Here is a 144,179-nt window from a genome sequence, read left to right as displayed (position 1 = left end):
AAACTGATAGGTCCGCTTATATGGTAACTAAACAAAGAGCAGAAAGTTGAATGTTGAGTGAGAAACTTGTGGGGCCACAGTATGAGGAGGGTCCCATCTATCCTTGGGTTTTATCTTCATGGATCTTTACCAAGTTCCCAAAATGAAGATCCCTCTTAGGCCCTGGCCAGAGAAAAGAACAAGCTTTGTGAAATAAGCCCAAAGCCTTCTCCTTAACAAAGATATGTTCTCTAGGGCAAATGTCTTCATCGTAGCCTTGTCCCAGCTGGAGAGGGAACTGAGACTCACCTCAGCCCCACTGTAATTTTCTGTCTCACCACGTGGAGAAAGAAATTCTCTACTAAGGAAGAAACAAATACGTTTGCCATCACAGCCCAGAGACAAAACCCACTAAAAACAATGATATAATCATCAAAATATAGAATGCTTCTTCTCATCAATATATGAGCACCACACACAAATAAATAACACAGTGTTACCTGTTCTAATAACAGTGGATTACCAATAGTGTTGCAAGACAGCGACTCTCTCCCTGGAAGAGGATACAGCAAAACTCAAGGTCGAGAGCCAAAACAAAAACAAGGACACTAGAGAAATTAGAAGCCTCTGCGACCTACAGCTACAGCAAATATTTGCAGATAGTTCAATTCATAGTCAGATTAACATTAAATTCTCACATTAGAGGCCTATTTACCTCAGTTCCTATTATCTGATACAATATGTCCAGCTATCAGCAAAAAAATGAAGAGGCATACCAACTTGTAAGGAAAAAAAAAAAAAAAGCAACACTGAAGAAACAAAGGAAGACTTAGAACCAAATTCAGACATAGGACCCAGATGTTGGAATTATCCGAGGGAAGATTTAAAATGACTATGGTTAATAAGTTAAAGGTCCAATGGAAAGAGCAGACCACATTCAGCAACAGATGCGTAATGTAAGTGGAAATGTGAGAACTCAAACGGTTAGTGCAGTCTAGTATCTTGCCAGCATAACTTTTTCTCTCTACATTCGTTGTGAACAGTTGCCTAACAATGCCTTGAAAATGAAATAAGATACGCAGAAAATGATGTTGCCTTACATTTTAGTAGTATTTTGGAGCTTACAATAGGTGGTTGCTTATCTTATTTCATTAGGCCCCGACCCCAGACCTGGAAAGTAGAACATCAGGCATTACTGCCGTCCTTGCATGAAGCAGGGTTTAGAGGTTGTATCAGTCTGCGTAAAGTCAAGTCAAGCTGTGATAACAAACAGCATCCAAACCTTAGTGGCTTACAATAGCACAGGTTCATTTTTCTCTCAGGTTCCTGGATAATCAAGAGTGTGGCTTTGACTCTTTGATTTTAAGAAACTAGCTGCAAGAACATCTAGGAGATTGATTTGGTCTTGGTAGTGGGGGAAAAAAAGGAAGCGTTGAGAGAAGTACTTGATGCTTCTTAACATCCTTTTGGAGAAAAAACATATGCCACCTTCTCCTCGTTTTGTATTAGCAAAGTCAAATCACAAGAGCATCTGGTTGTCAATGGGAAGGACTTTCAACTCCCACAGAACCAAGAGTGAGGGGCAGAAATGATTCAGAGAATAAGATACTCTAAAACAGATATCCAGGGACGCCTGGGTGGCGCAGTTGGTTGGACGACTGCCTTCAGCTCAGGGCGTGATCCTGGAGTCCCAGGATCGAGTCCCACATCAGGCTCCCAGCTCCATGGGGAGTCTGCTTCGCTCTCTGACCTTCTCCTCGCTCGTGCTCTCTCTCACTGTCTCTCTCTCTCAAATAAATAAAATAAAATCTTAAAAAAAAAAAAAAAAAAAAAAAAAACAGATATCCAGGCTTGCCCAAGATTGTGTGTGGGCACTATTGGATTATAAACTCTCTGATTCCAAATTTAGTGTAGATATGATCCATCACTTAGACAATAAAACAAAAGAAACTTAGAAGACAAAATTGAATAACTAATATTAACAGTATTAATTCAGTATGCAAATGACTTCCTTAGTGTATCAATTAGGAGTGGTATCACCTACGTATTTTTTTGAATAACTGGGAGTTTTATTTTTCAACACAGCAAGAATTTCTAAACAGATAGTTCCCTGGGGTGCCTGGGTGTCTCAGAGGGTTAAAGCCTCTGCCTTCAGCGCGGATCATGGTCCCGGGGTCCTAGGATCGAGCCCCGCATCAGGCTCTCTGCTCAGTGGGGAGCCTGCTTCCCCGCTCTCTCTGCTTCTCTCTCTGCCTGCTTGTGATCTCTGTCAAGTGAATAAATAAAATCTTAAAAAAAAAATATTTAAACAGATAGTCCCAAGTCTGACACAGTAGTTGCGTGTTGCTATCAAAGACATGCTTTTAAAAAATTTTCCTGGGACGCCTGGGTGGCTCAGTTGGTTAAGCAGCTGCCTTCGGCTCAGGTCATGATCCCAGGGTCCTGGGATCCAGTCCCACATCAGGCTCCTTGCTCCAGAGGGAGCCTGCTTCTCCCTCTGACTGCCTGCCACTCTGTCTGCCTGCGCTCCCTCTCTCTCTCTTTCTCTCTCTGACAGATAAATAAAATCTTAAAAAAAAAAAATCTTTAAAAAATTTTCCTTAAAATGTGACTTTTATCTATATGCCTATCTCATTATGGCCTCTAATAACTCCCCCATGTCTATAATTCAATGTAGAAAGAAAGATACACTTAAGATGCAGAAGTTTTGCAGCAAATGAAAAGTTATTGTTCTTGACTAAATTTTAATAAACATTATATTTCTCAATAAATGCAAACTTCTTTTATCTACTACTTACAAATTAGATTTTGTAAAATCTGTTGATTTTTTTTTTAATTTTTTTTTTTTTTTTTATTTGACAGACAGAGATTACAACTAGGTAGAGAGGCAGGCAGAGAGAGAGAGAGGAGGAAGCAGGCTCCCTGTTGAGCAGAGAGCCCGATGCGGGGCTCGATCCCAGGACCCTGGGATCATGACCTGAGCCGAAGGCAGAGGCTTTAACCCACTGAGCCACCCAGGCGCCCCAAATCTGTTGATTTTAAACAGAAGAAAAATGGAATAAAAAAAAAAGTGAAGACCAGAAGGGAAATAAAAGAAATGTAACAAGTTAACAAAATGGTGCAAAACAAAATAAAAAATAATTTATCATCATAAATATGAAATTCAAATGCAGTAACTATGTGTGATATAAATAGATAAGCAATTTTGAAAAAGTGTCATCAAGATAGATTTAAAGAAAAGGAAAAGAGAGTAAATAAAACCTAATTCTACACTGCTTACAAATGACTCATTAAAAGCATAAAGACCTACAAAGGATAAAACTAAAAGAAAAACAAACAACTATATGAAGCAAATTCTAACTAAACACGGTAAATGTAACTATAATAATACCAGGCAAAATGGACTTTCCTATAATAGCTATTATAAGCATAATGAGGATTACTTCAACATTGCTAATTAAACCAGAAAATATTATAATTTTAGACTCATGTGCTTTTTTTTATAAATTAATTTATTTATTTTCAGAAAAGACTCACGTGCTTTTGATAAATAGCTCCAAAATATGTACAGTAAAAATTAATGGAATTATTGAGAGAAATAGAGACCCCCCCAAAAAAAGGTAGTAGGAGATTTTCATATAATTTTCTCAGTAATTGATAGAATATGCCTACAAAATAATCAATGAACAGAGACTTTGAACCAAATGGTTGACAAAAATCAATGGAAAACAAAAGCAAAAATTTCAGAATATATGCTTTATTTCACATGCATAGAAAGTCTGCATAAATGGAACCACAAAATTTAAAACCTGTGATAATAAATTTCAAAGGATGAAATATTATAGCTCATAATCTGACCTCAAGGCAAAAAAAAATCAAATAATGAAATATAAGGAGAAAACTGCCAGGCCTAACAAACAAACAAACAAAAAATAACTCATTTGTCAAATAAATGATTATAATGGAAACCAAAAAAGCAATTTTTGCAAACCAGAAAATAAAAAAATACTAAATATCAAAAGATCAGAAAGTGTCCAAACACAGAAATACATAAAAGTGGGAGAACTGCAGATCAACATGAAAATTTGAAATTTTCAATAAATACTGCTAGAAAATTGCTTATCCATGCAGGAAAACAAAACAAACAAAATAAAACAGCTGTCTCTATGGAAAATGAAATTCTTTCCTCACACTATCCAGTTTCAGATGGATTCAAGACTAACATATAAATGAAGAAATCTTAAAATCTTTGGGAAAAAAAAAAAGAAGACTATCTTTTCCATTAAGTGTTCTCCAGTAAAAAAAGAAATTCTTAAACCAAACTTTAAGAGAAACACAACTAAAAACAAAATGATTGATAAACTTAACCATATTAAGAAATCCTGTCCAGTAAATGCTACAAAAAACTTTGAATAAAGATAAACCAGAAGCAAGAGACAATATTTGCAGAACACAGAACTAAAAGTATCTAAAATATTCAAACTACTAAGAATCAGTTAGAAAAAACAAATAACTGGAGGGGCGCCTGGGTGGCTCGGTGTTAACCCTCTGCCTTCGGCTCAGGTCATGATCCCAGGGTCCTGGGATCGAGCCCCTCATCGGGCTCTCTGCTCAGCAGGGAGCCTGCTTCCTCCTCTCTCTCTGCCTGTCTCTCTGCCTACTTGTGATCTCTCTCTCTGTCAAACAAATAAATTTTTTTAAAAAATTTTAAAAAAAAGGCGAAGAAAAAACAAATAACTTGAAACAAAAAATAAAGAAAGTAAAATATTCACACAAGCTTCTCAGCAAAAAGGATACCTATATGGTTTGTGGAAAAGTTAAAAGATGTTCTGATATATCAGTAACCACATACATAAAAATTAAAATAAAAATGAGATACTATTGCACAATTTAGCCAAAATAAATTTTAAAAGCATAAGATGATAAGGGCTAGTAAGATCACAGAACAACAAAAACTTCCTTGACAATTGGTAAAGGGATAAATTTGTATACCACTGTGAAAACTACTAAGACAAACCCCAATAAAATTAAATATGCATGTATCCTATCACTCGGTAATTTCATTTATGGATGTCTTGCATCTCTGTCCCACAAGAACAGTACAAAGCATCCATAGTAATTCAAATATCAACAAGGATGAATCCTATAGGCATGATAATATTAAATAAAGTTATGATTTAATACATCCAAAGTTCAAAAAGAGGCAATAATAAATAATGCATTTTTACTATTTTCACAAAAGTCAGGATGGCAGTTGCCTGATTTTGGATGGGGAGCATGTGGTTTGGAAAAGGCAGATGTTGGGCTTCTAAAGTATTAGCAATAATCTATTAAAAACCAGAGTATCACCTGAGTATTTACTACATAATAACTCCTTCAACTGTACCTACAGGTTTCATATACTTTTGATATTTAGGGTTAATTTTTACAATGAAATTACAAATTGTAAAGAACTTAAAAATTATAAAGATTTCTATCCTCTGTGCATCATACAAGACATTAGGAAAAGAATGCAGATGCGGAGCTAGATCTAACATGCTCCAAATCATTTTCTATTACTGTCTAAGCTTGACTCTGGAGGGCATTAGAGTCCCCTATAAAAGAGGCATATGGGGCACCTGGGTGGCTCAGCTGGTGGAACATCAGACTCTTGGTTTTGGCTCAGGTCAGGATCTCATGGGTCCTGAGACTGGACTCCATGCTCAGAAGGGAGTCAGCTTCAAGATTCTGCACCTCTGGGGCGCCTGGGTGGCTCAGAGGTTTGAAGCCTCTGCCCTGGGCTCAGGTCATGATCCTGGGGTCCTGGGATTGAGCCCCGCATTGGGGTCTCTGCTTAGCAGGGATTCTGCTTCCTCTTCTCTCTCTCTCTCTCCGCCTGCCTCTCTGCCTACTTGTAATCTCTGTCTGTCAAATAAAATAAATAAAATCTTTAAAAAAAAAAGAAGATTCTCCACCTCTTTCCCCCTCTGACTGCCTCCCCCCAACTTATGCGCGCATGCTCTCTCTCTGTCAAATAAATAAATTCTTTTTTTTAACACTTTATTTATTTATTTGACAGATAGAGAGAGGAAGAGCACAAGCAGAGGGAGTAGCAGGCAGAGGGAGAAGCAGGCTCCCCATTGAGCAAGGAGCCTGATGCAGGACTTGATCCCAGAACCCTGAGATCATCACCTGAGCCGAAGGCAAACCCTAACCTGACTGAACCACCCAGGCCCCCCAATAAATAAAAGCTTTTGAAAAATAAATAAATAAAGAGGCAGAGGACCATGGTCAGGATTAAATGAGATCATCTAAAATGTTTGCTTTGTTATCTTCCCAAACATAACTGTTTTTACTCTTAATATTTGTTAATGTCACTCCTACTTATGTCTTAATTTCTCAGGCCATAAATTGGCTTGTCAAACTTTTCCTCATTTTTCCTCTTCAGTTTGACCCCCAAATCCACTGCATGGTATGTCCTACAGGTCCTACATATGACTTCTCTATTTCTAATAGACACTCTGTGTTTAGGTTTGTGTAATCTCTATCTGAAGCTATGTCTATGGATTTAAATTTGGTGTTCTTGGTTCCACTCTCATCTTTTCTTTTCTTTCTTTCTTTCTTTTTCTTTAAGTCTCTTATGGATAAACTGAGTAACCCTTCCCAAAATTGCATATCTATTCATATATCTGCCCTCCTTAAATAAGTCAGTTACTTATCATTAACTAATTGATAATATCCAATTTCCGCTCCACTTGTTTGTTTATAAATATTCATGTATCAGTCTAGTCATTGTTCCATTCATCCATCCCTGTATCCATCCATCTAAAATAGGATCATCTCTTTAAGCAAGAATATTCAATTTTTTTTCAATGCAACTAAGGCTGCCATAATCTAATGAAGGATACTTTCCATTACTGTAATAGTATTCCTGCCATCTTTTTTAAAAAAGATTTTATTTATTTATTTGATAGAGAGTACAAGTAGGCAGAGAGGTAGGCAGAGGTGGGGGGAAGCAGGCTCCCCCCCGAGCAGAGAGCCCAATGTGGGGCTCTATCCCAGGACCCTGAGATCATGATCTGAGCTGAAGGCAGAGGCTTTAACCCACTGAGCCACCCAGGCACCCCGGTATCCCTGCAATCTTATATTTACTTTCTCTCAGTAACACTTTTTTCCTCCAGAATATTGAAATATGAGTATCTGCTGAAACCCACTTTGCTGTCCCATTCCTTCGTGATGTAGCTTCTGTCTCCACAGTCCTCTCTTACTGGTAAACACCTTTTCACAATTAGTTCCGTATGATCTCATCTTATGTAGGATGCCTTCTTTGATTGCCTCACATAATGTCAATCATACTCACTTCCATATTCCTTCAGAGACGTCTATCAATAAATCCATTTTATTATGTTTATCTGTTATGTTTACCTATTGCAAGCTATTGAGAATAGAAATGGCAAACTTAACTTCATAACCTCGTGAACTACACAAAGACCTAAAACTTCCTTGGCATTAGGTAGAAGATAGGCATTTTGATGACATAGTTTTGATGATTATTAAATCTTAATTCCCTTTTTCTCGTGTATCAATCTATACTCCTGACTTGGAGTGCTTATTTTCAAGCTTTATCCATTTCTCTCTCTCTTTTTTCTGAGAACTGTGCAGCCTCCTCTGTTTCCTATACAGTCTGGTAAATCTGAGAAACTTAATAAATATTGGAATAATAACCACATACTGTGAGCCAAAGTCCCTGTTATTTTTATTTCTCTCCCTAAGACAACTTTATAGGCAGGAACTTCAAGGGAAATAATTTCATTATCAATGACAGCTGAGCTTACACTTTATAAAAGTTTTTCTATTTTCCCTGTCTGTGAAATTTATGAGATACCAAATGTGTTTAGGAAAGTAATTTGAAGTAACACTCTGGCCTTAATATGAGAAGTACTAAAACCTCTAATTGTATTTCAGGTAGTAGATCAACTTGACCTTCCATAATAGAACCTGAAAGATAGGAGGCATTTGTGTATGGTTAATGTTCAAATTTGTATTCATTCCCAATATTATCTTTGTTTAAAATACCAACATATTGCTATGTTGTGATAAGAGAGCCTTAATTCTGACTCTACCAAATTCATATTCTTCTACCCTAAGTACAGCACCAATAAAGTTACATTATCTGATCTGGAAACACTCTATGCTGTGGATTACCTTTATCAACAAGCAAAGAGTTGGGAATAGCGTCTATTTGTCACCCACTGATGAAATTTCAGGGTTGAACAGATTGGAGAAAATCATCATTTCTTTTCTGCCTCTTGCATTTTTTTTATGAGTACTTATAAAATTAACTGAGAGATGAGCACAATTTAATATATATATATATATATATTCTCTATTGGCATGGTTCTTTTTTGTACAGGCAAATCATATTATAATCCACTCTGCAGCAAGTGAATTTTCTTCCAATTCTTAGTAATCGTTTTTTTTTAAAAGTTCTATTTAGAAAATTGAAGTAGCTTTCTATTGATAACCACCCATAGTGTTGCAACCTAGCGCTGCTTTATTTCAATAGCGTATCTGAACCGAAAAGACAACCTGACTTTCTATCCTATGCCTTTGAAAATTAAAACACTGGATTTAGATAACTTGTATTGAAATGATGCAGATGGGAAGGGGAGGAAGTAATGTAACCTACTTTGCATTCACTATCCATCTGAAACATTTGCTTTCTCTATGAATGAAGCAAGGGCTCATTTCCTCATTTCACCTTGATGATTATGAACTTTTTACACAACCAAATTTTCTCCTGATTATAATTTGATGAAGAAAATGTCACAAAAATTAAATCAAATCAAATAGTATTCCTGAGGAAAAAAATATATGTATATATACATATACATAAAGCTCCATACCTTGCATCTGCTAGGATGCTAAGTCAAGGAATAGAATATAATGTTACTGAGATGATGGCTTATGGATGTAGAGAAGATCACCTACTCTTTGTGTCTTTTCAAAGCCTTTGCAAAGGCATTTGTCACTGTCAAAGCTATGAATATGCATGCTTTGGTTGTGGATGAGCTATAACACAGCTCTTCACCATAGTTATAAATCAGCTGCTCTTTGGAATATCATTTCTTGTTGCTACATAGAAGGTTAACAGAAAGGGAAAGTGTTCTCCTTATCATTTTTTACTTCTCATGGAAATCGGTTCCCTTAGGTGACATTTATGAAAGAAACTGCAGTCCTGTTAATACTTGTGAAAAGTAAGAACGGTCAGCATATCTGTACTCAGTTGTTCCATCTGTTTCTATTAATTCAATTTGTCTTTAATGTCCCAACCCTCTAATTATCACCTGTGTCATCTAAAATTTAATAACTGAAATCATGGCCTATGGTTTTGATCTTTCTTTGGAGTCTTTATTAAGAGTGGAGGTAAAAGTCTAAATGATTCATCAGGGATTTTTTCTTGATTTCTTCAGTGGATGAAATCCCAAAAAGCAACTTATGGACTCTCCTTTGTATATGGTATAATTTCTTGAATTCTGCTACATCTCTGGATCCCAAATATGTATGAGACAAGTAAAAGGTGCATGACAGTCAAAAGAAATATTTAGAGAGAAGCAGATTTTGACTAATCGCATCATTTGGAGAAAATTAATGTATTTACTAAAATCTGCCCTTTGTTGCATTGCAAGAATACAAATTAGGAGCTCGGCATTTAAATTCCATATGATAATAATAATTTATAGGATACAGTATGAGTGAACATAGCCCTTTATTCTGTTGAATATGGGTGTAGGAAATTAGATTATTGTACTTAGTAAGGCAAGAGTTAACATATAAAATACAAACTTCTCAATTCAAAGTGCATGGAAAGAAATGTATGTACATTATTGTATTTAAAATTCATTTAAGCCAGCATGTCTTCTGATTCCAATTTGTAAGGAATGCTGGTTAAACTTTATGAACACTATTATGTTCGTTGAATTCATCTGCTTCAAGTTTCTTTTCTATTTTTACTCAGACTTGCCCTTCCAACTTATCTGTAACTTCTTTCTTAACAACCCTGTCTCAAAAAAGAGTAAAACTTAAAGACAGAATTAGAAATTTATCTCTAAATGATCTTTTTAAAAATATTATATTTATTTATTTGATAGAGATCACAAGTAGGCAAAGAGGTATGCAGAGAAAGAGGGAAAAGCAGGCTCACCACTGAGCACAGAGCCGGATGCAGGGCTCCATCCCAGGACCCTGAGATCAGGACCTGAGCCGAAGGCAGAGGCTTAACTCACTGAATCACCCATGTGCCCCTAAATGATGCTTTACATACAAATACATGTGCTATTTCTGAAGACCAGTGATATTATGAAAGTAAGGAATTCATCTTTTGTAAGACTCTATCTGGTAAGTGTTTATCATTCTAGGGCTATTTTATACTGTACTGAAATTATTTTTATAAACAAGGGCCTATATATTTCTTTTTCTATGAGAGATTCACTTTTCCTACCACAGGTTTTAATTACATTACTCCAGGGCTCGGTCAGTTAAGTATCGGCCTTCTTCTCAGGTTAGGATCCCAGGACCCTGGGATTCAGCCTGGCTTTGGGCTCCCTGCTCAGCGGGGAGTAAGCTTCTCCCTCTTCCTCTGCCCCTTCCTTCTGCTCCTGCTCTCTCTCAAATAAGTAAATAAAATTAAAGAAAATATATTACTCCAAACTCTCACCTATGCAGCGACTGGAACTAACAATGCATCTTTGTCATCAGAAGCAGCCTTACAGAGTCTTACTATCAAACTGCTTTATGTCCATGAAGTTAGGAAGTAATTTATATTACCTCGTGAACCCTATGACACTGGTTATGTACACGGCTATGTGCGTACCTATTTGTATGTATGTGCAAGTGTGTGTACGTGCTTATATAATAGGAACTTCATTTAATTGGGTGAAATGTTTCAAATTATCGTTCACAAAATTTCAAGATGGCCTCCTGGATACATTAAGACATGGATTTCTTTGTTCTTCCACAGCAATCCTATCACATATACCGAATTTATTCCTGTATTTGTTTCACCATCATTCATCGGAGCTAAGCTTTGCGTTTTCCTTGCTACACAGAATAAATGTTGTTACCTCCAGGAGGATCTTCCTGTCTGACTTCAATTTAAAGAGAATTTTATTTTCTTATATACCTATAGGGGGTGCATTGCATTCCCAGCTAGAACATATACTATGTAAGGATTATTTTTATATTGCTTTTGTAATACAGTATGCAGCAGAGTGCTAATAAGTACTAGTGGATATGTTAGGAAAAAAAGAAAATGTAAACATATTCATTTTAAAATAATATCAATTATTTCTCAGTCACATCATAGAAAAGCAGGTGTTGAATTCACCAAGACGAACAGTTTTACTACCTCACACAGAAACTCCAAGTGAGTTTTTCTATTTACCGCAATAGGAACTGTGTGTTTGCTTAATACTGATGACCTTGAAATATAGCTTTCTAGTTTTAATAAGACAGGTAATTAAGTCAACTTCAAATGTGCCTCTGCACCATAAGACAGTGTCAGGTTCAAGGGGAAAATCCTTAGTTGCACATTAAGCATATTTCTTTTGAACTAATTAGCTGAAACATGTTTTCCTCTATTTGGTTAATATTCTTGATAAATTGCAAGTAATCAAGTTTCAGTTAGAGGAGAACATATGTGGAAGTGAGCTGTCTGCTTCTTCACTAACAAGATAACTTGCTCGGGATTGACCAAAGTGCAAAGAAAGCCACGGTCTTTCTAAAAGCAAAGCACAGATGAAGAATGGAAAGAATTCATTCCCTAATTAGCAAAAAATTCTACCTTGCTGATATCTTTAGTCCAATCTGAATCTTCTCCAACTTCACAGCTCGCCCCGAATCCGTATTCTTAATGTGATGAGCAAAGGCTTTCTTCTTCCGCTACCTCCTTCCGACACCTGTCATCCTTTAGAGCTCCCCGGAAAAAAGACCACCTAAAGACCCATGCATTTTTGCATTTTTTTAAAGGTAAAGAAAATTCTTTATTATTAGAAATAATTTTTTTCTTTTTCTTTTTCTTTTTTTTTTAAGTTTCAAAATATTGAAGATCCTAACTGAGCTAAAGGTTTATGCCCAGGTCTCTTACCACCATGTTCTCTCTCTCTCTCTCTCTCTCGTTCTCTCCTCCCCTCCTTCTCCTCCCTGCTTATCTTTCTTTTCCAAGTGATAAAGGGGAAAAAAAGGAAATAAACTTCCAATGAAAATGTTGTTCAAAAAGAAACCCAAATCATACTTAATTGTGGAGAAAACATGTCATATATAAAAGAGAAAAAGCAATTCATTTATAAGAGTTATGTTGAAAATTTGCTTCAATATGAGAGATTAAAGCAATTTACTTGTGTAAATAATGATCTTTGCCCCGAAATTCAAATAAGAGGTAAATGCACAATGGAATGGTTAACATTTTAATCTTAGTGAGTCAGAGAATAACAACTTTTACTTAAATATATTCCATTTAACTACTGAAATATGTTATTACTTTTACATATGTTAATTTTCATATAACTTTGTTTCTCAGTTGATTAAATACATTTCAACAATTAATATACCCCCTCCTTCCATAGCAGTTAATAATTTGCCACAAGGCATCATTCATTTATGAGTGACATATCTCTGTACATTGCAGAGTTAAACTTTATGAATAATTCACTTTGCCTTTCCTTAGTTATTTCTGATTCCATATTTTATTAACTTTCCTGGATATATTTTTGTACTCCATAGAGAATGTGACCTACACATGATCCACTAACAAAAGAAATCTGACTGTTAGAGGTTAAAGAAACAATAGAGACCCAGTTTCAATTTCAAACTTTGCAGAGGATGATGAAACTTAGAGAGTTAATGGTTTTCCCCAAGGTCACAACAAAAGAGTCAAGCCAGGATGAAATTTAGAGAAAAAAAAAAAATAGGAAGGGCTACTCCAAAACATTAAGTCATGTTTCAGAATCTTTTTAATACTATCTGAATACAAGGTAATCAAAAAGGGTTAGAGGAAATTTTGAAGAAATACTTAAGAGAGTGGATTGTGGTGATCATTTTACAATATATATGTATATTAAATCATCAAGACACACACCTTAAACATATATAGATTTTTGGTCAATTATAGCTTAATAAAGTTGGGGAGAAAACAGAGAATAAAGCAGATACAGTTTACATTAGATCATCTAAAAAGGCAGGAATTATAAAATATATAAATTAAGTGATAAGATACACCAGTTTAAAAGAATATCAAAGTATTCATTAGAAAAGCTTAATAATAGATTGGTAGACAGACAGACAGATAGGTAACACTAATTAAACAACACTGGAGGTCAGAAAGAGTACACACAGAAGAATGGAAGAAATAAGTTGTCTTTCAGAAAACTACTAAGAGGGGGTGCCTGGGTGGCTCAGTGGGTTAATCCTCTGCTTTCAGCTCAGGACATGATCTCAGGGTCCAGGGATCAAGCCCCGCATCAGGCTCTCTGCCTGGCAGGGGGCCTGCTTCCTCCTCTCTGCCTGTGTCTCTGCCTACTTGCGATCTCTGTCTGTCAAATAAATAAATAAAATCTTAAAAAAAAAAAAAAAGAAAGAAAACTACTAAGAACAGAGAGTTTGTTTGAAGACATTTTTCTCTGATTATTTCTTTGATAATTTCAAACCCCGATTTCTTTACTACCTCAATTAAATTTCGGGTCTCTTGGATTCATTTCCTAAGTCCTATGATTTTATTTATTATTTGCTTTTTGTTCTTTTCCTTCTGTTCCTTCATTATTCTTTCTGGGAAACTTCTTCAACTAAATCATTAAAAATAAATAGGGGCGCCTGGCTCAGTGTGTTAGGCCGCTGCCTTCGGCTCAGGTCATGATCTCAGGGTCCTGGGATCGAGTCCCGCATCGGGCTCTCTGCTAGTCAGGGAGCCTGCTTCCCTTCCTCTCTCTCTGCCTGCCTCTCTGCCTGCTTGTGATCTCTCTCTGTCAAATAAATAAATAAAATCTTTAAAAAAATAAACAAATACATGTAATGCATTTTGGATATTCTGTTTATACATAGTAATGTAGCAGAGAAAAAATAATATTCTCTGTACACTTCCAGGTTCTTCTTGGCTGAGACCCCCCAGTAATAAAAAACAAATTAGCAGGAGAAAAACAGATTAGCAGGACAAAAATATACCTCATGTTTATATAGGAGAGACCCAGAAAAACTTAAGTAACTCTCCTATGGGTCCCAAGCCACCATGTTAAATATCACCTCCATCTAGAGACAAAAGAAGATGGGGGGGGGCAGTTATTGAAGGCTATTAGGAAAAGCACTGTAAACAGAGCTAAGGTTGTTACGTAGATTTAGATCACTGCCTTCTCCACTGATAGGAGTTCCCACTGATTGTCAGCCTAAAGGGACACTGGGTTTACAGAGCTTTTCCTGTGTCTGGTGTGTTTTAAAAATAATCAGCCTAAAATAATCCTTATGCCAAAGAGACATATTTTAGGGTGGCAAATTCTGCTCCCCTTTATTAATTTTAGTAGCATCTTCTTGTTCATGTATATATAGCAACTCTTTGGCTCTATAAGGGCATTTTGATAGCCTTTTCCTTGGTCTGTTTTGGCATTTTCGAGCCCCTCCTCCCCCTTATCCTTCTGGATTACTTTTCTTTCTGCCATGTTCCATCATGTACCAGTTACTAGCCTCCACCTGCCCCCAGCTCCAGAACCGCCCATGGACACTCTTTTTTCTGATTATTCTGGTTTGTTCTTTGGCCCACCACAATGAGGCACTAGAGGAAACTGGCCCAGAGCACAAAAGAAGAAACTAAAACTGTCCCTGGGTCTTGGATGTTCATTACAGCATCACCTTGGCAAAGTCTCCTCACTCTAGAAACTGCAGTTGGCCCATGTTTTCTTTATTGTTTTGTTTTGTTTTCACCCATTAGACCTATCCCCAGTCTGTTCTTTCCCAGCAGCTAGACAGTGCTTACTTAGAGACCTGAGTCCCCGTTCTAAGCAGCTCTGAGCTCTTGAGTTTCCACTCACTACCAACAGACTCTCTTCAGTCTTCAGAGTGCCTCCTCCAAATTTCTAGGTACTCAGCCTCAATATCTTTCTTTTTACTCCACCCCTTGAAACGGTAGCTGTTTCTATCACTGTTGCCTGGATGACATCAGCGCTTCCTTTTGGCCATTCCACTACTTTGTAGAACCTGCACAACCCATGTTTTCAGTTTCTCTTTTCCTGTTGGGAACCTGACTGATTCTGGATTTTTCTCTGTGGATTGTTTTCTTTATTTCGATTATCTACTAACATTTTAAACGTAAGGATGAAGACTAAGTTACTTACTTGGAGCTATGTCAATTGATGGGTGCATCATTATTTAAGAGCTTGTTCAGGGAGGCTATCATGTCACTGGGGGTAGTCAATATCATCACAAAGAGGTACTTCTCAGTCAAGTCAGATTCTCCAGAGATGACTCTCCTCATCCTTTACCTAATGGATAACTACCCCGCGATTAGGTATGCAAAGCTGAAGAAAAAAAAATGGAGCCACTTTTTTCTGCATGTAAACTCCCAGTTAATACCACATGTCCTGGTCTTTACCTCAACCTTATCCTGTCTGTACCTGATACTTCCATGTTCTATAACTACTGACAGTCACAGGATAATTTGACCCTTTTCTTAGTTTACCCTCCCTAAAAAGCTCTTGACAGTAGTTTCCTCCACTGAGGCAATGGCTATTTCATATATAAACTGTTCTGTGGTAAGACTGTTATATCATACTTGCTGTACCATGCTTGCTTCCTGATACTCTATTTTTATTAATTTGTTATTATTTAAAATTGTTCTTTCCATCTATAGGATCTAAAGAAACCCCTCATTCTTTTTTTTTTGGTAGCATCAGATGAATTCTCCAAAAACTTATACAAGAGGTAAAATCACCATATGTGGTCTAATTGATTAAAATAAAATAATCAATTATGTATATGCATCAAAAGTAGATGGAACCATAGTAAAATATTTTAAAAAGTGATAGGAATGAATGCTGTGTTAATTTTATTTGAAAATATTTATCTTCTATACTGGAAATGTAACATATATTTTCATGAGTTTTATTATAAAAATATATTTTAAAATTCTAAATTATGTGAATTATGTGAATTAGTTATGTGAAACATGCCTCTCACTGTATAAATTCAAGTACCATTGTTCACTTTAGAAAATAAAAGGTTAAATAATGATTTTGTCCAGTGGTTTCCAACCTAATTTTTGGCTTCATCTTATCTATGTTAGATGTTAATTTAAAAATAATAATAATAAAAATAATAAATATTCATGCAAAAATAGTGGTCATGAAGAGGTAAGCGTTTGCAAACAATTAACTATTTAGGCAAACTGCATCCATTTCCTTGTTTAATTTCTTTTTAAATATTTTATTCACTTATTTATTTTAGAGAAAGAGAGATAGAGCATACAAGTGGGGGTAGGAGCAGAGGGAGAGAGAGAGAAAGAATCGTAAGCAGAGTCCTGCTGAGTACAAAGCCCAGCATGGGGCTTGATTCCATGACCCTGAGTTCATGACCTGAGCCAAAATCAAGACTTGGACACTCAACAGACTGAGACACCCAGGTGCTCCTCCTCGTTTAATTCTTACAACACTTACACAAGAGAAGTACTGTCTGTGTCCCCACTTGATTGTTCAGATAATTGCACAAGAAGATAAGTGATTTCCTTGCTCAGAACCTCTATAAGTGACAGAACTAGGGTTAGGGTTGAAGTAGCTTCACCTGAGGACCTATGATCTCAGCACAGCAGCAGGTGATGAGATGGGTTCTGATCTATCAGCAGTCTGGAGAGAGTGAACCCTCTCCCCATCACACTGCATATGGTGTACAATGTACACGGATTGAGAACTGTTGATTTATACCAATCCTAAATGATAGAAGAATTAGTTATTTCAGTGATGACACTGGAGGCAAGAAATAAAAAATAAACAGGTTCTGCAGGCATTTGTTTTTAATGATAACATTTGATTTGGGGAATGTTTGTTACTCAGTGTTAAGTGACATTGTTTTTTTTTCATTTTTAAAAAAGATTTATTTATTCTAGAGTGAGAGGGAAGGACCGAGGGAGAAGGAGGGGAGAGAGAATCTCCAGCAGCAACCCCTCCACCCCCAAGCACAGAGCTCAACCCAGGGCCCATCTCAGGACCCTGAGATCATGACCTGAGCTGAAATTGATAGTCGGAGGCTTACCTGACTGAGCCACCCAGTTGCCCCAAAACAATATTTTTAAAAGCTGTAATAAAGAGGATTAAATATGAAGGGAAGGATTTACTATTAATGAGACCTGCTTACAAGGACCAATTATAAAGTCACTCTAAGCTTAATATAGACATTTAAAATAACCTGTAAAGGTTACAAGACTATCATCAAGAATACTATTTCTAAGACTGGACTGTAACATTAAATACGTTTAGACCTACGGTTTCAAATATAAATATCCCTGAGAATGGTAGTGCATTCATTTTGAGGCACACAGTGCCTGATACCAGACATCTGGTAGAAAGTAAGAAAAGGTGAGGTACTTTTTCTTTTCCCTCATAAACAATGTCTATGCATTTTATATATGTAATCTTTTGAATTCAAATAGAATGCAGAACTAGCCATACTCCATGAAGTTAACTATCTAGAAAAGACAGACTTGCAATGAAGTCATATTGCACTGTATTGTGAAAGCATTATTGTTAATTAGACGAACATAGAAACTGCAGAAGAAAAGCCACAGGTATAAGACGAAAACTCGAGTACAAAATCACCAAGGAGTCAATATTTATGTTGAGATATGAAAAAAATAAAATGAGTGAACACAAGCCTGAAACACAAGATTTCAAAAAGGGTATTCCTGACAGAGGAAAGAGATCCAAACATTCTAGGGATGTTCTTTTTATCTCGGATACAAGGATGAATGGTCAAACTGGAAAGTTCTGCTGGGTTCATCATAGCTCATGACATATATAACAAAAATGTGGATCACTGAGCACGTAAAAGTAGACAACTTGTTTTAAAACAAGGAAAAGTGCCCAGGAGCAGAAGAAATTACATAACCATGAAGACGCCGTTACAAATTTTTTATAAAGATTTTATTTATTTATTTGACAGAGACAGATCACAAGTAGGCAGAGAGGCGGGCAGAGAGAGAAAGGGAAGCAGGCTCCCTGCTGAGCAGAGAGATCATGACCTGAGATCATGATCAGAGCCTAGGGCAGAGGTTTAACCCACTGAGCCATCCAGGCACCCCCTCTGTTACAAATCTTAAGGATGATCATGATACTTGAAAGTTTGCATGGTGACTTTAGCACATATGTTATGTACTTTTAATTGTTACAGCAAAGAATGTTTGAGAGGCGCAGGATGGCACCCTAATTCACAGGAGGAGCAAGTAATCACAGCAAGGAAGACTGTAGTTTTAAGAATAAAAGGAAACACAATTCTCTCCAATGCTGTTCACCACACACCTTTTACAAGAAACACAGCATTCTAGAAGACCAATCTGTCAAGTTGTAATGTAGCAAATAAGTACAGATCAAGCCTTAGTTCACATATAAGAAGTGCAGGATGTTGGTCATGTATTCCAAACAGGGGAAAAAAGGGGGGGGGGATTTAAATAGCAATGTTTTTGCTTTAAAAAAAATGAATAACAGCTTAAAATTTTAGTAATTAGTCTTACTGAATGACATCAATATCAAAATAAGGCCTCTCAAGGGCATTGGCGGGGGTGGGGGAGAAACAGTGAAGTAATTAATTTGACTTTCTTCTCATTAAGTTCTCATAAGTACATCTGCAGGATTAAATGCATTTATGTGAGGGTCCTACCATTTTATTTGGATAGTATAAGTGACTTTGTTCCATCTTGAAAAAAAGAAAAATTGGACTATTCATATAGAACATTAAACTCAAAAGTTTCCATGAAAATGACTAAGGAAAACATGGTCCACAAATCTACATATTTTAAGGACTCACAAGCATTTTATATTTTATACTGCGTGACACTTCATGTACATTTATAAAACAAATAGGAAATAAATCTGGTGACTTTTTTTTCTGTTTGTTAGTCTGGGATTGGTGAGAATGACTGATGTAAGTAAAGCTTTTCAGTTAGGTGATTAATTTAAAATAACTGTGTGGTGTGTGTGTGTGTGTGTGTGTGTGTGTGTGTGTGTGTGTGTGTGAATGAAAGTCAAGTCAACTATTTGAATATTTAACATCCAACAAGATCCTATATTAGATTTTATTGGAAAATGTGACCCCGGGGAGTCTGAAAGTATACCATCTGAGCTTTAAAACAAGTAATACATGAGCCTGATTGAAAACCTAGAGAAATCATATGACAGGGAAATGCCACTTTCATTTCTCCTGAATCTGGTATTTGGGAACATGGATCAAAGCTGAGGGAAATGTGCTGTCTAGCACAGACATCAGAATATAACCGCCTTGTTTACATAGCTGACCTTCTCCATTCACAACATCGGAGGCAACAGATGGGCCAGAAGTCATGTATGGTGGAGCTTCCCACACATGGGAGGAAAAGACAGGGCTTTGGAAAAAGACCTCACACCCTTGCAAACATGATACCTTTAAAATGAATATGTTTAAAAATGAGGATGTCCAAAACATGTCTACAATTGGGAGAAAACAGTGTTTACCTCAGGTAGTAGATGATAATTTGCGAAAATCTGAACTTGGCGCAAGAAGATTTTTGGAACCGCTCTATAATGAGGAACACTCAAACAGTATTGTTAATGGTTTTCCTGCTTCCAGTTTTATAAGCTCTACAATCCACCACCGATAACAGAGTTAGAATTCTAAAATATTCTGTCGCCATTTCAGTTACATGGCTCACCATCCTCCTCAAGACAGAATCCAAATTCTCCTTCATAAAACAGAAAAGTCTCTATAATTTGGAGACTTAAAGACAAATCCTTAAAGTATGTAGATTTGTGGACTTTTCCATGCACTCCTTCTCACACTTAACTCTATGCAATTGAAACTCTAGCCATACAGAAGTTCTTTCATTTTAAAAAATGCCTCACAGCTTTGTAGTAAAGCTTGAAATCAGGTAGCCTGATGTCCCCAGTTTTATTTTTGTTTTTCAACATTTCCTTAGCGATTCGGGGTCTCTTCTGGTTCCATACAAATTTTTGGGTTATTTGCTCCAGCTCTCTGAAGAATACCGGTGGAATTTTGATCGGAATGGCATTAAAAGTATAGATTGCTCTAGGCAGTATAGACATTTTAACAATGTTTATTCTTCTGATCCAAGAGCATGGAATGATCTTCCATCTTTTTGTGTCTTCTTCAATTTCTTTCATGAGTGTTCTATAGTTCCTTGAACACAGATCCTTTACCTCTTCGGTTAAAGGCAAAGATAAACTTTTGGGACTTCATCAAAATCAAAAGCTTCTGCACAGCAAAGGAAACAGTCAAGAGAACAAAGAGGCAACCCACGGAATGGGGGAAGATATTTGCAAATGACAGTACAGAAAAAAGGTTAATATCCAGGATCTATAAAGAACTCCTCAAACTCAACACACACAAAACAGACAATCATATAAAAAAATGGGCAGAAGATATGAACAGACACCTCTCCAATGAAGACATACAAATGGCTATCAGACACATGAAAAAATGTTCATCATCACTAGCCATCAGGGAGATTCAAATTAAAACCACATTGAGATATCACCTTACACCAGTTAGAATGGCCCAAATTAGCAAGGCAGGAAACAACATGTGTTGGAGGGGATGTGGAGAAAGGGGAACCCTCTTACACTGTTGGTGGGAATGCAAGTTGGTGCAGCCTCTTTGGAGAACAGTGTGGAGATTCCTCAAGAAATTAAAAATAGAACTTCCCTATGACCCTGCCATTGCACTACTGGGCATTTACCCCAAAGATACAGATGTAGTGAAAAGAAGGGCCATCTGTACCCCAATGTTTATAGCAGCAATGGCCATGGTCGCCAAACTATGGAAAGAACCAAGATACCCTTCAACGGACTAATGGATAAGGAAGATGTGGTCCATATACACTATGGAGTATTATGCCTTCATCAGAAAGGACGAATACCCAACTTTTGTAGCAACATGGAGGGGACTGGAAGAGATTATGCTGAGTGAAATAAGTCAAGCAGAGTCAATTATCATATGGTTTCACTTATTTGTGGAGCATAACAAGTAGCATGGAGGACATGGGGAGTTAGAGAGGAGAAGGGAGTTGGGGGAAATTGGAAGGGGAGGTGAACCATGAGAGACTATGGACTCTGAAAAACAATCTGAGTGTTTTGAAGGGGCGGGGGGTGGGAGGTCAGGGTACCAGGTGGTGGGTATTATAGAGGGCACGGATTGCATGGAGCACTGGGTGTGGTGCAAAAATAATGAATACTGTTATGCTGAAAATTAAAAAAAAAAGCATCATACCTTTTGTAACTTTCAAGCCCTTGGGTACGCTATTCTTTGGGCAATAGGATGTTGCTTTGCGGTTTCTTTATTTGGCTATACTCTATCCTTCTCGCCAAGTTTAGACATCAATTTTGTTTTGAAATAAGATATCAATAAGGGAAAGACAGGAAAAGAAGTGCTCTCCCTTCCCCCAGTTTTGTTTATTCTGCCTTCATCTACGTTTCTGACACTTTATATTCCAGCTACTAACTCCCACGTTATCCCCCACTGTAATGCTTATTTAGTTGTATCTTCCTTGAAGGTTTTATGAAAGTGAGATGCATGTCTTTTTGGTTCCACACTTAACTCTACAGGATTCAAAAGTGCCTGAAACATAGAAAGATTGAATAAATAAGTTTGGAGTAAGTCAACTGAGGAAATGTTTCCATAAATACAGGAGGGAGGAGACATTTAACAGTTATTGCAGCAAAAAGTTGATTTTGTAACTAGAACAGCATTTTCCAAGAACACTCATTGTTTACACATTATGCTTTCAGACCTAGGGATCCATGAATGAATGAAGTCTGTGGCGATCTGATGGTTTAGTGAAAGCTGGCACCTGGCATCAAACATGTCCAGAGAAACGTGGCAGCATTGTGGGAAGCATATTTACTTTGGGGTTTTCCAAAGAACATCTATGTATCTGGTAAAAATCACTAGACCATGAATTCTTGGTTTGGTTGCATCAGTTGCTTATAATAAAGCTAGCTGTGGCCCCTGCAAACAGTTTTCACCTGCGACTGTATATAAGACTGAGAAAACATTAGCTAATTTCTGAGTACTATTTACTGGAATTTTTAATAGGCATTTAGGGAAATTCTGATGACAGGTTCTAGGAATCTAGTCACTGGGGGGACACAACTGCTGATTCCTCAGCTATTGATGGTAAAGTTGGAAGCAGATGATAAAGACAGAGTCATTCGCAGAAGATAAAGGAGAAATTGGAATGAGTAGCACCAGGATACGCAGTGGGGCCTGGGATTTATAGTAGGCAGAAGTTCTTTGCCTAAATGAGTATGGGCACAGGATATGTGGAATAAAATGGACAAGAGAAGGAAAAGGAAAGAAAGAAAAGAGAAAAGAGGAAGGAAGGAAGGAAGGGGAAAAGAAAGGAAAGAGAGAAAGAAAAGAAAAGAGAAAAGAGGAAGGAAGGAGGTAAGGGAGAAAGAAAGGAAAGAAAGAGAAAGAAAAAGAAAAAGAAAGAAAGAAAAAGAGATAGAAGAGGAAAGAAAGAAAAGAAAAGAAAAGAAAAGGAAAAGAAAAGAAAAGGAGGGAAGGGAGAAAGAAAGGAGGAAAGAAAGAGAGCAAGAAAGAAAGAAAGAAAGAACAGGAAGAAAAGAGAGAGAGAGGCTGGCCTTCAGAAGGGATCTTGAATGTATATGCAAACACATACCTCTAAATCTCATGTACAGAATAACTATAACTAGTTAAATGCAACAGCAACCCCCAGTGCATTTTCACATTTTTATACTCAGCTAAAAGGATACGACATCTCTGCTTTTTGTCAGTGTTCCTCTACCCCTCTCCCATTTAATGTCACCTACTTTCACAATCATTTAAGCCAGCTTTAATCCAATGGACCACAAACTCTCAACTAGGCTGATGTATTGCTCTGCTAAAGGACAATTGGCAGCAACTCAGATGTTTTCATCACACTGGGCTGCTGTTGCTTGCACCATGCAGTGGGGAAGTGTCAGGCGAGCTTCTAAACATTCTACAATGCACAGGACACTGTCACTGTGACAAAAATTTCCCAGCTCCAAATCTCAGTATTTCTGAGGATGATGAATAGCAAGTGGCCTAGTAATGAATTTTCTTTGGTTTCAACCATATCCCTATGGAATAGATGGCCTTATGTTGAAAATAATTTGAAAAGAAAGAGTAGTTGGTACTTGAGAACAGTGTTTAATAGTAGTAATGCTTATAAAGCTCCAAATCTATCAAACTATTGAGTTTATCATGAAAATCTCAATATTCAATGCCATTGGACAAGAGTTTAAGTCGGAAATTTCACATCTTTATCCACAGCTTTATCCGTCCATCAAAATAGTGACTTTCTGTCAGTGGTAAGAGCGAATAATTTCACTAGATAAAAGGTTTTGCTGTGTCATGGCATTATTAAAAACAAACAAACAAACAAAAAAAAAAAACAAAGAACAAAGAATAGTGGTGATAAAGCAATAAAATAGAGGAAAAGCATAAATAAGTATAATAAAAAGAGAATTCCTTTCATCTATGTGGATCAAAAATCATCTGCCTGGTGCTGATGTTGGTGTTACACCAGCTGGAATTTCCAGACAAATTGCTGCATCGTTCACACATTAAACTAATGCTCCTGATTGAATGAATGTGGTTTATAGGTCATAGGACCTATGTGGTCCTGTGACCACATAGGATGTGGTCATACTTAGACTATGGAAATGAGACAGATGGCTTGGCAAATTAATCCGTAAGCAGCACGCCATAATGTTGGTCAGTGACAATGATGGAAGAGTATGGTGCTTGAGAGGGATAATCACAGGAAATGCAAAGGTGAAAAATATCATGAAGAAGGAATGGGAAGGCTGCTATTTACTTTCCTTATAAAGCCACTAGATGGGTCAATCAATGTACTTTATTTTTTTTTAAGAACTAAAAGAGAAGAGTTTTCTATTCATAAACAAACAAGTGAACCCTGAGATATTTGAAACTTTGGGACAATAGAGTCTTGTCCTTGCTCCAAGCACCTCACCAGAATTTCAAACAAAGCATCACGTTAGGGATCAATAGAAATTATTACTCTCACTGTAGGTATTAGATTTACTTTATGTGGGACTGTGTGTAATTTTAAATTGTCCCTTGGAATCCATAACCACCTTATTTGTTTTCCAAACTTCTGAGTTCCATTGTTGGTGTGATGAAAAAAATCTTATTTAAAAACTAAAACATTAAAAAATACTCAAGTACTAATACATGAAGTCAATCATGACTCACTTTTCCTAAAGATCCCATCAATGTGATCATACAATGCGTATGTCTAACCAGAGGTGATCACCTAATCATATGTGGAAGGAATGAAAAGTACAAAGGTGTTTTTAGTAAACAAAAAGAAGTTTAATGAACACTAAAACAAGTTTCTGTGAGGTAGTTTCTATTTTATTAGTGAAGCATGAAGTGAGTTCATTTTTTGAGTGTAAGAAAAAAAGTATCAGCTTTGGAGAATAACAAGAATCTTACCTACAGAGCAAAATGGCTTTTTTTTTTCTTTCAAGGAAGGACATCTTAAACAAGGTAAAACCTAACATATATGAACTATTTTTCTAATGCTGTGTACACATTGCATAGTCTGAAATATAATAACCATTTGCCTAGTAAGAACACTGTATCAGCTTTTGACAGCAAACCAGCCCACCCAGAACTTAGTGACTTGTCAAACACTTAATTGTTCCAGGATATGGAGCCAGGATATGACTACCTCCGCCTGGTCAAGTCGCCTCATGGAAGGTCTGGTAATGGCTCAATGCCAGCTAAAGTGAAGAAGCACCTTGACTACGTAGGAACCATTATAATTCTGCCTAGTTTGGTCCATTCAGGTGAAATTCTCTAAAACAAGCACGAGAGAGCAAACCCCAAGGTACAAACATTCTCTGCCACTGCTTGCATCATGCTTACTAAAAGCCTATGGCCAACTCCAATTCAAGATTCAAGGAAGTTCCCTCTAAAACAATTATCAGGTAAAAGCAGATATATTATCTAAATTAGGTCTAAGCTACTTTAACTGTGCAGAGCCTACTTTACTACACACTGATATCGCCTTACATTAGCTCATACATTTCTAAGTTTTTTTTTTAATGAGTCAAAATACAATATCTAGAGCTAAAATATTGGCTCAGTATAGAGAAGCACTTCTTGAAATTTATCTTTAATTGATGTTATTTTCCATGTAATCCCTTACCAATTATTTATAGGAAAACTGATGAGAGACTGCCATATTCCACTTCCAAGTAATAAATGAGTAAAGGATGTTTCAGAAAGATCCTAACAGGTGGATGCTTCTTCTTGATTAATTTTATTTCATGAGAATAGCATGTGTTACACTGATGTAGGAAAATGTGACATCATTTGACCATATACTTCTTTGCAGTAACACATACATACACTCAGTTATGTAAACTAAAAAGAAAAAAAAAAGATAAAACATTTGTCTCAATTTACATTGCTTTTGTGCAACACCCATGTAATGTTCATGAAATATTGATCACATCTACACATAAAGATTCTCTACTTCACAAATCATTACATAGTAGGTGAAAATATATAATGCAGCTCACTGTAACAAAATATTATTGATGAATTAAGGGACTTCAAGCTATAATTGGAAATTATAATTTCCAAACTTCAAGCTATAATTGGAAAAAAAGGCAGATTTAAAAAAGCATGAAAATTTAATTGTCTGAGTGAAAAGGTACCACTGATAAATTCAAAATCCAAAGACAGAGCAGGAGGAAATCTAAAATAAAAATAAATAAGCAATATGGAAAATTGTTAACATATGTAATTTAAAGAAAACTTTAGCATACTGATATTAAGAAGCAAAAATTAAACCGAAAACAACAAAAAAAAACAGACCAACAATCAAAATGAAGAATTTTGGACAAAGAGCATAAGCTTTCAAGGAAGTGGAAACACAAAAGGGAAAGAAAGAGAGAGAGAAAGAAAGAGAAAGGAAGGAAGGAAGGGGGAAGGGAAGGGAGGGAGAACTAGAAGGACAGAAAGAGGGGAGAAAAAAATGAAAAGAAAATAATATTAAAAGATGTTCAATTTCACCTGAATACATAAAAGGCAAGTGAAAATAATTATAAGACAATTCTTTATTATTTTGTTTGGCAAATAGTAAACAATCTTTTAGTAATATCTAGAGCTAACTATGTTGAGGGAAAATAAGTCCTTTCATGTAATCCTGGTGGGATATGAATATAGACTCTACTTGGGGAAAATATGCTGAAAGTATTGACCAAAAATCAAAGATGAATATAAAGCTTGGCTTTTTCCTAAAGTAGCTTGCAGTGAACAAAATGACTGATTTCAGCTGAGGTTGGTGAGCCTCTTTCCCCAGCCACCCATGTCTTTAACCAATCGACTTACTGTACAAGTATGGAAATTATCATGGGCTAAGCTATACGGCATATGACTCACTACCAACTATCTAGTCCATCAGAACACAGTCTTCAGTGACAATATGTCATCAGCAGAAAATAACACTGAGACTCTGATATAGCATGATTCTCCAGAAGATGGTGCAGCCACCTGACTAAAGGGGAACTGCTTGTACTTTCTGGAATAGGAATATATCTGGGTATAAACTGATGCTTAGTATTCCTAATACTTCTGCCCAAACTATCACCTAGAGAGCTAACAGAATGCTTTTTTTTTTTTTTTTTTTTTTTTTTCTGTCACGATACTTTGTCATGATATTCCAGACCCCACAGCATATCTCCAGGGAGTTAATTTTACAGAAATTCAAAAACAAGATTCTCATGCTCAACATGTTCACAGATCTTGGTATTTTTGCCCAAGAAGCAGCTGTCTTGCTAAAAAGATGCCATAGCCTTTTGGAAGACTGTCATGGCACCAACTCAATGAAAACACTTTGAGGTATTACAGAAGCGTGCTGCCCGATACAATATATGTTCTGTTATATAGTAGTATCCTTTATACCATAGCCATGATACAGAATTACAGGACACAAAACAAGAAAATCACATTTGCTTTGCTTATACCTATTATAATCTAAGGAAGAAATACTTCAAACGAGTAAAACCAATGGTCCACCTGACTGGAACCAGAAGCAGCACAAAGCAAAGGATGGCTGGGCTGACTGTGACGATTAATCCTATCTGTGGTGGGGAAATTAGGTTGTTGCCCCACAAGGAGGAAGAATAAGCCTAGAATATGACTGCAGCCATGAGATTTTTCTGGGAGTTCTCTAAGTATCCCATGTCTTATGCTTACCATGAGTTGAAAACGACAGTAACCAAATACAAGAGAGACAACTAACACTGTAGACACTTTGACAAAGAAGTTTTAGTTGCCCTAATAGGTGAGACACCACAACCAGATTACAGATATAGAATAGATAACAAGAAAATTGCAAGAAACTTGGAATTACTATCTGCTACCACTTTATTAAGTGCTATATTATTTATGCATTTTCTTCTTTGCTTTGATGTATCTGTATATATTAATCATTATTTTTCTCTTAACTCTAATAAGTGTTATTAGAGGTTAAATCTTAAACTAATGTTTACATTAAAGGACATGAAAGGGAAAGTGTAACTTAAATAGATAAAAGGCAAATATCATCTGGAGATTCTATGGGTCTTTGCACTTCCCTTTTTGAGGAGAATGTTGACATGTCTTTAGTTTTATGTGACAGAGTTCTTTATGCTCAGTTAAACTGAAAATTTGTTTAATCAGTGTCTTTACTCAGAAATTACATATATTTACAAGGGACATGTGTGAATGCTACATTGGCAAAGAGATACATTATAATAAATTCTTTGCTTCAACCTTGTGTCATCCCTTTGGCCAATATTTTCCAGAATTCCCTTCCCAATGTGGATCTTGGTTAGCTTGCTCATAAGAGGTGCCTGCCTAAAGTTTGAAGGCAGTCATGAAATTGAAGCCATCATTATTCTAAATTGTTTATTTATTATTATTTTTATTATTCATTTATATTATTTTATTATTTATTTTTAATTAGTTTTATTTTTATTATTTTATTATTATATTTATATATACAGATATATAATATATTTATTGTTATTATTCTAAATTGTTTATTTGCTGATGTTGCTGTGGTCGGAAGTGGTGAATGACTTGTCAACTTGCAAAGATACAGAAACTTCTGTAGTCTTTAGGCAAATATTGTTATTTCAGTTAAGGGTATCATTTGAGAGTCACCTTCAAATGATTCCCTTAACTGAATTAACAATATTTACCAAAAGACCACAGAAGATAAAAATCTCAAAGAAGACACATTAGACACAGCATTTTTGCCTTTTTAAAAATTAGGAGCAAGACAAGAATAACTGCTGTCATCACTTCTATTTGCCATTGTATTGCATAGCTTGTCAGTGCATTACAAGAAAAAAAATGTAATGTAGAAAAATTACATGGGTATAAATTCTGGTGAGTTGTTTAGGTAATGGGAACAAGGGAAGATAGTAGTAGAACTGTTTATTAAGGGAATAAGAAACACAAAGAAAAACAGATTTAGAATGGATTAAGGGGGAGATAGAAGGTTTGGGAAAGTTCTTGGGGGGTAATAGAAAAAGTAAGTAAGCCAGCCAAAGGTAGTTGGGTCTCAGATGTACTGTGATCTTAAGAAAAAATGTCTAATCAGTAGGTTTCCCATATTTGTTCTTCCCTCCAGCTTTATTCAACTGCTTGGATGTACATGTGGAGACATGCATGAATTTCACAGGTATTTGGTCAGGTAGTGCAATAAGAGGGTAGGGCAAGGTTGGAGAAGAAGGGGGTTAAGTGGTAAACACTGGATTCTAAATTAGGTAAGAAGAGAAGTGGGGATAAGAAGGAGGACACAGGGACGCCTGGGTGGCGCAGTTGGTTGGACGACTGCCTTCGGCTCAGGGCGTGATCCTGGAGTCCCGGGATTGAGTCCCACATCGGGCTCCCAGCTCCATGGGGAGTCTGCTTTGCTCTCTGACCTTCTCCTCGCTCATGCTCTCTCTCACTGTCTCTCTCTCTCAAATAAATAAATAAAATCTTTAAAAAAAAAAAAAAAGAAGGAGGACACATTACAGTGGGACAAAAGAGTAGCGAAGTCACTTTTCACTGATGTATTTGAGGAAGTAAGCCCCAAAGATATGGCATAGGCAAAAAATAAGATAACGAAAAATTCAGAGAGTGGAATGGCATGGTTGTTGGTAATGACAATATTTGGAGAATACTCTTGTGGGAGTAGTCATTAGGGTAAAAATGATAATCATATTGGAAATAAAATCATTAATAAAAACTCAGAGAAAGTGGATGGATTATATGGATAGTGAACTCCACAAGAATAAGGACAAAAGTAGTGATTGAGGTAGACAGTGAAACATGTATTAAAATTTTCAGTGATGAAAGTATGACTGGGAGGTAAGTTGAATGGATAATTTTGTGCCATGGGATTCAAATAAATCATTCATTTATTTGAGAAGCAGGGGTGCAGAGGTAGTGGTGGCAATAATTTGGAAATGAAAGTGAGAATCAAGTAGGGTATGTATCTTATTCTATATCCTACAGCATATTGGGTGTGGAAAGAAATAAAGCTTACCAGAAACAAAATATTTTAAAATGTAACACATAAATTGTAACTCTAATCATGTCCGTAATAAGTAGACTGTTCTATATCCTATATGAGAAACTTTTCAGTTTCACATTTATTTGGAAAGTGAAAAGTATATACTTATAATTCCTTATCAAAAGCAGTTAACAAATTTTTACATTGTGCCTTTTTAGTATGTCAATGGCCAGTAATGTCCAAAATTTTACTGCTCAAATTTTAATATTTCTGTCTTCTGAAAGATTTAATTCAGATTTATTTTTAAAGATTTGTGTTAGAGTGAGAGAGAGAGAGAGAGAGAGAGAGGTGGGGGAAGGGGCAGAGAGAGAGAGAGAATCCTCAAGCAGAATCCCCACTGAGTGCAGAGCTCAACTCAGGGCTTGATCTCAGGACCCTAAGATCATGACCTGAGCCAAAATCCAGCATCCAATGCTTAACTGACTGAGCCACACAGGTGCCCCAATTTACATTTTAAAAGTAAATTTCTTTACTTTGCATATGTTATAAATGAAAATTAATTTACGTTATCATTATGGAACTGTGATTATATGTAATTCTTTTATATTAGAGAATTAGTTTCAAGTTTTTTTTTCTTGAAAAGTTGTTTTATACGATTCTTCATTTTACCTTGCATCTTACCTCCATAAATATAAAATGAAATAAATACAACGTGTTTAAAGAAAGGTGTTCTAGAAGAAAATTATAGGCCTCGAATACTTTCCAAATTGTGTCTTAAGAACAAATAAAAATTGAAGCTGACAGTTTTCATAATTCAGAAAAACAAATCTCACAAATACTCAATGTTTTTATTTTCAGCCCATTTCCTTTAACATGATAGAAGTATAAACAGCTTGCATATTATTATTTTTTTAATGGATAGATGGCATGGGACTTACAGAATTTCCACATAACTCTTTTCTTGCAGAATTATTCTGACGTTGATTTAGGAGCATTTTGTGGGGAGGGTGAGGATAGAGCCAAGGAACATAAACAATAATAGGCGTGTTCCTTATTGGAGTGGAAACTTTATAGTAAATATTGGGTTAGCAAATTGGTTTTGTGGTTTTACCAGGGTAAGTACTAATTGTCAGCAGAAAATATATGAAAGCTTTTCCTAACTTTGTGACAGCAGAAACGCCCCCAAACAATTCTTCTAGATACACTGTCTCTGCTAGAGTTCTCTAAATGCTGTTCCAAAGCTGTACCAAACAAAACTATGAAAAACAAACAACAACAGCAAAACCAATGAGGGCAATGCTGATAAATCAGACCCTTGGGTAGAAAGAAATTAGACACTGTTTACACCATTGTTGAAAAAAGAGAGACAGTCATAAACTTACTCTTTTTAAATGTTAGTTTGACAGCACTGTATCCTTCATAAAACAAATGCTCACTGTCTTGTGATAAGTAACTCACTCATAAACACATACATTTTGCTTGCCTAATTGTCACAGAGCTATCTGTCCCACTTGTAAAATAATAGGAATGAAAAAAGACTTAATGAAAGCTATAGTCCCTTATGTTAGCTAAATTAGCTTTAACCTTGACTTTCCAAAGTCTGTACAACTTAATAAGAAGGATATCCATGCAGATAAAAAGATGCTGTTCCCTATGTCTTTCATCATACTTCAAACTACTTAGCACCTTCAGGATGGCCTCAAGGTCCTATATAAATGGAAGAAGAAATAAACAGGTACACCAATAATTTGGTGTATCCATCTCAAAAACTGACTTCCAAAATCTAATATGATAAAACCCTAAAGGTTTTGGAAAATGTGCTGAGTCATGTTCCAAGATTCAAAATATTTTTTGATTGTTGTTTTTCTAATCTTTTTTATGTCAAAATGTGTATGCAACCCGAGGAAATAAATCATATAGTATAAAAATAATAATATAAGCAGAATATAAAAAGAAAGACGACTGGGCATTCAAAATCATGTCAGAATAACATCATCAAATGCTACAAGCAGAAATACATAGAAAAAGAAAAAGACACATTGATGAATATTTTAGGAACAAATTATCTTTCAATGTTAAAATTAGAAATACCAAAGTATTAGATGCTTTAAAAATAACTGTGTCCTGTATTCATTCCTAAGAATTTATATCTAGTTGGTTAGCTTTTTGGGGGGTTGGAGATGAGGAGAATGTCAATTCAAAATCTTGTCACCCCCAATTTTTAATCATATGAATGCTACCCCTTGATTTTGTAGTATGTGCTTTGTGTTCAAAGATGCAATGTTTGAGGTGACTCAGTGAATAAGTAGGAGTGGGTGGTGACGAGTATGGATAATGGAACCCAACAAAGGAGATGGAGTAGTGTGGGGGGAGGTGATCATTGCTGTTCTGCTACTTGGCTATCTAACTGGTGGCATAATTAACTTGAAGCAAACCTCCAACAGAATAGAACAATGCCACAGACAACTTCCACTCCAGAATTCTTTGTAACCATCTTCCCCCTCCCCCCTCCTCTTTTTTTAACCTTATCTCATTTTTTTCCTGGCTATTCTGACATAAATGTCTTATTTTTTCTGCCTAGTGTCAGGGGAAGACTACTTGCTACTTGAAAGAATTCATTTAGTCAAATACCAAAAAGCCAAATATAAGACTCAGTAGAATGTTCAATAAAACTAAACTTCTCAAGTCATTGAAAATTATTGTGGGTTGTCCATTTCTTAGAAGGAGATGTTAAAATCTCCATGTTTTGCTGTAAACAAAGTATCTTATTGAAATTAAGAATATTATGCTAGGCTACAGTAATTCCTCAAAGGAGCAATTCGTTTTGCTCAGTACTATCTTTCATGAGAAGTTAATTTTTTTTTTTTTTAAGAATCATTTTGTAACCATCAGATCAATCACAAGCTGCAGAAATTAGCTTAACCAGTATCTCCTGGTCTTCAGTGATTTTGCCACCAAAAGAATAATTCAGGAGTAAGCAGTTAAAATGATTCTTTAACTAATTATGTGTTACCTGTGACACAGTCATAAACACAAAATTATTAATGGGTTATGCTTCTCAGTTTTTCACTGTTTATGCTACAACTTGGAAGACTAGTAGGAACTACTAGTTATCCTTTGACTAGTTCTTCTAGGACTTGAAACATGGAGTAAGTAAATGCTCCGAGAGTTCTAAAAAGGGACGGTCCCCCAAGCTACGTCTATTCCCCCAATGCCCTTTTCCATCCTGACGCAAGCTTAGAGTAAGGTAATGGTTGGAACTAGTGTTTTTAAAATCCAAGAACAGGGGATTTTTACTGCGTCTGTCAGGTAAGTCCCAGGAAGGAAGCAAGAACCCAATAGTTAGAATGGCTGATTGGTCCTGGTTTGATCCCTATGACACTAGCCAGACATGGAGAGAGAAGAATAATTTCTATGTTCCAAAAGACAACATGAAGATCATAAAGAGTTATCACAATACAGGAATACCAGGTGCCAAGGCACAGTAGAATACATTCCAGCCACAGAGGGCACAAGACGTCCTAAAGACTAAAACTGTGACTTAGAGTCAGTCACAAGTAAGCCTTGACTTATTCAAATAAAACATCTCAGCAGATAACAGCAGACAGTGAATGGTCATGTAATTATCATGAAAACACCAGCTCAATTTATAGAATACAGAGCTATAATTCAAATGTAGAACTTTCTAATTTCATATGCTGATATCTTAATTCTTTTTTTTTAAGATTTTATTTATGTAATTGACAAAGAGTGAGAGAGAGAGAGAAAACAAGTGGAGCATCAGGCAGGAGAGCAAGAAGCAGGCTCCCCGCTAGGTAGAGAGCCTGAGGCTCCATCCTAGGACCCTGGGACCATGCCTGAGTGGAAAGCAGACACTTAACCAATGAAGCCACCCAGGCACCCCAAGGATATCCTAATTTTATTTGAACTCTCAGTTCTATATTTTTGGTTAAATTTTTTAAAAAAAGAATAAAATTGAATGAATTTTTTCTATAGAGCAAATTAAAGATTCTAAATAATTTCAACTTAGTTTGCAATTGATTTGATAGAAATTTGATTTTGGATGTAGTATAATTGTCTATAATTGTCTGATTTGAATTCCTATCAGGTAGGTGCTTTTTGGCTATGTTAGGAGAAATGCATTTTCTCTGACCCAGTGTAAGGATATGTGTAAAGGAAATTATGGCCACATTGTTGCACCTATGACTCTATCAGAATCCCCAATTTGTGTTATAGTTGCTAATGTATATTTCCAATTAGGTTCCATTATCCATCTAGAACTGTCCTGAAAATCTTTCCATAAATACTCAAGTTCAGCTTTAGATTTGCAAGTCAATTTAATTAGGGTTATATGTTTACAGTTATATTAAAGAAAGAAGTTACTTATGTTTTATAATTATAAGAGACAAGTAACATAGGATTATTTACAACAAAGCCAGAAGCAATTGTCTTCAGGGAATGGAGAGAGCACATATTTTTATCTGAGGGAGGCAAGCTGTTTTTCCTCCGATGTAGCATCTATAATCATGCAATAAATGCAGTGCCACTTGACTAATGATTTAAGTGCATTTGAAAATAAGTCACTCTTAGTTGTTGTTTTATAGTCTTAATATTTAAAAGGTATCCTTTTGAAAACTTATCATTTAAATAAAAATCTTTATCTTTGTAAAATTTCATTATGGTCTCTTTCTCATATACTCTTGCATTTTCCTAATACAAGGCAGCCACTATTTTCTAAATCAACATTTATCATCAAAACATTATTTCTGTTATAGAGAAGGTAAAACAGAGGCTCTAGAACTTCCCTTTCCAAAAATAAACCCTAGTCAATGACAGTATGTTCTCTCATAAATTTAAAAAGTATGCTCGTGTTATTTCAAAATGAGCACACTTTTGAAATTTATATCAATTATAGTTTTAAAACAAAGTCATATGCTAATTAAGTTAATTTCACACGTGCAAAGAACAGACCACTCAAATCAAATGGAAATCTTAAGTGTACAACAAACTGTCATCCTCTTAGAAAGTATATTGTCTTTCAAGTACTTCTCTTACATTCTATGCAATATGGAACCCATCTGGGACAACCAGAAATTTTAGTTTCACCTTCATCCACTATGTATTTAGGCATGTCTGTTTATGGCCAAGAAGATGCAGGAACAAGTCAGTTTCTGTTAAAGAGAAAAGCAGAAGAGCCATGCAAAAGGCATGACAGGAAAAGCTGGAACATGAGCTGACAACGTGTGAAATGTAACAGTGACAAAGACGAAGAGTTTTGACATAAATGACAACCCACTTCTCACTTACCTCTGATGCCTCAGCCTTCAAACCAGAGGAAAGGTTTTGTAGCAAGGAGACTCAGCAGGGGCTACAATCCAGGGGGGCTGTCATCCAATTGAAGTGATGGGATAAAAAAAATAAATAAATCAAAGATTAAAGGACTAGTATTTAATACCAGCTGATTAGAGACCGAATGACGCACAAAGCTTCTTTTTGTATTAAATAACACATAAGTGATTTGTTATTTAATAGTTATATATTTTTCCTCATTAAACTTTTGTTTTAATGGGTCTCAAAATTCTGTGACAGATTTTTGGTCAAATCGCTTCCATTAAAAAGCACTAATTTTGAAAAGTAATAACTTAAACCAGCCACATATACACAAAAAATCCAAATGGCCCACAGAACATTCTCTTTTCCTTCTGAAGGTTCTATGATGCACTGTTAACATTAACCAGTCTTGTACTATTAAAGTTAAACAGTCAATTGATACAAACAATTCTGAGACTGTTCTTGCACCACTGATTAAGACGGGGATGGCAGCTATTGGGTGTAATATTCATTTAGCCTTCTGAGCCTTCTGGGCAGGCTTGGTGACCTTGCCGGCTCCAGCTGCCTTCTCATCTACTGCTTTGACGATACCCACAGCCACCATCTGGCTTATGTCAGAAACAGCAAAATGACCTGGAGCAGGATAGTCAGAGAAGCTCTCAACATGCATGGGCTTGCCAGTACTCCTATCAATGAGGACAGCATCACGAGATTTCAAGAACTTGGGGCCATCTTCCCACTTATTTCCAGAGCAATGATCAATCTTATCCTTCAGCTCAGCACACTTGCAAGCAATGTGAGCTGTGTGAAAATCCAGTGCTGATTTTCCCTGGATGATTCATGACAATCACCTGAGCCATGAAGTCACCTGCATCCACTGGTAGGTCATTTTTGCTATCACCAGCCACACTGTCGCAATGGACGTCTTTGACAGATACATTCTTGACACTGAAGCCCACACTGTCCCCAGGAAGGGGCTCACTTAAGGTGTCATGGGGTGTTTCAATAGACTTTACTTCAGTTGTAACTTGACTGGAGAAAAGGTTGACCACCATGCTGGGTTTAAGAACACCAGTCTCTTCTCGGCTCACAGGGACAGTGTCAATACCACCAATTCTGTAGAGGTCTTAGAGGGGCAGATGCAAGGGCTTGTCAGTTGGACCACTAGGCAATGGAATGCAATCCAGAACTTCAAGTAGTGTGGTTGCACTGGCTTTGTCGTGTTTATGGGTGAGTTTCCATCCCTCAAACCAATGTTATGTTAGGACTTGGCTCTAGCATGTGTCACCATTCCAACCAGAAAGTGGCACAAATGCTATTGTGTTGGGGTTGTACACAATTTTCTTTTCTTTTTTTATTTTTTAAGATTTTTATTTATTTATTTTGAGAGAGAGAGAGACAAAGTGAGAGAGAGCATGAGAGGGGAGGTCAGAGGGTGAAGCAGACTCCCCATGGAGCCGGGAGCCCAATGTGGGACTTGATCCCAGGACTCTGGGACCATGACCTGAGCCGAAGGCAGTTGCTTAACCAACTGAGCCACGCAGGCGCCCCCACAATTTTCTTAATGTAGCTGTTGACTTACTTAATGAGTTTCCCATATCTCTTCTGGTTGTAGGATGTTTCAGTGGAATCCATTTGGTTAACACTAACAATTAGTTATTTCATTCCCCGTGTATAAGCCAGAAGGGCATGCTCACAGGTCTGTCCATTTTGGGATTCCCTTGTAATCAATTTCTACCAAACTATGAAGATACATATGACAAACCCTTAACATTCTTCTCAGCTTGACTAAACTTTATTTTAAAAATTTTTTTTAAAGATTTATTTATTTATTCAATGGAGAGAGACACAGCAAGAGAGGGAACAGAAGCAGGGGGTAGGGAGAAGCGGCCTCCAGCTGAGCAGGGATCCCAAAACAGGGCTCCACCCCAGGACTCTGGGATCACATTCTGAGCTCAAGGCAGAAGCTTAACGACTGAGCCACCCAAGTGCCCCTTGACTAAACTTTAGACACTCTTCTTCCCAACCAAAGAAACTTCCCTTTTTGTAGAGCATTTACTTTAGAAAATGGGTAAATTTTTCTTTGCCCCTTTCAGGTATATGCAGACTTTTTAAAAAATTATCTTGCCAGTACTATGACCCAGGGCTGTCTTTTTCAAGAATTTGGGAGTAATTCCTTTGAAATGTAATCATCAAGGAAGATTAGAATCTGTATCACACATCTCTGTTAAGAAAGTAGGAGCCCGTGGCACCTGGGTGGCTCAGTAGGTTAAGCCTCTGCCTTCAGCTCAGGTCATGGTCTCGTGGGTCCTGCGATGGAGCCCCGCATGGGGCTCTCTGCTCATCAGGGAGCTTGTTTCCTCCTCTCTCTCCGCCTGCCTCTATGCCTACTTATGATCTCTCTCTCTCTGTCAAATAAATAAATAAAATCTTAAAAAAAAAAAAAGAAAGAAAGAAAAGAAAAGAAAGTAGGAGCCTAAGTTCTGTGAGTGCCACTGAGTAAGGCTACTCATACAGAAAATCATTTGCAAACTCAGGAAAAATTCAACGTGGTAGATACATTCCACTAGTTAACCTCCTCTATCCTTTATACTAGCTCATCCTAGTGCTAAGGAAAGAGAGAGAAGAAACAGAAAAGTCAAAGAGAGACAATGAGAAAGAGACAGAGAGAAAGAGAGAGGGGAAAGAAAACAAACCTCTCACCTTTGGTTTCAATGGAACTGAGCCAGACTGAGTTCTGGCCCTGTTTTGTTATTGCAATATTCTTGAATAAAGTTTCCTTGCCTATTTAACTTTATCCAGTGTAGTTTTTTGCTTTGACACATGCATCCATGTTTTGCATCTTCATAAGAAAATAGAGCCATTATTCATTCATTATCCCTTGATTCGGTACACTAATTTATTCATTAATCCCATAAATGTGTGTTTGATATCTGGTACATGCAAGAGTCTTTGGAGTCCTGAGATTAAAAGATGCAATATTCTTACTCCCTATATTTCAACGGCCAGAAATCTTTAAATTGCATTTATAAAGTATATGTGGGAAGTAAAGATTCCTTGGAGAGAAAAAGACTTCACCCAACCTGGAGCCTCATGATTTACTCAGGAGTTTTTCACTGTTTTTTTCTTTTCTTTCTTTTCTTTTAAATTTATTTATCTTGTTTGCTTGTTTTTGCTTATTCATTCTTCTCTAAGCTGGAAGCCTGAGAAGGACCTAAAACCTCTTTGCAAAGCTGCAAACAGAAATTTCAGAATACTGGTGGTTTTTTGTTTTGTTTTGTTTATACCATGATTTTGGTGTCAGGAAAAGAGAGGGATTTTATTCAATTTTTTTTGGAGTCATTTAATTATTTGCATCATTGATATTCCTTTCAGATATGAGTATGCAAACACCATGCTGAATAGGTGGTGTGTCTTTCTGCTTATGACTTCGTGGAGAGGGAAATCTGATTTAAGCCTTACATGTAAGTTGCTGATGGAACCGCAGTATGTGACCCCCAAATGATGTCAGCCACATGACCCTATCGCCATTCTTTCTGATTTGGGAAGAGGCAAAGTCACCATTATTTTGAATTTGGTACAACTATAAGGTTAGATCCTATCAGAGCCTAAACTTGACCTCTAGAAGATAGGACCTAAGCTACCATGATGTAATACCCATTAGCAAAATGATAAGTCAACTTTCTTAGAGAAGTCATAGAAGTTACTTTAGAGTAACTGATGTGGTCAGCATCAAGAGGTATACAAAATGAGAATACTCTTCAGGTTTTTTTTGTTTGTTTTTTGTTTTTTTTTTTTTACTAAAGATGGTATTATCTAGAATGTATAATTAGGTAAGGCTTATTCACTACGACATTAATTCTAGAATAAGAAACAACCTATCCATTCTAAAGCCATGAGTAGACAAACTCCTATCAATGATAGCTATCTAAAAATGTCAAGAACTCAACGAACTGAAGAGTAGATTTTGACAGGATCCTATAATAAATCTACTACCCCATATCCATGTGCCTTTATTTTGAAAGGATGAAGTAAAATCTTCAACAGAGGCCAGAGCAGCACAGAGAAATTGGATGAGCCTTGATGTGTGACTCACTAAGTGAAGGGTGAGAAGTTTGACTTCAGTGGAGTCTATGAAACAGATCAACACTTCTGGAACAAACCATCAGAAGGAAGTAAACCACAAAAGCCATTTACCCAGATAAAGAGCCTAACAAAGTTAAGGATTACAGAAACCACTTCCTGTGCAAAGTCTGATTATGTGAAACTTTTGGCTCAGCTCTGAGAGAACCAAAGCACACATGAGAAAATATTAAATGAAAAACTGCTGGGACCTAGCAATTTTATCCTGTAAATTTTTTTTTACATGTAAATAAGAGAAGTACACTGTGAGTATGAAAAGATGCTTACCGAAGAATTATTATTGTTAATAAGTAAAAGCTCCAAATTACCTAAATATTCAATAATATGAGAATGATTATGTAAATCATGGTTTAGTTATAATAAAAGAGAATACAAGGCAGATATTTAAAATCATACTTAAAAAATGAATGAAATACTCAATCTAATTTTAGGGGACTAAAGGAGAGGGTAAAATGCAACTTATGCTATTTGCAAATATACCTAATATGTTGTATGTACATATAGAGCGATACTAAGAATTTTGGTAAGATTAAAATATTACCCTTCTATAGGGATGGAGATTATGGATTTTTTTTTCCTTCTTAAGTATCTCCTCTACTTTTCAAATTCCTGACACAAAAAAATACTGTTTTTACCATTAGAAAAACATCTTTAAAAATTAATAACTATAAATTGTTGAGACTAAAATTTTGCTCTACTGTAAGCTAAGCAATTAGCTTGTCATAGCGTCACAGATGTTGTCAGAAGACGTATGATCGTGGGTCAGAGGCAAAGATCTTTATTACTCGTGATACAGCAGGCAGCATAAGCGTCATATTCACATTAGTTCCCTTGCCCCTCAATGTCCCACAGGCATGAGGCAGAGAATGTGGTTTTGGCCCAGAGACCCGGAGTTCACAAAACTGAGATATTTGGAGGCTTCTAGGAAACCTGCCCAAAATTTGTCTCCAAAGGATGACATTATCTTTACCATATCCTTCAGGGAAAAAACCTGCCCTCTGCCACAGAGGGAGATACTATCTCTATATCTGAAAGCTGTTTGCTATAAAAAATGTACTTGAAAAGATAGTTTGGAGAAAAACATCAATGCCTCTTTGCAAAATCACATGCAAAAATACGAGACCCATTGCAAGTACATGTCCCACCATAAAACACATTTCCAAACCCAGTATCTGTTTTTTTTTTTTATTCTAAACTTCTTTGCAAAGGAAACCATGTCTCCAAGACATTATTTTTACAATTACTGATACTGCCATCCTGCCCCCTCCTGAGTCTGCTATTGAATTTTTCATAGGACAGCATTAGAACGTCCTTTAAAACCCCACTAAGAATCTAGTCTTTTTTTTTTAAAAAACATTTATTTATTTATTTATTTATTTGACAGAGAGAGAGATCACAAGTAGGCAGAGAGGCAGGCAGAGAGAGAGGGGGAAGCAGGCTCTTTGCTGAGCAGAGAGCCCAATGCAGGGCTTGATCCCAGGACCCTGAGACCATGACCAAAGGCAGAGGCATAACCTTCTGAGCCACCCAGGGTCCCCAAGAATCTACAGTCTTGATTCCCTCTTGTGACCCTGCATTTCACAGCTAAGCAAACCCTGGCTTGTCCATTTGTTCTCATGGGTAGTTTTGAGCACCTCTTACTCAAAGGAATCTGTGGCAGAGGATAGATTTGATGAACCACAGGGCACACTATGAGGGGAAATCTTTCTACCCACCCTGGTGTGTGATGAGGTTGCTTTGGGTAACCAGCTCATTTCAGACAGTCAGAATCCTAAGGTACAAAATACATTTCCCACATCACTAAGATATATTTTGAGAGAACTGCTCTTGCCCATAAAATAAATTAAAACAGGCTATTAGACAAAATGAAATTCTCTGATGCTGGTTCACATAGATACCACATGACTTTCTATAAATGAGAATCTCCTATTGGTCAAATGGAATCCGCGGATACCTGAGTTACTAAATTTCAGTTCTCTCTGACATTCAGGAAGTTGAATTCCCCCTGCCTTCTTGGATCTGTGTGGCATTATTTCTCCTTTTTCTAGATAAAGATCAAAGTTAAGGTACCAGGAATGACATGGCTGTAACTTTGAAAAATCACTCAGAGTAATTTTTCTCATTCTTCCTACTACTGGCATTCTATTTGGGAAAAAAAAAAAATCACATTTACAAAGTAGCTAGCAAAGTCTAAATAGAGCTTAAATGATCTTCGGGAGGTTTTTGATCATTGCTTCAAACTCATTACTAGGTATTGGTCTATTCAGGTTGTCAATTTCTTTCTGATTCAGTTTTGTAAGTTTACAGGTTTCCAGGAATGCATCCATTTCTTCTAGGTTGCTTAACTTATTGCATAAAACTGTTAAATTAATTTTTGGTGATTGTTTCTATCTCCTTGGTGTTAGTCATGATTTCTCCCTTTTCATTCATAATTTTATTGATTTGGGTCCTCTCTTCTTTTGGATTAGGTTGGCCAATGACTTATTGAGTTTATTGATTCTTTCAAAAAAACCAGCTTCTAGTTTCGTTGATGTGTTCTACTGTATCTCTAGTTTCTATCTCATTGATCTCTAGTCTAATCTTAATTATTTCCCTTCTTGTATGTGGGGTTGGCTTAATTTGTTGTTGATTCTCCACTTTATTAAGGTATAAATAGAGCTGGTGTATTCAGGATTTTTCAATTTTTTTGAGGGAGGCTTGGATGACTATGTATTTCCCCTTTAAAACCACCTTTGCCATATCCCATAGCTTTTGGACCAAAGTATCTTCATTCTTATTGGTTTCCATAAATTGTTTAAGTTCTTCTTTGATTTCCTGATTAATCCAAACATTTTCAAGTAGGGTGGTATTTAGCTTCCAAGTGTATGAATTCCTTACAAACTTTTTCTTGTGGTTGAATTCCAGTTTCAAAGCATTATGGTCTGAGAATATGCAGGGAATAATCTCAATCTTCAGGTATCGGTTGAGTCCTGATTTGTGACCCAGTATGTGATCTATTCTGGAGAAAGTTCCATGTGCGCCCGAGAAGAATGCGCCTGGGTGGCTCAGTGGGTTAAGCCGCTGCCTTCGGCTCGGTTCATGATCTCAGGGTCCTGGGATCGAGTCCCGTATCGGGCTCTCTGCTCAGCGGGGAGCCTGCTTCCCTCTCTCTCTCTCTGCCTGCCTCTCCGTCTACTTGTGATTTCTCTCTGTCAAATAAATAAATAAAATCTTAAAAAAAAAAAATTAAAAAAAAAATTTAAAAAAAAAAAAAGAATGATTGAAGCAGTGATCAAAAACCTCTCAAAAAAAAAAAACAAGAGCCCAGGACCTGACGGATTCCCTGGGGAATTCTACCAAACATTCAAAGAAAAAATAATACCTATTCTCCTGAAGCTGTTTCAAAAAATAGAAACAGAAGGAAAACTTCCAGACTCTTTTTGTGAAGTCAGTATTACCCTGATCCACAAGCTAGGCAAAGACCCAATCAAGAAGGAGAATTTCAGACCAATATCCCTGATAACTATGGATAGTAAGATTCTCAACAAGATCCTAGCTAATAGGATCCAACAGTGCATTAAAAAGATTATCCACCATGACCAGGGGGGATTTATCCCTGAGATGCACGGGTAGTTCAACATTTGCAAATCAATCAATGTGACAGAATTAAATCAATAAGAGAAGAGAGAAGAAATACTTGGTCCTCTCATTGATGCAGAAAAAAACATTTGACAAGATACAGCATCCATTCCTGATTAAAACACTTCAAAGTATAGAGATAGAGGAAACATTCCTCAACTTCACAAAACCTATCTATGAAAAACCCACAGCAAATATCATTCTCAATGGGGAAAAGCAGACGGCCTTCCCTCTGAGATCAGGAACACAACAAGGATGTCCACTCTGACCACTGTTGTTCAACATAGGACTAGAGGTCCTAGCAACAGAAATCAAACAACAAAAAGAAATAAAAGGTATTCAAATTGGCAAAGAAGAAGTCAAACTCTCTCTCTTTGCAGATGACATGATAATTTATATGGAAAACCCAAAATACTCCACCCCCAAACTACTAGAGCTCATATAGCAATACAGTAATGTGGCAGGATACAAAATCAATGCACAGAAATCAGTTGCTTTCTTATATACTAACAATGAAAATATAGAAAGGGAAATTAGAGAATCAATTCTATTTACTACAGCACTGAGACCCATAAGATACCTGTGAATAAACCTAACCAAAGAGGTAAAGGATCTGTACTCAACGAACTACAGAGCACTCATGAAAGAAATTGAAGAAGACACAAAAAGATGGAAGACCATTCCATGCTCATGGATCAGAAGAATAAATACTGTTAAAATGTCTATACTGCCTAGAGCCATCTATACTTCCAATGCCATCCCAATCAAAATTCCACCGACATTTTTCATAGTGCTTGAACAAACAATCCTAAAGCTTGTATGGAACCAGAAGAGACCCCAAATTGCTAAGGAAATGTTGAAAAAGAAAAACCAAACTGGGGGCATCATGTTGCCTGATTTCAAGCCTTATTACAAAGCTATGATCACCAAGAAAGCATGGTACTGGCACAAAAACAGACACATAGATCAGTGGAACAGAGTAGAGAGCTCAGATATGGACCCTCAACTCGATGGTCAAATAATCTTCGACAAAGCAGGAAAAAATATACAGTGGAGAAAAGACAGTCTCTTCAATAAATGGTGCTGGGAAAATTGGACAGCTATGTATGGAAGAATGAAACTCAACCATTCTCTTACACCACACACAAAGATAAACTTGAAATGGATAAAAGACCTAAATGTGAGGTAGGAATCTATCAAAATCCTAGAAGAGAACATAGGCAGTAACCTCTTCGACAGTAGCCACAGCAACTTCTTTCAAGATATGTCTCCAAAGACAAGGGAAACAGAAGCGAAAGTGAACTTTTGGAACTTCTTCAAGGTCAAAAGCTTCTGCACAGCAAAGGAAACAGTCAACAAAGCAAAGAAGCAACCCACGGAATGGAAGAAGATATTTGTAAATGACACAACAGACAAAGAGCTGATATCCAAGATCTATAAAGAACTCCTCAAACTCAACACACACAAAACAGATAATCACATCAAAAAAATGGGCAGAAGACATGAACAGACATGTCTCCAAAGAAGACATACAAATGGCTAACTGACACATGAAAAAGTGTTTGTCATCATTAACCAACAGAGAGATTCAAATCAAAACTACATTGAGATACCACCTTATACCAGTTAGAATGGCCAAAAATTAACAAGACGGTAAAAAGCAAGTGTTAGAGAGGATGTGGAATAAGGGGAACTGTTACACTGTTAGTGGGAATATAAGTTGGTACAGCCACTTTGGAAAACACTGTAGAGATTCTTTAAGAAATTCAAAATAGAGTTACCCTATGACCCTGAAATTGGATGATTGGGGGTATTTACCCCAAAGATAAAGATGTTGTGAAAAGAAGGGCCACCTGTACCCCAATGTTCATAGCAGCAATGGCCATAGTTGCCAAACTGTGGAAAGAGCCAAGATGCCCTTCAACAGACAAATGGATAAAAAAGATATGGTCCATATATACAATGGAGTACTATACTTCCATCAGAAAGGATAAACATCATCAGAAAGGATAAACATCATTTTGCAACAACATGGATGGGACTGGAGGAGATAATGCTGAAAAATAAGTCCAGCAGAGAGAGCCAATTATCACATGGTTTCACTTACTTGTGGAGCACAAGAAATAACACTGAAGACATTGGGAAATGAAGAGGAGAAGTGAGTTGGGGGATATCCGAGGGGGAGACAAACCATGAGAGACTGTGGACTCTGAGAAACAAACTGAAGGTTTAGGTTGCGGGAGGTGGGAGGTGGGTGAGCCTGGTGGTAGGTATTAAGGAGGATACGTATTGCATGGAGCACTGGGTGTGTTGCATATACAATGAATCTTGGAACACCGAAAAAAATAAGTTAAATTTTTTTAAAAATTGCAACATAGGTCCCTCAGAAGGAAAAGAGAAAGAGAAAAGAGCAGAAATCTTGTTTGAAGAAATAATGGCTGAAAACTCCCTGAGGCAGAAAACAGATCTTCAGACCCAGAAAGTTTAGAGAGTTTCAAATAAGATGTTTCAAAAGACCCACATCAAAAGGCATTATAATGAAAATGTCAAAAGTTAATGACAAGGAGAGAATATTAAAAGCAGCAAGAGAAAAACAAGCTTTTGTTACGTATAATGAAACCCCCATAAGAATACTGGATGATTTTTCAGGAGAAGTTTTGCAGGCCAGAGGGAATGGCATAATGTATTTGAAGTCCTTAAAGGAAAAAAAAAAAAAAATCCAAACAAGAATATTCTACCCAGTAAAATTATCATTCAGAACTGAAGAAATAATAAAAAGTTTTCCATGGGGCACCTGGGTGGCTCAGGCGGTTAAGCTGCTGCCTTTGGCTCAGGTCATGATCTCAGGGTCCTGGGATCGAGTCCCGCATTGGGCTCTCTGCTCAGCAGGGAGCCTGCTTCCCTCTCTCTCTCTCTGCCTGCCTCTCCGTCTACTTGTGATCTCTCTCTGCCAAATAAATAAATAAAATCTTTAAAAAAAAAAAAAAGAATAAAAAGTTTTCCAGACAAGCAAAAGCTAAAGGAGTTCATCACTACTAAGCAGGCCTAAAAAGAAATATTAAAGAGACTTCTTTAAGCTGAAATAAAACAGTACTTATTGGTAACAAGACATATGAAAGAATAATCTCACTAGAAGGATAAATATATAGTAAAGGTAGTGGATTAATCACTTATAATGCTAGTATAAAAATTAAAAGATAAAAGTAGTATATATGTGTTAAATTTCTTTGAATTTTCTGCCCCCAAACTACATGATACACATATAAGATGTAAGTACATACTATCTCTATACCATCCCTCTTTCACTTAATAATAAAGAAATGTGTCATATATTAAAAATATAAAATATATATAAATATAAATATGCATATATAAAATATAAAATAAGTCAGAATTGATGTTAGGCATTTTAAGGATCTAAAATTAAGTCTATTTCAAAAGTACAATCAAGTAAATATAGATAAATACACCATTGTTTGTGTGAGTACATATGTGTGTATGCATGTATTTATATATATATTTGCATCTCCTAATATAATATTCATAGATGGTCTTTGACTTATGAAATTTTTTTTTACTTTTATAATGGTGTAAAAGCAATACACATTCAGTAGAAACCATACTTCAAAATTTGAATTTTGATCTTTTTCTAAGCTAGCAATATGCGATATGATACTCTCTCATGATGCTGGATAGCATCATCATAAGTGTAAACAAGGATATACTTAAAGCTATCCTGTACCCATACGACCTTCTGTTGCACTTTCAGTATAGTAGTCAATAAATTAAATGATATAATCAACATGAATTTATAAAATAAGCTTTGTATTAAATAATTTTGCTCAATTGTAGGCTAATATAAGTGTTGTAAGCATGTTTAATGGAGACTAGGATAGAAGATTATGCTCAGTAGGTTAGGAATTTTCAGTTTAGGTTATTTTCATTTTATGATGCATTTATCAGAAGTAACCCCATCGTAAGTTGAGGAAGACCTGTATATGGATTTGTCTATTAACCTTTGCCAGGAGCCTACAAATTGCCAAAGGAACAATTCTCAAAACTTAAAATCAGTCTTGTGAAACAACGGTATCATCTAATTTTGTTAAATTTTCAGAGTGATTTCTCTCTAATTTCATGTCACTCTCAGATATTTGTACTTAATTGACATTTGGTTTTGTTTTTAATGTTATTATCCATTGTTAATATACAATATTTATAAATTTCCTAAAAAACATTTACCAATAACATTTTTTAAGTTTTCTTTTTTCTTTTTTTTAAGTTTCCAAATGCTTCTTTGCAGACCCACAGTGGTCTTCGGAAGGATTTAGAAGCAATCATATGTATGACTTAGAAGTCATCGAAAGGAGGCAGGTAGATAACCACAGGAACCAAGTTCACCTTGGAAATGGACTCTGAAGAGTTATAACTCTCTATCACAAAGAAAATAACCCCAGGGCATCACTGCTAGCTGCCCCCAAACTACGTGATACACATATAAGATTCACAGCCACATGGTGAGAATGAGCACTTTCAGAAGTGGGAGAATTGCTGATAAAAGAAAGTTGACGGCACTGGAGAAAGGATATACTTTCAAAAAAGGTAAAGGCAACCAGTGCAAATTGTACCTTAGAGGACCTAGAGTTCAAAACAGTCCTCACCTAAACTGTGAGTGAAGAGACAAAGAGCACTTCTAGGGGCTATTTTTTTCGCTTATTCATTTAATATATTTGAATTAATAACATCAGAAACTAACCATTTGGAAAGAAAAATAGCATTTCTGTGATTTCTGATGTCCAGAAAGTGAAAATCCAATATTCTCTCATTTAGAAGACAACTTTTCAGACTTCAAATATGACTAAAAATGCATTAGAATACAATTATGGGATTCTTCTTCTAGATCATCCTTTGCATTCAGTGCTGAAAAAGTAAGAAATCTGTCAAGGGATCTATGATACTCTTACAGTGAATTCAACAGGCCATAACTTTAGCATGACATGTAGCTATTTTGCCAACTAATACCAAGCCCCTCATTAATATTTGCACAGTAATCCAGGATAGCGTTCAGCAAACTTTTGCTTTAAAAGAACAGCTTATTATTTCATTTTCTATTTTTAAAATATTTTATTTATTTGTTTGTCAGAGAGATAGAGAGAGAAAGCGCAAGCAGGGGGAGAGGCAGAGGGAGAGGGAGAGGCAGACTCCCTGCTGAGCAGGGATCACCAATGTGAGACTAGATCCCAGAACCCTGGGACCCTGAACTGAGCTAAAGGCAGATGCTTAACTGACTGAACAACCCAGGTGTCCCTGTAAAAGGCCAGCTTATAAATATTTTAAGCCTTGCAGGCCACTTTATCTCAGTCACAACCCCTCAACTTTGGCATTAGAGTGTCAAACCAGCCATGAACAATAAGTAAATTAATCAGGAGTGTTGTGTTGCGATAATACTTTATTTACAAAAGCAGGCAAGAGGGGCAGATTTGGTTGGGCCACACTTGATCAACCCTTAGTGTAAAACATTTATTTGCACTTGAGCCATACATTGAAGAGCATTCTTAGGTTGAAAGACTGCCTGTTTAAATGCATTATTTTTTTTTTTCTCCTTCTTGCATTCCTTGTGATCACTATATGCACTAGTCACAGAATGCTCTTGGAGTCATCCTTGAACTGCCTGCGTTTTCTGGCATTCGGAACGTCGATCCTCCCAGGAATTCCTGTCTTAACATATCTCTACCCGGAAATCTCATTCCTCGAATAAAGGCTCTCTCTAAACTTGCCCCCATCTCAGATGCATCATCCTTCCTCGGACCTCTTAAAACTGGGTATCTGCAGATTCCTCAGGACACTCTTAGTTTCTTCTCTGCATTATAATGGTTTAGAAACATGCATTCAAATAAGTGGATTTCAGAGTTTTTGCTCCTTAAATTGACCAGCACAGTGCTTTGCATGAAATGTTCAATAAGCAGTTATTCAGTAGATAAATGCCTGAATGAGCACTTCTATTTGGCAAGGAAAGGAAAAAGATTTAAGGTCAATGTCATGGGATCAATTTGGCTAGAACATTTCACGTAAACCACAAGTCATTTAATTTTTATTTCCATATTAATTTAACTGCATAGCTCACCCATATTGAAAATTTCCAAAATTGGCTGAGAATCTTGGGCAACTGATACCATATGTTTGAATAAGAAATTGTTGTCATTTATTCAAATGGACCCACTAGTTTTATTATATCATTTAGTTTCTGAAATGAATTCAAAGTATTGTGTAAACATACAAAGAGCATTTTAAATAAACATGAATGATTGTTTTCTAATGACATCTAAGTTACTAAATAGGTATTTTATTTGCATTTCAGTATTATCATAGATAGTTCTATTATTTGGTAGGAATATGAAACTAGACCATAGAAAAATGTAAATCATCAAATAAATACTAGATTATTCTTTCCAATGTTATATGTTTACCCACCAACAAATTAATCATTCTTTCTCAATTTTTAACTCAATAAGAGACTCGATTAAAAAAAGGGGGGGTAAGTTAAAAGAACATCATGAAGGTCATGGACTTAACAATCCTTTGATGGGAAAGGCTAATTCCCCAAGCTTGCTTTCTATCAGGAATTCTGTCATTTATCTTTTCTTTTCTCCATTTATTTTTTCTTTTCCTAAAAATGACCCTAGTTCTTAGAGCACTCTACTATTATGAAAATGAAAATGCATTTACATAAAGTTTTGTTTATGTTAGTCATGTGAAAATGAGATTTGTTTTCATGTCTAGTGTGTTTTAGGCACACAGGCTTGGGGGGAAGGAGCCATAAAGGGCAGCAAAGGACAAGGTAAAGTCAACTGGAGAGTTCAACTGAAGAGAATCAGAAACAGAAATAGCTCTTCAACCTGGGCCAAAAATTATGTCTTAAAATACCCATAAGAGTACATAGTAATATTCAGAAGATAGAACTTTAAACACAAGCCAAGTGTCTTGGGTTATTTCTAAGGGTTCTGAATCTACAAATTCAGCCCTGATATAGGAGGAACTAGTTGTCCCCGTTCAATGGGATTCTCTGGATGCAAGTCTCCTAACCAACTTGAAAATGTGGAAACAGAAAAGAGGAGTTTATTTTAAGGATTTGAAGGCTGATTCCTGATGTCTAACAACAGGATGGAAGTAGAACTTCAGCAAGGGAATAAAAATGAAAAATGAGAAGTTGGCTGAATTCTTCAACCCTTGATTCACCTCTTTCTCTCTGCAGTGCTCCTGACATCTCTTCCAGAACATGACCCTGCCTCGCTCTTTTTATACACAGCAGGTAAAAGAAGACTACCCATCTCTCCTCAAGAGACTATCCCAAACTAAATGAGAATTTCCTCATTCCTAATTGCAAATACCCAAGATGAGTAATTTCATTTGCCTAGTTTGTGTCCAATGTCAATACTGGGCTTAGTTATTTGGACCATCATCCTTGACAGGAGACCAGTCATGGTAAGAAAACAAGGAAGGAGGGCATTGTAAGCCAGAATGAAACCTCCAAAATGTGTTTACTCTGAAGTCCCAGAGTTCAGAGAAGTGCATAATTCAATGTGGAGGACATTATCAACAATGTGGATTGGAATGAAATCTGGTTGAAAATCTGGCAATGGTGAACATAAGTGTAAATAAATAAACTTTTGCTCAATAAACTGCATTTTTAAAAATTCTGAAACAAAGGTATAAGCTTTGCATAAAATGCAGGTATACGGATGTTAATCACACCTTATTTAGAGGAAAAAAAAAACAACAACAATGGGCTTCTAAAAATGATAGTCGATCCAGAGAGCATTGTTCCTTAAATGATACTAAGAATTCAATAGCAGGTGGGAATCTTTTTCAGCAAAAAAAGTAAAGTAAATTTGGAGAATATATAGTCTCAGACTAAAGGTCTCATTTAAGTCTTGAAAGTGTCTATGTCAATATAAACAATTGTTAATTATAAATTTTATTTATTATCCTAGGAATGCCTAAATACATATCAGAGCACCTCAAAACCAAGAATTGTATTGCTCATTTGGTTAATATAATTGTTTTGGGAAAAGTATGCATTTTCTTAAGTTATATGTGAATCCCTTAGCCCTTGGTGAACTTATCCATTGCCCTATATAATAGTTAGTCTAAAAGGTCCAAACTTTTCTCAGGTTTATGTATCTCTCATATCAATATGGCTCAAATAACAGTTTTGAATATAAAATTTTGAAATTCAAATTCATTTTGAAGCTTAGGCTCTTTAGCAATCCTACAATCTAGACAGTATCTCTCTGAGGAGATGAAAGCCAAAGTCATAGAATTCAGCAACATATGTTTATTGGGGAGGGTGGGCAAGATATTTAGGCAAAAGCAAGAGGCTATATAAAGTTCCAGAGACAGGAATAAAAAACATATATCTATGATTGGTATTTAAATCCAAAGTAAAAAAAAATCCATTAGTCCATAGTGATAGATATAAAGGATACATAAATAAGTAATGATGAATCTATAATGCAGAAGAACTCCAAATAATTTATGTCAATACTTTGCTTTTAAGGAGGTGAAGCGTAACTCTCCATAACTTAAGTGAAGGCTGTGTGTAGTGACCTCCTTCTAAAGACTAGAGTATGGAAAGAAAAGGGGGGAAAAATAGGGACAACCTACAGTGGGAAAACAAGACTAATACTTCCTCAAGCCAGGTGATTAGGTTTAAATCTGCACCCATATATTATACTGATACTGATATACAAGTATGTACTCTTGATGTGATATGAAGAATACAGCACTTACCTCTGTGGTCTTCTTCCCCCAAAACCCATAGTCCTAGACTAACCATGACAGAAATTTCCAATAAACCAAATTTAAGGCTATTCTATAAAATATCTAAGCAGCATTCCTCAAATCTCTCACGGAAAGTATAACAAACTATATCAGGCAAGAGGAGTCTTGGTAGATATGACTATTAATGCAGTGTGTTACCCTGGATGGGATCCTGAAATAGAAAAAGGACATGAAGGGGAAACAGAGGACATTTGAATAGAATAGGAACTTTCGTTGATAACAGTGTATCAATATTGCTCCATTGATTGTGACCGTTGTACCATATTAGTGCCAGATAACAATAGCAGAAACTGGGTGTGGGAGAGCCACCAACTTTCTGTACTATCCATATAATTCTGTAAAACTATAAAACCGTCCTATATGTTATATTAAAAATGGCATTTAAGAGAAACTAAAAGAAGGAAACTGTGGGAATGAAGCATCTTAAGGGAGATATACTGCAGCATAAACCGAGAGACGTGAATTCAAAGATGATTTACTGACTGCCTTCCTATGTGACTGTGCCCGTGCAGGAAGCATGGGGATCCTCATCCTCCTAGAGCTTTGACATTTTTAGTGGGATGGTGGGACAGTAAGCCATTAGACGAATAAATGAAAAAAATCATCACATACACTGATCGTTCCTGTGAAGGAAATAGGCAAAACAACTACATGTAAGTACAGTGACTCAAATGTTATTTCCTTTTTTTGTATTTCCCCCACCCACAGCCACCCCTCAGTCCTAATGACAGAGCTTGCTTGTCAACTCTGACAGTCTGGGAGATCTGTAATGGGCCAGTGCATTTGCAGATGCAGATACAGTAAATAAATTTCTAATTGTCCCTGGGTGTGTTCATGTGTATGTGTTTTTTCTTTATTATGTTCAGTTAGCCAAGATACAGTACATCATTGGTTTTTGATGTAGTGTTCAATGGTTTATTAGTTGCATATAACACCAGTGCTCCTCATAACACGCGCCCTCCTCTATACCCATCACCCCTTACCCCCACCCCCCTACCCTCTAAAACCCTCAGTTTGTTTCCCAGAGTCCAGAGGCGCTCATGGTTTGTGTCTCTCTCTGATTTCTCCCCTTTCATTTTCCCCTCCCTTCTGCTATGGTCCTCCATGCTATTCCTTATGTTCCACATATGAATGAAACCATATGATAATTGACTTTAAAAATAGAGCTACTCTATGGCCTAGCAATTGCACTATTGGATATTTACCCCAAAGATACAGATGTAGTGAAAAGAGGGTGCACCGGCATCCCATCATCCATGTCCACAATAGCCAAACTGTGGAAGGAGCAGAGATGCCCTTCAATAGACGAATGGATAAAGAAGAGGTGGTTCATATATACAATGGAATATTACTCAGCCATCAGAAAGGATGAATACCCGGGGTTCCTGGGTGGCTCAGTGGGTTAAAGCCTCTGCCTTCAGCTCTGGTCATGATCTCAGGGTCCTGGGACCAAGCCCTGCATCAGGCTCTCTGCTCGGCAGGGAGCTTGCTTCCTCCTCTCTCTCTCTGTCTGCCTCTCTGCCTACTCGTGATCTCTGTCTGTCAAATAAATAAATAAAATCTTAAAAAAAAAAAGGGTGAATACCCATGATTTGCAATGACATGGATGGAACTGGAGGGGATTATGGTAAGTGAAGTAAGTCAAGCAGAGACAGATAATTATCATATGTGTTTGTTTTAAACAGGGTGGGAAGAGCTGGTACATGGGTCCTCATTTCAGTTTGGGAAAATAAGCACAGAAATGAAATTGTGACAAGCCTGCAGAAAAAGCAAATGTGAATGGTAATTTTTCCCTCTACAGAAACAAAAGAGATATGTGAAATGTGTTGTTGTTTTTTCAATCTTACTAGTTCTCTAGAATGTATTTTACTCTTCACTCTTTCTAGCATATTTTAATATATATTTTAGAAGCATAGCTACATAGATTCTGAAAAATGTTCACTTTTTTTTTCTTTCCTTTTTAGAAGGCTTTTTCTTACCCTGTAAGAGCACTGAATTCTGAAGGACCATAGATCAAGACTGGGGGAAGAAAAGGAAGCTACTACCTAAACTGGGCAGACTGGGAAAATCAACCATGGTCTTCAGTTCACTGAACATCACAGTCTCCCATCTATGTCCAGCTGCTTTTAAGATATTTCAGTTTGCTGATTGAGATAAAAGCAGAATTTCATTTTCATTTGTTTTAAATGTAGTTCCATATAATCAACTTACGCTTTCCTGAAAATTGTGCTTTAAAACTCAGTTTTGCATAATCAATATAAAGCAAATTTGCTTAGAAGAACACATAATTTTTGAAAATTAGTGGACTTTTATAATTTTTTTCATGATCACTCTCTCATTTGGTAAGTGTGCTACAGTTTTGTTTAGAATTCTCATGTTGAATAACAATAAACGAAGTGAGCACTCAGTTTCAGAGATGCACCCATTCAACAAATTACGCTGTAAAACTGAGTTTGGATTTGAATTGATCTTATGTTTGAAGTTTTGTCATTTCATTCATTTTGCTTCATTTCTTACGCTGATGAGGTCACAGGCCATACCAAAGACATTGAAGCTTCTGGGTGTCCTAACTTTTTGGAATTGAGACCACAGAGCTTCTAGAGCTATTTAGTTTGAAGAGAATTAGATAGAAAACACTGTTTCATTTTGAAAGTGTCAACTGCATAATTCCAGAGTCATAAGGGAAGTAAGACAAATTTTCTAAGGGTGACCGAGCACAAGTAAACATCCTGGTGAGGAAATTCTTAAGATTGCTAACCCCCAGGTTAGAGGGCAACATTGGTTCAGTGATTGCAGAGTGATGAAAAAGGGAAAAAATAAGACCGTTATTCAAAATATTTTGGAAAATACACTTTTCATAGGTATTCAGCTTGAAAAAAGGAATGAGTTAGAATGAGAATAAAAGAGGCTTGTGGATAGAGCTATTTTGAAATGGTTTTATACAAAGAATAATACTCTGATTCACTCCATTTTATTTCTCTTGAAGAAAATGAAAAGCCACAGAACAGACATGTGAGGATTATCTTACCAACACGTACCTATACTCTTCTGAGAAAATCTTTATTTTTTTTTAAGTTTGTTTGTTTGTTTATCAGAGAGAGATCAAGAGAAAGCCAGCACACAAATGGGGAGGGGCAGGCAGAGGGAGAAGCAGGCTCCCCACTGAGCAAGGAGCCCAACTTGGTGCTGGATTCGAGGATCCTGGGATCATGACCCCAGTGAAGGGAGAGGCTTAACCAACTGAGCCACACAAGTGTTCCTTCTCCTTTATTTTATCTGATTAGATTAGATAAAAAACTGGGACATGGTCATCAAGAAATGATTATTAAAACCACAGCAATCAGTCTTTAAATTTTTCAAATTGGAAAATGGGGGGAAAATTATCTGTGTATGTGATTCTTGGATAGGGAAAAAAAAATCACTGAATATATAAGCTGAGAGTTAACAAAAGTAATTTAATGCTAAATAAGGGAGCTGAAAATAGAATAATGGAGTAAGAATATGTCAATAGTGAAGAATATGTTGTTACCAGTCGAATCCCTGTTCCCAGGTATTTTCAGGGTCTTACTCTAGGCCCTTCCAGTGGTTTTGTGGTTCAGCATTTCCTTCCTTACTGACCCAATAAATGACCTTTTTTTTATATTTGTGAGTGTTCTTCCTACTTAACCATCTGTCTCCTCCACCTTTTCTTCCTACTCATTACCGGCATTTAAGGTCGTTGAAGTATGTGTTGTAGAGATCCGTTTTAGTTTATTAATCTTCACTACTTTTCAAGGGTGGGAGTTTCTTTATTTCATTGATAATATAAATAATATAGATAAAACCAATGCTTTTTCTTCTCATTTCTTTTGTTTTACTTTGTTCTATTGCCTTTTCCCCAGCTCCTTTATTTCAGTGCTTAAGTTATTTAAAAAATAAATCTTAAAAAACCCTATTATTTCTGATCATAAACCATTTATTTATGTCTAGCTTACTTAGCTGTGTCCTACAATATATTGACATGTTTATTATCAGTTAATATATGTATCATTCTATGTATTTCTTAATTTATTTCATAATTTCCTGTGTAATTAAGTTATAGTAGTTGGTTTATAACACAGGTTTTTAGGTCTTTTTTGATTTACTATTTACATATATACATTTTTTCTATTTATACTTTTTTATCAGAGAGTAACAGAAGATCTTTTAACACATCTCATGAATATTCAAAAGGATGCATATTTGTATGTCTTGATTGGAGAAGTGTCTGTTCATATCTTCTGCCCATTTTTTGATGTGTTTGCCTGTTTCGTGTGGGTTGAGTTTGAGGAGTTCATTATAGATCCTGGATATCAACCTTTTGTCTGTACTGTCATTTGCAAATATCTTCTCCCATTCCGTGGGTTGCCTCTTTGTTTTTTTGACTGTTTCCTTTGCTGTGAAGAAGCTTTTGATTTTGATGAAGTCCCAGAAGTTTATTTTCGCTTTTGTTTCCTTTGCTTTTGGAGACGTATCTTGAAAGAAGTTGCTGTGGCTGATATCAAAGAGATTTCTGCCTATGTTCTCCTCTAGGATTCTGATGGATTCCTGTCTCACGTTGAGGTCTTTTATCCATTTTGAGTTGATCTTTGTGTACGGTGTAAGAGAATGGTCGAGTTTCATTCTTCTACATATAGCTGTCCAGTTTTCCCAGCACCATTTATTGAAGAGACTGTCTTTTTTCCACTGTATATTTTTTCCTGTTTTGTCGAAGATTAATTGACCATAGAGTTGAGGGTCCATATCTGGGCTCTCTACTCTGTTCCCCTGGTCTATGTGTCTGTTTTTATGCCAGTACCATGCTGTCTTGGTGATCACAGCTTTGTAATAAAGCTTGAAATCAGGTAAGGTGATGCCGCCAGCTTTATTTTTGTTTTTCAACATTTCCTTAGCGATTCGGGGTCTCTTCTGATTCCATAAAAATTTTAGGATTATTTGCTCCAGCTCTTTGAAGAATGCCGGTGGAATTTTGATCGGAATGGCATTAAAAGTATAGATTGCTCTAGGCAGTATAGACATTTTAACAATATTTATCCTTCCGATCCAAGAGCATGGAATGGTCTTCCATCTGTTTGTGTCTTCTTCAATTTCTTTCATGAGTGTTCTGTAGTTCCTCAAGTACAGATCCTTTACCTCTTTAGTTACAGACACTTCTCCAATCAAGACATACAAATGGCTATCAGACACATGAAAAAATGCTCATCATCATTAGCCCTCAGGGAGATTCAAATTAAAACCACATTAAGATATCACCTTACACCAGTTAGAATGGCCAAAATTAACAAAACAGGAAACAACATGTGTTGGAGAGGATGTGGAGAAAGGGGAACCCTCTTACACTGTTGGTGGGAATGCAAGTTGGTGCAGCCTCTTTGGAGAACAGTGTGGAGATTCCTCAAGAAATTAAAAATAGAGCTTCCCTATGACCCTGCAATTGCACTCTTGGGTATTTACCCCAAAGACACAGATGTCGTGAAAAGAAGGGCCATCTATACCCCAATGTTTATAGCAGCAATGGCCACGGTCGCCAAACTATGGAAAGAACCAAGATGCCCTTCAACGGATGAATGGATAAGGAAGATGTGGTCCATATACACTATGGAGTATTATGCCTCCATCAGAAAGGATGAATACCCAACTTTTGTAGCAACATGGACGGGACTGGAAGAGATTATGCTGAGTGAAATAAGTCAAGCAGAGAGAGTCAATTATCATATGGTTTCACTTATTTGTGGAGCATAACAAATAGCATGGAGGACAAGGGGCGTTAGAGAAGAGTAGGGAATTTGGGTAAATTGGAAGGGGAGGTGAACCATGAGAGACTATGGACTCTGAAAAACAGTCTGAGGGGTTTGAAGTGGCGGGGGGGTGGGAGGTTGGGGTACCAGGTGGTGGGTATTATGGAGGGCACGGCTTGCATGGAGCACTGGGTGTGGTGAAAAAATAATGAATAATGTTTTTCTGAAAATAAATAAATTGAAAAAAAAAGGATGCATATTATCAAGTGCAGAATTCTAAATAAAAATAAAATCTTTTCTTTTTTAAGATTTTTATTTATTTATTTGTCAGAGACAGAGGGAGAGAAAGCGAGCGAGCACAGGCAGACAAAGAGGCAGGCAGAGGCAGAGGGAGAAGCAGGCTCCCTGCCGAGCAAGGAGCCCGATGTGGGACTCGATCCCAGGACCCTGGGATCATGACCTGAGCCGAAGGCAGCTGCTTAACCAACTGAGTCACCCAGGCGTCCCTAAAAATAAAATCTTAATGCTATATTGCTACTCAGATTTTTACCCTTCTGCACTGACTTTTCTTTTTCTTCTCCATCCACTAGGTTCTGAGAATGTTGTGTTAAAAATTTCAAACTATTTCAAAGTTCTTAGACACTTGGGTGGCTCAGTCAGTTAAGTGTCTAAACTTTCAGCTTAGGTCATGATCTCAGGGTCCTGGGATTCAACCCCACATAGTGGGGGTGGGGGGAAATAGTCTGCTTCTCCCTCTCCCTCTGCCCTTCACCCCCCACTCGTGTTCTCTCTCTCTCACTCTATTCTCTCTCTCTCAAATAAATAAAATCTTTAAAAAAAAATAAACTATTTCAAAGTTCTTTATCTACATTTCCTGGGAGGTCTGTCGATGTTTTGTTATTTATATTTCTTTTTATGACGGCTTTGTTTTGTTCAGTTGTTCCTTTATTGGTTTCTATTTTCTTCTTTCCTGATTTTTTTTTTCCTTTTTTCTGAATGAAACAATATCTCGTGATACAATTAGAAACCCAATTTTGTTTTGTTTCATATTTTTCATCTTTATCCTATTTTCTAAAATTTGTTTCTTTTCAAATTTAATTTTGTTTTTTTCATCTTTTGACAACATATTGTTGAAATTTTTAAAATTAATTTGAAAAAGTGTTGTTTTGCATCACAATTTTTTCCTATATTTTCCCAAGTACTAGTGTATCAAAACTCACTTTGAGCAGTGATTTCTATTTCTTTGTTCTTTGTTTTGTTTTGTTTTGTTTTGATTTTGTCTATTAAGTTTTCTTCTGTCTTAAGATCTATATTATTTTTCTCTCAGTTACTCTCTTAATGCTTACAGTCTTTTTATCCACTGATTTGTCTCCTCAATATTTATATTGTGCAATAATATAGTTATTAGAATATTCTCCCATTACACGTATAAGTAGCATTCTGAAAGATTGTTAAAATTTTATTTTCTGTGTTTTTACAGACATACTTTCTTGTTTTGGAATAAGATACTTTCAGATAGTAACGCATTTTCATAAATTATTTGATTGACCTTTAATCTTACATCATTTTTCACACCTGAATTTAATTATCTATTTTTAAAACTTCATTCAAGGTTTGCCTAGGTGGCTCAGTCAATTATGTGTCTGGCTTCAGCTCAGGTCATAATCCTGGGGTCCTGGGATCAAGTCCAGCATCAGACTCCTTGCTCAGCAGGGTGCCTGCTTCTCCCTGTACCTGTTCCTCCATGTTCTTGTGCTTTCCCTTTCTCTCTTTCTCTCTGACAAATAAATAAATAAAATCTTTGAAAAATAAATCTTTAAAATCTAAAAAAAAAAAAATCTTTAAAAAATAAAACTTCATCCAAGAGTATTTTCAAAACAGCTTTCTGTTTGTCAAGCATTCAAACATCTAGTATGCCTTAGGGCATTTTTATTACCTTTCATATTTAAATGAAAATTTAGATGGTTATAAAATTGTAGAATGTACAAATTCTTTTTCATCCCCATATTAACCAGAATAAGTTATAGTACATTGTTATAATAAGCTAACCTGAAGTATCACAAGAAAGTGTATTCCTTGGTCATGTCTAAGGCAGATCAGACTGCCATCCCATGGAGCCTTCTCCATAGAGTGACTCAGAGATCCACACGATACAGGTTGCAGAAATCTGTGTTTCATTAGTATTCCATCAGCCTAGAAGAATGCAATGTACTTAGTGAGGGCTCAAGAAATATTTGGTTCATTAATTAAATAGTGTATCAAAAGTAAAGGAAAACATAGAAAAAGTTTGTAGAACTGTACTGTTGAGGAAGTTGATATTTATAAAATAATATGGTTTGTTTAATGTATCAACATACACTAAGATGAAGTGTGTAGGACTTTCTTCTCATTTAGAATACAATTCATTTGCATCTTTGAGTGTGAAAGGGTGCCTAGACACATAAATATGGTGGTGTTTTTCTTAAGAGTATGAGAAAACTTCCTGAAATATCAGTTAATTGAGTGTTAGATAAGAAAAAATTGCAGAATACAGAGCATATGATGAATCTTATGATTTCTCAATTTCTCCATTGTTCCCCTGTTCCTTTCATCACTTTCTCCTTTAACTCTGCCCCATGATATACTATCCAATACATTTTCAATAGAATTATGGGTAATATTTATTTTGGGTTTGTTACAATCCAAATGATCTGTAGTTAGTTGGTCATTTGTAATTGTTGAATTGAGTCTATTCCCTTTTATTTCTAACTGTTGTAAATTTAATTATAATTCTTAAAGATATGTGCCAGTTTATAAAACACATATTCTGATAAATAAATTTGCCGGGGTATAGAAACGTACTAACTAATAAGAAATCACGATCTTAACCATCAGACTTTTTGTTTTCTATTCATGGCTATACATGAGAAAGCTCAAAATGGAGTTAAAGGACCAAAAAAATGTAGTTGTATTTTCAAAGACCACTCTAAGAATTATTTTCACTCCATGTCCTATTAATAATACCCTATTAATAAGTCATTGCCACCCAAGGAAGCACTGGAATGCCCTGTAGAGAAAAGTTTCCACTCTTCTACTTTTAAAGCTAACCCCCAACTTGCTGCTACTTTAGCAAAGTGACTTTCCTGACATTTCATATATCATTAATTATTTTTCCATTTTGCTTAATCTTACCACCCTCAGTAATTTGTCATATCCTTTGAATTCAGACACATGTGGTTGCATGCTAAAGGGACTGAAACACATCAGGAATCTAATTTTTCTTGACAACTACATTATGTCACCTCTAGCACTGGCATATTTTAAATTTCTGTTTTCTCCTGATTTGATTGACACATAGCATACTAAATTGCCTTAGTTCTTGAATATACTTGATTAGAGCCCCGAGAACTCCACCCCCTGATAAGTGAGTATGCTCTGATTTTTAGAAGCAAATATTCTTGTAATTAAAGGAAACCTCTCTGTTATCCTCACACAGCTGTGTCAAGGAATAGCTTTTAATTTAGGACTGGAGCTTCAAAACTTATTGGCTTATACATACTATAATTCCATTTGATGTGTGGAGTAACAAAATATTACCATTCTATAGTACTTAGCTTTTAGTTTATCTAAAATTTCACAGTAGTGTCTATTCTGTAAGAATTAATGACTGTAAGTTTCTTTACTTTTTTCCTTTTAAAGATTTTATTTATTTATTTAAGAGAGAGACAGCAAGAGAAATCAAGAGTGCCGAGGAGAGAGAGGCAGAAGCAGGCTCCTCATGAACAGGGAGCCCAACATGGGGCTCAGTCCCAGAACCCTGGGATCAGGACCCGAGCCAAAGGCAGATGCTTAACCAACTGAGCCACCCAGGTATCCCTAGCTTCTTTACTTTTAAATGTACCTCTGAAAGAAACCTAATGAATATATTGAATTAACCTAGCAATATGCCGTGTTTACACTGTACATCACTTACCTGAAGAAAAGCAAATGGAAACTGGCATGTGCTCACTCTACCAGTAACTGCCCCTCATCAAACAGGTCTTTATTCTTATGTTGCCAGCCACTAATCTAAATGCGTGTGGGACTCTACCCTCTGCATTTTTCAAACCCTTCTGCTATGTCCTCTAGAATGTATGTGAGCCATCACCAGTGAACTGTGCGTTATCTCCAAACTCTGCATGCTCCCTTTCCCATTTTGTTCCATCTGAAACCTAGCTGCCAATACCTCCGGTGTGGATTATTCCAACATTCCTCTTACCAAGGAGCCTGGGGTGAAGTTGGTGTCTTCCTCATTCTTCAAAAATGCCATTTCCTTCCTAAAAGGCATAAACTTGCACTACCCCACTGGGACGCTGTACGGTTTTGTGGTTATGTAGCAATCTCCAAATCATCCTCCATCCTGTCTTGAAAATTATATTATCCAGTTCACTTTTTTTGGTAAAGATTTTATTTATTTATTTGAGAGAGAGAGAGCAAGAGAGAGAACAGGAGAGCATGGAGGGAGAGGGAGAAGCTGGCACCCCACTGAGCAGCGAGCCCAATGTGGGGCTCGATCCCAGGATTCTGGGATCATGACCTGACCAGTAGGCAGATGCTTAACCGGCTGAGCCACCCAGGTGCCCCCAGTTCACTATTTCTCTCTCCAGCACTACTTTGGTTGTGATTTTAACGGCCAATAATTCCAACTGGTTCACCCATCTCACACCTTGGTTATTCCGTTCCATCAGTTGGCCACTTTTAACAATATTCACCTACACCTTTCATCAGCCACCAGCTCCCACGTGAGTGAGACAGCACTGTTCCCCATACAATCTCAGTTTTAAACACCCACCCAAGTCACCCCTCCCATCTCTCAGTTTATCATTCTGTGATCTCCCCATTCCTTCTGTACCATCAATATGTCCACGGTGACTATTCTTGTCATCATACAAACAGGCCGCAACATTTCTCATCTAAGGTAGAAAAACACTCTTAATTCTCACCCTCTCCGCACCCCCCCACCACTCCCCCCCTGCCCCCGCCATCAGCTCCTTTCTTTATCTGGTTCACTTTGTAGCAAAACTCCCTGAAAGTGTTGTCTATCGACCTGCCCGATTGCTCTCAATAGTCACCTTATACTTTCATCCCAATAATGCTACTGAGAAGCAGGGGAGCACTCTTGTGATTGCAGCCAAGAATTTTTATCTTGCCAACACGTTTGGACCTCTCAGCAGTGATGACACAATTGATTTCCTCCCCCTTCTCAGAATACCCACTTCACTCAGCAGCCTGGACACTTCAAGCTCCTGTCTGTCCCCCTTCTATGCTGTCAGCTCCTTCGCAGGATCTTTTGCCCTTTTCTCTTCGCTGTCTGTATTCACTCCCTGAGTCATCTCTTTCACTCCCATGGTGTATGCTTCATGTATATCCAATCGATTACCACATTTCCCCCACTCTAACCTGGATGTCATTGCCCAGGGCTCCAGACTCACGTATCTATTTACTTACCTATCATCTATCCTTGGAAGTCTAACATATATCCCAAGTTGAACAGAGCCAGCAGCCCTTGAAGCCACCCTCCAACTTTTTTTTCCCTCCTCATCGGTCTTCTATTAATCAATAAAGACCACCATCATTCACCTAGTAAATCAGTCTAAACATTAAGGAAACACTGTCACATTTTGTTCCTCTCATACCACATCCAATTTCTTAACACCGTTGGCTCTTCTTTCAAAATGTATCATAAATCAGGACACCTCTTTCCATTTGTTACCATCTTAGTCTAAGACACAAACAGGATTCTTGCAAAATACAAACATAGTCTCCCTCGGGGGCTTTTTTCTTCCATCATTCTTATCTGAAATCTGTTTTCAGCACAGCAACCTCAGTAATCTTTTTCAAAGGCAACTAAAATCTAATTCTTCACTATCTCCATCCTATCACAGGTAGAAAAGCCAATTCTTTATGTGGTCATCCCATGGCTGACTTGGCCTCTATGCTGCTCACCTCTCTCAAGTCACTTCCTACTTCTCTTTCTTATGGCTTACATCTTTCTTTTTTTTAATTTATTTTTTATTTTTTTAAAGATTTTATTTATTTATTTGACAGAGAGATATCACAAGCAGACGGAGAGGCAGGCAGAGAGGGAGATAGAGGGAAGCAGGCTCCCTGCTGAGCAGAGAGCCCGATGCGGGACTCGATCCCAGGACCCCAAGATCATGACCTGAGCCAAAGGCAGCAGCTTAACCGACTGAGCCACCCAGGCGCCCGGCTTACATCTTTCTTGATGCCTCCTCAAACATACCTAATTTTTCCTATTTTAGAATCTTTCCACTTTCTCCCTTCTTCCTTAAATGTTCTTTCCCTCGATATTCACATAGTCCACACCCATTTCTTACAAATCTTTGCGCAGCTATATCCTCAAACCACAGCTACCTCTCTCCATTACCCTTAAAAAAAAGAAAAAAGGTAAAATCAAATCAAAACTTTCCTATGTCTGTAGTGTCATTTGTGAATATCTTCTCCCATTCCATGGGTTGCCTCTTTGTTTTGTGGACTGTTTCCTCTGCTGTGCAGAAGCTTTTGATCCTGATGAAGTTCCAGAAGTTCATTTTCACTTTTGTGTCCTTTGTCTGTGGAAACATGTCTTAAAAGAAGTTGTTGTGGCTGATGTCAAAGAGGTTACTGCCTGTGTTCTCCTCTAGGATTTTGATAGATTCCTGCCTCACATTTAGGTCTTATATCCATTTCAAGTTTATCTTTGTGTGTGGTGTAAGAGAATGAATGGTTGAGTTTTATTCTTCCACACATAGCTGTCCAATTTTCCCAGCACCATTTATAGAAGAGACTGTCTTTTATTCACTGTACATTTTTTCCTGCTTTGTTGAAGATTATTTGACCATAGAGTTGAGGTTCCATAGATAGGCTCTCTGCTCTGTTCCACTGGTCTATATGTCTGTTTTTGTGCCAGTACCATGCTGTCTTGGTACAGCTTTGCAGTAAGGGTTAAAATCAGGCAACATGATGCCCCCAGTTTGGTTTTTCTTTTTCAACATTTCCTTAGCAATTCAGGGTCTTTTCTGTTTCCATACAAATTTTAGGATTGTTTGTTCTAGCACTTTGAAAAATGCTGGTGGAATTTTGATTGGGATGGCATTGGAAGTATAGATGGCTCTAGGCAGTATAGACATTTTAATGATATTTATTCTTCTGATCCATGAGCATGGAATGGTCTTCCATCTTTTTGTGCCTTCTTCAGTTTCTTTCATGATGCTCTATAGTTCTTTGAGTACAGATCCTTTACCTCTTTGGTTAGGTTTATTCCCAGGTTTCTTAAGGTTCTTGGTGCTATAGTAAATGGAATTGATTCTCTAATTTCCCTTTCTATATTTTCATTGTTAGTATATAAGAAAATAACTGATTTCTGTGCATTGATTTTGTATTGTACCACATTACTAAATTGCTGTATGAGTTCTAGTAGTTTGGGGGTGGAGTCTTTTGGGTTTTCCATATAAAAGTATCATGTTATCTGTGAATAGAGAGAGTTTGACTTCTTCTTTGCCAATTTGAATACCTTTTATTTCCTTTTGTTGTCTGATTTCTGTTGCTAGTACTTCTGGTACTATGTTTAACAACCCACGGAATGAGAGAAGATATTCGCAAATGACACTACAAAGTGCTGATATCTGAGATCTATAAAGAACTCCTCAAACTCACACAAAACAAATAATCACATCAAAAAATGGGCAGAAGATATGAGCAGAGACTTCTTCAAAGAAGACATGCAAATGGCTAACAGGCACATAAAAAAACATTCATCGTCATTAGTCATCAAGGAGATTTAAATCAAAACCACATTGAGATACTACCTTACACCTGTTAGAATGGCCAAAATTAACAAGACAGGAAACAACAAGAGTTGGAGAGGATGTGGAGAAAGGGGAACACTCTTACACTGTTGGTGGGAATGCAAGTTGGCGCAGCCACTTTGGAACACTATGGAGATTCCTTAAGAAACTCAAAATAGAGCTACCCTATGACCCTGCAATTGCATTACTGGCTGTTTACCCCAAAGATACAGATGTTGTGGAAAAAAAAGGGCCACCTGTACCCCAATGTTCATAGCAGCAATGGTCACAGTAGCCAAACTGTGGAAAGAGCCAAGATGCCCTTCAACAGATGAATGGATAAAGAAGATAAGGTCCATATATACAACGGAGTATTATGCTTCCATCAGAAGGGATGAATACCCAACTTTTGTATCAACATGGATGGGACTGGAGGAGATTATGCTGAGGGAAATAAGTCAAGCAGACAGAGTCAAGTATCATATGGTTTCACTAACTTGTGGAGCATAAGAATAATACAGAGGACATTGGGAGATAGAGAGAAGTGAGTTGGGGGAAATTGGAGGGGGATACAAGCCATGAGAGACTGTGGACTCTGAGGAACTAATTGAGGGTTTTGGAGGGGACGAGGGTGGAGGGTTGGGTGAACTTGGTGGTGGGTATTATGGAGGGCACGTATTGCATGTAGCACTGGGTATGGTGCATAAAAAATGAATTTTGGAACACTGAAAAAAATTAAATTTTAAAAAAATTTTTAAAAGTATAAAATCTGGTTTGAAATGGCGGGGGGGTGGGAGGTTGGGGTACCAGGTGGTGGGTATTATAGAGGGCACGGCTTGCATGGAGCACTGGGTGTGGTGAAAAAATAATGAATAATGTTTTTCTGAAAATAAATAAATTGAGAAAAAAAAGTATAAAATCTAATAACATATCAAAAATTAAATTTAATTCACTGATTAGTGGAGGAACCAGCAAAATGTTATAAGTACTTCAAAGGAAAATTTAAATAATCATACATATATATGCAATAAGGATTTCTGAAATAAATTTATAAATAGATGCCAAACCAGTCTATCCATAGAACAGTGATCAACAGCATTCTGCCACATACAATTTATTTGCATTTTTATGAATGCAATTTGTATTATTACCAGTTTTCTACATTTTAGAGTTGTAAATTAGCTAAAAGGCAGTGAAAGGAAGAGATTATCTGGAGGAATACACTATATAGGACTCTTCATATTCTTTTTCTTTCCCCCCAATCAAAGACTTTCATAATGATTACTGACATTTGCTATCTTCCTATCCTCCTTTACTTTCTCTCACTGAACTTACTAGTAAATGAAAATATATTATATATGCACATTTTTATTGTCCATCTCTCTCATTAGAAAATAAGTACCATGAAAGCATAAAATTTTAAAAGTTTGTGGCATATAGTAGCTGTTCATAATTTTTTGAAGGTTGAAGAAATGTATACATTTCATAACATCTTAAATATCATCTGTTTGTGATCTTATGTATTTTTTTAAAGGGTAAATAATGACTTTCATCAAAACATAAATTCAATATATATCAAAGATTTTATTTAACTCTTCAGTTAGCCAGTAAGAAACCCGTTCAAGTTAAAAGTAAACTGTTAAAACTGGTTTGAAAGATAATTTAGAGTAAGCATCACACATAGGAAATCAGGAATGGTTTCACAAGAAATGAATTGGTTATGAATTCAAAACTGGTGTGAGGGGCCCCAGTCATACTGTAATTGGACACATCTATTTGCATTTCTATGAAAACCAATCATTGGCATTACTATCCATTTTCTACAACTTACAGAATTTTATTATAGCTCAAATATAATGAAAGGTGGAGATAATCTGTAATATTAAGATACCTGGTAATCTTTTATCTCATTTCAAAATATTTCACAGTTTTTTATTTAACCTCATGTGGACTATAAAAATGTAAGAACATTATTATGGGAGAAAAAAAGAACAAAAACATTAGTGTGAGAATTGTCCATATATAGGGAATTCTGAATGCTAGCCCTCTATTTGTCTGCATTCCCATTTTGCATATCAATTACCAGCCAAAATATAAGCAAGTCATAAGCCAAGAAAATATGATTTTTTCACCATTAATCTTGCATTTTTAATGTACATTTTTCTAATTATCTTAGATGTCTTAGTTTACACAGCAGTTAAATGAAGTGTGTTTGAGTATCTGTAGAGACTAGTTAGCTTTTCACTCTTCCTTAGTCATATTAAACCCTTAAGTCAGTTTTGGTTTTTTTCCTATACAATAGATTCTTGGCCACAAGGGATTGTGGCAAAAGATTCCAATATTAACTTGAATCCGTGTTCATTGCTTTAATTGCAACTAATGCTATAATGTGCTATACTGAGACAGAATTCTGAAGTAGTTCCCCTTATCTGTTTATATGACCAGCAGAATCCTAGTTCTAATAAGAAAATGGGGACCATCCATTCCAAAGATTTTTATATGACACAGTAATTATAAAGTTTGGTTAAGCATCCATGAATTTGATTTAAAAAGTGATTTATTATATATTGATTGTCCATAGCTATTGATAATGGCCTATAGAGAATTTCCTATTAATGTCATTTCTCCCTAGTGCATATATCCAGTACCTGGTGATAACTCTGATCATTATAGATAGCGATTTGTTTCTCATGCTGTTTTACAACACCTCCCCCCCACCATGTGGTCTGACTGAAATATCAGCGTATTATTCAGGTCCTTCTTGCTGTGTCTTAGATTTAATCTTTACATTGACTTAAACTAGAGCCTCTAATCACTGACTATAATCTTCATAATGGCTGTTTTATTACAAAAAATCTGCCTCTATATGTGAAGTCTTCAATGAACTCCATTCTTCAACTAGGCCATCCTCTGTTCTCTTAGTGAGCATTACAATGCTAAGGGGCTGAAACAATTTCTGAGAAGAATGTTTTCCTGATCGGAGACCAAGCTTGAAAAAGAAATACATGTGAAGTGCATTAAATCATTTCCTTTAAAACACCATTAAGCATGTACCAACCAACACCCGTACATCAGAACATTACAGTTAAAATATCTATATTCAAATGCCTGGGTGGCTCAGCTAGCTGTCTGCCTTCAGCTCAGGTCATGATCCTAGGACTCTGGGATGGAATCCCATGTCTTCCCATGTCCTACATTGGACTCCCTACTCAGCAGGATGTCTGCTTCTCCCTCTACCCTGCCTTCCTGCTTGTACACTCTTCTATCTCTCAAATAAATAAAACCTTTACAAAAAATATTGTACACTCAGCATAGTATAGGTTACACTAGAATATGTTATAAAGTGCTGATCATTTACACAATTTATGAATAGAGCACAAGGTGTCTTGTAGAATAGTCAATATATCCTGAAAATTTCACTTTTTCCAGGACCATATGAGTTTGTATACTTCAGTAATCTTTCTATATATCATTTTAGCTTGCTATTCACTTCTCCTAAATATTGCAAAGTACATCAGTAAGAGATTTTTCCTTGGCCTTGGATCTGTTTAACATTGATTTTAATCAACAATATGATGCAAAATTAAACTGCACAGATAACCCATGATATGATTAAATTATTATCAGACAGTAACTGATCTAGGCCAAGGAAGTTCAGAGCATTTCAGCATTGGTGTACCAGTGCCAAAATAGCTACATAAATAAATATTACCAGTGCTAAAATATCCATCTTTTCTATATTTTAATCAATAACACTCTGCATAAATATGCATGTGTGTGTAAGGGCAGAAACATGTGCATATAGATATATTAGATCGCTATAACTGTACCTATAGCTACTGATACAATAGTTTCATCAGTGTCCTAAGTAAGAGTAGTTTTCCAAATTGTCAATGATTTATCTAAAACTCTTAGAATTTACCTGGAAGACATTTAAATAACAAAGTCAAATACTAAATGCATGAGAGAGCATCTGATTTTAATGGAATAGTTTTTCAGCTTTTCCTCATTCTCCCATTAACTTTTGTCTTTCACAATATGAATAGTAACACTACTAGAAAGAACATTATGCTCTGTAAGGAAAAACACCATGGTGATGAAATAATTGATCTAGGAGGTCTAGACGGACATCCTCAACTAGGTGGTATCATATACTTTTTGTATAATTGCTTGCCTGGGAGCCTGTGACTCTCAGGAGAGCAGTCTTGTGGGTGTGTAGGGACTCGATGTCTGTATCTATTTCCTTAATCCCTAGCATGCTGCTTATACCAGATGAGGTGCTCAACCTACATTCTCTGAACAAGCAGAAAAAAGATCATAGGAGTGAATAGTTGAAAACAATTTTCCTGAAGAATTAGTCTTACAATCAAGACATGATGAGAGCAACCATGAGAACTGATAAATATACATCCCCATTAAAATATTCTGCTTCACCATCATTTGAACAAGGGTAGGGAAAAAAACCACCAATTATTAAACATAATCTATTTTAAATTATATTATTTAAATTATTTATATTATATTTAAATTTTATTATTATATTGTACTAAATATAAATGACCTAGGTGCTACATGGGAACAAGGATCAATGGTCTTTCTCCTAGTTCAGAATGAAATATGACATATTGCATATGAACTTTGTAGTATGGATTCTACGTAAGGTGTACACCTTATGGGATCGATGAAGAGCCCTGATTAACATCAGAGGAAACAGTATAAAGGCATCTTGAGAGAGCAGAGCATGCAACCAAATATAAACTTAATAGTGGGATATAGAGTAGGTGGAATTTAAGGGGAAAAAATGTGGATCAGTGGTAACTGAGTAGGCTCCTTCTTTTTCATACTATTACTGATTTGACTACTATGGAGATTGTTAGTTTAGACACATGTGTTTCTATCTCAGATAAATTAATGAAGAGATAGTGGTAACAAATTGTAATACCAGCACTTGAAAAAAATATATGTTTGCGTGGGAAAACCAAGTATTTAGTTCCTTGATTTGATGTAGAGAAATTTAATTTTCTAAGAAACAGAATATGAACCTGAAGCTGCAATGTTTCTGAACTACAGCATCTCTTCTGAGTTGTGATTTTACAAAGCTATAGTTAAACAACAACAATGTATCTAAAATTATTCATATGTATTCTTTTTGTCCTTTCATATCTCTAAATATCTTTTGTATTTTTATATTTCTATCTTAGCATCTTCTTTCTATTGATTTATATATATATATATACACACACACTTGCATATAAAAGATGACATAATACAATTGTATTCTATGTCTATATGTAAACATCCAATAAAGTATTTATTAAATGTGTAATATGTGCTAGAAAGATGAACACATAAAGGGAAATAAGATATACTCTGGCCTTGTGGAGCCTGGTGTCAGTGTGGGGAGACAAATGCATTAAACAGTATGCAATAAACAATCTTTGATAGAAATTTATCTAACACTCTATGGCAGTTCAGGAAATGGATATGCAGGATATTTATTGCATAAGGGAGGCAAAGAAGGCTTTCACAGATGTTAAAATACTTGAGTGCAGTTTCTAAGAAAGAGAAAGAACACAGAGGGCATAGAAAGAAGAGGCAATGTCAGAAGGAAAATAACATTTGTAAAGGCACAGAGGGGCATGAAGTGAAACACGTAGAAAATCGCATGCAGATCAACCTGACGACCTATTGACCTGTTACAAATATATGCAGATATGTAAGATTTAAATAAATGCACACATATTTTTTATTCTTCTATGTTTAGATACACAACCTTCTTTAATATTTTTTCTTTCCCCAACTGTAAGAAAAAAAAAATGCTTGCTTTTCAAGGACATACAGAAGAAATCTGGCTAATACTTCCTCAAAGCAATAAAGCAACAGAGTAATGTAATTCAATCCAACAGCTACAGGATACTCTACTCCCCTTCATTACTCCATAAAACATTTTGCCTATTTGTGAGGAAAACATTTCACTTTTAAATTGAGACTCCAAACTACGCTCATAAAATGGAGGTGCCTCATGCTTGAATATTTCTTTCTTTCTGTCTGTCACAGTTGTCATTTCTTGCTTGTCCTGGGAATGGGCTATTTCCTCTCACCTACCCCAAGATTTTTTTTTTTTTAAATCACAACAGGGGAATGAAATAAAATAAAATCATGATTTACTGGTTTCAGCTTTAGTCAGAGAAGCATTTTGTCATTTCTTTCTAAACACTTTAAAAAGAATTTACATCTTCAATGATACCCAAGGTCATGTGAATCTCCAAGGCTATTTTTGATGGAATATTTTTACCAGGCCTGACAGCAGCGAACATAGCACTGAAGCTCACACCTTACAAATGTAATTTGGAGTGTTAATTGGAAAGGACCTAGCTGACCCAGTGATTTCTACTCTCTAAGAATTGGTGACAAGATATCCCATCCTTCCTTCAGAAGTCTAGTGGACAGGAAAGGTGAAGTTCATGAGGGATTTTGTTGGGGGAGGAAAAGGTACAGAATATGGGAAATAGGAGAAGGGAAATGTAAAAAAGAAAAAAAAAAGTTTTGATTACTTGGTTAAAATAGAGGAAAACAAATTATAGCACTTCTGAAAGTTTAAGCAAATGATCTAAGAATGATTGAGACTAGTCCAGCTTCTATGCAGAATGTCTTTAAAGTAGAGTCAAGAAGGAAACCCAGGGGCGCCTGGGTGGCTCAGTGGGTTAAGCCACTGCCTTCGGCTCAGGTCATGATCTCAGGGTCCTGGGATCAAGTCCTGCATCGGGCTCTCTGCTCAGCAGGGAGCCTGCTTCTCCTCTCTCTCTCTCTGCCTACTTGTGATCTCTCTCTGTCAAATAAATAAATAAAATCTTAAAAAAAAAAAAAAAAGAAGGAAACCCAGATGTTTTGTGATGGGAAAGTCCAGCAAAAAGTTTTTCAGTAGAAAGTGTAAGCCTATGTAGTTCACTATCCGAGAGTCTTTCTCTCATAGTCCGTGAAGTTAGACATGTGTACCTTCCAGACTAGGCGAGACTGGGGAGCTTACTTTCAAAATCCTAAAAAGTATGTTCTGGGTTAGAAATTTCTGGGGACCTGATAAGGGTCTTCTATGTGAATCAAAAGTATATGAGAGCATTGGGGTGCCAGGGATGGGGCTAGGGGTAGAGTAGAAGTTGTGGATTAGGAAAAGTAATCCAAGTACAGAGATAGTACGTGTGCCATTTACTCTCCAACTGAACACTTTTCTCACTCATAAAAGTAGTCTATTTAAGGGAAGAAAATTTACTCTGTATTAAACTCATGTCATTTGCAAGAAGAAATGTACTAGTTTAGATCATACACTATGCAAAAGGAAGAAATTGACAAAATTTTTCTTGTAAGACTTCTGTCAGTACTGACTACTAAATAGATTGAGAAAATCATTCCTGTTCCTGGTCTTAAACTTTTATAGATGTTCCTAAAATGTTCATTTAGCTCACCTCTGGTAACAGATTGAGCAGGATGATTTATGAACAGGACTGATTTCCATACCATTGATGGATGCTTTATTCACTTAATGATCACTGGCAAGTAGCAGCTACTATAAAACCTCAAGTGTCACTAATAGGACTTTTTAGCTCTTATACTGTAAAACACAATATGTGACCTTTTTTTTTAAAGACATAAAGCCTCAAAACAAACAAACAAACAACAAAAAAACAACTTTACTTTTCCATGTACTAAGCATTTAAACCTCAGATCATGTATCCAACTATTTGACTGCTATGTTTTCAGCAACATATATAAAAACCAGGTTGGATAATATATTAAAGATACATAATACACTAAGCTCCCTGTAATTAAGAAAGGGAATCTCTGACAAAATAAACAGAAACACCTCCTTTTGAAAAATTATCTATATAAATAAATGTTATATCCAAGTATTATGTTTCATAATACTATCAAATGCAGGTGGCTTTAACTATATACCATGTACTGTATGTTATTTTCAGGTGTTGAATGTTTGTGTGTGATTTTAGGGATTTGGGATAAGAAATTTTTTTAAATGCTTACTTTATATATTTTGCTGTTTCATTACAGAAGATACAAACCTGTATGACTTTAAAAATCCAAGGGAACTACTAGATATCATTGTCGAATTCAGTAATTCAGAGGGTTTTGTCAAATGTACTCCCATATCAGTGATTTATAGTAGGTATGGTGAGGAAGGCTGGTGCTTGACATTGTTTTCCATTTGATAGAGGGCATCATGACACCAAAATTGGTTATGTGGGTCTTGATGTCTCAATATTCTCATCTGGGTACTGAGGAGGGGAGACTAGCTGATCTCAGAGGGCTCTGACATCTCATACATTATTCAGTTCTATAAACCCAGAACATAAAATGAGACACTCCACAAATTTAAAACAGTAAAGCATACGATGATTGACATTCCCTCAAAAAAACTTATTACATCCATTTTGAAACCACAGTCTTTAGGGAGTATAAAGGAATTTGGTATAAAATTTGTATTGGGCCCCAAAATACAAGGCAAAGGCCACCTCCTGTTTTCAGTGTTCATTGCCTTAACTATACCCGAGTGTGGTTATGTATCAAAGCATGATGGACAGTTAAAAATTTACCAATACAAAAAAGATCAACTTCTTGATAAAGTGCCTCTTTCCAAGGTGAGGGGGATAGAGGACCGGAGATGTTGACTTTCCACAGCACAGATTAACCTCTCCCTAATAAAATGAGAAGGTGAAGGTTCCCATTCATGCTGCCCTTCATGTTATAATCATTCCAAACTTCCAGATAGCACACGATGCCTTTGTAGGGAGAAATAACTTTGAGTTGAATAATTTTTTGTTAAAAGTTCATCTAGGAACTGACTCTCTCTCTCTCGTTTGTTTTTTTTTTTAACCTGAATGAAACTGTTCTTTGACATACAAAAGTAAAATATGATGATGAAAAAAATAAAACTTAGCATCAATCAGAAACCAGAAAAATTAGAAATCATTTTCATTTCTTCTTTTTTTTTTTTTTTTTCTATTTCACCAAACTGCAGGAGTTACAGGTCTGTAACTGGACTGGAGACTGGACTCTGTTTATGTAGAGAGAATAGCTAAGACAGAAGTTCACCTCAGGAACGTGAAGTGAAGCACATAGACAAAGCAATTTGTCACCTAAGGTTCAAGAGTAGCTAGCGCCTCCTTGAAACCAAAGTAAAATGTCACCTCACTGGGCTTGATGAGAGAGGAAGGCCCAAAAGTAAGGAACTGAAAGGGGTCCGTATCATAAAAGGATTGCATTGTAGATATTGTCAGTTAAATCCTACTTCATGGGCTCTTAACTCCTGCCTTGCCTTGTAATAGTTCCTGTACAGGAACAACTGTGTTAAGCGAGATACAGTAAGCTACCTGGGCCCATTGGCAGTGATTTGCCCTCCAGAGACATGGCCATGGGCTGAGCTTCACCTCTCTGTGCCCCCCCAACTCCAGTGAGGCACACCATCTCCAGGGTCCGAAAGAGTCATGTTGACCAAAGGACCATTTGGCAGCAAGTAGGAAACAGGTGTCATCTTGAAGGTTTTCTAGTATGAACAGTTGTTAAAAACAGAAGAAAGAGCCAACTATTTTGGCTGAACTTGGAAATATGGGGCCCAAAATTTTCTTCTCGCCTTAGTAAAAAGAATGGAGATAGGACTTTTCTTTCTTCTTCTTCTCCTTCTCCTTATCTTCCTTCTCCTTCTTCTTTTAATAAAGGGCATCTTACTCTTTGGAAGAAACATCCTTTGCATTGTTTGCAAAGTGAAAACAGCCTGTTATCATAGACTAGGAAAATAGAGAGTACCAGAAGCTCAGAACTATAAAAACTAACCAGCAAGAGAGTTGTTGTATTTAGCAGCAAGCGATGGAAAATCTTACAAAATGAGCTTCAGTAAGAGTATATTTCTCTTGCAAGACAAGAAGTCCAGATGAAGCTGATTACTGACTTCATCAGAGATGCAGTCTCCCTAAGCCCTTACTTAGCACATTGCCTTGGGTCACAAGATGATGGCTCTACTTTCAGGAATCATCTCAGATTCCAAGCAGGAAGAAGTAGGGATGGTGAAATCAAAGGGTCATGAAGCCCAAGTCTATCTCTTTTTATCGCAGAGGCAAGAGCCTTGCCAAATGTCACCCCCAGGAAATTCCAGTTATATGTCATTGACACGACCTAGGATTCATGGCTAACAACTGCAGCTAGTGCCAGCCATGGGGGTTGAGATTACCTTGATGGACTTTGTCCAGTGATGATTCACCCGTTCATTTTATTTCTTTATGTCAGAGATAGAATAATAGAGGGGAAGAGAGCATGAAAGAGGGGAGAGGCAGAGGCAGAAGCAGACTCCCCACTGAGCTGGGAGCCTGATGAGGGACTCAATCCTGAGACTCTAGGATCATGACCTGAGTCAAAGGCAGTCGCTAAACCAACTGAGCCACCCAGGCTCCCCAATAGCTGAATTTCTTATATGCACTAATACAGGAAAGAAGGTAGCCCCATTGCTCGAGAAGAAAGTCAGTGCAAATTAATGGGCAGGCAATGAACTTGAGTTTTTAAACTCCAGCTAGCTGAGTGAAATAAGTCAAGCAGAGAGAGTCAATTATCATATGGTTTCACTTATTTGTGGAGCATAACAAATAGCATGGAGGACAAGGGGCGTTAGAGAGGAGTAGGGAATTTGGGTAAATTGGAAGGGGATGTGAACCATGAGAGACTATGGACTCTGAAAAACAATCTGAGAGGTTTGAAGTGGCGGGGGGCGGTAGGAGGTTGGGGTACCAGGTGGTGGGCATTATAGAGGGCACGGCTTGCATGGAGCACTGGGTGTGGTGAAAAAATAATGAATAATGTTTTTCTGAAAATAAATAAATTGAAAAAAAAATAATTATAAAAAATAATAATAAAAAATAAAAATAAAAATTAGATATATGAAAAAAAATTTTAAAAATAAGCTCCAGCTAGTTAATATTTCTGCTTCTACATATGTATTTTTAAGAGTCAAGAAATTGTTTTTATCTTACTTATGTTTGTTAGTTATATACTTTTCTTATAAAAATATCAAAAAAACAGTTATTCTGTACTGTTCTAGCCTTCAGTTAAAAGTGAATATAACCTTGGCTTTGGAGCTCAAAGCCAAGTTGAATAATGACATTGGATGCAAGACAATGAAAGCCACAGCATTCTATAGAGATACATGAGAAGGAAACAGACCTTACCCTAGGAGACCAGAAAAATAATTTGTTTTGTTTAAGACACTAAAGACTCCACAAAATACAGAAATATTTACTAGTGACACTATAAATTACTATAAATAAAAACCTGACAAGGAGAGAAATATACTTTAAAAGCTAAATGAGAAAAGCAATGATTAATAGAAAAACATCTATGTAGAGGACTAGCAAAAACGGTCTGAATTAGATTACATATGACTTTGTATTAGCGAATAAGAGGTATGAAACATCCTGGTCTCACTAAATATATTTCTGCACAAGACATGTGAATTCTAAACTTCAAATCTCTTTATAGTAAATGTGCTTTAAATTATTCCCAACTTGCTTTACAGAGTAAATGTAACCCTATGTTTTTATATCTCGACTTTGGTCATTACACATAAACAGAAAAAGGACTTGTAAAAAGTACTAGGGAAGTACAGAAGAAACTGTAGTAAACAAGTAGATATTGGGAGGGGCATTTAGAATGATTTCACGAGTATATGATGCTTCATTAGAATATTCGATCATTCAGAAATTATTTAGGCATTCAAGACAGAGAGAATGGTGTGCTGTGCAACTAAAAAGTAAAAAATTGTATTAAAGTGTGTTTTGTGTGGATTTCCTAGTAACTATATTTAGAAAGGCAACGTGTGTAAAGTGGGGGGAGACAGATCTAGGAAAAAACCAAAATCCACATCAACTTCTTTCAAAATCCAGCTCAAAGGATGATTTCACCTCTCTATCTTAGTAATTTAACCCCCGCCCCGTAATTTCTCTCCTTACTGTTCAAATGTGCCACCTCCCTTCTGTATCTTCCACCAAGAATGAATTTTTTTAATAAAACATTTTCAGTTACAAAAAAATCAATTTTAAAATTAATTTTATTTTTTTCCCTTAAAATTTCAATTTTCTTATAATTTTGATCAAGTTCTGCCTTTCCTATTAGTTTGCTGTTCACTTACTTGGTTTCTCTGTTAGAAATTGTGTTTTCCCAGGATAGGTATAACCTATCATTTACCTTTGCAAGTCCCTTGATTACTTAGACATAAGAACACCCAATAAATACTGATGAGGAACTACTGCCTTAAATAACTGGTGACCTTGTACACTGGTTTGCCAGGGACAGTCTTAGTTTATGCTATTACAACAGTGTAATTATTAATAGAGCCAGGTTTCATTCTTAACAATGCTCCCATCTGGATGAATAGTTGTATAAACTTCTTTCTTGGGACCCACACTAGAACAAAACCTGTAATGCAAATGGTGGCAATTCAAGTTATAGTAATTGCAAGGAAGTACTGTGAACTTTTCCAGTATTTGGCAGCCCTTGTTTGGAGTCCAAATCAACTTCCTTTATTCCATTCTTATGCAAACTCCACCATGGGTCTTTTCCTGAGGCTTAGCAACTTGCAGCTATAATCTCAATTCCTACTCAACTTCCTATTTTCCTCCTTGTGTAGAGTTTAGTTGAATTCTGAATTAATTTTTCTGTATTTTTTTAAGTTTTTATTTAAATTCCAGTTAGTGACCATACAATGTAATATTAGTTTTAGGTGTACAATATAGTGACATTTCTCTGTATTTCTAATGTGCTAAAAGACAGAACTGGTATCCTTGCCAAGGATTCACTATCCAGTACGTAATACGAGTTAGATTTCTCTAGTTGCAAATTACGCAAGCCAATTTTAGATAATTTAGAATAAAAATAATTTATTAGACTGACCCAAGGCATATTATTAATGGTCATAAGGACTGTGGAACTAGGCATAAGCAGAAACAAGTGGTCACAGATAGTGGCCAATGAAGATAATGTCACCAGTCCCTTCCTTCCCTACACTATGTGACTGCAGTTCGCACCCAAGAAACTCTCAACTATGCCTCTTTTCTCAGCTGTGTGCTATACACAGTCTGTAACTGACCCTTGGCTTTTCCCTCACTACCTTATGATTCAAATTCCAGGGGAGGGATGTATTATTTGATTTGCTTGAGTGATGTGTTTACCCTGTTAGCAGCACAAAGACAGCATCTGTCTTCCAATTCCTCCACCACCTCATGACTGGCTGCAGTGGTTGGAGGGATTCCTCTGCTTTCCACTGAAACAGGAAAGATCTGATGGCCTGAAAAACTTACCGTGACTTTCCCGGCCAATATGTCCCTCTTTTCATATTTATATAAAAATAAATATCCCTTCTAAATAAATTTGACTATTTTTTGTACAACCAAACCCTCATTCAAATCACTCCCCCAGAGATACAATCTAATGTCCATAAATTACTAAATTCAGTTTCAAGCTCAGATTTCTGAATAACAGTCATACTTTGTTTCTGTTCTAATTCTTCTTCAATATTATTTATTGTATATTATAGACTATAATTATAATAAATACACATTTAATAGAATATGAAGGAAAGATTAAAAGGAAAGTTAAACAATGGGTACATACCCATATATGTGGTATTTAATAAAAGGAAAAAGAAGTGAATGGTATATTCTTCATTTCTGCAAATGGTCATAAGGTTTTCATGGTATTTTTTATTTGGGACTTTTCTCCACCATTATCTAATCAATAATCAACATCCTTTTTTGTTTGTTTATTTGTTTTTAAATAAATGTTATTAAGCCTATAACCCAATTGCAATTTCTGAGGGAAACGATCTCTTGGTAAGCCAGTCTGGGACGGGTGACTATTTTTCATTAACTTTTTCCTCAGATGATTTTTTTGCTTTCTTTCATATTCCTCCACACATCCATGGTATAGCAAAAATCTATTCCTCTATATTTATCAGGATCATTACCCAAACCAATACTGCAATCCTATTTTTGACCTCTTTAGTGGAATAAGGAAACAGAAAAGTCTATTAGCCGGTTCAGTTTCTGGTTCAAAGTAGTTTGACTGTCATATTTTTTGGAAGTATTTTTCCAAGTCTTTTAACCATGGGGCTCAGAGTTGCAGGGACACAGATATATTTCAAGTGGGCCAGTAGTTCAAATATCGGGAGATGCCACCCAATTTCCTCTAAAATGCCTCCAGTTTGGTTTGCCCTAAACTAATGCTAGAACTATGTGAATGTTACCTCACAAGGCAAAGGGATTTTGCAGATATGACTGAGATTAAAGATGTTGCGATGGGAAGAGTATACACCACAAGGGTCCACGTCTAATCACATGAGTGCTTAAACCACAGAGAATCTTTCCAGGCCTAAAGAACATGATAGATGGCAATCTGAGAAGGACTTATCTTGTCTCTCCTCCCCATTATTGGCTAAGAAGATAGAGAAAGGGGCCACATTCCAGTGAATGTGGGTGGCCTCTTAATGGGAAAATAAGAAAACATTCTCTCTTGAGCCTCCTGAAAGAAATGCAGACCAACTAACATCTCAATTTTAGACCAGTGAATTGTGCATTGGACATCTGGTAAACAGAAGTATAAGATACTAAGTTTATGGTATTTCAATTCACTAATTTTGCAATAATGTATTACAGAAGCAATAAAAATATTTACATTGGCTATAGGAAAAAGGCACATTTACAATCGCTAGTTAACAGCATGAAAGGAATGATTCTCAGACTTGACTGCACGTTAGAATTACCTGGAGAGCTTTTAATATTTGCAATGCCCAGGAACCAATGTCCAGCCCAATTAAATCAGAATCACTGGGGCTGGAATCTGGGCAACAGTATTTTCAGAGCTCCCTAGATGATTCATACCTGGCATTCTTCAGAAGAGCATTTTCACCTTTGGTACTGTGACTGAAATATTAATAGATTGTTCCACCAACCTGTAAGTATTGGCTACTTTTAGATGAGAAAGTATATCATAAACCTCTTGAACCTCCTCTCAGCAACTCATTGCCTAAAGATGCAGGGACCTTTCTCAGAAGAATGATCATTAGCAGAGCACTAGATAATATGTGTTTTTTTTCCCCAAAATTTTTATTCTAAGCTAGAGTTCTTGAGGAAGCTCTGCCTGTTTCACATTTTTGATGAGATTAAAACAATTTGTTGGAGGAATTATTTTAATAAAAGAGGGAAAGGACAAACATTTGAAAAGTGAATGGCCTCAGAATGGTAATGTATTGTTATATATTTTTAAAAATATTTAAATGTTTTTAAAGGTATATTTACTTATCTGAGAGAAAGAGAGAGAGGGAGGAGTGGAGAGGCAAAGGGAGAGGGAGAGAGGAACTCAAGCCAACTCCACACTGAATATGGAGCCCACTATGGGGCTTGATCTCATGATCTCATGAGATCATGACGTGAGCTGAAACCAAGACTTGAACCCTTAACCAACTGTACCATCCAGGTTCCCCTATATTGGTGTGTTTTAAAGGTAAGAATCCAGCCATTAAAATGAGGGAAACATACTAGGTTTATTCTTGATGAAAATTAGTAAATTTGCATAGTTGAAAATAAAAATATAATTTTAGATGGGTGCACTTTTTTTTCAAAAAGTAAAATAAAGCTCTACCTTGTGCCTTCAATTAATAAAGCAAATAATTTAAACAGTGAAACTATGCCTTTTCTACTTATATAGTTTTTTTACATAGATTGAAAATATGATTCTTATAAACATGATTATATTATATTATCCCAAGATACAACAAATACTAGTAATAAAAGAAAACAATAAATAAGAACAGTTTAATAAGCTGGTGGCATGGCAGGAAGTACTATAAAGAACACTGGGCTGGAAGTTAAATGACCTGAATATTTGTCCAGGTTCGACAGCTGACCTATTCACTTGTGACTCTGGGAAAAAAGTAACTCAGAAAGAACATCAGCCAAGCAAATGTGAGTATATTAGAATATACTCACAGGCTAAGTTTAAAATTCTATTATTTGAGGTCTGGACATAATGCTAAAAATAAATAAAATACAGTGTTGAAAGAAAAACCCACTAACATAGAATTCCACCTTCATTATCCTCAAGAGTGAAAAGAGAAAAGGAGACCTTCTCACACAAAGCACTGAGGCAATGTATTGCTACCCGACCTACTTTAAAACAAGCACTAAAAGGATTTCTTCAGGGGGTAGGAAAATTATATAGGTCAGAAATTCAGATCTACATAAAAAAGAAAGAACATCAGAGAAGAAATAAATGAAGATAAATAAAATATTTTTCTTTTTACAATGATGCAATTAATAATTATTTGCTCAAAGTAATAGCAGGTAACAATATATTGGATGAATATACTATATGGGTAAGTAAAATGAATGACAGCAATGCTATAAGGGATGGGAGGGAAGAATTAGGGCTACTTTGTTATAAGGTATCTGCACAAACTGTGAAATGTAACAGAGTTATTTGATAACAGATTTAGATTAGTTGTGAATGCATATTGCAAAGCCTGCAGCAACCTCTTATTAAAAAAAAGAAGAAGGGTAATTGAGATGCTGAAAAAGAAAATAGAATCATATAAAATGATCAATTCAAGGCAGGAAAGGCAGAAAATGAGAGAAAAAAACAAGGACAAGGAAAAGAAAATAGGCGCTAACATAGCGGTTGTTAAATCAAACCTATCAATAATGTCTTTAAATGTGAATTGTCTAATTATGCCAATTTAAAGACAGAAATTGTCAGAGTGAATAAGAGAAATTTAAAAATCCCACAAGGCACAGCTATATGTTGTCTATAAAGAACTCACTTTAAACATAAAGAAATGGTCAGGTTAAAGTAAAGAAGCAGAGAAGATATACTCTGATAACAATAATAAAAAGACAGTTGGATTAACTATATTAAGATGAAGCAAATTTCACAGCAAAGAAAATTACCAGGGATAAGGAGAGACATTTCATAATAACGAAGAGGTCAGTTATCCCAGAGACATAAAAGTCCTTATCATTTATACATCTAGAGACAAGGTATCAAAATCTCTGAGACAAAAACTTATAGAACAAGAAGAAAAGACAAATCCACTGATAGAGTTAGAGACATTGACAACCTTATAAAGTAATTGATAAATTAAGGAGGCAGAAAACCTGTAAAAATACAGTTGATGATAGGCTTGATCTAATTGACCTGCACAGAATCTTTTAACCAATAACTGCATGATACACCTTCTTCTCAAACCAATACAGAACACTAACCAAGAGAAACAACATTCTGTGCCCAAAAAATACACCTGAACAATTGTATTTTAATTTTTTTTAATTTTTAACAAAGATTTTATTTATTTATTTAATAGACAGACAGCGAGACAGAGAGATCACAAGCAAGGGGAGCAGCACACAAAAGGAGAGAAACAGGCGCCCTGCTTAGCCAGAAGCCTAATGTGGGGCTCAATCCCAGAACCCTGGGATCATGACCTGAACCGAAAGCAGACACTTACCCTACTGAACCACCCAGGCGCCCCAAGATGAACAATTTTAAAAGGATATAAATCATACCAAGTATTTCCTCAGACCATAGTAAAATTAAGCCAGAAATCAGTAACAGTAAGATAGTCGGAAAATCCCCAAATATTTGGAAATCAAGAACAGCAGACTTCTAATAAAACATCAATCAGAGAGGACTCAGGATAGCTTTTGAGCTGGGCAACTGGGTGGCTCAAATGGTTAAATATCTGCTTTGGCTCAGGTCATGATCTCAGAGTCCTGAGACTGAGTCCTGCATTGGGCTTTCTGCTCATTGGGGATCCTGCTTCCCCCTCCTCCTCTACCTCTCTCTCTTTCTCATGAATAAATAATTTTTTTAAGATTTTTTTTTTTATTTGACAGAGAGAAATCACAAGTAGACAGAGAGGCAGGCAGAGAGAGAGAGAGAGGGAAGCAGGCTCCCTGCTGAGCAGAGAGCCTGATGCGGGACTCGATCCCAGGACCCTGAGATCATGACCTGAGCCGAAGGCAGTGGCTTAACCCACTGAGCCACCCAGGCGCCCCTGAATAATTTTTTAAAAAAATTACGAGTCCATTTGGGATTTTCTCCCTCTGCCCCTCCCCTACCTAATACACAAGCATGCTCTCTCTCCGAAATAAATAAATAAATCTTTAAAAGTATTTTGAACTTAATGTAGATGAAACATTCAAACTTGTAAAATGCAGTGAAAGTAGTGCTTAGAGGAAAATTTATAGCACTAAATACATTTATTAGAAAAATAGAAAAATCTAAAAATAAAATCTGAACTTCTCTTAGGAAAATAAAGAACAGTAATTTAAGCCAAAAACAAGTTGAAGGAAAAAAAATAAAGTAGGAATCAAAGAAATTGAGATCAGAAAAATGATAAAAGAAAGCAATGATATCAAAAAAATTTTTTAAAGATAAATAAAATAACCTTTATTCAGACTAAAAGAGACAAAAATTGCTAACAATGAAAACTACTGAAATTAAAAATAAAAAGGGAATATCACTTCTGATTCTATATAATAATATTATAGGAATATATAAGAATAAAATAATAAAAAGAATAAAATAATATTAAGAAAAAATTCTATAACAACCATTTTAAAACAAATAAAATGCAACAATTCTTTGAAAGACACAAACTACCAATACTCACACAAGGAGTTAAATATATAATCTGAATTGGCTTATTCCTATTAAAGAAACTGAATCATTAACTTATATAAGTTTATAAGAAAGAAAAATCAGGCCCAGATGATTTCAGTGGTGAATTCTACCAAAAATTTAAGAATACCACTGCTGTACAATCTCTTCCAGAAAATAGCAGCAGAGAAAATACTTCCTAACTCATTCTGTGAAGCCAGCATTACCCTAAAATCAGAATCAATGAAAAAATATAGCCCAATCTCTCTCACAGGTACAAAAATACATAGATACATAATCCCTGGGCAAAGTGTTAGCAAATTAAATAACGTATAAAAAAGAATTAAACATCATGATCAGGTGAAACATATTTAGGAATGTAATCTTCCCCACAAATAAGCTAAAAAAGAAAAATTATGATCACATCAATTGATGCAGAAAAACATTTTATTCTTGAGGAAAACTTTAAGCAAAGTGGAATTAGAGGGAAAAATTATCAACTTCATAAAAAAAGAAAAAACTACTAAAAAACCTTTAGCTAAAATCTTACTTAATGGTGAAAAACTGACTTTTTCCCTAAGATCAAGAACAAGACAAAGATGTCTCCTCGTGTCACTTTTACATTAAAAATACTAGCTAGTTCAAGAAGATAATAAAATAATAAGATAAGAAATAACTAATAAAAGGTTAAAACAAATCATTAACAAATGATTTAATAAGGTCAGAGTTTGTTAATGTAAAAGTTAATTTCTTTCCTATATATCAACAATTGAAACTGCAATTTGAAATTAAAAACAATACTATTTTATAATAGTACCAAAAATGAAATATTCAGGTATAAATTTAACAAGTTATGAACAAGATCTACACGTGGAAAAATACAGAACTCTGATGAGAGAAATAAAAAAAATCTAAATAAATAGGGAAATATTCTGTGTTCATGGATTAGGAAACTCAATATTGCTAAGATATTAATTATTTACAATATGATTTATATATTCAATTCAAACTTAATCTAATTCCCAGTAAGCTATATTTTGTATATCGATAAACTCAAGATATCAAAGGAGAAAAGATCCAAAATAGCCAAAAAAAAAAAAAAAAAAAGCTGAAGAAGAAAGTTGGACTACTGACACTATCTGACATTAAGACTTACTGTTACTCTACAATAATGAAGAGATCATGTTAGTGAAAGAATAGACACATGAATCAACGGAACAGAATAGATAGCCCAGAAATATACACAAAAATATACTGAGCTGATCTTTGACAAAGGAGCAAAGAGAATTCAATAGCGACAGGAGTCTTCTCAACAAATTATAGTGAACAACGATATCTATCTTAAAAAAAAAAAAAAAGAAAGAAAGAAAAGAAAAACTTGGACTTTAAATGTTTCATAAAATTTAAGTGAAAAATGGACCATAGATCTATACATGAAATGCAAAACTATTAAATTTGTAGAAAACATGGGAGAAAGTTTGGGAACCTTGGGTGTGACAATGAGTTTTTAAATAAAACACCAAAAGCATGATCTGTGAAAGACAAAAAAAAATTAGCTTTAAGTAAAATTAATAATGTCTGCTCTGTGAAAGACAATACTAATAGAATGAGAAGACAATACAAAAACTGTGAGAAAATACTTGTAAAAGTATTTTACATATCTGATAAAGTATTTATATCCAAATATAGAAAGAGATCTTAAAACTCAGTAATAAGAAAGAAATATTCCAATTTAAAGTGGGCCAAAGGTCTGAGCAGAAACTTTACCCAAAGAGATACCCTCAAGACAGATGGCAAACAAGCATATGAAAAGGTACTCATCATCATTTGTTATCAGGGAATTGAGATTAAAACAACAACCTAATTCTACTACCTACCTACTAAAGAGAATGAAATCCCTGATCATTAGTAATGTTGAGCATTTTTTCATGGCCATGTTGGCCATATATGTCTTCTCTGGAAAAATGTCAATTAAGGTCCTCTGCCAATTTTTTTTTTTTTAAGATTTTATTTATTTGAGAGAGAGCAAGAGCGAGAGAGACAGAGGGCACATGTGTGTGCACAGTCATGTGGGGGAGGGGCAGAGGACAACCTGGAAGCAGACTCCCCACTGAGCAGGAGGCTGCACACAGGAGCTTTCCACCTAGGGGGTCTACACAAGGGGGCCTGACTCAGGGACTTCAACAGGGGGCTTTCAAGGACTTGGGGGCTTGATAGGAGCCTGGATCCCAGGGCCCCAGGATGAAGACCTGAGCTGAAGGCCAATGCTTAACCAACCAAGCCACCCCCTCTTCCGTTTTATGTTTTAGTTGGGTTGTATTGTTTTGATTTTTAGTGTTGAGTTGCATGAATTCTTGATATGTTTTAGATACTAACCCCTTATCAGATATATAATTTGCAAATATCTTCTATTCAGTAGGTTGCCTTTTTGTTTTATTAATGATTTCCTTCTTTGTGCAACAGCTTTTTGTTTTGATGGAGTGCCAATAGTTTACTTTTGCTTTTGCTTCCCTTGCCTTAGGAGACATCTAGATAACCACTGTTGCTGCCCGATGTCAGAACAAGTTCTGCTTGTGTTCTCTTCCAGACTTAGAGGACATTATGCTATGTGAAATAAGACTGAAAAAGACAAATACTCTATGATTTCACTCATATGTGGAATCTAAAATAATAATAATAATAATAAAAATAGTAATAGTAAATAAATAAAAAACAGAATTAGAGTGTAGAACAGTATTGCTGGTTGCCAGAGGGAAGAGAATGGGGGATGGGCAAAATAGGTTAAGTGGGCAGAAGATACAGGTTTCCAGTTATGGAATCAGTAAGTCACAGCAATAAAAGAAACAGCATAGAGAATAGTCAATGATACTCTAATAGCACTGCATGGTGGCAGATGTAGTTACACTTGTGCTGATCACAGCATAATGTATAGATGGTAAATCACCATGTCATACACCTGAAACTAACATAACATTGTGTCAACTACACTTAAATTTTAAAAAGTTACTTTTGAAAAAAAAAGTTACTTTTGAGGGGAGGAGTCAAGTTGGCAGAGAAGTAGCAGGCTGAGACTACTTCAGCTAGCAGATCACCTAGAGAGCTTCTCCAAAGATTGCAAACACCTGCAAATCCATCGGCAGATCGAAGAGAAGAACAGCAATTCTAGAAACAGAAAAACAACCACTTTCTGAAAGGTAGGACTAACGGAGAAGTGAATCCAAAGCGACGGGAAGATAGACCCCGGGGGGAGGGGCCGGCTCCCGGCAAGCAGCGGAGCAACGGAGCACAAAATCAGGACTTTTAAAAGTCTGTTCCGCTGAGGGACATCGCTCCAGAGGCTAAACCGGGGCAAAGTTCATGCGGGATCAGCGTGGCCTCAGGTCCCGCAGGGTCACAGAAGGATCAGGGGTGTCTGAGTGTCACAGAGCTTGCGGGTATTGGAATGGGGAAGCCGGCTACAGAGACAGAGCTGACAGTAAGCTCGCAGCTCGGGATTACCTTGAACTGGCCACAGGCTCGGTAAGCTCAGAGAGCGGCCGGAGGTCAGGCAGATGGGAGTAACTGGGCGCTGTTCTCTGAGGGCGCACTGAGGAGTGGGGCCCCGGGCTCTCGGCTCCTCCGGGCCGGAGACCAGGAGGCCGCCATTTGTATTCCCGTCCTCCGGAACTCTACGGAAAGCGCTCAGGGAACAAAAGCTCCTGAAAGCAAACCCGAGCGGATTACTCAGCCCGGCCCCTGGTAAGGGCGGTGCAATTCCGCCTGGGGCAAAGACACTTGAGAATCACTACAACAGGCCCCTCCCCCAGAAGATCAACAAGAAATCCAGCCAGGACCAAGTTTACCTACCAAGGAGTGCAGTTTCAATACCAAGGAGAGCAGCAGAATTCCAGAGGAGGAGAAACAAAGCACGGAACTCATGACTTTCTCCCTGTGATTTTTTTTTTAGTCTTGCAGTTAATTTAATTTTTTTCTTTTACATTTTTTTCTCTTCTTCTGCTGAAATTTTTTTTAACTTTTACCCTTTTCTTTTTTAACGTTTTTTAACTAGTTTATCTAATATATATATTTTTTCTTTTTTATATTTTTCTTTATTCGTTTTCTTTTTTTAAATTCTTTTCTTTTTTTTCTTTCTTTCTCCCCCCTCACGATTTGGGATCTCTTCTGGTTTGGTTGAAGCATATTTTCCTGGGGTTGTTGCCACCCTTTTAGTATTTTACTTGCTCCTTCATATACTCTTATCTGGACAAAATGACAAGGCGGAAAAATTCACCACAAAAAAAAGAACAAGAGGCAGTACTAAAGGCTAGGGACTTAATCAATACGGACATTGGTAATATGTCAGATCTAGAGTTCAGAATGACAATTCTCAAGGTTCTAGCCGGGCTCGAAAAAGGCATGGAAGATATTAGAGAAACCCTCTTGGGAGATATAAAAGCCCTATCTGGAGAAATAAAAGAACTAAAATCTAACCAAGTTGAAATCAAAAAAGCTATTAATGAGGTGCAATAAAAAATGGAGGCTCTCACTGCTAGGATAAATGAGGCAGAAGAAAGAATTAGCGATATAGAAGACCAAATGACAGAGAATAAAGAAGCTGAGCAAAAGAGGGACAAACAGCTACTGGACCACGAGGGGAGAATTCAAGAGATAAGTGACACCATAAGACGAAACAACATTAGAATAATTGGGATTCCAGAAGAAGAAGAAAGAGAGAGGGGAGCAGAAGGTATACTGGAGAGAAATATTGGGGAGAATTTCCCCAATATGGCAAAGGGAACAAGCATCAAAATTCAGGAGGTTCAGAGAACGCCCCTCAAAATCAATAAGAATAGGCCCACACCCCATCACCTAATAGTAAAATTTACAAGTCTTAGTGACAAAGAGACAATCCTGAAAGCAGCCCGGGAAAAGAAGTCTGTAACATACAATGGTAAAAATATTAGATTGGCAGCTGACTTATCCACAGAGACCTGGCAGGCCAGAAAGAGCTGGCATGATATTTTCAGAGCACTAAATGAGAAAAACATGCAGCCAAGAATACTATATCCAGCTAGGTTATCATTGAAAATAGAAGGAGAGATTAAAAGCTTCCAGGACAAACAAAAACTGAAAGAATTTGCAAACACCAAAGCAGCTCTACAGGAAATATTGAAAGGGGTCCTCTAAGCAAAGAGAGAGCCTACAAGTGGTAGATCAGTAAGGAACAGAGACAATATACAGTAACAGTCACCTTACAGGCAATACAATGGCACTAAATTCATATCTCTCAATAGTTACCCTGAATGTTAATGGGCTAAATGCCCCAATCAAAAGACACAGGGTATCAGAATGGATAAAAAAACAAAACCCATCTATATGTTGCCTCCAAGAAACTCATTATAAGCCCGAAGACACCTCCAGATTTAAAGTGAGGGGGTGGGAAAGAATTTACCATGCTAATGGACATCAGAAGAAAGCAGGAGTGGCAATCCTTATATCAGATCAATTAGATTTTAAGCCAAACACTATAATAGGAGATGAGGAAGGACACTATATCATACTCAAAGGGTCTGTCCAACAAGAAGATCTAACAATTTTAAATATCTATGCCCCTAACATAGGAGCAGCCAACTATATAAACCAATTAATAACAAAATCAAAGAAACACATCAACAATAATACAATAATAGTAGGGGACTTTAACACTCCCCTCACTGAAATGGACAGATCATCCAAGCAAAAGATCAACAAGGAAATAAAGGCCTTAGATGACATACTGGACCAGATGGACATCACAAGTATATTCAGAACATTTCATCCCAAAGCAACAGAATATACATTCTTCTCTAGTGCACATGGAACATTCTCCAGAATAGATCACATCCTCGGTCCTAAATCAGGACTCAACCGGTATCAAAAGATTGGGATCATTCCCTGCATATTTTCAGACCACAATGCTCTGAAGCTAGAACTCAACCACAAGAGGAAGTTTGGAAAGAACCCAAATACATGGAGACTAAACAGCATCCTTCTAAAGAATGAATGGGTCAACTGGGAAATTAAAGAAGAATTAAAAAAAATCATGGAAACAAATGATAATGAAAATACAATGGTTCAAAATCTGTGGGACACAACAAAGGCAGTCCTGAGAGGAAAATATATAGCGGTACAAGCCTTTCTCAAGAAACAAGAAAGGTCTCAGGTACACAACCTAACCCTACACCTAAAGGAGCTGGAGAAAGAACAAGAAAGAAGCCCTAAGCCCAGCAGGAGAAGAGAAATCATAAAGATCAGAGCAGAAATCAATGAAATAGAAACCAAAAAAACAATAGAGCAAATCAATGAAACTAGGAGCTGGTTTTTTGAAAGAATTAATAAAATTGATAAACCCCTGGCCAGACTTACCAAAAAGAAAAGAGAAAGGACCTAAATAAATAAAATCATGAATGAAAGAGGAGAGATCACAACTAACACCAAAGAAATACAAACTATTATAAGAACATACTATGAGCAACTCTACACCAACAAATATGACAATCTGGAAGAAATGGATGCATTCCTAGAAACATATAAACTACCACAACTCAACCAGGAAGAAATAGAAAGCCTGAACAGACCCATAAGCAGTAAGGAGATTGAAACAGTCATTAAAAATCTCCAAACACACAAAAGCCCAGGGCCAGACGGCTTCCCGGAGGAATTCTACCAAACATTTAAAGAAGAACTAATTCCTATTCTCCTGAAACTGTTCCAAAAAATAGAAATGGAAGGAAAACTTCCAAACTCATTTTATGAAGTTTCACTCCAAGGTGAAACTTTAGCATCACCTTGATCCCAAAACCAGGCAAGGATCCCATCAAAAAAGAGATCTGTAGACTAATATCTTTGATGAACACAGATGCGAAAATTCTCACCAAAATACTAGCCAATAGGATTCAACAGTACATTAAAAGGATTATTCACCATGACCAAGTGGGATTTATTCCAGGGCTGCAAGGTTGGTTCAACATCCGCAAATCAGTCAATGTGATACAACACATCAATAAAAGAAAGAACAAGAACCATATGATACTCTCAATAGATGCTGAAAAAGCATTTGACAAAGTACAGCATCCCTTCCTGATCAAAACTCTTCAAAGTGTAGGGATAGAAGGCGCATACCTCAATATCATCAAAGCCATCTATGAAAAACCCACCGCAAATATCATTCTCAATGGAGAAAAACTGAAAGCTTTTCCGTTAAGGTCAGGAACACGGCAGGGATGTCCATTATCACCACTGCTATTCAACATAGTACTAGAAGTCCTAGCCTCAGCAATCAGACAACAAAAGGAAATTAAACGCATCCAAATCGGCAAAGAAGAAGTCAAATTATCACTCTTTGCAGATGATATGATACTATATGTGGAAAACCCAAAAGACTCCACTCCAAAACTGCTAGAACTTGTACAGGAATTCAGTTAAGTGTCAGGATACAAAATCAGTGCACAGAAATCAGTTGCATTTCTCTACACCAACAACAAGAAGAAGAAAGAGAAATTAAGGAGTCAATCCCATTTACAATTGCACCCCAAACCATAAGATACCTAGGAATAAACCTAACCAAAGAGGCTAAGAATCTATACTCAGAAAACTATAAAATACTCATGAAAGAAATGGAGGAAGACACAAAGAAATGGAAAAATGTTCCATGCTCCTGGATTGGAAGAACAAATATTGTGAAAATGTCTATGCTACCTAAAGCAATCTACACATTTAATGCAATTCCTATCAAAGTACCATCCATCTTTTTCAAAGAAATGGAACAAATAATTCTAAAATTTATATGGAACCAGAAAAGACCTCGAATAGCCAAACAAATATTGAAAAAGAAAGCCAAAGTTGGTGGCATCACAATTCCGGACTTCAAGCTCTATTACAAAGCTGTCATCATCAAGACAGCATGGTACTGGCACAAAAACAGACACATAGATTAATGGAACAGAATAGAGAGCCCAGAAATAGACCCTCAACTCTATGGTCAACTAATCTTCGACAAAGTAGGAAAGAATGTCCAATGGAAAAAAGACAGCCTCTTCAATAAATGGTGTTGGGAAAATTGGACAGCCACAGGCAGAAAAATGAAATTGGACCATTTCCTTACACCACACACAAAAATAGACTCAAAATGGATGAAGGACCTCAATGTGAGAAAGGAATCCATCAAAATCCTGGAGGAGAACACAGGCAGCAACCTCTTTGACCTCAGCCGCAGCAACATCTTCCTAGGAACATCGCCAAAGGCAAGGGAAGCAAGGGCAAAAATGAACTATTGGGATTTCATCAAGATCAAAAGCTTTTGCACAGCAAAGGAAACAATTAACAAAATCAAAAGACAACTGACAGAATGGGAGAAGATCTTTGCAAACGACATATCAGATAAAGGACTAGTGTCCAAAATCTATAAAGAACTTAGCAAACTCAACACCCAAAGAACAAATAATCCAATCAAGAAATGGGCAGAGGACATGAACAGACATTTCTGCAAAGAAGACATCCAGATGGTCAACAGACACATGAAAAAGTGCTCCATATCACTCTGCATCAGGGAAATACAAATCAAATCCACAATGAGATATCACTTCACACCAGTCAGAATGGCTAAAATCAACAAGTCAGGAAATGACAGATGCTGGCAAGGATGCGGAGAAAGGGGAACCCTCCTACACTGTTGGTGGGAATGCAAGCTGGTGCAACCACTCTGGAAAACAGCATGGAGGTTCCTCAAAATGTTGAAAATAGAACTGCCCTATGACCCAGCAATTGCACTACTGGGTATTTACCCTAAAGATACAAAAGTAGTGATCCAAACGGGCACGTGCACCCGAATGTTTATAGCAGCAATGTCCACAATAGCCAAACTATGGAAAGAACCTAGATGTCCATCAACAGATGAATGGATAAAGAAGAAGTGGTATATATACACAGTGGAATACTATGCAGCCATCAAAAGAAATGAAATCTTGCCATTTGCGACAACATGGATGGAACTAGAGCGTATCATGCTTAGAGAAATAAGTCAAGCAGAGAAAGACAACTACCATATGATCTCCCTGATATGAGGAAGTGGTGATGCAACATGGGGGCTTAAGTGGGTAGGAGAAGAATAAATGAAACAAGATGGGATCGGGAGGGAGACAAACCATAAGTGACTCTTTTTTTTTTTTTTTTTAAAGATTTTATTTATTTATTTGACAGAGAGAGATTACAAGTAGGCAGAGAGGCAGGCAGAGAGAGAGAGGAGGAAGCAGGCTCCCTGCCGAGCAGAGAGCCCGATGCGGGACTCGATCCCAGGACCCTGAGATCATGACCTGAGCCGAAGGCAGCGGCTTAACCCACTGAGCCACCCAGGCGCCCCCATAAGTGACTCTTAATCTCACAAAACAAACTGAGGGTTGCTGGGGGGAGGGGGGTTGGGAGAAGGGGGTGGGGTTATGGACATTAGGGAGGGTATGTGCTTTGGTGAGTGCTGTGAAGTGTGTAAACCTGGCGATTCACAGACCTGCTGTACCCCTGGGGATAAAAATATATGTTTATAAAAAATAAAAAATTAAAAAAAAAGTTACTTTTGAAAAACAGAAAAAAATAGCAACCAAAAAAAGCCCCCTAGGCTCCCCCCCAAAACAAGACCAAATGCTGCCAACTATATGGAGTAATAGGAATGCTCATTTGTTTTGGAGGAGAATACAAAATGGTAGAGCCACTATTTTAATATTATTTTATTATGTTCAGTTAGCCACCATGTAGTACATCATTAGTTTCTGTTGTAGTGTTCAGAGGTACCGCCACTTTCAAGGACAGTTGGGCAGTACCTTCCAGTGTTAAGCACATTCTTTTCATATGATCCAGCAATCAAGCTCCTACTTATTTATCCAGTTTATTTGAAAACTTACATTCACACAAAAATCTGACAACAAATATTTATAATGGCTTTAATTGTAATCACCAAAAAAAAAAAAAAAAGGAAGCAAAAAAGATGTCCCCCCAAATATGTATTGGTAAACAACTATGGTACATCCATGCAATGAAATACTATTCAACAATTTAAAAATGAGCCATCAAAATGCAGGAAAATCTAGAGAAACAGTAAATGAATAACACTAAGTAAAAAAAAAAAAGACAGTATGAAAAGACTGCATTTTCTAAGACTCCCATTGTATGGCATTCTGGAAAAAACAAACCTAGAGAGACAGTAAAAGAATGGGTGCTTGCCACGGTGTTTGAGGGGAGAGTGGAGGGCTGAAAAAGTAAAGCCCAGGAGAGTTTTAGAGCAGTAAAATTGTTCTGCTCAATACTCTAAGGGTGAATTTAAAAACCTTATGCTTTTGTCTATATCTTTTGAACTTCACAGCACAAAAAGTGAATCTTAATGTATGCAAAGTAAAAATAAAATCATTTAGGAAGCTGTAGTATCCCTAGAAGGAAGGCAGGCAGTGACAGGACAATCTAACGGTATAGCAAATTGATGGAACTTTACTGATGGGAACAGGAAAGGTGCTGACCTAAGTAACTGCAGAAAAGAGCAGATTCTGTTTTAAAAAAAAAAAGCAAAAGGAGTTGCACTTAGCTGTTTTGTTGTTGTTGTTGATAAGGTTGTATCCAATAGGAGTACACATTAACAACTGTGATACTTCCATTCATATACACCAGATTGAAAATTTAAGAGAATTTTCATATTATAAGACAGGTTCCTCACTGTTGAGAGGGAAGTTTACAGATAAGAGGAGAGGAGGCTAAACTGATGTCTGTGGTTAGTAATACATTAGAGTTAGAAACATGAATATCAACTCTTTTTTACTTAATGTATAGATAATTAAATATGAAAATATTTATAGATATCTGTATATACAAAAAGTTAGTGCAAACCCAAAAAGTTACTGCTTTGTCAGCTAAGGGCAGAGCAAAAGAGATGATACCCAGTAACAAGGAGAAGAACTTGTACCCAGATCTTGGTTTATAATATCTTTTTCCAATAAAAGGAACCATGACACCTTGGAGAAAGGTCTGATTCTAGGGCTAAAACCAGAAATATATAAGGTAGATATTTGGTAAGGTCAGAAAATAAGACAGTGCTCAAAACAAAACAAAACAAAAAATCATCATCAGCAACAGCAACAAAAACAAAAATCCCTCCAAAAAAATACATTGGAGCCAACTAAAAGAGCTCTCATAGGACAAAGTTGGATTTGTTTGAAAAAAAAAATTTAAAGTAGTACTGGATTACAACTTCAAAGTATGAAATAAGTATTACTTCATATTGATATAAATAAATGATTTACTAAATTAATAAATGGGGGAGGGAAACTAATCCTCCATGCAGAAGAATTCTAAATAGTTTAAGTAGATACTCCTTCCTCAAGTATATAACCACTCCTTTGGTTGTGCATAGTGACTTCCTTCCACAGCGTACAGTCTAGGAAGGGGGAAGAGAGAATAACCTTACAGTAGAAAAATCTGACAAACACTATCTTCATTGATGATCATGGACAACATCAACAGTCATGTTGACAATAGGCACCCTTCATATAATCTGATAAAAATGACATTTTATATATGTGGTCTTTCTCCTAATAACTCGTATACCAAATCTTATCATAGAAAAACAGAAAAATTCCAGTTGTGTGCCATCCTATAAAATATCTTGTCAGTGCTCCTCAAACCTATCAACATCATCAAAAAACAAAACAAAACAAAACAAAAATGTATGAGAAATTACCAGAGTCAGGAGGAGCCTAAAGAGACGGGAAAACTAAATGCAATGCGGAGTCTTAGAACAGAAAAAGGAAATTGGGTTAAAAACATTGAAATTCTAAATAAACTATGGATTTTAGTTAATGATAATATGAAAAAACAGAAACCAAATCCACTCAATGCCTTTGTTCACCTGTAAGCCAACATCACATAGTATCTGAGTAGTTGTGAAGTCAAATATTTTTAAAGTTTGTACATACAACAAAACACAGTGGGGATCAGGGATGCTGACCCCTTGCATTGTGGAAAGTTCACATATAAATTTTGACTCACCAGAAACTTAACCACTTATAGCCTTCTGTTGAACAGAAGCCTTATTTATAACATAAATAGCTGATTAACATATGTTTTAGGTTATATGTATCATATATTCTATTCTTATATTAAAGTAAGCTTAGAAAAAAGAAAATGCTGTTAAGGAAATCATAAGGAAGAGAAAATACATTTACAATACTATATTATGAAAAAATATATATAAGCAAGTAAAGCAATTAATGAATGCATACAACCCCACTAGCACAATATTTGCTACTATATTAAAAGTACTTATTTAGGGGCACCTGGGTGGCTCAGTGGGTTAAGCCGCTGCCTTCGGCTCAGGTCATGATCTCAGAGTTCTGGGATCGAGCCCCACATCGGGCTCTCTGCTCAACAGGGAGCCTGCTTCCTCCTCTCTCTCTGCCTGCCTCTCTGCCTACTTGTGACCTCTGCTTGTCAAATAAATAAATAAAATCTTTAAAAAAAAAAAAGTACTTATTTAAACATGTCAATGTCTTTCAATAAGATGGAAGACACAGGGGCTCATTTCTTATGTTACAAGGTATATGGCTTCAACAAAAATCCTGCATGTGAAAGGACCATTGGTAACATAAATGTAAAGCTGAACTTTGGCTAAAATATGAATGCTATAAAGAATAACAGAGCTGATAGGGAAATACATAGGTTTACAACATTTGTCCATATCATGGCCCTGTCCCAGTACACACTGCCCTCTGGAATGAGGAGTTATAATCCTGTCCACAATGACTGAATTTTAAACATGTGGTCTGCTGATTTACACTTATTTTTCTCTAAACTAAGTAACATCACTACAGAAATTACATTTTTAAATATTTGAAACACATGTTGAATTCACTGGTTCCTATGAGTAGAGAAATATGTGAATTAAAGAGATCCTGTATATAAATATAACATTAGCTACAATTTGACCAAGAGGTTTCCACTGAAGAGAATAGAAAAAGTCCTTGTTATCACCAGTATCTATGGTATATACTCAGTTCCCCATTATTCTCATTAAAGAGCTGCTTAGGCAAAAGCAACATTCTTTACGAATAATGAACTATTTTTGCCATGTGAATGGCAAACAAAAGTTACTCCAGTACATTACATAATATAAAGCATTATGGAATAAAGACTAGATTCTTATTATAGAATAAAGACTAGATTCCTAGACCCTACTCCAACATACCAAAACATTTGAGTTATTAAACATTATAAAACCAAAAAGAAGAGCAAAGTGAACATCTTAAAATACTGCTAATACATGGGGAAGAAACACTGTAAAGGTGTTACTTTAACCACAAAATTAATAGTGAATATTTTGATTACTTCATTATAAGAACAGATTATTTAAAAAAGTAAATAGAAATTACTTTTCATGAGAGATTGTCTTAGGGTACCTGGGTGGCTCAGTGGGTTAAAGCCTCTGCCTTCGGCTCAGGTCATGATCCTGGGGTCCTGGGATCAAGCCCTGCATCAGGCTCTCTGCTCTGCAGAGAGCCTGCTTCCTCCTCTTTCTCTGCCTGCCTCCCTGCCTACTTGTGGTCTCTGTCTATCAAATAAATAAATAAAAATCTTAAAAAGAAATTGTCTTAGAGATACATGTTTTTAAAGTTTTTGTTTCAGTATCATATGTTGATTTTATATATATATATTTTTATATATATATATATATACATTTTTTTTTTTTTTAGATTTTAGTTATCAAACAATTGTGATTACTGCAGTGCCTGTTCTCTGCTTTGGGTCTGGAACTTCCAGAATACCAAGGATGTTTAGAAACCCCTATGCTCAGTTTTCCTAGACACTCCTAGCTGATAGAATTCTTGATCACACTTGGTTTTGAGTTCAGTTTTTTTTTTAATCCAACTCTGAGAACTTTAAAATTGAAAGTTTTAGAACAAATTCAATACGTTTCATATATATATATACATATGTATGTATATATATAGTTTGCCAACAAATGTTGTCATTTGTTTCAAATTGTCCATTTAGCAGAAATGAAATTGCCCAGCAGGTCTATGTCTATTGTATTTGCAGGGGGTATTCAAGCATATGTGTATACAGGGATTTCTTATTCCTTATATTTTTGAAAAATTCAAAACTGCCAGCTTAATATTCCATCTACTTTTTATCCCCCCTGTAATCTAACAGCACTTTCCATAGGCAAGTGCTTTGAATCACCATAGCACCATTGGTCATAAATGTTCTCTTGATATTAAAGCATTACTTGACTACTTCTTTCCAATATGTGCTTCACTTCCTTTTCATTACACTCTTTTTCTGATACTGCAATGCCTTTTCAGTTGATGTATTATTGCCTCTTCCAGGAAGTCTTCCTTGACTCCTCAGGAACATGAGCTTGTCCTTTCCTGTGCAGGCATACAACCCGGTAGTCCCTGTGGCCCAGTACGAGTGTATCCCAACATATTCACTGGATTCTTTTACTGCCTTGGTCTTGTTGGTTTATCTTTCTACCTACTACTTGCCTCATGTCCAGCGTATGTGACTCTTTCAACTGGTAAATGACTTAATCATAAGTGAATGTTTGAAAAGAATTTCTTCGGTTTTATATTGACCCGCATGAAATAATATTTAAAATGAACAAAGAAGTTTTTCAATGTAATTTTACCTTCTACATCATCATTTATAAATATAAGTAGACACAAAATAGTGAATTCATTGGTGTTTGCTAATAAAAAGGATGGATGAATGTTCATTAATAAATTCACAAATGATTCTCCCTTCCATTTGTTTTTTGGCTTTTTGTCAAATTGACTTTAAAGTGAACTTGTTGGTATTATTAAATGAGGCACTTGAGCCATGTGACTTGAGATGGATTCACTCTGGGAATATTAATTTATTGGAAGGGAGGAATGTCAGTTTCAGGCTGCAAATGAGGTTCTGGTTTTCAGCACTGGAGAATATCATCACTCAAACATATATATGCACAGGTGCACACATAGAAATCATTGAGTATTTTATTTATGTGTATGTCAAAAGAATTATGTTAGCCTTATATTTTTGGAAATGACAGAATAACTTAATCAATGAAATAATACATATCATCAAGAATGTGTACCCATAAATATCTTAGATAAATGCTCTATTCAGTAAATGAAATAATGGCAATTTGCCACTATTATGCCTTAGTAGAGCTTGTAAAATGAATATCTTGCTTTTAGCACTATTAATAATTTACATCAGCAAGTTTATAGGAGACATTTTTGGCTTTAGGTAATAATGCCAACAAGAAATAAATATGAAGTCTGTTTTGGAAAGCTTCATAATTTCTAAAGATCACATTTTGTTGTTGATATAATTTGATTCACTGGAATCTCATTTTACAGTGGCACAAGGACAAGAAAGGAAAAAAAATTCAATGGCTGTGCAAATAGAAGGTTTGGTGAATGGACAAAATACACAAAATACATTTAATATGTTCTTTAGTAGAAACAATAGTAATAGATTCCACTCTCCAAAAATTGTGTAAGTATCTCTACCAGAAGATAGAAACTGGACTTTATTTGAGGTCAGCGTTAATCAAACCCTTGAGAGCTAGAGGGATATGAGGGCTATGTTATGTATGTGTATGTGAGTGAGTGTGTGTGTGTGTGTGTGTGTACTCAAAAGAGCTGAACTTTGTCTGTCCCTTCCATTGTTAGAGGAGACCTAGGGAAATTCCTCTGGCCCCCTTCTTCCCCATATATTAGTCTCCCCATAGATAATATTTGCTGATTTATTTTTTTAAGACTTTATTTATTTGATACACAGAGAAAGTACAAGCAGGGGGGTTAGGAGAGGAAGAAGCAGGCTCCTCACTGAGCAAGGAGCCCAGTGCAGAGCTGGATGCCAGGATCCTGGGATCATGACCTGAGCCGAAGGAAGACCCTTAACTGATTGAGCCACCCATATATTTGCTGATTTAAATGTTAACTAATATTCATTAACATGGAAAGTTTTGATACACAATGGGAATTCTAAATAGTGGACCCACATCAGACATTATTAATGGGACAACATAAAATGTGAGAGTATACATTTGTATAGAGATATGTCTCTAAACGTAATTGCCATCTCTGAAGAGGAACTTAATGTCTCTGAAGAACAGAGCAGGACAAAGGCTTAGGTTTTTGGTTTTGTTGTTGCTATTTCAACTGAACTTCTTTGAATTTTGCAACACGTAGAAGTATTATCTATTCAAAGTTTCACGTACTTAAATTGTGAGAAAGAGAGAAAGTGAGAGCAACTGAGAGGGAGAAATAACTGTAGCCTAAATCTAATGCTTCACCCATAAAAAAGAAACTATTAGTTATAAAAACTAACTAGCATACATCTAAAGCTTTACCTTTTCATATTAAAAGGCTAAATATTACATGTTGCTCGGCATTTAAAAAAATGCTAGTTAAGGGTGACTGGGAGGCTCAGTATATTAGGCATCTGCCTTCAGCTCAGGTCATGATCCCAGAGTCCTGGTGATCAAATCCCTCATCCTATTTCTTGCCCAGCAGGGAGTCTGTTTCTGCTTCTGCCTCTTCCTCTACATGCTGCTACACCTGCTTGTGTGCTCTGTCTCTTTGACATAGAAATATCAAGAGAATAAGTTTGCTTTGACTGTCAGAAGAGAATTGCAGACATCAGCTAACTTCGAGATGTTCACTTCTCATCTCTGGTAAGAGGATATATCGTCTGCACACTTGGCCCATAACTTCATTTTTTCCCTCCTGTTGAAAGTATTGGAATTGCTTAATCCCCATAATCCTTTCTGTTTGGATACTGCTTCAAAGACTGAAAAAATATATAAACACTATTCAGCAGTGAGTGTAGAAAGGGAAGCATCATTGTATTTGGATATTGAATATGGCCTAGAGAAAAAGTCAGGATTTATTTCAATAAAGTCATAGAAAAGGACAAGGATGAAGGGATTCAGAGAAGTACTACCTATCAGAACAAAGACTTAAACTCCAAGAACAGAACAATTATAATATTGTGCTGGCCATACAACCTATTAGGCAATAATTTATATGATAACTCAGTATTCCTTTTTAGGCACAGGAACTGAGGCATCTTTACAAGACTGCATGGTAATCATCTGCATTGACAAATTCAAAGGCATGACACCCTGAATTAGGAGTCTCTAATAAAATTCTGTTTCTGAATGGAATTCTGGCATCTGGACAAGGAAGACAAAACATTAAAAGATGGTCTATCCGGTGGGTGGAGAAGGAGGAACAAAATAGTTGTAAACAGGAATACAACCTTACCAACATGGCAAACTCACCTGAAATATGTGACATGATTTACATAGGACAGTGCAGTGACTCAGAGTGAAATGATACCTTGTGATCTTGGGACCACTTTCAGATGTAACAAATTGTAGCCTTCAGGGCTAGGTAGGTTCTGCTTGTGTTAGACCACAGAACAACAGACACAATAAGGATAGCTAACATTTGTCAAATGTTTCCCATATACTAATTACCTGAAAAATATGACCTTATTTAATTCTCATAAGCTCTGACAAATGTGCTGTTATTACCTCCATGGTCCAGTAAGGAAATTAACATATATAGACCATAAGGAATCTTGACAAAATACACACAATGAATAAATGATCATCACCCCATATCACTGCGTTACACTGGTACTTGGTAACTCTCAGGTTCCAAAGCCTGAATCTAAATACTACAAAGTTTCACTCTTTCTTGAGAGCAATAGTTGCAACTAGATCTTAGCTCATCTGCCTGGACACCACAGCCCCTTGCAGACTAAAGCAGAACTGGAGATATGGGTCCTAAACTCTCTTATGTATAGAATTTTACCAAAATTGTGGAATTCAAACATGTTCTAATTTTGATCCTGGGGGATTTTAGGAAATACTGCCTTTGAAAATGGGAATGGAGGACATTCTTGACTCTTTTATCATAATGATCTTTCTCTCATGTGGGAAAAAGATGAATTCAACCATCTGCCACTAGGAGTTCATGATACTGCATGGTTTGGACCACTCCATTCCCCAACATCATTTATTTGTTGAGGTAAGAGTAGGAAACTAAAGAGTGAGACGTTTTAAGTGTTTTTTTTTTAAATATATCACTTATTAATATTACAGGTTGATCATTTGGTAATAATTCATCAATCTCGTGTGTGTGGGGGAGGGTGGTTATTCACCTATTCACCTCATCCATTGGGGGTAAAAATGACCAAAGTATATTAACAAAGTTCCAGTGAACTTGTATTTCTCTGCCTTCCTTCCTAAGATAAAGACATCTGCAGTAGGGGGAGAAAAAAATTACAAGAAGAGAATATAACCAGAGGAGTGCTAACAAGCCAGTGAAAATAAATGTGATTACTAGTTAATACTATCGTAGAGATTCATAAATCTATTTTAACTGATTTCCTGGCAGTTTGACCATTTCACATATGATATTAAAAAAAGAATAAATAAATTAAATAAAAATGGCAAGAGTGTATTTTCTCTCATCATCAGCTAAGAATTCCTCTAAAACAATTTGTCCAAATTTATAACATTTCCCAAGGAAGAGGAAATAAAAGCTCACAATTTAACTTTTAATGTAAATATGACCCAATATGCTGTAAATTCATCTTGGAAGTTTTATTAATATTAACCCATTAATAAACAACAGCATCAACAACAGAAACCTTCAAGGCCCTATGACCTAATAAATTTTATGAGGCTCTAATGGGATTCTAGCCATTAAAAAAGAAATAATTCACATAATAACTTTTGATAGATGTCCATGAAAAGATAAGAGAATAATGAAACTGAAAAAATAAGTAGATGTTCTTGGTAACAAGGTTCATATGCTATAGATCTAGAAATTGAATCCAACATTTTCTGATTACTAAGTAGCCAATATCATCTTTATTTCCCTAGATTTAGAGGTAGTGCTCTATACATAGAGACTATCTACCCCTATGTCAATCCTAACCGAAATCAAAACAAAAACAAAACAAAAACCCTCATATGGAGGTAACTCTCAAGCCAATATTTTACTCTGAAAAAAAATAGTTAAAACATTAATCTAATTAATCTAAGCATTTTTCTGCTTTTTTTAAAAACAGAGATATAATTTATCATTGCTTGTTGAAAGAAAATTTTTCACAGATAAATAATGCCTAATAAATATCAAAGAAATCACCCAAAGAAATCACTTCTATGCAAAACCCAATGATGTACCTGACTGTAGCATACATAGTTAATGGATAAGATCATTATTGGATAGAGGCATTGGGTGAAACTGGTTTTGGACGATAATTTTCATATGCCAAATTATGACACCCACAGATATTGTTTGCTAAATTCAAAGGGGAAACTAATTTTTATAGTGAAGAGATCTATTGGTCACACCTTGAGTAGCTAAACCCAGCATTGCTCCTAGCGAGATAAACTAATATGTGCACCATGGTATGTTACGATGTGAAGTACGTAGTCTCATCTGTAAAGCGTTCTTCCTGAAACATTCTAATCTGCATATAATGTAGGCATTAGTTCCAAATTTCTTGTTTATAAAAAGCACAAGGACAGAGGAACAAATTAAATAACACTATAAGGAAACAGCAAAACAAAGCAAATATTGGGAACATTCCATAAGTAACTAGCTCAGACTTTTAAAACATTTAATGTTATGAAAAATAAACACATGAAAAGAAATGAAACTTTTTTAAAATTAAAACAGGTTAAAGAGAATCAGATATATTTAATAAACTTGAAGAGAATACAAACCTTAAAAAAATTATAAAACACTTACTGTAGGCAACTCAGGAAATTTGAAAATAATCTGGATATTAGATGATATTAGGGTGTTATTATTAGTTTTATTAGGTAAGATTAAAGTACTAGAGTTATATTAGAGAATTCTTTTTTGGGGGGGGAGAAAATGCTGGAGTATGCAAGAGTGAAGTGCCATGACACACCTTAAAATGTTAACAAGTATCAAATTTACATGGAATCTATGTAGTTCATCCTTTTGACTTTTCTGTGTTTTCAAAAAATTGTAATAAGGACCTGGAAAAAACATTTGGTGATAAATATATGCCAATAATACATTATCTAATCTCTTGTTTTAGTCTTTAAAATATCTAGTCAAGGGCACCTGGGTGGTTCAGTTGTTAAGCAGCTGCCTTTGGCTCAGGTCATGACCCCAGGGTTCTGGGTCAAGGTCCACATCCAGCTCCTTGCTCAATGGGAAGCCTGCTTCTCCTCTCCCACTCCCCCTGCTTGTATTCCCTCTCTCTCTGTGTCTCTCTGTCAATAAATAAAATCTTTAAAAATATATATGTATAAATATATAAATATATAGTCTTTATATATATAAAATCTTTATATATATTATGTATATGTATGTGTATATAGAGATATATATATTATGTGTATATATATAAGTGTGTGTGTATATATATGTATGTGTGTGTATACATAGAGAGATCTATATATTATATATATATATATATGAGTGTGTGTGTGTATATATGTATGTGTATATATATGTGTATATAAAATCTTAGTCAAAACTTAAGGAGAATTACTTTTAAGAATAGGAGAAAACATCAAATAAAATTTATTTCAAAGGCAGAAAGTCATACAGCCAGCCAGTAGCCCTATCCAAAATTACCTGTGTCTAAAGCTGATCTAATTTTTGAAAGATTTTTAAAAAGAACTTAGAAGGTTTTGTGGAAAAAAATTCAGCTCACAAATTTATTTTCTAATCTGCAATGTGTCCTTTCTTCAGCAACAGCAACACCACCGCCACCACCACCAGCAACATGAGATGGAAGCTGACCAAAGTAGGTATTGCTACTTTCATTGGTCTGTGATAATGGCTTGTCATTTCACTTATCAAATATTCATTTGTAGGATCATCCTACTTCCTGGACCCATTCTCTTGGATTTCCCCTGAGAATATGCCAAAAGTTGGTAAATGATTGTGAGTCACAAAATTCACATCTTTTTCTCTCACTGGGGCTTTTGTAGTCCTGATGCTTCTCCCCATCAGTAATTTTGTTTAACCATGAGATGAAGAAGTAGCACATCAAAAAAGAAGATGTGATGTACTCAGAAAACCAGATATATTTTACCTATTGACCAAGAATATGGGATAAGATCTTTAATATTTCCTCAGCTCTAAAATGAAGAGAATAATATGAGCCAGCTATATCTTAGTGTTATTTTGCTTAATATTTTATTCTTCAGAGAAAAATTTTTGAGGGACATCTGGGTGGCTCAGTCAGGTAAGTGTCTGCCTTCTGATTAGGTCATGATCCCAGGGTTCTGGGATTAAGCCCTGCACTGGGCTCCTTGCTAAGCGGGGAGTCTGCTTCTTCCTCTCCCTCTGCTGCCCCCTTGCCCCTGCTTGTGCTCCTTCTCTCTCTTTCTCTCTCTCTCTCTCTCTGTCAAATAAATGAATAAAGTCTTAGAAAAAAAAAAGAAAATTTATTTGAGCATATATCAGCCAGACAATGGGTTGGTTGACCAAAAGAATTTTATGGTCTAGAGGGATAAATAGATGATAATAACCTGTAGTAGATATAAGAACTATCTTACGGGAATACAAAAATGGGCCACTAATTCAAGGCATTATTGGGATGAGTCTCTTGTAAGTTGATATCTCAATATCTCCATTGATTCTTAAAGATCTAGAACAAGCTTTCTAAGTGAAGAAAGCCAGTAAAGCCACTCTGGGATGATGGAATAAACATGTAAAGACAATGAAATTTAAGAGAGGATGGTCCATCCACTGAACTCATCCTTGAAGTGATATGCAGAAGTTTTGGTAAAACCCAGGGTATGAGAGTAAGTAATAATGAAAGAAGAGGCAAGAAAAGTAAACAGTTAACGGAACACAAGTGTCCTTCTGAATCTGGACTTTTATTCTTAGCAGTGACAGTTAATGAATAAAGTTCAGTGCAGAGTGATCTATGTTTTAAAAATCCTATGACTCAGCAATGTTGAAAACGGTTAGTGATAAGATGCTGCATTGAGGACTCTATCTTCATATTTGTATCCTTATCACTGAATACAGTTTGTAACTCATAGTAGGTACTCAACCCTAGAACTGGAGGCAATAATTAACTGAGATATCAAGATCAGGGAAGCTCTCTGGAGATGTTAAATATTATTCTTCAAGTTGAATGTAAGCGAGACAGATTTGTGTATCGCTCCCCTTGGAACCCTCACTTGCCTCCTATTCATTTCCCTCCTCCCCAGTGGCCTGAATATGGCATTGCCTCACTGCTCTCTACACCTTCAATAAAATTCTGAATTCAGAGCAGACTTTGAGGAAAATAAAATCTCCTTGTAATATTCATAACCTTTTGCTCACTTAAGTGTCTTGGGATTGAGAATGTCAATTCAAATAATCAATTTCACTCTCAGAAATAGAGTCTGTGAGTGAGAACTAGCTGGGGGCTTCACTAAGCACTGTGCAAAAGCAGACATGATTAATTCATGGAAGTACTATATTTGAGCATTAGTTACTGTTCACTTGCAAATGTTTATTGATACAGATCTTTGTCCGCAAATACGACAAAATTTTAAATGTTCATATTATTAAATTATTCTTCCGTGATTCTTTTCCATGTAAAATAAGATTTCTTTTTTTTTTTCTGACTTGGTATCATAAATAAGATTTAAATTAGATTCCATCAGCAGCTTTATGAAAAGGAAGTTGATACAGTGTCATGGAGTCACTGAGACAGAAGTTCCAGAGATTGTCCATGCCAACAATGCCATTTCTAAAAAGAGCTATCTCAGCCCTGGAACATCTATCACTTGCCTAGGGTCATACACACCTAGTCATTCCAAAGGTTGGCATTAGACTCTGTGTTCCTTAACTACTAGTCCAAAGATCATTCGGTATACCAATGACAAAAAGCAATTTGGAAATCGTCCTACAGTAAAACACAGAAGGAGGAAACCATTAAAGCAATTCATAATTAAACATGTGTTAATGTACTGGTTTTAAGAACAGCAGGTCAACAGTTACGTTTATTTGTTGTGGCATATCTTTTACCCTGAGTGTCTAAGTGTCTAAATGAAAAATGAAAGCACCAAGAATTTTTTTAAAAATGCTGAGGGAGGTTATGGCTGTTTTAATATCTGGCATTGTCCTATTTTTGTTTTATCCTAATTTAGACCAGAGAATATGAAGGAGGTTGCTGCATAAGAAACAAGACAATGAAGAAAACCACTTTGGGCTGTCAAGAAAATTCCCTTGGCCCTCTGCTTAGCCATCAGATGAGAAGACAGGAGAAAATTCCAAATTGCCTGAGAAATGACATGGAGCTCTACATCATAGAAATCATGGTGACCAAGATTATTAGCAAGATGGCACCTTTTTCCACCAGCCTATACAGAGGATTCTTATTTGTCACAATAGGTTTATCTTCTAGGTGTTCTGTTAACTCATACCCAAACAAATGTTTTAATATTAAGATGTTTCTTGGGAGTAGATAGCACTCTGAAAACACTCTGAAATACCCCTAGGGACGCCTGGGTGGCTCAGTTGGTTAAGCTGCTGCCTTCGGCTCAGGTCATGATCCCAGGATTCTGGGATCGAGTCCCGAATCGGGCTCCTTGCTCAGCAGGGACCCTGCTTCCTCTGCCTCCTCCTGATGCTCTGCCTGCTTGTGTTCTCTACCTCTATCTCTTTCTCTCTCTCTGACAAATAAATAAAATCTTAAAAAAAAAAAAAAAAGGATCCCCATATCTCCCTAAAATATTTTTTAAAACAGAAAAATAAGGAAACAAGAATTTGGAATGTACCACCTTAGTGCTTCTCAAACTCAAGCACAGATTACTGTTTACTGTGCCTGCAGTGGCTCCAAAATTTTGCAGCTGTAAAAAACTCTTAGGTGTTATCAATGTTACTAATGTGCAGATTACAATTTGAGTAGCAATGCTATCAGGCAATAAAATATTTTCAGTTATTGCCTGGAGACCTCTCCAAAGCTGAACATTTCACTCTCATATCTCCTTCCAAATTCCTTAAAATATATTCCTGAATTTTGGAAAGACCTTCCAAACGATTTATCTTTATATGAAAAGATGAACGAGATAAGAGTAACTTTAATAATCGTCTATATTTTCTCAAAATAAAATAAATTTGGTTTCAAATTATAGTTTACCAATTATGTTTGCCTGAATGATGAAGCCAATAAAATATCAAATAATACGTTAGGTTACATTTGGAAAGCAAACCAAAAAATTTTATTAGACAACTTATGATGTTCCCAGATCTATGCTAATAGTAGGAGCAGACACAAAAAGATAAAAGGAGACTCTTTGCTCTTGAGGAATTTAATTTCATTGAGAATACAGATAGGTGTATAGACATACACATGCACCAATTCACAGAGTCATTCAATACCTATTCAATGACTTTTTTTTTTTTTTCCAGGCATGGTATGAAGGGTAAACCCTCATCTTTTACATTTGAGTTGCTTAAACAAGTATTTTGTTCAAAACTTCATAGTTTATCAAAGTCTCCTTTTGATACTTACAATAGTTTCTCAAAATGGACTGTATTCAAACTCCAATTCTAATAATTCCCGTGATTAGCAAAAGAAATGAAACAATTCAATTAAATAACATACGGCTTTTATTCTTTTCCTAATAAGCACATCAAGTGAGATAATAAATGATTTGTGAGGGACTTTGAATATTTTAATAACTGTACTAATAATCAGATTAAGGGATTAACACGATTCTCCTGACCTACAATAAGAAATCAATTGTGTAAGTCATAGGAAAGTTTTCTTATTGCTAGGAAAGCTTCTTACCAGTTTAAGGACCTATGAGGACAGGTAAACAACCTGCTGAAGCTCTTTCTACCACCAAGGAATATGTTAGTGTTATGTGTTATATTGGTTAAATTGCACATATTGTAATATGATTTTTATCACAAAAATCAAGGTCATGTTAACATGTGTGTTCTGTTGAAAGATTCAGAATACTACAACTTGTCAGATCGTGAGTTTTTCTTGAAAAGCTTTAAGTATATTAGAACCCAAAAAAGATTGAACTGCTATTGTGTAGAACACACCCTCCAAGATTCTGACTTAACTGGTTTAGTGAGGTGTCTAACTATTCTACTTTTTTTTTTTAAAGATTTTATTTATTTATCTGACAGACAGAGATCACAAGTAGGCAAAGCAGTAGGCAGAGTGTCGGGGGGAGTAGGCTCCCTACTGAGCAGAGAGCCCTGAGATCATTACCTAAGCTAAAGGCAGAGGCTTAACCCACTGAGTCACCCAGGCACCCCAACTACTGTACTCTTAAAAGGGATTTGAAATGTGTTGTTTGGATTGATAACAACTGCATTAATCTAGTAAAAGAGTTAAACGCAGCATGATATAACCCTGCCAGTTATAAGCTGTGTAACCTTGGAAACCTTATTTATTTAAAAATTTTTTTAAAGATTTATTTATCTATTTGAGAGACAGAGAGCAGGGGGAGGGGCAGATGGAGAGGGAGACAAGCAGAATCCCCATGGAGCAGGGAACCCAAGGAGGGGGCCTCATGCCAAGACCCTGAGATCATGACTTGAGCCAAAATCAAGAGTCAGACACTTTACCAACTGAGCCGCCCAGGCATACCAGAAGTCTTATTTAAACTCTGAGTCTTAGTTTTCACCTCCATAAAAATGTAATAATGCAGTGATTTTTGTAGACTACTGCTAATTTATTTAAAGCATCTTGTGCATAGTTAATTTTCAGTAATTCAGTTATTGATCATATATGTGGTGCAGTGGTTGCGGACGATGCATTATGGACGATGCCATATGATCTAGTAAAGGCGGTGGTAAGACTCTTTAGAGAGGACTGGCTAAAAGTATTCAGAGAACTTTGCCAGTGTCATGGAACAAACCCAAACACCACCATAGCCAAGGAAGAATCAGCATAGGAATCACCAGGGAAATAGAAATTAAAACCACAATGAGATACCACCTCACACCTGTCAGAATGGATAAAATTAACACAGGAAACAACAAATGTGGGTGAAGATGTGGAAAAAAGGGAACCTTCCTACACTGTTGGTGGGAATGCAAGCTGGTGCAGCCATTCTGGAACACAGTATAGAAATTACTCAAAATGTTAAAAATAGGGGTGCCTGGGTGGCTCAATCATTAAGCATCTGCCTTTGGCTCAGGTCATGATCCCAGGGTCCTGGAATCGAGCCCCACATCGGGCTCTCTGCTCAGTGGGAAGCCTGCTTCTCCCTCTGCCACTCCCCCCTGCTAGTGTCCCTCTCTCACTGTGTCTCTGTCAAAAAATAAATAAATAAAATCTTTTTTTTAAAAAAAGTTAAAAATAGAGCTACCCTATGGCCCAGCAATTGTACTGCCATGTATTTATCCAAAGGACACAAAAATTCTGATTCAAAGGGCCACATGTACTGTAATGTTTATAGCAGCATTATCAACAGTAGCCAAGTTATGGAAAGACCCCAAATGTCCACCTACTGATGAGCAGTACACACACACACACACACCACACCGGAATATTATTCAGCCATCATAAAGAATGAAATCTTGCCATTTGCAATGACGTGGACAGAACTAGAGTGTATGATGCTAAGCAAAATAAGTCAGAGAAAGACAAATGCCATATGATCTAACTCACATGTGGAATTTAAGAAATAAAATAGATGAACATAGGAGAAAGAGCAAAAAGAGAGAGGGGAAGGACCATAATAGAGACCCTTAATTAACTGAGGGTTGCTGGAGGAGGGACGGGTAGGGGAATGGGCTAAATGGGTGATGAGTATTAAGAAGGGCACTTACAGTGATGAGCACTGGGTATGATATGAAAATGATGAATCACTAAATTCTACTCCTGAAACTAATATTACACTATATACAATATACACTATATGTAATATGTAACTGGAATTTAAATAAAAACTAGAAAAAAAAAGAAAACTGGCTAAAATTACTTTCATTGCTTCTGGGATTGAAGGCACTAACTAAAGAGATACTAATGGATCAGTGAAACAGACTTCGGGACATTTACATTTGGACAAATAAGCATCTGAAACTTAACATGTTCAAAACTGAAATCTTCATTTCAGTTAAACTGAAATATAATTCATATACCATAAAATTTACTCTTTTAAAGTGTATGAGTCAGTGTTTTTTAGTACAGTTGACTCTTGAACAACACAAGTTTGAACTGCAGGGATCCACTCATACACAGACTTTTTTTTTTTAATAAATACAATATAGTATTGTAAATGTATTTTTCTCTTTCTTATAATGTTCTAACCAATATTTTCTTTCCTCTTGTTTACTTTATTATAAAGATACAGTATATAATGCATGTAACGTATGAAATCTGTGTTATTCGATATCCTGTATTATTGGTAAGGCCTCTGGGTAACACTTGTCTATTGGTAGTTTAAGTTTTAGGGGAGTCATAAGTTATATAAGGATTTTTTATTACACGGGGGGGGAGCACCCCTAATCTTGTGTTGTTCAATCCCACATTATTCACAAGGTTGTACATCCATAACCACTCTATAATTCCACAATATTTTCATAATTATGAAATATCAAAATATTAAATAAAATAACCATTATAATTCATTCTACTTTTTTTCCCCACCAACCCAACTCCTGACAAACACTAATCTCTTTCTTACCTGTATGAGTTTGCCTATCTGAAACATTTCACATAAATGGAATCATATAATACGGGTATGTAGAGTCAGGTTTCTTTCATTTAGCATGATGTTTTCGAGACTCATGCATATCAAAGGATGTATTAGAACTTCATTCCTACTTATGGCTAAATGATAAGTATTCCATTGTATGGATATACCCCATTTTTTTTGTTTACTCATTCATTTTTTAGTACAGTTGACTCTTGAACAACACAGGTTTGAACTGCAGGGATCCACTTATACACAGACTTTTTTTTTCATTTGTTGAAAATGTGGGCTGTTTCCACTTTTTGGCTATTATGAATAATGCTACTATGAACATTTGTGCAAGTTTTTGTGTGGACGTGTTTTCAATTTCCTTGGAAATGTGTGTGTTTATGTATAATTGTTTTCTTATACTTGCATGAATGTCCATTGAATAAATTATCCGAAAAGGGCTGTGTACCTAGAAGTACAACTGATGAGTCACATGGTATATTTAACTTTTTAAAGAACTGTCGAACTATTTTCCAAAGTGGCTGTAAAATCTTACATTCCCACCAGCCATGTATGAAGATTTCAGTTTTTTGTATCTTCCCTAACACTAGTTATTGTCTATCTTTTTGATATAGCCACCCTAGTTGGTACAAAATGATATCTCATTATTGCTTTGATTTGTGTTTACCTAACGGCTAATGATGCGGCGAATCCTTCCTTTACAACTTGTTTATAACAAGTGTAATTCATCAGTCATCTTTATAAGTACAGATAATGGAAATAAATCTGCAAGATATATTGTTAAACAAAAAAAAAAAAATAGAAGGTTGCAGAATAATGTATGTTGTATACTGTCTGTTGCAAAGAAAGGGACAATCCTCTCTCACACACACGCCCCTAGCACAATCCTATGAAATAATCACTTGGGAGGGAGACATGAACTAAAATATAAAATATATTGAGTCTCTTCTTCTTTTCTTTTCTTTCTTTTTTTTTTTTTTTTTTTTTTTTTTTTTTTTACACTGAGTCTCTTATAGTTGAATATGTGGTAGGCTCCTTTTCACTTAATTTTGTTTCACTTACTTCTCACAATAATCCTAACAGGAGGACATTTTTACATGGGATATATTGTGGGAGTTTATGGGCTCATTTGCCCAATATGTCACTCTTTTTCCATCTTCTACTACTCCATCTTTTATCCACATGGCTGTAGTAGAAGGTGACCTGTTATATAAGGACATAACTTGGACATGGTTTGGTTTAGAAATGAAGATTTGACTCAGATGGGGCTACAGTGTCACTCATCCAGGGCTTTAGGATGCAAAATTGAAAATAAGGGTCCCCTTGGGTGGCCACATATATGTTAGAAATGTTTTTAGCTGAAGTAATAGGAATCTAAGTGCACAATGACAATTTAATGGCATCAAGTCTGAATTCCGCCTTTGAGTGGTTTCAAGGTCTTTCTCTCTAAGAATCGTACTTATTCTGTGTGTGGCCCTATTTTGGGGACATCACAGAGTGTAAAAATAATGGATGACAAAAATTAGTCAACCTGTGGTGAAGTGAATGATGAGTAATGATTTGATGAGTAAAGAAAAGTTGGATAAAAGAGTTGTGAGTTTATTAGTATTTATAGGAACTACCAAGATAGTTGCAATTTGATTTTGTTTTTAATTTTATAACATAAATTCAACTTCTATAGAAACAACCAGCATATCCTCCAAGGGATATATAGAAGGATATTGACTTAAAAATTTCATGTGATAGAGAAGAAATAGACACACTTGAAAGGTCTATTAGCATGGAAAGGAAACACAGATGCAGCATATACCCATGAACATCGCACCCTGTGCAAATTAAAAGAATGGGTATATCTATGTGTAGTGACATGGAATGGTTTTGAAGACATACGAAGTGAAAATTTTCAAGTTAAAAAAATATATAGCAATTGTGATATCATTTAGTTTAGAAAATAAAAGGAAAAATAAATATAAATACACAAATAGGTGAGGGTTAAGAGAGAGGGAGAGAAGAAGATACTTCTGCATCAATAAAATTCAAAGTTAAAAGAAAAAGATAAGAGTAAGTCTGCCAGTGCCCAATTGGATTAATGATCATAGACCGTCTTTGTATAAACACCACGACCTTAGGAATTTAGAGCCACAAGAACATTTCTAATTTTATAACAATAATCAAGAGACTACATCCCTTTACACATGCTTTTAAACAGCCCAAAGATAACATTATCCCAAAGCCCACCATGCACCGTTCTATTGTTTTGTTACTGTTTTGTTACTGTTATTCTATTGTTTTTGTTACTCTTTGGTTACTGTTATTCTATTGTTTTTGTTACTGTTTTGTCACTGTCCCATTGCTGCATTTGGCTCTCTGGGCTTCCCAAGAATTAAATCATGGTCCTACATTTAATGCAGCCAAGGCAGCAGCTCTGTCTTCATGGCGATCTATTTCTTAGGGAAGTGTGGCCAAAAAGAGAAGGCACAATTTGGCAATGATTATGATGTATAAGGAAGACAAACCGATAGGAACATACAAATGTGGCTTTGAATTTACTTGTTTGGTGTCAGAAAAGATTAAGCAAAATAATTTGGGGAAGATGACATAATAAAAATGTGATACTGTTTATTTCAAGTTCTCATATCCTAAAATAGATTCAAGTTTCTCTGTGTAACAACCTGGGCCTTTGAGGTTTTGAGTCCAAAAGCTGGAGAGATCAATTCAATTTATATATAATGGTTTTCTGGATTTGTAGGGATAAACACACAAATCTTCAATGGATTTGCTGAAATCTATATCCTGCATAATTGGCTTTTATTGCTATCAAATGGATCATTTTACCATTTTCAGAAAAGAAGGACAGAAGTTTCAGAGGACAATTAAATTGTATTACATATTCCTTTAGAATAATAATTTTGCACATAAAGGAGAAAGGATTTTTGTATGCGTCAACTTCCTTTCTTAATCCATAGATATATTCATCTTGGAAGGAGGAGGGAAATGTAGGGACAGTTCTCAAAGTTTGCTTCAAGCAATTTCATTACACAGTCATCTGCTGATTGATTAAATGGTGTTCAAAGGCATATCGTCCCATAATGGACTGTAAGTAATTTATTAGAAATGCATACAACATTGCATCTGTTTCTCAAAGATGTTCTCTAGTAATTATTTTTGGCTTTCTATTACAGGCACCATATTAATATTCTAAGAATCTATGTGGTTTTATTTATAAATTCATCTAATGTTAATGCATTCATCAAAAGCTGTTGATACACTAAAAAGCTCACTATAAAATGCAATGGTGAACAAACAAATTAATCATATTTTTGCTTAAATCTCAATGCTTAAAGTTTGATTAAATAATGTGTTAATGACTTAATAAAAAAATTCCTATGAGCTGAATTTTTCCCATTGCTAGAAGCAAAAAGTATTTACCATGATTGTGTTTATACACCATTTTAATGCTTTTTAGCATACTCTAAGTGACCTTCAACCCCTTTACTTTTACTGATGAGATACTGTTCTCCTTGATGATGAGCAAATGGACAACTATTAGTAATAAGGTCCTTTTGCAGCTGGGATTGACTCCTGGTGAGATGGTACCTAGATCCAAACAACAGATGTCTCCTCTCTGAATGATAGGATTTGGAGGACTCCCATACCCATTCACAGGAGACTTCTCGATGGCAGGAGCAATTTAACTATAAATAATGTCTCTCAAATTTCCCATTGCCAGGGTCATTAGAGTATTAGGGTATCATCTTTGTATCATCTTTGCTTTAAAAAAACTGTCCTGCTTCAGAGGAAGTATTCAGATGAAAATGTTGAAGGAAATATTCTATCCAATTGGTTGCTTAGTATTGTATACATATTGTCACTCAAATCACTATACCAAATTATGTTTGTTTAGATGCAAGGTTTCTCCACCTGGAGGGAAAACCTTAAATATGATTTTTCTTTTCACAGCTCTTTATTGTAATACATTGTGTCGGCTTGGGTTCTTCAGGAAGCGTGTGATAAAACACAGAAGAACAAGAGGTTTGTTAGGAGTAATGCAAATTAAAGATAGAGGATAGAGGAGAGGAGTAGGAGGGCGAAGTCTGTAGACCATGATGCCATGAATGAGAGGGGAAGGAAGGATTGGGGGGTACCACAGCAGACCTTTGTGGAGCTCTGAGGAAGCCTCAGCCAATTTGGTGGGAAGTTCTATTACAAAAACTGCCTGGAGGGGAGCCCCATGTTGAGCAAAAATGACTAGCCCCTGCTACCCTATGCATGCTCAGTTATTGGCTTGTGCTGTCTCAGAAGATCATGTCCTCAACTTGGAGGCTAAATCCCCTGCAAGCAGAGTAACAAACCACAAGATCTCCAATGAGGAGAACTTCAAGTGGCCCCCTTTTATGGCCTCCATGAACATCTATTTCCATCCCTAGCTGCAATCTCAGAAATGCCCTTTCCTGAATTCTCTACCTGGTGAACTTCTACCCTGCCATTAAACTTCTTTTAAGGTCCTTTAAACCTCTCTCCCCCATACCAAGCACAGTAAGTCTTCTATACTTACTTATCTTTTTTCTATCCCTTTGTACTCACCATTAATAGACCCTTTTGTACATTGCATTATACTTGTACTTTAGAACACGATGACAGTGCCAAAAACCAATCACATTGCAGAGGATGAGTCTAAGACAAGGAACTGATTTAGAAACTTATTTTAAATACCCAAGCAAGGGTTGAATAAGACCTGAATGACAATAACAGTAATCATAGGAACACTTGAGAAAAAAACTAAAATGTCAAATCAGTAGACTGGAAATCTCCTAAGAGCAAAGACTATTTCTTCTTGATCTGTATTCCTAGGAGCATCAGCACCATATTTTTCACAAATGTATACTCATTAAGTATTGGTTAGATGGAAATTATTATTTAAAAAGTGCATCAGGTTTCTATTTACTTGGTCTCATAAAATGTTTTTGTGGAATGGCCACATCTAACATGTTGAGTTCTTTAAGGGCAAGGGCTAGGTTGTTATGGCTTTCCTTCTCCCTGTGGCTAGGAAAGCATTTCAAAGATCTGTTATTTTTGCTTGTTTTTTTTTTTTTGTTTTGTTTCGTTTTTTGTTACCATAATGTGTAAAAGAAAACTTCACACAAGAAATAAAAAAAAATTATAATTAAAATGTACTGAATTATGATGTTATATGGATAGCATTAAAATGTGCTGAATCATCACGCTATATGGAAAACATAGGGGAAATACTACAAAGTTCATAGAAAAACTTTTGCATCCTGTTTGCATCCTGTCTCAAATATATTGATCTGAAGCTGTTTTCTCTCTTTGAGTATCAGCTTCCCTACTCATATAAAAGAAAAATAATTATAATACAAGGTATTAAATTCCTAACCCAATTAATGGAGATCTAAAATGAAATATATCTACAAAGATTATATTATTGTATTAGGTCATAAAAATGATCTGAATCTTCAAACCAAGACACGGTGGTGGGCATTATAACTTTTTGGTATCACATTAGGGAAAAATCTATTCAAGGATTACCTTGGGTAATGTTCTTAATTCAAATGTTTACTACTAATTAAAGATCATAAACATGGTGAAGTCATGTGTTAACTTGATTCTGTCTGAAAATAAGCTAATTACTTCAGTACCGTTGAATGAAAACCCTGAAGTTGCGTGGTCCCATTGGCCAGTTTTATATTGAAGCTAGTAACCTATCCTAACATTACCTATAGATATGCAGCTTCTCAAAATGTTCTTTGTACAGGTCATAATATCTTATTGGACCCTCCCTAATTAATGAACTGAATGGAAACTTTGATATGTGTTCATTTTCTATATTCATGAAAGTCACAGTTTTTCACCTTTTAAAAATTTTACTTAACAATAGATTAGAATTAGGCTGTTTGAATTTGAGTCCCTGTTCTACCATTTAATAACTGTTTGACCTTGAGCAAATTACTTAACTCTTCATATAACTTTTCTTATATGTAAAATAAGACCAACATTTCTTCATATGACTTTTTATAGGATTATTGATATGCACATAAACTTCCTAAAATGTTACCTGGCAAATGAGTAATCAATTAATGTTTTTCCTTTTCCTTTGACTCCTTCTTCTCCTTCATCTTCTTAAATAGTTTATCCAAACCCATTTGAAAATCATTCATTTAACTATATTGTATATTTTCAGAATACTTTTCCATAGGTTTCAATAATAATTCATGTTCTTTTTAGCAATTATTTATTTTGTCTTATTAAGGATATTAAGTAGCTCCTGCTCAGCAATTAAGTAAGATAAGATTTTTCAATATTCCTTTTTTTCTCATATTTTTACTGTGGTGTCCGAGTTAATATAACTGCTTTCTCTCTGGTGTCTGACTCTTTGACCAACGAACCTCTTTGACCTCCTGACACCAGCCATGCATTCACACTTATATCTCCAATCATAGTCACTCAGGAGAGGTATTCATGTCCTTAATTATTTTCATGACCTTCTAGATTTTTGTCACTGATACTGTATCATGCCAGATATGATCCTACCTATTCGGGATTATTTAGGACTTTTATGGTTCTTTTTTTTTTTTTTTTTTGTAAGGAAAGTGGTAGTAGGAATAATAACAAAGATGTGACTCTTCATATGCTTTCTATAGAATCTCCCTAAATAATTTGTACAATTTCTGCAATTTACATAATCTTCCTTTTACAGATGCAGGAATTGACTGGAGAAGTTTTAACTGAATTGCCCCAGTTCACAGAGGAACAAGGAACAGAAGTAGGGCTCCAATCTAGCCAGGTAGCTTGATTCCAATCCCTGCCTCTTCCCATTGTTCCTGCTTCCCCTTCTCTTATTGCCAAAATTGATTTTCTCAAAATAAGACTTGTTCAGTAAAAAAAAAATGTTAACACAGGTTAACTATTAAGTTTTATGACTACTCCAAGAGAGCTATAGCAATACACATGCCAGAAAACAACACATTCTAAAAGATATACTCAAATCACCTGCTTCTTTCTTGGATCACTTTTGTGAATGTGTGATGGTTCAATGTTTGTTTTTTAATTTCTGTAATGACCCAACATCCAGTCTAAAGGCCGGAATGATCTGAAACTGCTTTCCTTCATTTTGGTATTGCTAAAATAGTATCCCTAGTTGAAGAAACCTCTATGTAAATCTTATTACCACTTAATCTAACACCCAGGTTATCCTAGCGTGTTCTCATTCAAATTTGATTTACCTGACTGGCAAATTCTTAGAGATTAATAGGCAGAATTATGTGATAGAACAGCAAGTGATGCCAGGAAGAATCTTTGACTACATTGGTTCTGGAACAGGGCCCGTAAGTTATAAACAACTCCAGATAATAGTCTTACAATCTCTGAGTGCTCTAAATCTTTGTTTTCGATCACAGCATCAATGTTATCTCTAAGAAAAGCATGGTTTTACTTACCATTTGTAAGCTTCATAGCCGGAGGGATAAACAGCCTAGACAAAAAAAAAAAAAAAAAGTGAGAGACATAAGCTTGGCTGGATTTTAAAGGGGTAAATGTATTATAATAAGTAAATTACAGGAATAACCAGGGGTCATAAAAATGAATGCCAAAATATTCCAAATCTAAACATCATTGCCCCTGAAAGTGTGAAAGTGAATTTGTTTTCCTTGATTAGTAATCAAAAGCCTTCCTCCAAAAAACTTACCTAACAGGCAAGATTACATTCACTTCGCCTTATACCTATAGTAATGCGGAAACACTGACCTAAATCAAGTTTCTGTTGGTAGAAGTTAAACTTTTTTTTTCCTCAAAACTTCACATTACAGGAAGAAAAAAAAACCTTCTTGCTTGAAGCCACTGTAATACTGCTCCTTTCTGGTGCATTAGTTTAATAGAGGTTTTGTGGGGTTTTTGTTGTTTTTTAAAATTTTTTTTTCTCCAAAGGAACATTAGTGTATTTTTTTAAAGCAACTATATATCAGTTGAATGCCATCTCCATAAGAAGTAGTAGTCTGTTTTCTTGTGCACACAACATGAATTTTAGTCATTTTCCCTGTGAATATATTTAAAGAAATTATTTTCTGCCTAATTAAATAGTGACTTTCCCTAATAAACTGTTTCAGAAAGCAATCTTCTAAGGTAAGTGAAGGGAATGACTTTTTTTTAATGGTTCACTCGTGTCTCTGAGCGCAGAAACAAAGTTATAGCCATCAAGCCAACAAAAGACTCCATTATGGCCTTTGTCTTCAAAATTCAAGCTTAACTTCCAGAAAACCCTGTTTGAAGTAAATTAAAATGGGTAGTACATTCTTTTACAAAGGGATTCAATGTAGACCAACTACATTTGTTTTCAGTGTGTGGTGAAGCATTTTATCCTCATGTTTATAAATCTAATGGTCAATAAAACTGGAAGCGGGAGAATCGATTGTCCTTGCCATTAAGAAGTCTTCAGAATTACACCTCTCTGAGCATCCTCCACTGTTCTGCAGTCCCTTGCCATCGGATTTCACAAATTTAGAAATTATTAATTAGAAACATGCAGTCCTCAAGGATAAACACAAGCAGAGTGCCACCCAGTGAGATGCGCTGGGACAATGCAACAATCTGTCACATTTGTAGTCAAATGCCCACATTGGTAAAGAGGAAGTGTTGCATACAAACGTGACTATAATGCTGCATTGGTTTTTTATGGGGGGGGGGCATCTATCCATAGTTTGGTCTTCTATAATATCACTGTTTCCTGATGAGAAATGAGACCAATGTATCTTGAAATAACTAAGCTAAACAATAGTGAGACTGGGCATACTTTTGTATCACTGTGTTAAACAATATGAGACCAGGAATATTTTCCTGTGCCTATGTTAAGCAATACTGAGACAAGCAAAAATATTTTATTGAGTTGCTCAAAAAACAAAACAAAACAAAACAAAACAACAAAAAAAAACTTCCTTTGGAAATATTGGACAATGAATCAACTAAAAAGTTACTTATCCAGTCTAATAGGCTGCTAATGTTTAAAATGAAGACTAGTTTTAAGACTTTTACCTTATTGTAATCACTAAACCACTATGTGTCATAAATGGTGCCCAGAACAATCAGTGCCCCACCTTATAAGAAACCTTAAAATCACCCACTGGAGACTGAATATCCCTCAAATAACTTCCCCTAACTTAACTGTCTGAACATCACTAAGACTCTCAAGTTCATGTTCTCCATTACTATAGTAGGTCTAATAAATGTAGCTTCACTTGATCAGATATTTCTGATGGTTTTGGGAAGATTTGACAATCGGCTCATCATTCATCACGCATTCAAATATCTCTCCTTGAAAAATTACAGAGTAAGAGAAAATCTTTTATCTCAGTAGTATACAAAGGGTAGTTACTGCATAGATGATTTCTGGTACAGTAAAACCAAGAAATTCATGTATTTTTCAGGTACCAAATATGTACCAGGTACCATAGTAGGGGCTACTAACAGGGAATAAAATGGACTCCATCCCTTCCTTATGGAATATAAATCCATGTTCAAATCTGTAACCAGCTAACTAGCTACAAAACTGGAAGTAGGTAACAATCTAGGCTTTACTTTCCCCATCTTTAAAGACTGATTAGGGACGCCTGGGTGGCTCAGTTGGTTGGACGACTGCCTCCGGCTCAGGGCGTGATCCTGGAGTCCCGGGATCGAGTCCCACATCAGGCTCCCAGCTCCATGGGGAGTCTGCTTTGCTCTCTGACCTTCTCCTCGCTCATGCTCTCTCTCACTGTCTCTCTCTCTCAAATAAATAAATAAAATCTTAAAAATAAATAAATAAATAAAGAATGACTAATAATAATTTCTCTATAAAACTTTTGCAAGGATTGAATGTGCTCAGTATGTATAGAATTTATAATGCTGGGCACATAACAGACCCTTAACAAAATGTAATGTCCCCCCCGCCAAAACTAGTGTTTTAAAGAGCAAAGAACATAAATAAATCCAAATAAATGATAAAATAGTTGCAAATTATATTGATTAGTATGAAAAAAATAAAGGGAAATAAGAAAAGAATATAAGTGGGCTAGTGGGGTGTTCAAAGGATATTTTATCTGAGAATATGATATTGTAGTTGCTACTCAAGGAGTAGGAACAAACCAAGAGAGAGGTGTGCACATTCGAAGTAGAAAAATACTCAGATGAAAATGTAAAGGCCCTAAAATGAGGAGTAGGGAGAAGAGAGTCTGCAGGTTTTAAGCAAGTCCAGTATGGTTAGAGCTCCATGAACAAAGTGAGAGAATTACTACCACTACCAGTAAGCCCTAAGAGGTAGAAATATCAAAAAGCAAAGGGTCAGGGTAATGGGCAGAGTTACTGCTTAGCCTGGAGAGTCTTCAGTGCTTAATTTCGCCAAATACATGTCACCAAGTTGGACCGTTCTACAAATCCTCAAAGTACATCGGAGACAGATGAAGGCAGGGGAAGACTCTAAAAGAACACAAAGATTCCATCCAGTTTTGTCAGGCTGAGACAGCTTCCTGGAAAGGCTGAAGAAGTCAAATGCGTATCATGTTGTATGGTGGGCGAACTCTGATTCTAATCTACTCTACAGGAAGCAAGGTGGAGGCAGGTTTATCTGTTAGAGCTTCATGAATATCATCTACTTCTACTTTGTTTCCTGAAAAAATGAATTCAAATGCACTATCTTGATTTGTGAAAGTAGGCAATGTTGCTATGACTAAATTTCTATTTTTTTTTAATACAGAATGTCTAAAAATACGAACAGAAAGTGGGGAGTAAATACTATAAGACTTTTTATTTCTCTAGAGGTTAAGGCTTTTTAGGTTCACTTTTGGAAAAGTTGAATCTATCAAAACTCCCAGACAAATCTGTACAGTAGTTAGTACAAGTGCTCAATGTTTTCCTACTTGATTTTTATCAAAGTATTTTTATTAAATATTTATTAAATTAAAATTTTTATATTTGGTATCATAAAGTCCCTGAAATATAAGTCAATGAAATAATCTATTCATTTTAGGTTTTACTGCTCTATTCCATGAATCTTGAGAAGATTCTATTATTTCACAGGAGTTTGGTCCACAATTATTATTCCATTAAACACCCATCATCCAGATCAAAAAGCCTTTATAAAAATCAAAATGCTACTCACATGAAAATAATCGAAAACTGTGGAATATTTCTTTTGGAACAGTTCACCTCTCATCCTCTACAAATACATAATTTTGCTTGCATAGCTGCACAATTACAACATTATAATTTAATCAATCTTATAAACGTCTCCATCTCCCCTAATTAATTGTGTTTTATGCTCAAGACCAGATTAATTATTCAAAAGTCTTTATATATCTTCTTTACAGAATCCATCAGGGAATCCTAGCATGTCCAAGATAAGAAAGTGAGATAAAAATAACTTAGCCTCATAATTATAAGATGATGTAGGCTACAGTATGCTTTCATTGGTAGGTTAAAAGTCTATGTATGTCATGGGGAAATGGATCCATTAAAATTATAACACCAACTGAAAATATTAGATTATAAAATATGTTCACAATATTAAATATATAAAAAATATGCTATTTATGCTTGAACATAAATAGCAAACCTTCACTTGGCTAAAAAGTTTCTCTTTTAGAGAGTTGATGTTTCTCAAGTTTTGAAATATGTCTCTGGATCCTTTTTTCTCTTTGTGTTCTCATCTTCCTTATTATGAAAAATCTCTCTACAGTGGTGATATTTTACATCTGATTGTTACATTTTTGCAGATAATATGTCCAAAGAAATTATTGTGACTACAATGAGGAAAAACAATCAGGTTCTCCTTAATGCTTATAATTTCTTTCTCTCTGTGTCCCCATTTCTATCTCTCTCTGTCCACCTATCTCTCTGTGACATACACAGACACACACACATGCACACACACACACAATGAATCCCTTTTCTTTTCTTTTCTTTTTTTATTTATTTATTTGACAGAGAGATCACAAGTAGGCAGAGAGGCAAGCGGAGGGGGGGTGGAAAGCAGGCTCCCTGCTGAGCAGAGAGCCTGATGCAGAGCTCAATCCCAGGACCCTGAGATCATGACCTGAGCTGAAGGCAGAGGCTTAACCCACTGAGCCACCCAGGCACCCCTCCCTTTACTTTTCAACAGAGAAATAAAGAGAGTAGGCTAATGCAATTATAAAAAACCCAAAATTCAGACAATTCCAACATTTTCATGGTTTAACATAAAGAAATCACTTCACTCATAGCCAATAAGGACAGAAAGGCTCTTCCAATGCAATTTTACAAGGATCCAAGATCTGTCCTTCTCAGCCTCAGCTATAGTACAACACAGACCTGCACTTCACTGTCTGAATCCAGCCAGGAGTCAAGAGAACACTCAGATTGTGGGGTGTTTTGTTTTTGGAGATATAACAGAAATAGAACATCATATTAGTTTCAGGTATATAACATACTCAGTATTTGTGTATACTGTGAAATGATCAGTGTGAGTGTTTTTGCTTTGTTTGTTTTTTTTTTTTTATGTCCCAAGTCTGGAGGTAGCATACATCACTCTGCTGCATTGTACTGGCCAGAATCCAGGTGCATGCCTCTATCGAAGGGCCAGGAAGACAAAAACTCTTGCTTCACTATGTGTTGGGAGGATCTGAACCCATATTATTTTCCAGAACAAGTTTCTTGTGGATTATCCAACCAACTGATGCATATAGTATCATAGACATGAAATGAGTTGGTTGAGATAAGAACACAAATTGACCTGCACAAAATTATGTCACCAAAGTTGTAGAGAAATGATGCAGAGTAGACAAGCTTTCATAAACTACCACAAACAAGCACCGATGCTTTTGAAAGGGCTGAGATTTGAATGATATTCTTGAGGAAGAATTGGTTAGTACCATAAATGTTTTAACACAAATATCAGTCCCTCCTATAATAAGTATCCACAGTCAGTTTTATTAAGTGCCAAAGAATGATCTAAACTTCAGGTCACCTCATTATCAAAATTACCTTTATAAACACCAATTTACAGATGAGAAAAACAGGTTCTTAGGAAGACAGTCAAACCAGAGTCCATAATCAAAGATTTTAATCAGAGTATTACCCTGGCTTACATAATACCTCCCACCGACACACACACATTCACACAAACACACATTTGGAGGGGAATATTGTATGTATGTTTTTAAGAACATATTTTGTGATTTGAATCAAATCATTTGGAATTCTAAACCCTGTTGTGTCATGCATGGTTCCAATGCTCCTTTTACAAGGAACTAATCCTCCCCAAGAAAGTTTAACTCTCAGAATGCCAATATACATTTTACTCCTTTTAAACTTATATTTTTATTAAGAATGTATCATCACTACTTGAATGTGAGAACCATGAGAGAAGGGATTTTGCTTGTCTTCCAAGTTATACCCGCAGCACCGAACCCCATACTTGGTAAGAACTGAATGAATAAGAGCCCTAAATCAATGAATGACTAAAAGCTAAGACTCCATTGCTGGGTAATACAGACACTATCTGTGCTTCCCACCACCAAGAGTTAATCTTCTATCTCAAGTCAGTTAAATAAGCTATCGCCATACAGGAAAGTACAAGTTATGGCAGAAGAAATAGGCTTAAATATGAAAGTAGACAACAGCAATTTTCAAATCCCATGTGAATATGAGTCATTATTTTTATGTTATTGCTAAAAATAAAGATATAGAACACCTATGCCCATGGAGCTCAGCAGAAAAGTTTTCGATGAGCTGCAGGTGACCGTTTTGTGTGAAAGAAACATTATCCTATCCAAAAGTGGCCTTAGGGAAGATGAACTGCCCTACTATTGACCCCAAAAAGAAGGCAGATCTGAAGACAGTCAACACATCCTCTCCACACAAGACCTGGTGAGTCACATTTGTGACTATAGAGGAATAATAAACAGCCTTTGGTTATTTGTGGATTTGCACAAAAGTCAAATTGACATTTTTTTTTAAAAAATTGGAAAAAATGACAATCTTTTTCCCCCCAACAAAATCAGTAAAAAACATACTTCCTGGAGACATTTTTGACATTTACAATATCAATTATTACTTAGCTATCATGGTTTTTTTTTCTTTTTCTTCAAGTGTTGTCTAGCATTATTATTATTTATTCAAATACTGCCTTTGTCTCTGAAATACTGTTTCATGAAGCAGAGCTCCCCACCCCAAACTCCTTTTCTGGGTCACTTTTTGACAAGAAACAAGTACTAATAAAATTGTCCTGCTAAACACACACTGAAGGACTAAATAATACCTCTTTCCCTTCTCCCACCGCTGGTTATATTATTTATGAGTTGCTAAAACTCTTTCCATGCACAGGCTGTGCCTCTGGATTTTGTTAATAGCATGGACACTGGAAAAATAAAACAATGTAATAGGAAATCAAATAAGATAATAAAAATTGTCCTTCTGGGTTATTGTTTTGCTTGATATTATAAAATAGATGCTAAATCTAAGAGTTTTCCATTTTGTCTGTTCAAGACAAGGGCATTCATAAACTTATTATATCATTTTAGGTATGTTTAATTTTACTGAAAAGCAAAATTGGACAAGGACTTCATTTATCCATCAATTTCACTTACCATTTTACTAAAATTAATCACTTCAAATTTGCAAATTATTTAAGTCTAAGACTCACTGACAAAAAACTTTCATATAGGTTAGATAGATGATAGATAGCTAGCTAGCAAATGCACCAAACACATTTAATCTTTCCTGCCATGTCTGAAAGATGATATGATTATAATATGATAATATATATTATATTATTATAATATTATTTTATTATTTGATCATGCAATAGTTTTGCTGTCACCTCCCAGGAATTAATAATTATTATTGTAAGAGATTTTTACCATATTACAATTATTATTGTAAGAGATTTTACCATTATTCTTCCATACATATGTGTGTGTGTGTGTATATATATATATATATATATATATATCAATTTACTAACTTCTTGAAAAATTAAATAGATATAGCACACTATGGGTCATGGATTCCAGCAGAGGACCAGTTTTGAAACCCACTAAGTAGCTGGGTAAATTTGGGAAAATCACTTTTATTTTTCTTGTATTTTTTAAAAGTTTATTTCACTACTTTACAGCATATTGTTAAGAGTTGAAATATGTCATGCCTGTATGACTTCTATATAAATATGTAATTTGCTTTTCCCTTCTTAAAAGCTTTTTTTTTTTTTCCATTTAGTTAGGAAATGTTAGCAGTGTATGTCCATGTAGAACATTTTAGGATTGATTCGCTGATACTTGGTAGAACTTTGACCATGAACAAATGATTCCTCAAATACAGAAAGTTTTCTGTTTTTTTCCCCTCCCCATTAATTATTTCTTGCTTCATTGACTTTCTTTCTTCTAAAACTTAATCTTTTTTTAACTTTAATTTAATTTAATTCAATTTTAATTAATGTATTAATAAAATTAATTTTAATTTAATTAAGTTTAGCTTTGTATTCTATTTAATCTGTCATTGCATTTTTCATTTTATTTTATTTTATTTTTAATTTTTTATTTTTTATAAAGATATATTTTTATCCCCAGGGGTACAGGTCTGTGAATCGCCAGGTTTACATACTTCACAGCACTCACCAAAGCACATACCCTCCCCAATGTCCATAACCCACCCCCCTTCTCCCAACCCCCCTCCCCCCAGCAACCCTCAGTTTGTTTTGTGAGATTGAGAGTCACTTATGTTGTATCTCCCTCCCAATCCCATCTTGTTTCATTTATTCTTCTCCTACCCACTTAAGCCCCCATGTTGCATCACCACTTCCTCATATCAGGGAGGTCATATGATAGTTGTCTTTCTCTGCTTGACTTATTTCACTAAGCATGATATGCTCTAGTTCCATCCATGTTGTCGCAAATGGCAAGATTTCATTTCTTTTGATGGCTGCATAGTATTCCATTGTGTATATTTACCACATCTTCTTGATCCATTCATCTGTTGATGGACATCTAGATTCTATTTATTCATGTGACAGACAGATCACAAGTAGGCAGAGAGGCAGGCAGAGAGAGAGGAAGGGAAGCAGGCTCCCACTGAACAGAGAGCCCTATGCGATGCAGGGCTCTATCCCAGGTCCCTGAGGTCATGACCTGAGCCGAAGGCAGAGGCTTTAACCCATTGAGCCACCCAGGTGCCCCTGTATTTTTTATTTTATATCCAATTTCTCATTTCAGTTTCTAATATTTAACCAAGTCTTTTCTTTCATTTTACCCATTATTTGTTGATTGTTTTATTTTGAGATAATTATTAAGTAGTAATTTATAATGTTACTAAATAATAATTTTATAATATTAAATATCTTATATCAAATAGATTATTAAATTAAACAATATATTGTTTTCTAATATTAAACTTACATATTTTATAATATTTAGCTAGTGGATGTCATTTACTAGTTATTAAATAGTAAATAGTGATTAAAATTTTTATTAAATAGTAATTTTTTCTTATATGAAATATAATTTTATACATGTAATATTCTTGCTAATTTCTGTGAAGATACTATGTGCAATTAACTGAGTATTTTATATTTTCTTTACAGATATTAATTCTGTGTCCTCAGGGGATGTTATTTTTCTTTTTAAGACATTTCTCTGATGGTCTTAGTTTTCCTAAAATACATGATCTTTCTTGTTTACAATTCATTAGTATATGCAGTGGTTAATTTTGTCAACTTGACTGGCCACAGGGTATGCAGACTAAATGTTATTTTGTGGTATATCCATGAGGGTGTTTCTGGATTACATTAACAATTGAATCAGTAAAATAGATTTCTATCCCCAGTTTGGATAGGTTGTGTCCAATCTGTTCAGGATCTTAATAGAACAAATGGTGATGGAAGGAGGAATGCACCCCTTTTCTTCCATCTCACCACTTGATCTGGGACATCTCATCTTCTCTTCCACCCTTGGACTAGGATTTATATCATCAGCTCCCCTGCTTCTCAGGCCTTCTGACTCAGACTGAATTATACCATTTTATTTCCTTGGTCTCCAGCTTATAGATAGCAGATCACAGGACTTCTCTGATTCTATATTTGTATGAACCAAATCTTAATATATATGTTGTGTTGTATATATAATGTGTATATATGTGTAAATACATTTATACATACATATATAGGCATATATAGATGTATATGTAAAGCATACATATATGTGTATATACATATGTGTACATATATACACACATACATACACACACATGCCCTAAATTGGTTCTGTTTCTCTGGAGAATATTGATATCTAGATTTACTTCTTTAGTCCAACAGTTAACTAACAGTTAACCACTAATCTTCCTAGGTTCTGATTAGATAAGTCTGACACCAGAGGCGGTATACGTATTTGAGGTAAAGAAGAGAAATATGGAAACAGGCTCTTCCTAAAATGTAGTTGCTTATGCCTTAGTATGGTTTTCTCCTGGATCTAAGGAGTGTGTAGTTCAACTTATTTTGTATAACTCAACTCCTGGCATCTGCTCTTATGAATCTCTCGCATCAATAATTCAAATTTTATTTAGGCTACCACTTTGCTTGGTTTCCTGTTGCTAATTTGGTAGAACATTGCTACCTTTTATGCTTTAGAACAATATTTCACAGTATTCCCATTCTTGTATGCTCTCCAATCAGAGTTTACCTTTATCACAGGAACTTACTCAAGACTGAAAAGGCAGATGGAACGATACAAAATCCATCGTTTTCCAGAGGCAGTGGGAGCCAGATACTCAGAAGACAAATGCCAGCAACAACCCTGTAAGCTCTTAAGAATCACTTGTATCACGCAGTAGAGTAAGATCTGAGAGCTTCTCAGAGATTCTTGAGAATTGCCACAAATTCTAAGTGATTTTTTAAAAATTTTATTTATTTATTTGACAGAGAGACAGAGAGAGATCAAGATCACAAGTAGGCAGAGAGGTAAGCAGAGAGAGAGGGGGAAGCAGGCTCCCTACTGAGCAGGGAGCCCAATGCGGGGCTCAATCCCAGGACTCTGAGATCATGACCTGAGCCGAAGGCAGAGGCTTAACCCACTGAGCCACCCAGGTGCCCTCTAGGTGATCTTTTCAAGTCACTCTCTGTGATGACGCAAGCTGAGACCTTAATTATTAAATACTAACTTTTGGAAGCAGCTTCTAGGACCTTCATGTCCATCTCCTCCAAAATTCATGTAAGCCTCTTTCCTCTATCTTAAACCCTTTATACATATAAAACATAGCACAGTTTCTGTTTTCCTGACTGAACCCTGATAAATTCAGTCACAGATTTGGCTTTTAGGCAAACACTTTGTCAGTTGTTTTAAGGATAAGAGAGTAGCTTATGATTAATTCTTTATTAATTAATGGCCATACCATGTCCTGAACACACAGACCTGATCTCTCAACTCGTGTGGTTATCTACTGGGAAAATACATATATATTTTTCTTTGTGTTTTGTGTTTTTATTTGGTTGGGTTTTGTTGGGGGATTTTTGGTAGTGTTGTCTTTTACCTCCATAAGATGTCCACTTTAGTTGAAATTTTCTTCAATGTAATCCTAACATGTTATATTATCTAGGAAATTTCTATTATTCTCTTTGGTTGATACTATCTCCCAAGATTTCCAGCACAGTATCTGATCTATATTATTTTAATATGTTTAGATCTTTCAATGAGACATGAGGGAAGAATAATAAATACATGTGTTTAGTAAGCCAAGGTTTTAGAAATTATTTTATTCCACACTATTCAGAATATCAAAATATTCAGAATATCAAAATTCAGAATATCAAGATGGTAGTTTAGTCAAATAAGGTCAGTAAGTGTTCTATACTATTTCCTTTACCCTGAAAATTCAGGGTGTACACTGGTATAGACTGTGAGACATGGTTATAGACCATGAGAAGACTTGCAATAAGTCTATAAAAATGTATTTAATCTTATGCTTTCTAAAGTTATTTAACTATTTTACTTGCTACAAATAATGGCATTCTATAATATAGGGGTTTATATTTTCATTCTGTGGTTGTTAAAGGAACTGATATAGTGGTTATTAATGGGGGGAAAATAGGTATAGAAATACATAAAAGAATCCTAAAAAAAAATGCAATGTTATTCAAGCACATCACCACATTCTCTGGTTCTAGTAATTATTCTTTTCTTGTTCTGATTGTTCTTAATTGCATCTTGAGTGTTAACAATCCCAGGACACAATGCAGTTAAATATTAACTAAACTATTGAGAACAAACAGCTGCAGTAATTAATAAAACATCAGAAGAGAAGAACATGGAAATACCAATATTCTTAATATTTTTAGAAGGTTATATGATACCTTATCAGTGTGATCACTTACTGGTAAGACTAATTATGCTAAGTTCTGAAATCTGTACATAAATAATATACTACCACCATTCACACTGATGAGTTTCCTGTCAATTGCACTCCTACATTTCCCACTAAAACTACATGTTTTCTTACAACTAAGAGTCACCAAGTAATAGATCAGTCTTATTTCTGTCCAATAACACCTTTTCAAGGTCCTGAAACTTGAGAATTTTATGTCACTTTGCTTGAAGAAATTATAACTTGCATATTCTTAGCCCATAACCTTCCCATAATAAGCAACGGTCATTGACTAAAGATTCTTTTTGCTTTTTCTGCAACAAAGAATTACCATCTCTTTCAGAATTCTGTCAGATATGTCTTATATTTACACTTGTTCTGTTGCCCAGTTTGTAGGACCATTTTCTCTCACCTACCTAAATACAACACATTCCTGACAGTTCCTTCTCAAGGTCATCTCTCATTATTAATGACTGTTCCATATTGCTATCAGAATTGTTTTTCAAAACAAAACAATCAGGGAAGAAGTCAAGAGGTGGAAAAGTAGCAGGCTGAGACAGCATCAGGTAGCAGGTGATCAGCTAGATAGCTTATCAAACCATTCTAAACACCTACAAATCCAACAAGATATCAAAAAGAAGATGATCAGCAATTCTAGAAACAGAGAATTGACCATTTTCTGGAAGGTAGGACCAGTGGAGAAGTGAATCCAAAGCAACAGGAAGATAGACCATGGGGTGAGGGGCCAGCTCCAGGCAAGCAGTGCAGGAAAGGAGCACAAAAATCAGAACTTTTAAAAGTCTGGGACATTGCTCCAGAGGCTAAGCTGGGGGTAAGCCCACGTGGGGACAGCGTGGCCTCAGGTCCCGCAGGGTCACAGAAGGATCCAGGATGTCTGAGTGTCGCAGAGCTCACAGGTATTAGAGCAGGGAAGCTGGCTACAGAGATAGAGCCGAGGAGTGAGCTCTCAACTTGGGGTTACCTTATTGTGATCCATAGCACAGGCCACTGCTCTGTAAGCAGGGACCCCACAAGATCTGGGGAGACCCCCCTGGAAGAGCTCAGGGATCTGTGGGGTTCCAAGACTCCAGATGGGACTGTGTGCCAGAGGCAGAGAAGCTTGGTCAGAGGCTGGGTGAGCTCCAAGTACGGCCAGAGGCTAGGGAGACAGGAGTGATTGAGTGCTTTTCTCCGAGGGCACACTGAGGAGGAGGGCCCCGAGCTCTCGGCTCCTCCAGGCTGGAGATTGGGAGGCCACCATTTTCATTCCCATCCTCTGGAACTCTATGGAAAGCATTCAGGGAACAAAAGCTCCCCAAAAGCTAACCTGAGCAGATTATTAGCCTGGCCCCTGGTAAGGGTAGTGCAATTCCTCCTCAGGCAAAGACACTTGAGAATCACTATAATAGGCCCCTCTCCCAGAAGATCAACAAGAAATCCAGCCAAAACCAAGTTCACTCACCAAGGAGAACAGCAGAATTCCAGAGAAGGAGAAAGCAAAGCATGGAATTCATGGCTTTCTCCCCATGATTCTTTAGTCTTGCAAAGTGAATTTTTTAAATTTTATTATTTTTTTCTTCTACTAAATATTTTTTTAACTTTTGTCCTTTCCTCTTTTAATGTTTTTTAACAAGTTTATCTTAACAATGTCTTCCATTAAAAAAACTTTTTTTTACCTTCATTATTATAGTCATATTTTATCATACATTGTATCTAACTTTATTTTTTTGTATACACATAAGGTTTTTTCTTTGAAGAAAGTCTGGGGTACAACTTCTTCTATAGATCAAAATATACCCTAAATCTAGCACAGGGCTTTGTTCTAGTCTCCAGCCTGAGCAAATTCTCTCTACTTTCTTTTTCCTTATTCTCCCAACCAACTTATATTATCAACTCCTTTTTTAGAAATTAAAAAAAAAAATTCATCTTCATAGTTATATTCCATCCCTTCATTGTGTTTACCTTTATATATGTTTTTCATTCTTTAAAATTTGAGGAGGTAGTTTCTTCTAAGAAACCAAAATACTAACAAAACTAAGTGGGTGATACTCTTCTATTCACCAGTCTAATATATAGATTTTTTCTTTCTTTTTTATATTTTTTCTTTATTTGTTTTCATTTTTAATTTTTTTCCTGAACTTCTTTTTACCCCCTTTTTCCCTCCACAACTTGGGGTCTCTTCTGATTTGGTTAAAGCACATTTTCCTGGGGTCTCTGTGACCCTTTTAGTATTTTATTCACTCCTTCAATATTTTTATCTGGATAAAATGACAAGGCAGAAAAACTCACCACACAAAAAAAAGAACAAGAGGCAGTACCAAAGGCTAGGGACCTGGTAATATGTCATTGGTAATATGACATTGGTAATATGTCAGATCTAGAGTTCAGAATCATGATTCTCAAGGTGCTAGCCGGGCTCGAAAAAGGCATGGAAGATATTAGAGAAACCCTGTCTGGAGAAATAAAAGCTTTTTCTGGAGAAATAAAAAAACTAATATCTAACCAAGTTGAAATTTAAAAAGCTACTAATCAGGTGCAATAAAAAATGGAGGCTCTTACTGCTAGGATAAAAGAGGCAGAAGAGAGAATTAGTGATATAGAAGACCAAATGACAGAGAATAAAGAAGCTGAGCAAAAGAGGGACAAACAGCTACTGGACCACAAGGAGAGAATTCGAGAGATAAGTGACACCATAAGATGAAAAAACATTAGAATAATTGAGATTCCAGAAGAAGAGGAAAGAGAGAGGGGAGCAGAAGGTATATTGGAGGGGCGCCTGGGTGGCTCAGTGGGTTAAAGCCGAGGCCTTCGGCTCAGGTCATGATCCCAGGGTCCTGGGATCAAGCCCCACATCGGGCTTTCTGCTCAGCAGGATGTCTGCTTCCCTTCCTCTCTCTCTGACTGCTTCTCTGCCTACTTTGTGATCTCTGTCAAATAAATAAATAAATAAAATCTTTAAAAAAAAAAAAAAAGAAGGTATATTGAAGAGAATTATTGGAGAGAATTTCCCTAATATGGCAAAGGGAGCAAGCATAAATATCCAGGAGGCACAGAGAACCCCCTCAAAATCAATAAGAATAGGTCCACACCCTATCATCTAACAGTAAAATTTACAAGTCTAAGTGACAAAGAGTAAACCCTGAAAGCAGCCCGGGAAAAAAAGTCTGTAACATTCAATGGTAAAAAATATGAGATTGGCAGCAGACTTATCCACAGAGATCTGGCAGGCCTGAAAGAAATGGCATGATATATTCAGAGCACTAAATGAGAAAAACATGCAGCCAAGAATACTATATCCAGCTAGGTTATCATTGAAAATAGAAGGAGAGATTAAAAGCTCCAGGACAAACAAAAACTAAAAGAACTTGTAAACACCAAACCAGCTCTACAGGAAATACTGAAAAGGTCCTCTAAGCAAAGAGAGAGCCTAAAAGTAGTAGACCAGAAAGGAACAGAGACAATATTCAGTAATAGTCACCTAATACAATGACACTAAATTCATATCTCTCAATAGTTACCCTGAATGTAATTGGGCTAAATGCCCAATCAAAAGATACAGGGTATCAGAATGGATAAAAAAAACAAAACCCATCAATATGCTGTCTACAAGAAACACATTTTAGACCCAAAGATACCTCCAGATTTAAAGTGAGGGGGTGGAAAACAATTTACTATGCTAATGGACATCAAAAAAAAAAGCTGGGGTGGCAATCCTTATATCAGATCAATTAGATTTTAAGCCAAACACTATAATAAGAGATGAGGAAGAACACTATATCATACTCAAAGGGTCTATCCAACAAGAAGATCTAACAATTTTAAATATCTATGCCCCTAACATAGGAGCAGCCAACTATATAAACCAATTAATAACAAAATCAAAGAAACACATCAACAATAACAAAATAATAGTAGGGGACTTTAACACCACCCTCACTGAAACGGTCACATCATCCAAGCAAAAGATCAACAAGGAAATAAAGGCCTTAAATGACACACTGGACCAGATGGACATCACAGATATATTCAGAACATTTCATCCCAAAGCAACAGAATACACATTCTTCTCTAGTGCACATGGAACATTCTCCAGAATAGATTACATCCTCGGTCCTAAATCAGGCCTCAACCGGTATCAAAAGACTGGGATCACTCCCTGCCTATTTTCAGACCAGAATGCTCTGAAGCTAGAACTCAATCACAAGAAGAAATTTGGAAAGAACCCAAATACATGGAGACTAAACAGTATCCTTCTAAAGGATGAATGGGTCAACCAGGAAATTAAAGAAGCATTGAAAAAATTCATGGAAACAACAGATAATGAAAATACAACTGTTCAAAATCTGTGGGACACAGCAAAGGCAGTCCTGAGAGGAAAATATATAGTGATAAAAGCCTTTCTCAAGAAACAAGAAAAGTCTCAAATACACAACCGAACCCTACACCTAAAGGAGCTGGAGAAGGAAAAACAAAAAAAGCCTAAAGCCACTAGGAGAAGAGAAATAATAAAGTTCAGAACAGAAATCAATGAAATAGAAACCAAAAGAACAATAGAACAGATTAATGAAACTAGGAGCTGGTTCTTTGAAAGAATAAGATTGATAAACCCCTGGCCAGACTTATCAAAAAGAAAAAAGAAAGGACCCAAATAAATAAAATCATGAATGAAAGAGGAGAGATCACAACCAACACCAAAGGTATACAAACAATTATAAGAACATATTATGAGCAACTATATGCCAACAAATTTGACAATCTGGAAAAAATGGATGCATTCCTAGAGACATATAAACTACCACAACTGAACCAGGAAGAAACAGAAAACCTAAACAAACCCATAAGCAGTAAGGAGATTGAAACAGTCATCAAAAAACTCCAAACAAACAAAAGCCCAGGGCCAGACAGCTTCCCAGGGGAATTCTACCAAACATTTAAAGAATTAATTCCTATTCTCCTGAAACTGTTCCAAAAAATAGAAATGGAAGGAAAACTTCCAAACGCATTTTATGAGGTCAGCATCACCTTGATCCCAAAACCAGACAAGGATCCCATCAAAAAAGAGAATTACAAACCAATATCCTTGATGAACACAGATGCAAAAATTCTCACTAAAATACTAGCTTATAGGATCCAACAGTACATTAAAAGGATTATTCACCACAACCAAGTGGGATTTATTCCAGGGCTGCAAGTTTGGGTCAACATCCGCAAATCAATCAATGTGATATAATACATTAATAAAAAAAAAGAACAAGAACCATATGTTACTCTCAATAGATGGCTAAGAAAGCATTTGACAAAGTACAGCATTCTTTCCTGGTCAAAACTCTTCAAAGTGTAGGGATAGAGGGCACATACTTCAATATCATCAAAGTCATCTATGAAAAACCCACCGCAAATATCATTCTCAATGGAGAAAAACTGAGAGCTTTTCTGCTAAGGTCAGGAACATGGCAGGGATGTCCATTATCACCACTGCTATTCAACATGGCACTAGAAGTCCTAGCCTCAACAATCAGACAACAAAAATAAATTAAAGGCATCCAAATAAGCAAAGAAGAAGTCAAACTCCCACTCTTTGCAGATGATATGATATATGTGGAAAACCCAAAGGACTCCACTCCAAAACTGCTAGGACTTGAAAAGGAATTCAGTAAAGTGTCAGGATATAAAATCAATGCACAGAAATCAGTTGCATTTCTTTACACCAACAACAAGACAGAAGAAAGAGAAATTAAGGGGTCAATCCCATTTACAATTGCACCCCAAACCATAGGATACCTAGGAATAAACCTAACCAAAGAGGCTAAGAATCTATACTCAGAAAACTATAAAGAACTCATGAAAGATATTGAGGAAGACACAAAGAAATGGAAATATGTTCCATGCTCTGGATTGGAAGAACAAATATTGTGAAAATGTCTATGCTACCTTAAGCAATCTACACATTTAATGCAATTCTATCAAAATCCCATCCATTTTTTTCAAAGAAATGGAACAAATAATCCTAAAATTTATATGGAACCAGAAAAGACCTCAAATAGCCAGAGGAATATTGAAAAAGAAAGCTGAAGTTGGTGGCATCACAATTCCAGACTTCAAGCTCTATTACAAAGCGGTCATCATCAAAACAGTATGGTACTGGCACAAAAACAGACACATAGACCAATGGAACAGAATAGAGAGCCCAGAAATAGACCCTCAACTCTATGGTCAACTAATCTTCGACAAAGTAGGAAAGAATATCCAATGGAAAAAAGACAGCCTCTTCAATAAATGGTGTTGGGAAAATTGGAGCGCCACATGCAGAAAAATGAAACTGGACCATTTCCTTACACCACACATAAAAATAGACTCAAAATGGATGAAGGACCTCAATGTGAGAAAGGAATCCATCAAACTCATTGAGGAGAACACAGGCAGCAACCTCTTCGACCTCAGCCACAGAAACTTCTTCCTAGAAACATCACCAAAGGCAAGGGAAGCAAGGGCAAAAATGAGCTATTGGGACTGCATCAAGATCAAAAGCTTTTGCGCAGCAAAGGAAACAATTAACAAAATCAAAAGACAACCGACAGAATGGGAGAAGATATTTGCAAATAGCATATCAGATAAAGGGCTAGTATCCAAAATCTATAAAGAACTTAGCAAACTCAACACCCAAAGAACAAATAATCCAATCAAGAAATGGGCAGAGGACATGAACAGACATTTCTGCAAAGAAGACATTCAGATGGCCAACAGACACATGAAAAAGTGCTCCACATCACTCGGCATCAGGGAAATACAAATCAAAACCACAATGAGATACCACCTCATACCAGTCAGAATGGCTAAAATTAACAAGTCAGGAAAGGACAGATGCTGGCGAGGATGTGGAGAAAGGGGAAATCCTCCTACACTGTTGGTGGGAATGCAAGCTGGAAAACAGCATGGAGGTTCCTCAAAAAGCTGAAAATAGAGCTACCCTATGACCCAGCAATTGCACTACTGGGTATTTACCCTAAAGATACAAACATAGTGATCCGAAGGGGCACGTGCACCCGAATGTTTATAGCAGCAATGTCCACAATAGCCAAACTGTGGAAAGAACCTAGATGTCCAACAATAGATGAATAGATAAAGAAGTGTGGTATGTGTGTGTGTGTGTGTGTATGTATATATATATATGTATACATATATATATATAGGAATACTATGCACCTATCAAAGGAAATGTAATCTTGCCATTTGCAACAAAATGGATGGAACTAGAGGGTATTATGTTTAGAGAAAGAAGTCAATCAGAGTAAGATAACTATCATATGATCTCCCTGATATGAGGAAGTGGAGATGCAAAAGGGGGGGGGTTGGGGAGTAGGAAAAGAATAAATGAAACAAGGTGGGATTGGGAGGGAGACAAACCATAAGAGACTCTTAATCTCATAAAGCAAACTGAGGGTTGCCGGGGGAAGGGGGGTAGGGAGAAGGGGGTGGGGTTATGGACATTGGGGAGGGTGTGTGTGCTATGGTGAGTGCTGTGAAGTGTGTAAACCTGGCGATTCACAGACCTGTACCCCTGGGGCTAATAATACACTATATGTTTATTAAAACATTTTAAAAATTATTAAAAAATAAATAAAATGTTAAAAATTTTTCATAAAATTATCATCTGACCTAAATATATTTTCTGGTTTGCATTTGTTTAGGGTATATTTCAAAGCCATTTGCAAGGCTTATTGAAAACTTATAGCATGACATTATATATTACGAATACTTCTCTATTCATTTAACAAATATTTTTGAGGGATGCCTGGGTGGCTCAGTTGGTTGAGTGCATGTCTTCAGCTCAGATCATGATCCCAGGGTCCTGGGATCAAACCCAACATTGGGCTCCCTGCTCAGCAAGGAGCCTGCTTCTCCCTCTCCCTCTGTGCCTCCCTTTACTTGTGCTCTCTCTCTCTCTGTAAAATAAATAAATAGATTAAATATTTAAAAAAAAACATTTTTGAGTCTCAAAAATGAGACTCACCTGATATTACAGGTGGCAGATAGAGAGTAAGAGGCAAGATGAAGAAAACACTTAGGTGCTATGATGGTCTTCTGATGGGTCAGCTTGGCTAGGCTGCAGTCTCCATCTGTTCATTCAATCACTAATCTAGTTGTTTATATGAATATATTTTATAGATACGATTAAGGTCGCATCATTACAAAATTTTACTTAAGTAAAGGAGAGAACTCTAAATAATGTATACCACTCCTTTTTACCCATTCATCCATTGACAGGCACTTAGGTTGTTTCTAGATCTTAGCTATTGTGAATAATGGGGCTGATCACTGATGCTACAATGGCAATCATATCATAATGTGTAAATCTATCAAATTAACACACTGTATATCTTGAATTTACGCAATGTTATATGCCCAATATATTAATTCTTTAATAAAAAAAAAGTGAAGAAGTCTATGGATAGAAGATATGGACTACTGAGGAATTCAAAAGTTCCACCTGCCCCTCCTGAAGGCTTGCCTTACCAACAAGAATTCAGATTTCACTACCACCCTCATCTGATTAGTCAATTATAAATTCACAGAAAGAGATTTATTATAAATATCTCCTACTGCTTTCGCTTCTCTGGCTGAAATCTCACTGATAGAGGCACAAAGAAATCTTGACTAAACAAGTAATAAAAATGGATAACACAGTATTTACTGGGCTAAGTGCTATAATGAGAATGAGGCACAGCCATTCGAAATGATTGGCTTTGTTTATTGCTCTTATTCTATTTGTATTTTAACGATGATGATGTCTGAAATGACTACATCCTTAGCTTAACTTATGCTAAACAAGTTGCACAAAACGCGCGACATATCCTCTCATCTATAACAATAAGATGAACCGTGCAAACGATGTTGGTAATACTGGCAGACGTTTCTTGAGTATTTAAGACACGTCGGACACTATCGTAATTTCCTTTCAACTTCATGACAATATTATGATTTAAAGGTTGCTTTTTTTTTTTTTTGCATGCAAAACCTGAAGTATAGTCAGATTCAGTAATTTACTCAGTGTACAATGTACAAGGTCACACACACTCTGCAGCCAGAATGTGAACCTGACTCTTAACCAATATCAGAATTAACCCATTCCTAGATCAAAACTGGTAGTTCCATTTCACTCATGACATCTTCTATGAGTACTATTTTCCATCAGACTGAGATAACATGACTTACAATCATATTGTGACTAATATACCATCAGGAATATATGAAAGTGCAATCCAAAAGACAGCTACTCTATAAAGCCTTTACCAACCCATCAACCAGAATTAGTCATCCATTTCTCTGAATCCCATGGCACTCTGTAATTATTCCTATTCAGCTTGGAATACAGCAAACTGAAATGGCATGTTATATATTTTCCTGATTAAACTGTATGTTCACTAAGGAGAGCTATTTTGTTTTATTTGATTAAATATTTACTAGGATATGATCTAGAATAATGCCTGGTGTTGAATAAGTAGTCAATTAATATGAATTACATAAAATGAATTAATTTAAAATTTGGAAGTCTTCCCATTACCCAATTATATGAATTGTACCATGTATAAATAAATAAATAAATAAATAAATAAAAGGGGAAAAAACCCGCCACGTTCATTCTAACCAGTATGTATCTCCCAAGACTGGAGACACTGTGATGTTCACCACACTGCCCCTTCTCCCTAAATTTAAACTGTTTTCCTGCTGTGTTTTCTATATTAATGATCATGAGTTTTTATGGAGGTTACTTCAACATAGGCTTCTTCATGTCTCTTAAAATATTCAACATCGAATAACCCCAAGGCTATGACCAAGGACCAAGTTGTTTCCTTTTTTTTTTTTTTTAACTATAATGCTGTGGCAGCAAATTTTATTTTCCAACAGTGGCCATACATATATATCTTCTGATCCTGATGCTCGTTTTTATAGGGTAACATTGACATTCTTCAGTGGAGAGGTGGGATGCACATTTAGTTCCCTGAACATCAGTGAACCTTCATAATTGTGTTAACTCTTGGGATGTAGTAGGAATGACATTGTACTATTTTGTGACTTCTGAGGCTAGATAACTGAAAGCAATGCTGCTTCTATCTCTCAGTCTATTGCAAAGGTGGCCCATGAAACTTAGCGACTAGCTTGTGATGAGACCCTGGTTCCTTGGAGAGGCCATATATACAGGTGTTCTGGCCAGCATTAGTTCTAAACTTAACCATTAAGACATCCACCCATCAAGTATAAGACATGAGAATACATGAACTTTTAAATAAGAGAGAACTTCAACCTTCATTCAAGTCTTCAAGATGAGCCCGCAAAGAGCCGAGGGTGGAATTCAATCCTACTCTCTCTGAATTCCTGACTACAGCATTTGCAAGAGATAGAAAATGATGACTGTTGATTTAAGCCACTTAGTTTTAGTAATTTCTTAAGTAAATGGGGAAAGTAACACAGTAAGTAAGATATTTTGCATTCATGATGCTACCGAACCCAAACTTGTCCATGCATCAGAGGAGCAGTAAGTCTATGTCTGAGATACCTGTTTTGCAGCAAAGAAAATTTTATTGTCAGAAGGACAGCCCAACAAGAAGGCAGGGAATCATTCCCAAAGCTGCCTTACCCTGTTGAGCCAAGGAAGAGTTTATATACATGAGGAGGGTAAGGAGCTTCTCAAAACTTTGAGTATGGGGGCAGTGGGACTTGCAACAACAAGGAGGCAAGCATTCTTCCAAACAATGAGGTGCTATTTGGGACCTGGTAATGATCAGACACAGCAAGACAAATGTTACTGTCTGATCCCCACTGGTTTCTATAAAAGGTGGATAAACAGGAAGTAGAGGTAAAAAAGACAAGTTTAATGATTGATTGTGCATGAGGTTAGAGGGTGCCTAACACATAATGAACGAGGGGACAAAACAGAACCTGGAGCTAAGTTAATAATGCAACTGATACAACTATGGTTCTGTTTATGCTTTCACAACAGGTCTGGGAACCAAGTACCCATCCTCAATGACCCAACACACATACACATGTCCACCCTCTCACACAGACACACATACATACACACCCACCCTCACAAAGGGAGGAAAACTTCCGTCACAACACTTACTTTGACTATCTGTAATAAATAATTGTTCTATCTCATTGCATATATTGTATGTTTATTGTATTTTAGTTTATTGTTATTATTTTAGATACCTATTCTACTGAATAGGTTGATTTCATGACACAATTTTGAGCCATAGCCTGAAGCTTGAAAAATAGTTTTAATGAAGGATTAATAAAAAGATAGTTTCACGAAGGTAGAAAACAGAGACAGCTGCTCTACTTCTCCTATGAGAGGAAATGCATCTATCCTAGGACCAGAATCAAAATATTGCTTCAGAAATATAAAAATAAACAGCTCTAGGTTTATGAACTCCTGAAGCTTTAAGACAAGCTTGGGCAGATTGGCTTTGACCTTTGGATCATACATTCTAGCTTTGAATAAATTTATTTGAAGCTTGAAAAAAAAATGCCTTGTCTAATTCACTTTAAAGTGCGAACTACAGTGCAAAGTAACGAATGGCTTATAAGGAGTTTTATAAGACCAAGACCTTTTGTACCCTAAAGATTGACTCTTGTTATTGGTCAGGGATATTATGGCCCAAACATCACTAAATGGAATGAAGTCTCCAAGAAACTTTCAGCTTAGAGCCATTTATGGCTGTTTCTCCTAAGTAAAAAGGAAAAGAAATTGAATTTTTAATATAAGGTCTTATTACACTACTGAGTAAAGTGCCTTGAAAGAACAGAAGAGGGAGTTTAAAAAAAAAAAAAAAACAAAGAGGAAAAAAGTTCCTTCTGTTTTATAAAGTGAGACTTTTTAAAAAGTTGGAAAAATTCAACTTAAGTCATAAAGTCATACAAGGTCTTCTTATCTTGCCTTAAAAGGAAGCTATTTTAGCTTTCTTCCTTTCCTTAAATTGTCAGTGTTTGGCAAAGTGAAAGCCAGAGTCAATCAACAGTAAATGCGCTATCTGCTGGGTGTTCCACAAATGGGAGAAATATTTGCATTGCAAATGAACAACTAATAGTCTCATTCCTGACCAGTGCCCTGTTTTTATTTCAACATGTTCCTTTAGCTCTTGCAAAATTCTAAATATTTTTAATACACTGAAGTCCTACCATCAAGATGGTAATCATATACTTTTCAAGATATTTTTAGATGTGCTAATGAGGAAGCCTGAGATCAGTAAAACAGCAAGAATCATTAAAAATTAGATTTATTTGGCAATATGCATGGTGTTTGTTTAGGTTTTTCACTTCGTCAGTTTAGAAAATATTTTTTTAAATGTTAATCAGTTTGCTTTGAGATTCTCTGTACCTTCCTCCCCCACACATACATGCATTTTCATACTCTCCCCAGCCTAGCTTGGAGGAGCTGAGATCTCAAAATTTGGATCAGGGGCCAGAGAGCAAGGGGCAGAAAAGCCATCCTGCAGAGGAGGGGGAGGAGACAGCAGGTGGCATCACCGGAAGCTAAAGCTTTAAGTACTGGCTCTCTGCAGCAACCCCCACCCCACCCCGTTGTCCCATAGGATTTCACTTAAAAACACAAATTTATTAAAAATTTCAAAATATCAACCACATGAAGAATGTTAAAAAGAAAACCACATGCCCAAAATGGCATCACTTAGACCTAGTCACCAAACACCAAACCAGAGTTTACTACCTAATCTAATCAGTGTTAATCTCACCCAGAAATGTGCCTTAATGGTCAGTGAGGAATTTCCAGATCTGTGCCAGCGAGGTCATCTGTTACATGGGCCTTCTCCATCCCCCAGTGGAAGAGGAGATAATCTGCATGATAAGAACTGCTCACTCTCCCATCTCACTTGACTTTGAAGGAAACAATCCTCTTTTGCTCACAACTTCTTGCCCCACCTCCTTTCTATAAAAACCTTCCATTCCCTACAACTTCTCGGAGCTTCACTCTACTTGCTAGAGGAGAGGCTGCCTGATTCATGAAGCATTTAATAAAGCGAATTAGACCTTCCCATTTACTCAAATCTTGTTTTTTAACAAAACCGTAGTACAGAACCCTTCCGGAGCATGGGCCTTGTGTAATGATA

The sequence above is a fragment of the Neovison vison genome, chromosome 7 (genome assembly GCF_020171115.1).
Source record: "Neovison vison isolate M4711 chromosome 7, ASM_NN_V1, whole genome shotgun sequence".
NCBI classification, from domain to species: domain Eukaryota; kingdom Metazoa; phylum Chordata; class Mammalia; order Carnivora; family Mustelidae; genus Neogale; species Neogale vison.
This window is presented reverse-complemented; position numbering follows the sequence as displayed.